We start from the raw sequence: 144,179 nt of genomic DNA, 5'->3' as shown, positions 1-144,179 counted from the left end.
TATCACAGTCCTTTTATTCATGCACAGCACCGAAAACCTATGGCGCCTTCAAACGTGGCTAAATCCAACCCTCTTTCCGGTTTCTGGTTGAATGGCAAACTCTTAAATGAAACTCTCAAATTTCACTGCACCCCTCTATGAGAAGGACGCCCACCTCTAATCCGAGTATCAGCTGAGCACTCCTGGGGAAGACATAAGTAAGACTAAGATAGGATTGTACTAAACTAAGATTAAAGTAAAATCTTAAAATTAAAAGTCATTTTTACAAATGGTGGGGATGGCCATACTGAAGGCAAGTCCCTTTTCATGCAAACTCCAGAATAAAGACAACCCGCTAGGGAATAGGCCAGGAGATAGCGTTGCAAGGATAACAAGGTTTAATAGTACAGAATACAAATATCAGCAAAGGTCTCTGCTGCTCGAAAGCGCTCTGGCTCGTCCTGCTACAAACAGTGGCTTAAAAACCTGACAATCATCATTACATACAGTACTAAAGGGTGCCAGTGATTGGGGGCACCCTACACATGAGCCTTCTCCATAGGGGTTGCCAGGCTGTAATTGGTTAGTGTTTTCCCATCGGTCTGGATCCACGTGGGTCAGCTGGGCTCATCCTTGCGGTGAAGGTCAGGGCACACATTACTACATTGTTTCATCCTAAACTGAACATGCTAAACCTGGCTATTCTATCATTGTGGCAGGCACCTGGGCGGAACGGGAAATGGTGCCAGGGTGAAGGGAGGATAAAATGCAGTCACACTGACCCACACATTCAGGGCGTCGTTGATACCACAGTTCCAGCACTCAAGTTCTCCACCTGGGGTTTTGATCTTTAATTTATCCCTCCCTGTACCTCGTGTTACAAGAGATATGCTTTCATGCTTGGAAAAATACAGCTGCACCTGCTAAGATCTTCTGCGGATAGTGGATTAGTATTGGGAGAGGTGTTGTCATGCATATTGGGGATTGCAAAGGTGGGGTTGTCAGGTCCGGGTGTGGGGCTGGCTAAGGACTGGCTGGGTGGGGGTTGTAGGCTTACTTGCAGTTTAGTGGTGACGAATGGACCCAGTGAGGAGACTGGTGTTGTCTCACGCTCTTGCAGGGCTCATTCCTTTGGCAGATAATAAATATTCGCAACACTGGAGGGACGGGGGGGGGGAGTGGACTTCCGAGGGGACAGCGCTCTTTGGCTTAATGAGATAGGGCGTAGTGAGCAGAGAACATGAACAGCGCTATCCTGCAAACTCTTAATCCTTTTTGGCATAATACAAAATGGCTATGGGTTTTCTAGTGCTGCGCGTCCACTGTTGGTGCTACAGTGCTCCCCCTTATGCACTATATCACCTCATATAGTGTTCACCTTACCTGCAAGTAGTGGGTGGGATAGGCTCATTCCCATCCGAACAATACCGAGTACTTCTTATATGTTATGTCAGGTGCAGTCCGCCCTGATGACACCAAAACTGGTCCACACTATGTCATGAGAGGCGTTAGATATAACTACCATGTCAGCATCTTGTGGAACCCATTCACTTGGACATCATTCCTGTAGTACTTGAGTAGTGACTGTCAGTCAGAACACTAACCCTGACTGTGCCCAAAGCTCGCCAAGGGCTGTGCTCTGCCTGATGTGGCAACACTCCACCTCGCTTGGGGCTGTGCTTCGCTTGATGTGGCAATATTCCACTTCTTGTTGAACAACCTCTCTTATTTATGAATGTGTGAGCCACACAACAATGGCATAGGAGAACCAACAGTTGTATGAATGGGGCTCTTCCTCTCATACCTAAAGAAGGGTCAGCTTCTGAAGCTTAGGAATATTACACTACTATTCCAGGGACATATTTGTGAAACTCCCTTACCACAAACACATTCTCTTGCAGTCTCCTTCTCTCTTCTCCTCCAAACAGAATCCTGTGGGAAGCAACGGTTCAAAATACCTCACGCTGATTGCTTGCAGCACCTGTCAGTCAGCCTACACCCGCAAGGTTGATGCCTGGTGTCAGAGTGTTGCTCTGCTACTTATAGGGAAGAATGTCACACCACTCTGCTGACAAATGAAACTGACATTTTGGAGTGATGCCATTGTGCTGTGGGGAAAAAGGGAGATGATTAACCCCCTTGCATGCAGGAAAGCAAGCAAGAGAAAGGGAAAAACAAACGACAGGCCAGCATATAAATACAAGCATTGAAAATACCAACAGTTTGGGGTTTTGAGTAGGCATGCTAAAGGCGCTTTGCCAGGCACAGGTATAGTGGTATTAGCTGGCCATTGATGGTAGCAGGTACAAAATGGTGCATTTACCCAGGCATCTAATAGCAGTGCCTGGCATAATCCTAATACTTATGCACAAGCCAAAACTGTTCGCGTTGCTAATGCTTATTTTTAAAAGGACTTTAGTGAAGAATATGCAGATTGCTTATAAATCGAGTGGCTGAAGGCAGACCTGGTTAAGTCATGTTTTTATTACAACAGTAGCAAGTTTACAACTGCAGTTAAGTCATTAACTCTCAGAAAACAGCCTTAAACAAAAACTGACAAGCACTCCCAGTGCAAGGTTTCATGGTAAAGCGATCTCAAACAGTTCTCATGAGGGGGTGTTTTGAGCGGCGATGGGCATTAACTGGGGTGGGGAGTGGCCATAGGTATTAGCATGGACATGGGCATTGAATGGGTGGGAAAATAACCAAACAACACCTACAGACTGTTTGTCCCTCCTCATATGCCATTCCTTCCTCTCTGTACTCAAATGCAATAGTTTTGGCTTATGGGTGTCGCAAGCGACACCTAATGGCCCAAACTAATGATTCTCTTAGCCTCATTTTAAACAAGGGGCTAGACGTTTTTACTTCTTCAGAAGGCTACTTAAACAGCAGCCATTAGGATCGTGTAGGTGCAGTGAATACACCTATTGTCAATTTGCAGAAAATGATGCAAACGATTTCCAGTTTGGTGCACACGGAGCACTGAATTTTGGAATGTATTACGTGCAACTCTAATCGGCCAATGTACAGTTTGGAATGCATGTGTGCTAAACACAATATTATTAAAACCACCAGACCAGTAAAAGAAAGAATAGCTGAACATAAACTGGCCCTTGTCGGATTACCCGGAAGAAGATGATGCATTGAATGCCAGGTTTTGTGGACTGAAACAATGAGGAAGCCCTGCACTGGAAACCAAGCCCTGGCACCCAGACAACAGGAAGCAGCACCTAGCAACAGGATTAAGGTGACAGAAAAAATCCAATTAGAAACACCAGGAAATGGGAGGATACACTGCCAACATTCAGCAAAATAACAGGAAGTTGAACATAATCAATATGAAATGGGACCTAAAATCAACATCCAAAATTATCCTTAAATCAAGTAAAAGATAGAACGTCAGCCTGTCGGAGACCAAACGGCAAAGACAACAACCTCCGATCAGAGATGTGAGGTGTGTTGGGCACCTGCACCGGCACGCCATCTATAGAGATACAGTGTAAAGGACAACAGCAGTGTACTATATCAGGCATGCATTCAAAATGCACCGAACATTATGGTGGTCATTAGAAGTTTGCCGGTATGCCGCTGGTAATTCTGGAGGGATACTGGCAAAGTGACATACCGTTTCCATCACCTGATATCCCAGTGTTATTACAGACGGCGGAAAGGGCGGTAAATCCCCATTCCATGGCATGGAGGGGATTGCAGGCATTGCAGGCACTGGTAATACCGGTGCCAGCAATACATGCATTTATTTTACGCTGGCGGTCTGATTTACCTCCCACTCTTGGCAGGTGGTAAATCAGTGACCCCCACCACTGCACCGCCAAACCTATAATGACCGCCTATGACTGTATAATAGTAATAAGTGTTCAGTTTAGATCACGTATGGAGAAGTACACTGAAATCAAAATAGGCAGTTAGACTAGCCTAATACTGTCTAACTGCCATTGGTTTCCAATATTGCAAACAATAAACATTAGAATGATTCCCCGGACCATGTAGTAAGGCTGAACCGCAGCCGTATTTTCTCAATATATGCTAATAAAAAGGTCAAAGGAAGAAAAAGAATCTTGAATGGTGTGGTGTCGTCACCGCCCTCATGTCACGTGGGGAGAACCCTGGGGCAGCGGGAAGGGGAGGAGCAAGCGGGGAAGGGAAATTCAGTTCCTAGCAAGTAGTCCATGAATAAAGTTGTGTTGCACCCCAGCTCCGGAGTCCATCTCTCCTTTCATGGTGTGGAGGACGACTGCTGTGTCAGAGCGTGAGGCGGTCCAAACAGGGACTCAACATTGCCAACGAGGTGGCTCGGAAGCCCCACCAAGCCAGCTACCTCGGAGGCTCTGCGCTCGTGACACGACGGACAGGGCACCACCTGAGACGCGAGCTGCCGGCACTGTGAGCGGCACAAGAGGAAGGCGGGAAGAAGCGCAACGGCTCCCCGCCAGCAGGCCATCTCTGCATGAGGTTGCCAACGGCGACCAGGTACATCTGCGGGTGGCGCGGCGGTTCCCCGCTTACAAAAACTCTGAGCGGTCAAGAAGAGACTCTCCGCCGAATGCAAACTCCGGGCGGTCGAGGAGAGACTCTCCCGCTGAATGCAATGGCTCGCAGAGTCACAGAGGAGCGCTGGAGGTGTGGCCCTCCCGCTCAGGAAGAAAAACGGGTAAGAGAGCAGTACACTCCCCGTTTCACCTTCTTTGGCATCCAGCCGCGGTTGAGGACAATATATATTCTCCCGCCCAATATGGAATGTGAAGGCCGCGAAGGCCTACAAACAAGATGGATAAAACCCACCCAACAGCACTTGACACAGCACCCCCGCCTGGGCCCCACCTCAATGGAGCGAAATTTCTCTCTCCATAAATCAATCACCAGTTGCAAAGACCTGAGAGCAAGGCGGAAAAAGCCCAAACGGTACAACCACAGCGCACCCTACCTGGGCCACATACTACTCATAGTGAACCACACCGGGAGCCTCTTCAGGCACAAAATAAATACCACCATCGCGCAGGAAAGGAATAACAAGCCATCCCAAGGCACAGGAGGCAGGCAAACCCCAGCCTGTAGATCACACCCACGGACATCCCCACATGAGCATTTCAGAGGAGTAATCACTGACTGTTCCAGTGACCCCTGCTAAATCACTTCCAAAAAAAATGTCGGACAGCATCCTGTCCCAACTACCATCGAACTTAGACCTCACTGACATCAGCACACTTGGATCACGATGGAAGAGGTGGCTAAGGGACTTTGAGGTGTGCCTAAAAGTGGTAGGACCCATAGATGATGAGCAGAAACACAGCTTACTCAACTACGCAGTGGGCTCAAATGTGCGGAACATTCTAGATGAAATATCAGAAAGCAACATAGACACCTACACCAGTTTAAAGAAAACCCTCACCAATTATTTTACACCCCACACAAACGTGGACTATGAAAGGCATATCTTCCACACCACGAAACATAGCAAAGGTGAGACCATAGACGCATTTGTAATGAGGCTAAGACTAAGAATGAAACACTGTGACTTCAACAATTATTCAAACGAAGAAGCCCTTGGGGCACAAATCACAGCCGGGTGTGAAAGCGCTGATTTCAGGAAGCGACTGCTACAAAAGCCACGCAACCTGGAGGAAATACTATGCCTGGCTCGCTCAGACGCCGCATTCGCAGCACAGGTGGAAGACCTTGATGATATAAAGATCACACATGGGAAGCAAGAGAACATTAACAAGCTAGATGGTGCCACAAGAAACAACAGCGACCCATTTTGCTACAGGTGTGGGCACGAGTACCCACATGAGGGACAATGCCCTGCCATAGGCCAAACATGTTCAGCCTGCGGATGGGAAAATGACTACAAAGCTGTGTGCCTGATTTTTTGCAGCAAGATGCGGGGAGCAGGGAGGAATGGAAAATCCGCACCTGAACAGGAGCAAGGTCAGCCGACCCAACTCCGGACGACACACCAACCCTATGACATGGCCCATCATAGACACCGCGACGAGCAACCTGAGAGAAGACAAAAGAGAAGAGAGTGGAGAGAAAACAAGACTCCAGCAGCCAGGCAAAGAAGGAGACCACGGCGGTACGTCAGGTACCTCATAGAACAATAAATGTCCGACAGTGCATCAAGTGCATCCTCAGAAGAAAACGCCCGTAGAAATGAGAGACACCAAGAGGAGCCACGGAAAAAGGGCTATCTGTATGCTCTAAGAAACAACACAGCCCAATACTCATGATCCAAATCAACCAGACAGCAGCCGAATTGCTAATAGACACAGGGGCAATAGTAAATGTAATCAGCAAGGAAGTATACAAACGCATACCCAATGCCCCTTGCCTCCAACCAGCCCGAGCACTCATATTCCCCTATGTCTCAAAGACACCATTAGCCTGCAAAGGAGTTTTCATGGCATCATGCTGCTACAAGGATAATGCGAAAGACATCCCATGCACGTCCTAGAAGCCGCCACCGACAGCGGATGCATCCTAAGCTACCAAGCGGCCATTTAAATGGGACTAATCAACATGCTGTATCGACTCATGATGCACAAGTATCTGGACCCTACCACAAACACAGAGCGGGTCTTCCCCTCACTGTTCAAAGGCCTAGGATAATTGAAAGACTGACAACTTGAACTGCACATTGACACCAGCATCCCACCAGTAGCCCAACATTACAGGGGAATCCCCATCAACATTCCGAAGCAAGTGGAAAACGAGTTAACAAAGCTACTGGAGGCAGACATTATCGAACCAGCAGAAGGTCCCACACCGTGGGTTTCCACCATAGTGCCCATATCCAAAAGAGACTCACCTGACATACGAATATGCGTAGACATGAAAAGATACAATGAAGCCATCATGAGGGAACGCCATCAAGCCCCCCTTATCACCGGCAATGGTGCATCTCCTATGGAGCAACAGTCTTCTCTAAACTGGACCTAAATAAAGGATATCACCAACTAGAACTCAGCAAGAGGTCCCGCTATATAACAACCATTGTCCGCACCTTGGGCTATACAGCTACAAACGATTGAGTTTCAGCGTATCGTCAGCGGCAGGCATTTTTCAGGCAGAAATCCATAACGTAATCAAGCATGTGCCAAACTGCCTGAATTACTTTGATAGCATCCTGGTATTTGGCCAAACACAAGAACAGCACAACAACATGCTTATGCGGGTATGCATGGCCTTAGAGGGGGCCCAACTCACCATAAACAAGGAGAAATGTTAATTTCGGAAGAGAACGCTTCATTTCTTTGGACACATTTTCTCTGAAAAGGGCATGACGCCAGACCCAGAGAAGGTTAGCGCACTCACGGTAGCTGATCCACTTACCTCCACCTCTGACCTCAGGTCTTTCCGGAGACTTGCAAGCTATTGCATGTTTTACATCAGGGATTTTGCATCCGTCAGTGAGCCTCTCAGGGCACTCAGCAAACTCAACACTAAGTTCATCTGGTCGACCAGGTGTCAGGAAGCATTTCAGCTCATCAAAGACCGCTTCGAAGATACAAGAGAACATGGCTTACTTCGATTCCAGAAAAACCATAGAACTCATCGTAGACGCGAGTCCAGTGGGCCTTGGGGCCATACTTACGCAACTTGATGGAAAAGAAGGACATGACAAACACATTGGCCCTCATTACGACCCTGGCGGAAAGTGACTGACCTGACCGCCATAGCGTAAATAGCGTTTCCGCCATGGCACGACGGAGCAAAGTGCGGCCAATTCCGACCCATAGGGCACGAGCACTACGCCATGGCAGAAGTGCAAAGTCCGCGATGGCGGAAATGTCCCCAAAACGCGCCTCACCGCCGTCGTACGGCGCCCTAGGTGCAATTCCGCCACCCATCTTAGCGGTCACCGTAATGAGCGGCAACCGGAAAGTACGGTGACCGTAAACATACGGAAACGGAAGTAAAAACATGGGCCCGGAACGGGAAACAGCACGCCGTACACCTATAAAATCAGAATTCCCACACAACCATTAAAAATACTACCCTGAGACACATCCCAACCCGTCATCCACCCCAGTGAAAGCAATAGAAATGGGAAAAGTAGCGAAAAAAGCATGCGACCGCAAGCGGCAGGTCCACTTCTCCCGTGAGGAACTCACCGTGCTTACAGAGACCCTCCAGGAGAATGCTGCCGTCGTCTTCTCCACGCAAATGACCAGGACGGCACTTGCGAACAAGAAGGCCATATGGGCCCTGGTGGCACAGCGGGTAAGTGCGGTGGGGACCGCACCCCGCAACCCACTGCAATGCAGAAAGCGATGGGACGACCTGCGGATACGCGTACGGAGCATACTATCCGCCAATCGCAACATTGCCACAGCTACCGGGGGAGGATCGGAATCACCCATCAAATTGACCCCCTGGGAAGAAATCGGTGCCTCCACCATTGGAATGGAGAGCATAGAGGGAGTCGGAGGGATGGAGAAAGGAGTGCAGACATCTGAAGAATCCGGTAGGTGGGCCAACTAATACAATGCCAAATCCACAATGTCCAATCATGTGAAGTACCATGTGTCCACATAGTGCAACAGAAACACATGTCCAGGAGAACGTCCACATACATTGGCCTGACAGCGCACTTTAAAACTCACATTAAATACATAAATAATTAAAAACCCTAAAAACACCCTCTACACGTGCAGCAGGCACACCTTAACTGCAGGCTGCAAAACAACTGCATCCTCAATCCACACAAAAATGAAACCACCTCCAAGGCCCCGACCCAAATCACCCTCAGGTACCACCCCAATGCATGTGATACATTGCCATTCCAATTTCCACAGACCCATAAATAACGCTCGCCCTCCTTTACTCCACCACAGGGTCCGATTCAAACGACGAGCTTCAGGACACCCCTACCAGCACACCTGCAAAGAGGGCCAAGACCAACGGCCAAAGACCCTCCACCTCAGCTGCACGCATCAAGACACGGCAGCAGCACAAATCAAGTGGCAGCACACAGGAGGGAACATCAACAGGCACCCCAGCAGCCAGCATGCCCACAACAGCACCACCACAGGTCCCCCCAATGGATGCCACAGAAGGCACTGCCTCTGGTGGCAGCAGCACCATAGGTGACACCCCATTAATGGCAGCATGCTCCGACACAGAAGACGGGGATGTCGAAGTAAGATCCATCCATGACCTGTCTCAATCCCCCTGTTTGTTTCATCCCGTACACCATGAGGATACCACGCAGGGGCACCCACAAGACGACGACTGGCCATCGCCCACAAGCCCTGTGGCAAGGCAACATGAGGTGACCAGCCCCTCTGTGACACCACCGCAAATGGCCATGGCACAGCAGAGGCAACAGTCCCTCGACCAGGTGATCGTGCAACAGCAGCAACTGGCCACGCTCCTCAAGGACCATGCTGATGAATGTGGGGGTACAAAGGCAGCCATAGAACCATCAACTGAGACGCTTAGGGCAGAAATGGAGAGAAGCACCGAGAGCCTGAGAGTACAAATGGAGAGAAGCACCGAGAGCCTGAGGGGGGAACTGCATGCGACGTCCAAAGACGTATGTGCTGAACTTGCCGCTGTGCGCCGTGTGCTCACTGAGCTCTCACAAACCCTTAGGGACATGCATGGACGTGAGCAGGCAGAGACATCATCCGTTGCAAGTTCCGTCCAGGGCAGCCCCCAACGTAGATCTGGGAGGAACCTGCGCTCCACAGGCAGGGGTGCCCCTGATACCCGGAGAGGGGGCTTGCAATAGCGTCTGCCCACTGACAATGAGCATCTGCGGACACTGGTGTTCGGGGGGGAGGTAGGAGGGTGGAGGGGGTGTGTTGGGCTTACTTGGGTGGCGGGTCGATGAGGTGTGTAACATAATTTCACATATGCAATAAACATTTCACAATCATCCAATGAGATGTGTGGACATTGTTCTTTGTGTACGAGGCCTTTATAGGCGTACAGTCCATATTGTGCATGTTCCAGACACACACAGTGCCACAAGTCCCGTGTCCATGTATCAGCCACCAGGCGTGAGTGCTAGAAGCATGAATCTATGATACTCTGACGAATGTCACGGCCCTCCTGTGCCTCGCGGACTCCTTGAGGTGCTGCCACATCCCCACCCTCATCATGACCATCTTCAGGTGCTTGCAGTTCTGCGTCAGGGGGCATGGGCACATTTCTACGTACGCACATGTTGTGTAGCATGACACATGCCATGACCATCTTTGCAACCTTCTCATGGCGGTACAGGAGTGCCCCGCCAGACCTGCTGAGGCAGCGGAAACGAGTCTTCAGTAGGCCGAATGCCTGTTCTATGACTACACGGGTACGTGAGTGGGCATGGTTGTAGTCCTCCTCATGCTGGTTCTGTGGGTTCCGGAGTGGTGTAAGGAGCCATCTCTTCAGTGGATACCCGGCATCACCTGTATGTGGACAATAAAGGACGTTTGTGGAATGACATTGCTACGTACGCACCCCCCCCCTTCCTGCCAGGTCATTGCCGCATCACATACCCCACATTATCATGCATGAAATGAGACTCACCGAGTAGCCAGGATCTGTTCCCTGCGTGTCGCTCCATGTAGCGTGGTATTGTAGAGTTCCTCAAGACCATAGAATCATGGGTTGATCCAGGAAATCGGGCACAACAATGTGTAATGATCCTGTTGGAGTCAGACACCATTTGTACATTAAGAGAATGAAATTGTTTTCGGTTGCGGTACTGGGCCTCCATGGCATGTGGGACGACCAATTCCACATGGGTGCAGTCGATGGCACCAATGCAACCCGGTATGCCGCCAAGTGCATGGAATCCCACTTTTGTGTTCGTAATTTCCTGCTCCGAGTGTGGTAGAGAGATGTAGTCGTCTGCGTGCTTCAGGAGGGCATCGAGCACTTGCAATAGTGTCCGTGAGAACAGTGGCTGTGAAATGCCATGCAACTGTCCGACTGTGTGCTGGTAGGTGCCTGTGGCCAGGAAGTGGAGTACAGACACCACCTTCAGTAGGGGTGGGATGGCGGTTGGGCTATCTATCATGCTGACAAGGTCAGCCTGTGTCATGTCCACAATGGCGGTTATGGTGTCCCGGTCCAAACGGTAGAGGGTGTGGATCTGCTCAGCAGTGAGGTTGAACGGATGAGCTCGGAGGCGTGGGATTGCGGGCTGCCTGCGTGGTGGTAGTGGCTGTGCTGGTGGGCCTTGCTGGCCCTGCCTTGCCCTCCTCCTCCTCCTGCGTCTCCTCTGTGCGGCCGGTTGTTGTAGTAGTTGGTGTTCGTCTTCTTCTTGAAGTTGGAGTACTTGCAGTGCTATCAGGTCCCCCAGGGCCAACATCGCTAGTCCTGCCGGTAGCATTTTGGAGTGGGTGTGGTTGTGGGAGGGGGTTGGGTGTGCAATTTATGTGTTTTCAGGCTGTATAGCCTCCACCTGTGGTGATTCATTTCACCTGTGCCAGCTGCAATACCCTTTGGGCGAGCACCGTACCGAGGTTCACCGACGGGCGGGGCGTCCCATTTGTGAGTGAAGCCAGTTGCCATTTACACACACTGCCGCACTACATGGATGAATTTGTGATTTCATGCGGTCACAGATGCCTTTTCGACGTGATGTTGCAAATGAGGAATTCGAAGGACAGCGCTTTCGGTTTTCAGCTAGCGGCGAGGAGACGCCCACAGGTCTGACTGCAAATATAACGTTCTATTGTTTAATGTCCTTGGGACAGGGGCCATGGCGAGTATGCTATGATTGATATGGATAGTATGGGATGCGCAATAGCGTAGTGGACAAAAAGGCAGGACGTTCCCAAATACATGTTACTTCACAACACTAGAATTCCGGGCTGGAGAACAGTGGATTTTGCAGACTGCATTACGCACAGACTCAATGGAAGTTTCAAATGTGATGTGAGTAAATAATCAGGCGTTTTCATACCGGGATGAGGGAATGATGTATGGATGCATGGACAGATGATTTGATGGAGAGTTTGCCATGTACAGGGCTTTTTGGAATCTATCCACCTCCCCTGCGCTATGTCATGCAGAGCTGCCATAGTGGGACCATCGTCTTTCTGCCCTTGTTGAACCCTCCCTGTCTCGACGCGCCTTCAGGCACTTGTGTCTATGCACGTTACTAATCCCATCTGATGGATTCTGTCTTCACAGACGCATGCACACAAACACTCGTAGTTAATGCTGTTTTCACCTCGATTTTTATGGTTGTGATTCGCAAGTGATTTTTGGGTGGGTATATTCCTTTTGAGTGGGCTAGCATGCATATGGCTGTTGATTTAGTGTGATCATTGAAGTGAGTTATACAATTGTAGTTCTGATGCCCATACTATTCTTTTTCATTTCATTTGGGTGACAGGTATCTCCTCCCCTTTTGCCGCTGCCATCTGTACGCCACTCCTGCAGATGGCTTTTACTCCCGACACCTGCTGCTTCGTGTCAATCAGTGGAGCACCATTACGATCTTATAGGACGATCGCCAATGGGCCACATGCCCTTACGCAGTGCTAGTGGCTAGGAGCAACATATCGTCCTTTCTGCTGGACTAGTGCCTACCTGATGGGACGGCCCTGCGGTTCTAGGCGCTTCCGTGTTGCCTTTTTGGACGTGAATGTAGCCCCTGTGTACCATGATGGAACAGGGCGTCACACAAGCAGAAGCTGGTCATTTCTTGCGGATGCAGCCCACAATACTGGAATGTATTTAGGAGTTCATGACCTAATTGCTGTATGGCCCTTGGTGGTTTTGTGGTGCATTAAATGTCTATTCTGTTTTTGTTTGTCTCATTTTTCTGCTCATGTTGCTGTACTTGGACCTTCAAATGCCTGTGCTGCATCAGTGCGGCAATGGTGCCATGGCAGATATGGATGCCCACTCACAAGGCACTTGGAGCCCCTGGATTCATTTGTTTGTTGGCATGCATGGGTGACTTGTTCATTTCACTGGTTGCATAGTGTGACTTCATTGCACCTACGAGGAGTTGTGCAATGTGGCCAGGGAGTGGTGTACGGGCACTCAGTAGGGCCGTTTACGGTTGATTCGCGATGCCGTACTTCTCACCATGGCAGTATGGTACTTTCCGCCATGCTTGATGGCGTTAGGTACATGTCCGCTAGGGTCGGAATTCGCGTACCGTTGCGCCATGGTGGTAATTACGGTTTGGCATGGCGCGCGTGCGCGTACTTGGTGCAGTTAGCGTTGGCGTTCGCTACGGTGTCGCTAATGGCATCGTACTTTACGGTGACGGGTCGTAATCGCACCGAGCGCTATTCGATGGCGGTATTGCATTTCCGCCATCTAGCAGAGGTTTGGGCCTGCAAACACTTTCATCTATTCCTTTACGGAAAGCCGTTCACCATAGTCATGGACCACCAGGCATTGATCTTCATCTATGGCATTCCACAAGCCAAGATGCTGCCCAGAATTGGGAGGTGGGCACTGCGCCTCCAGGACTACCTGTTCACCATAACACACAGACCAGGCAAAGAGCACAACCCTGCGGACTTTCTCTCAAGTCATCCACGAGAAGGAATGCAAACCTGAGATGTCCATACCAGATCAATACATACGATACGTCATCCATAGCAACACACCCCAGGGTCTCGACATGGACCAAATAATTTGTGAATCCAACGCTGACCAAGGTTTGCAAATAATACTAAGATGCCTGGAGACGGGTCGGTGGAAACAGGCGAAACAACTCAAAGAAACAGTAGGTGAAGAAATAGGACAAGACATCACGTGTTTTCTAGCCGTAAAGGAGGAACTTGTGAAGTCAGACTGAAGGGCACCAAACTTGTGATGCCGCGCAACCTGCGACGGAAGGTCCTTGAGCTAGCCCACAAAGGACACAGGGGTATAGTGTCCACAAAAAGAATGTTACGACAAAAACTGTGGTTCCCACACCTCGATTCACTAGTAGAGGGACTGCTCAAGAACTGCCCACCTGCGCAGTCATAAAACCCCATACTGCGCCTGAGCCGCTGTGTATGACAGCACTTCCCGAAGGGACATGGGAAGAGATAGCAGTTGACTACTTTGGGCCGATGGAATGGGGAGAGCACATACTAGTGGCAGTTGATGAGTACTCGCGATACCCGGACCTGCAAATAGTACCGTCTACGTCAGTTTACCATGCCATTCCCGCACTTGACAGGATGTTCGCCACGTATGGCGTTCCTAAGGTCATGAAGACCGATAATGGGCCCCCTTTCTCAGGGCAGGACTTCAAAACCTTTGCAGAATACATGGGTTTTCGACATCGAAAAATAACACCCTTGTGGCCACAAGCCAATGGCACGGTAGAGAGATTTATGAGTAACATCAAGCGCACCACTCAAATTGCGCGACTCACGGGAGAACCTGTGGAGAAACTGTTGTGCCAACTAATGCAAGACTATAGAAATACCCCACACAGCACCACAGGAAAAACACCCTCAGAGATGATGTTCGGAAGAACTATCAGCACAAGACTGCCACACATCACAGCGGATGAAGACCGATATGAAAACGACCCCGAAATGCAAAGGAAAGATGCCCTCATGAAAGAAGACATGAAAAGGTCAGCTGACACAAGACAACGGGCAAAGGAATGTGATCTGGCACCCAGGACATCGTCATAGTCAGACAACCACGAAGTCCCAAGAACATGGCCGCATTCAATAAGGAACCCCTCACGATTGTCAAGACAAAAGGGTTACTCATCACAGCAGAAGGAGAATAAAGATCCACAACGAGGAACTCATCTCACTTCAGGCGAATGCCAGGGATCATACCTGCTGCAGAGACTCGGTCACCTGATGCCAGCCAAAGCTGGGATGTACTATATGAAGGAGACAGAGAAGATTCCGAAAATGAGATGCCACTTGTGGCACCTCCAAGCCCATCCGCAGGAATGGACATCCGTCCTCAGAGAGCCAGAAAGAAACCCCACCGGCTCATTGAGGAAATGAACTGAAGAGAGGATTTAATGTGTAGTAACGGGGGTGTGTGGTGTCGTTACCGCCCTCATGTCACGTGGGGAGGGCCCCGGGGCAGCGGGAAGGGGAGAAGCAAGCAGGGGAAGGGAAGTTCAGTTCCTAGCAAGTAGTCCACAAATAAAGTTGTGTTGCACCCCAGCTCCCGAGTTTGTCTCTCCTTTCATGGTGTGGAGGACGGGACGACTGCTGTGTCAGAGAGTGAGGCGGTCCACACAGGGACTCAACAAATGCACTAATATACTTTTCCTTTGACTCTTTATAGATATATATGCTTGATGGCCATATTTGCGTTCAATCCTAACAGTTTTAGGAGAATCGGTTCCTCGTTATCAGCGGCATCAGGGCCCTTAGTGCCTGTGATCCGAGGGTAGGAAAAGCCACGAGTGTTTGCTTTAGTGCCTATACTTTGATGATTTATGGCTAGTGCTTTTCCAACGCTGTGTTAAGACTACTCAGCAAATCCAATGAGGATGAATGATGCAAATGGACACATTTTGCTCCCAGAGTTAGAGTAAAGCTCTGATTGTTGATTTGTATTGTATTGCCTGAATTGGCTTCTCCAATCAAATACACACCATATAGTATTGCTGCTGCTAGGTCCATTGAATGGCACTGGCTCCTTCCCTATATATTTCACTGTCATGGATGCCAGAGACACCCCGGCACGAACATTGAGCGGCAGGCGGGTAGCTAAGGACGTCTGTCAATATATGCATAAGTGCGCATTAGCTTAATGCAAATAAGACTCTTCATTACATTCATGGTAAGCGGTTTCATGCTATCACTTTTACGGAGGGCTCAGTCTATTTGAGCAAATACTTCATTATGTAAAAGGGTCAGGGCCTCGATTACCCACATGGCTGTTCCCCCCCACAAAGGATTGGTCATAAAATAAACCGAATGGTTAAACAATCATTTCGGAGAACAAATAAGCATGCTCGTTACCATTGTAAGCCTATCACATTGCAGAAAAAACCTTTCTGATCAGATACACAGTCAACCATTGGCATACCATGATTTTCCTTTGCAAGACCAACTCCTTGCAGACTTGAGTAAGTGCCTCAGTGTTTTTGTATCATGTGCATTTCCAATTTAAGCACTACAGTACTATATATAGTACATAATTGCAAATCTTGAAAAAGCTTGTGAAGAGCAAAACTCACGTTGCCAATTTTTCCCTGAGAATGTTATGTTATTTAAGCAATATAACCCGAGCTGGGGGCCATTACTGCGTCAGGTAATGCACGGGGGCCATAGCTATAGGACCCGGTAATGGCCCCTCAGCGAGGGGTTTAATGCGATTAGTACCCGGATCCGTTGAACTGGGATACTAATTGCGTGCATCCGTAAATTAGGAAGTGTCATCGTTTAACAAAAGTAAAACAAAATGGCCCTTCTCCCTTTCCATGGAGGGCCATTCGCAGAGCTGAGGTGATGTGCCGGAAACGCAACTGTTCCGAAGGTGGGAGAGGGAAAATATGCAAAAAAGGTGGCTGGCTATCCCTTGGTATAATCTGATGCATGTGGTTTCAGGTCTGTTTGCCTACTGAGGACTCCTAGTGCGCCTTGCAATAACACACTCAAGTTCTATGTTAGAACACATAATACGCATACAAACTAAGCCACCAACACATATAGAGACCCCTCCCCAGCAGACATCAAATATAAATACAGTACAAGTACAGTACGCTATTCTACACTTCTATGTACCACACCCCGGGCCAATGCAGCCTAGCACTTTGGGCACTTTAGACTCCCGCTTGAGACATTAATGCCTCAATGCGCTCAACAGAGAACACCTAGAAACTGACCCGCAGGCAGAGCTCAGGCAGAGCTCAGGGTGCTTCTGGCCTGCATGCATCAAATAGCAGCAAAGCTATCTTGCATTTTCCCCCTCTCCTCAGTAACTTGACCTAACGGCCTATTTTTACGATCTGCCATAGCGCACAGAGATCATGAAAATGGAAGTGGAGTGTGGGGGCTATTTTAATACACTTGCATCAGTTGTACTCCATTTTTTTTTTATGTCAAATTCTTTTTTTCATTGTCCCGAAATAGTGAATGTGCTTCTACTTATAAGTGGTGGAAATGGGGTCTAAGACTTGCTAGCAGCAGGACTCCTAGTCAAGAGTTCGGCTTTGCATACCTATTCCCACATATGTGTTGCCCCTACACAGTGATTAATTGTGGACCTGTTTATATTTGTCAATAACCACTACAATGGAAGGTTGAAACAAGTGGTTGTACCATTAAACAACATGGGGCCTGATTCACAGAAGCGTATAATGGCGCAATCCCATAGGAAAACGTTCTGTGAATCAACCATAACCAGTTAAGCGATGTTGCCACTAGTACTCATTGGGCCTCATTACGACGTTGGAGGTAGCCTTGCTGGTAAAACCGGCAAGGCTACCTCTAAAGTCACATGCATGTCTGGCACCCGGGAATGGGCAATTACCGGGCTGTTCTGACCCAGCCGGACCCGTTAATTGCCCTTTTGCAGGTGCCGGGCCCGGTACATCCCCATTCCAATTTGAGCCCCAATAGGCTCAATGGGAATGGGGAGGGGGTAGCACCGGTACCGTTAATAACGGTACCGGTGCTACCATCATGTTCTGCTCGTGGGTGCCGGTATGGCCACCAGGTCAGACCTGGTGGCTATAAGGGCACCCGCAAGCAGAACTTGTAGAGCGGCGGTACGGTAGCAACGGTGCCGGTAGCGATTCCGGCGCTGTTGTTGCCTTACCATATTCAAACTACTAATTTGTGCCCACCTGTGGCCTATTCCAGCAGCAGGCCATACTAATTAATATAATGCAATGTTTATTCATTCATCGGCTGATGTTTTGCAAATATCAAATAGGTGATTGACAGGTGGAGCACAGTGCACATTCAGGTATAATCGAGAGGAGATGCATTGGTGACATCTAGTGTATCCTACGCACATCAATTTGTAATCTGAAGAAACACACTTTAAACTATGTTCCCCAACCTATTTGAAAATAAGAAATAACATTTTGTACCGTAAAATACCTGGGTATTTTTACTTTGAGTAGTTTCCAACTTTAGCAGCACAAGTAAAAATGCTCAGGAATCCCTGTGTGCCTAAATGAATACCCTAGGGGACCCCACAACATGGCATGAAGCCAGGTAAAAAGGGATAGGCACGGTAATGTGGTACCAGAGCAGGAGGTTCTTGATGGAAGGGTGCTTGCGTCTGGTGGTTTTTTAAATTGAAGTGGGGGCAAATGTTTCCACCAAATATGCAGACGAGCGACCGAGCATAGCGAGGCAGCCGAACCTACCAAGAGGGATTCGGTGAAGGTTCACCACCAAGAACATACTTTAAATAATGGGTTACAATGGTCCATAGCGCAGCACACTTTTTGGAAAAATGTGGGTACAAATCAACACAGTTTGGAATTGCTTTCTTGGTTAACTCATGAAAAAATCCAATAGATTCAATTCATGAACAGTACACAGGAGCTTGTCATGATGCCTTTAGCCACAATATATATATATATGAAAAAGCCCGGCCACGGTGACAAGGGCAGCGCATTTTTTCTGGACTGTTTCGAGACTGTGGAGCTGGATTTGAATATTGGCAGCATCTACACTAATACGCTGTAATACGCATTTGAACATCCTGGACAGCGTGAAATTGGGCTCTGTCCCTTTATCTCCCTTTATCTCAACTTTTGTTGGGTTCCTTGACATGTGATACGTGATTTGCCACGTGACTAGGGAGGAAGCCTTATAATCAGCGTGCGCCACCCTTGCGGCGAGAAGCCCGCCCACGGTGACAAGGGCGGTACATTTTCTCTGGTCTGTTTCGAGACTGTTTGGAGCTGGAGGGAGCCATCACCAATCCAAGGTATCAACAGACATATAGTCAGACCCTGAGTGCAGCGCTGCGATCGGCGAATCACTCAAAGCTGTGCTGATAAACACCGTGGGAGACACGGGCCAGCAAGAAACATTGCCGTGCTCGAATTGTCACGTTTACATCTAAATCTCCTACCTCATCATCACGTTACATCACAGTTACATCACAGCTGGGTGTATTTAACCTGAAACCTCTGAAACCTCTGAACTGCTCTGCTTTAGCTGACCACTAAGAGAATAAACTAGCATACTGCCCTCCTCCAAACAACAGCCCACCCTAGAAAACTGTAAGATTGCTGGCGGTTTGAAAGGAAATATAAAACAAAAATAAAAAACCCTGCAGTAACTAAAAAAAGAAAAAAAACACCTTATTTTCCCAGAGAGTGTTTTGGCATATAGTAGCAGTGAAGACACTGCCTCCAAGGTATTTTTACATTTCATCAAACACCAAAATGACACATACTTTTGCCTACTGTGTCATCTAAATTGAGGCACTGAGGGAGGTTTATGGTGAAATCACCTCAGAAAAGAGGAAAAAGCAACGGGAGGTGACTTGAGGCAAAAACATTCCTCATATCATCAAACCTGATTTATAGAGGCTTCGTCTTTTGAGCAAGATGAAGCTGTGCAGCAAGGTTCTACAGGATGGCCACAGATGCCCAGAGTGGGACGGCTCCTATGTAGACAAGATAAGAAGTCAATAACTACACACTATACTTCACAGCTCACCCAATAGAGCGCTCACTCCTGCAATATCTACAACAGCGCAGGTACATGCACAAAGACTAAACCAAGTTGATTTATCCTCCGACATAATACACTCTTGGAAGTGGGGGATAGAATACACCACTATGACAAAAAGAATACAGAAAAAAATAGACAATCATTTTGGCAAAAAGAAAAGAACAAAAAGCCTGAATGACCTTCAAGGTGAGATCACAATGACACCATCTATTGATGGTCATTCTCCCCAAGGAAATCTCGAACCCTTTCATCTAAATGACATACAAAAAGAAAGCAGTAGAGGAAATGACATCAAACATCATACAAGAGGGGAGCTGTCTCTTGAGATAGATCCTAAGCAAATAGGAGCCACAGAAACACAAGTGTGCAACAAAATCTTAACACCTGAATTATCAGGTCAACATACACCAGACAAAGAAGAAAATAGCCAAACAGGAGCTGTAACCCTCTCAGCACTGAACTTCGTCCTCAATTCCCTAGTAACAGTCTTTGAACATTTGAAATCAGAGGTTCAAATGCATGCAGGAACACTACTGGAATTGACTAGAGAGTCAGCCAATACAGAGGCAGCCCTAATAGGATTAACCACTATAATTACTACAGTCACTATTCCTTCCTTGAAAGACCGGAGAATAGAAACAGCGAAACAAGGACTAGATCTCTCCTCGATTCAAAGAGCCTTGGAGGCGAAAAAAACAGATGAGACTAACCATAACATCTTGCTTCATGAAGCCCTTTCTCTTCCTAAATCTCTTAAACGTGAAAACACAGGAGAAGATAAAGACCCTAGAAAAGAAGAGCCTCAAAATAATCTCTTCGACAATGCTCCTCTTTCCGAATTGGTTTTTGAGGAGTTTAGGATATTGGCACATGTGGTGGAAGAAGCGGACGAAGAAGTAGCTGAGCCTCAGCATACAGACCCAGAAAGACTGACACAGAAACAGAAGTGCCGTACTCCGGAATGGATTGAAGCTGGTAAACATCACTCAAAAGGCAGAAGAAAAGCAAAAAAAAGAGAAATCAAAAAGAAAAGCACTGTTGCCTTTCCCATCGCTCTTAGAAAAAACAAAAAAGCAAAACAAATAAAGAAAAAGAAAGAGCAAGCAGCTCTGAAGAAATAGTAATAGGCACAACAGGACATAAGACACCAGAAGATGAACTGCAGGAATTGACTCAAAAAAGATCAAGACCCCTGCTCATCCAATAAGGGGGAAAAAGAGATCTGAATGGAAAAGTGTCCTCTAAAAAAATGGCAGGCAAGAAAAACATCAGGAAAAAATCTATGTCCTCGAGTCAAAGCATACAAACCCCTGATCAGTCTGAAATAATTAGTTCAAGTGTGGGCCAGCAAACAGAACCACAAACAATACATATTGAAGATCTACAGCATCTGGGATCACAGATCAATAATCTATGAAGCCTTCTTAATAAAAGAGATGAGAAGGGAGACAATAGCAACAAGAAGATGTGCCCGCCAACAAAACGCCCACCGTGGGCATCGATCTTTATGATGAAGGGGCATAAATCTACATCAAAGATGGCCATAGCCGAACCCGAAGAAAAAACTAGAAAAATTGCTCCAATTTTCTTGAAATGCTCCTCACTGGGACGCCAAGTACCCCCTTTATTGGATGGAAGCAAAAATTGTCAGGGCAAAACGATGGCATTGAAGAAGACCCAACTGATATGACGAAGAATTGCTCGCCTACGGAACACGGGACAGTGATCCCGCAGTTTACAATGCAGGAGGAGGACTCTGAAGCCCAAGAGTATGCGTTGCCAAAACTGTGGCTCAAGGCAACAAATAAGATCTCGCAGTATAACTCCCTCTGCAGAGGGGCTATTTTGGCCTATATTAATAAAATTCCAAACCTCTATTTGTTCGGGACAGGTGACATTGAATATGTAAAATTCCCGAATAGAAACAACCCAAAGCTCGCAGAAGTAGGCTTTACATCAACAAAAGCATGGAAGGCAATACAAAACAATGAAAAAGAACTGGAAAAAATCAACTTACATGTTCTCCTCATTGCACCAGAGGAAGCCATAAAAGCCAAAGAAGAAAGCAAGAGCCTGACTGCTGAGAGGTTTACTGGAAATGCAAGATCTACAAACTCGACTACATCTTCAAACTCTCCAGGGAGAACAGGGGAGCAACAGGCTAGTACACTAGCCGCTCTGCTGGAGATTCTCACGCAAGTACTCCAAAAACTAGCCTTGGGGTCGCAGAATCTTTAGGCAGGACACTCTAAGTGTAGTGAGTTGGAACTCCTGTGGTCCAAAAACGTTTACTACCAAAAATTGAGAAACTTCCTCTATTGGAAATAAAGGTATTGTTCTCCTCCAAGAGACGTGGCTAACTCATCCTATACAATTATAAGGCTACTCAATACTAACGATTCCTGCAACCCAGAAGGCTAAGGGCCGCCCATCAGGTGGGCTCCTGCTGGGTAATAGCCACTCACTAAGCAAAGAAGTTATTCCATTATTCAGCAACAAAAATGGCATACAGGCATGTAAAGTCAGCTTACAATCTTCACTGGGCGGGGCGCAGCTTATAATAGTGAATATCTACTGGAACCCGGCGCAGATTGACCTCCAAAACTTTAATTCCTTACTCTCATCATTACTGGAAAAGTTAGCCCTGGATTATGGTGAGGCCCAGGTGATCTTGGCAGGGGATGTCAACATACAGTGCATCCAACATCATAATCAGAAGCGTAAACCAAGACAATCTAAGCAATCTGTGTTAGGGGAACAATGGCTGAATTACCTGAACTCTTGGGGCCTCAGTATGCTGAACAGGGCCTTACCAGGCGACAGCCCGCCAGGTCCTACGTGGTCACGTGGCAACTCCTCCTCTACCCTGGACTATATTTTCGCTTCAGAAAGCATACTGTCAATAAATATGCACATGGAAACCATCTGGGGTGAAAGAGAGTGATCATGCCCGCCTAAAACTAGTCATCTCTGACATCAACATCAAGCAAGGCGAAAAATATTCCCATGACCTATCCTTGGAAAAAGGCAAAACGACCCTGTTAAAATACAAAAGAGAGGGGAAGAAATTAAACAATCTCGCCACAATTCCAATGAGAGAACAAAAAGAAAATTGCCACCCTGAAAGCTTTGTTAAATTTATTTGGTCTGTACATCCTCCAAGCTCAGGAGGCCTGCAGTGACCTACTCATCATCAGCACACGTTTGACGAGGAAACATGGGCACATCAAATCTTATAGGAGAGAAATTAGACAATTGAGAAATCACAGTACTGACCAATGCTACAAGGAGAGTTACAAAACCTGAAAAGAGCTTACAAGAAATGGACTCTCTCGAGAAAACATTCACTATCAACAAGACAACAAACAGATGTTGGAGGCCCTTTGCAGGAACAGCAGTAGACATTTTGGTCCATCATTAATAGGTCGGACAAAACAAAAAAACATAGCACCCATCAATGCAATCTGGTCCCAGAAAAAAGCTGGAACGACTATCTTACTAAAAATTTCAAGAGAAACCAAGAGGCTCAAGAGACTGGGTTTGAACATGACAAATGGGAACTTACGTTTAACATCCATCTTATAGAGCACCTAATAATAAAAGCCTCGTCCTCTAAAGCTGCTGGCCCAAATGGCCTAACCTACCAAGTACTAAAATATAACCCCAAGACCTGGGCAAACCTATTGTACCTCTTGTATAATAAAATCATTGCAAGTCAAACCTTCCCGGCCTCCTGGAAGCAAGCTATTATTATCCCATTCTACAAGGGCGGGCGACAGGTCACAACTGGAGAACTACAGACCAATCGCCCTCCTTGACATTTAAAGCAAAATCTTTATGAGGATAATATTGAAAGATCTGGAAGAATGGGCCAAGAAAGCAAATATCATTGCACAATTTCAAACAGGCTTTAGAATTGGGATGTCCACCACTCTAAACGGCCTAGTACTGAGTTTACTGACTGAACACGCAAAGGAGGCAGGAGAGGGACCCATCTATGGAGCCTGGATTGACTTCTCCAGAGCTTTTGACCTGGTACTGAGTGAACGTTTATGGGCTAAAATGAGGAATTGGGGAGCACCAAGTGGTCTGTTATCAATATTAATAGACCTCCACAAAGATACTTCACTAAAGGTTTCCCTCGACGAAGCCGGTCATCTCTCCAAGCCAATTACGGTCGAAAAAGGAGTTAGACAAGGGTGTCTGGGGCACCATTCTTCTTTAACTTATATTTAGCAGACCTAGGACCTTTCTTGCAGTCCTGGACATTGGCTAGCCCAGTACTTAATACAACCAAGGTACATTGGCTCGCCTATGCTGATGATATCGTCCTGATCGACAGGACTGCTATTGGGCTACAACATCTACTGAATGGATTAAGTGAATATGGCAAAATAACCAGTCTCTCAATTAACCCTAAAAAATCGAAGATTATAGTGTTTAAACATCCAAAAAAACACACAAATATCACTGGCTGGGCACTTGAAGGCAAAGTCATCTCAAGAGTAGAAGAGACAATTTACTTGGACTACGCAGTACAAAATGGAACATGAAATAGGGCAGAAAATGGAGAGAACAGTTCCACAGATGAAGAAGATCTATTGTGAACTTTGCAAATTCTCCATCATTCCCCTAGTGAAATTCTACACTGCAAAAGTAGTCCCGAATATTGTGTACGGTCTGGAGACTAAACCAGTACTGTGGGAACTAAATTGGCAGAAAGTAGAAGCCCAAATTTGGAAAAGGACCCTAGGCCTGCCACTAAGCCTCCCCATACCAGCCCTCAGATTTGAACTAGGCCTAAAGTCCTTAGAGTCACTGGCAGTATGAAGGCTCCTTTCATTGTATAGGACAATAGTAGAACCACAAAAAAACTCACTATATGAAGACATCAATCAACAACTATATCTCACAAATCGAAGATACTAGAACACCTGGAACAAAAGGTCTCAAGATGTCTGAAAGAAGCTGACTCCTCCATCAAAACACTAATTGCCAACACTTTGAAAGCAAAAAAAGACATCGAAACTAGGGATTGGATCAGAACTGGTGAGATGATACGTCAAATTAAACCACAGAACAGCTTTTTAGTAGTGGACAAAAAACTGGGCTACTTACCAAAGTACTTAATGAAACATCCAGAACAGGAATCGAGAAATAATTTCTTAAGGGCCCGACTTAATATTATTCATACAGGAGAAATATTGAACATTAGAGGGCAAAAACAAAATGCAATTAAATAATGCAAAATTTGCGCAGACCCAGTCAATCAAAGTTTGAGCCGTTTACTTCGATACTGTGAAGGCACATGGGACATAAGAAGAAAGTATTTCTCCACATTTGTGTACAAAGAGGACTGGTTGCTCTCAGATAACTTCTGGAACCTCCTGATTTCAGGACACAACACATCCCTAACACTAGCAGTAAGCCAGGTTCTGTTAAGGGCCGGGTTCATCTATACTTATAATAAATAGAACACTGGCACTGTTCTCGTAAGAACACAGTGGGCCTCATTACAACCCAGGCGGTAAGGGGTTAATGGCGCCGTAAAAGGTGGCGGTGCCGTTAACCCCTTACCGCCTAATTACGAGGTCCCTTTGTGGGTCCCTACCTTAACGGCTGGTTTCTACCAGCCGTTAAGAATTGGACCTGCAAAGGGACCTTGGAGGTATTTACGGTACCGCAATTTGCAGTACCATAACTACCGGCGTCCCAATTTCATTGAGCCCTATGGGGCAAAAATGGGAATGGGGAAGGGCCAATGGAGAATGGGGAATTACCGCCCCGCCAAGCTTGGAATGGGGCGGTAATTCCGCCATTCACCATGGCGGAATTGGTAAAATACCGGCGGAAACCATGACGCTACTGAGAAACCAGAGTACAGAGACCAACAAAAAGTAGTCAAGAGACTTTCTAGGAAGACTTTCATTTTTTGCTGCTCTTCTCTCATCCGACTACCTAGACTATCCTCTACCTATTTAAGTTAAATGGGAAATGTGTTTGTTTTCTAAGACCTTTTGTGAGTACAAGTTGAACATAATTGTACATTTAATTTTACATTTTTTCTAATGCCACTATTTTGTAAAGGTCAGCTTGACCAAAAACAAAAAAATAATAATAATATTAATTAAAAAAAAAATATATATATATAAATATATATATACATACATATATGTAGGACGGCAGTCACCGCCCTATAGTTAAGGTGAATTCGAGACACATAGGAACCCCTCAGGTTTCTATTGTTAATAACCTTTGATTTGAGTAACGGATTTGGCCGAAATTGCGAATGCGATTAAAAGTCTGCAGCCCCCAACAAACTGCAACGTTTCGTAAAGATGCAGCCTACTTCCCATTCATTTTCCCAAAGACAGAAAAGGTACATTTTTGCCAACGCCCACAGCCCAAACTGCTGGACGTATTTGGAGCAAGCCAGAAATTACTTGGGCACAAAGCTTTGACATGTGATCCATGCATGGTTTGGGATTATTCCGTGCCAAAGTTATTTTAAAATTTGACACAGAAGGGGTGCTACCTTCCCTAAGAATGATAGTTATATCTACTACGTGCATTTCAGGATCATGGTTTTCAGAAATGAAATGACCGCCATCTTGGTTTTCTCTCGATGCGAGAGATATTCGTGGCTGTAGACGTGGGGTGATGGCTAGAAAGAGTTAGAGGGGGTGTAGGGACTGAGTTTGGAACACAAAGCTTTTTGTAACCTCAGCTATAGCTGCAGCATGTGCTCTGGGGTGAGAGGGAGAGGGTAGCGAGGTGATGAGGCCGTCTGGGAAGTGCACTTGGTGATGATCTGGGATGCATTTATTTTTTTCCAGCTGATATATCCGAGGTTACAAAGGACTTGAGATAACCGCTGATATGTGTAGTTCAGTACCCATGGTTACATGTTTGTAATTCTTTTGGGAAAGATATTTTTATAACTATAGTGAAGTCATGGGTGAAATGGCTGTATGGCAAGTGACTTATTTGCCATCCATGTAATAACCAGGACAGACTCTGCTTAGCTTCAAAGTGAGGAAAGAGTCAGCCTCCTCAGGCCATGTAGTCGAATACATTATCCAAACTTACAAGACCACATAGAGGAATGGGCAGGCCCTTTTCTTGCTTTGAAGCTAAGCAGGGTCAGCCCGGCTTTGAAGTTAAGCAGCGTCAGTCCCAGTTACTGCATGGATGGGTTGCGAATGGGCATCAGAATTGTTTACTATTTTTTAAACCGTGACATCCTTGAAGGTATTGCACTCAGCGAATTTTATGCCTTTTGCTGAATTGAATTCTGGTATTTGTAGTTCCCACTCAATAATAAAAAAATAGGTATTTTTACAGCAACAGTGGGTGTCCCATCCCAGCAGTAACTGGGACAAACCCTACTTAGATTCAAAGGGAGGAAGGGGTCAGCCCACTAATGCTATGTTGCCTAATGTACAGGCCCCCCCTTAGAAGAAAACTTAGAGAAACATGGCATCCTTCCTCACTTTGAAACTAAGCAGCATCGGGACGGGTTACTGCATGGATGGCAGACAGTCCACGGTCCTGACGGCCTTGTGTTTTCTTATTTTTAAATATCTCATAACACCCAGCATCCGCATTTTTATAAGACAGAAAACATGAAATTTAAAAAAATCACATTTATGCTGAACACTGCTATCAGTGAACCATGGCCTTAAGGAGTTCAAGACTCAGCATATAACCATTATGCTACAATGTGCTGTTTAGATGTTCAAAAGTTTCATAGCTAGCCTATTATCATTCAACATATTAAATTATAGGCTAAGTATGAAATGTATGCCCTGCGAAGCACCAAGTCATTGTGGCCTAGTGGTTAAATGCTGGGCCTCGAACTCTGGCAGACCAGGGAGAAAAGCAACACAAGTGGGAGGTGGCGAGGTTTGTTGCAGTGCAGTCCTGTGATCTTATTTAGCATGAGGGCATTTAGACGTACATCCAGACATACTTCTGCGCCAAAATAACGTCACTGGGATGGCTTTCACGCCGGAATGCGTGCTGCAGCAGAATGCCCATGACAAATCGGCCTGCGCCAAAATGATGGCCCTGAAAAGGGGTGTACTGCTTGGAGAACACTGCTTAACCAAAGTGTTTGCTCCATGACAAATATTGTAATCTCACTGTGCATTGCCAAAAAACATTGTGAGTTCTCAAAGTTTTAAATATCTCATAACACATGGCAGCCACATTCTTTTTTTTTAAACCGTGCTTTTGTCAGTCCTTGAAAGGTTTGCACTCAGGGACAATTTTTTGACTTTTGCTGAATTGCATTCTGGTATTCTCACAGTCAAGATGGGGGGACTAATGCCACAATTGTACACTTTTGCCTGACATAGTTATATAAGGATTTATATATTTGAGTGATGCTATGGTATGTGTACTTTTGAAGTTTGCTTTATAAAGCAGAGTATCGTTGAAAGACAGACATGGGCTGAGGAGGGGAAATGATGAGCGGGCAAGTAAGTCATGAGTATTTGCCCATGATGTGGCAAGAGAGTTTGCAATCTTGGACACTGATGCAGTTATTTTCCCCTGATTGTGGTTGCTTTTCAGGGCACCAGTGAGGAACACATGTGGTTGGACAGCATAACTTTTTTTCAGAGGGTGGATGCACCCCCTTGGGTTTTTTTGCGGTTGGCAAGCTTGCTCAAGTATTTGGATACCAGGATTTTACTCAGGTTGTCATGTTCCCAGTGCAGACGCTTACCCACAAGACCACAAGCACCTGTTTCATATTGGGATTTTGTTTACCATGGAATATTTCACTACAGGTTGCTGGGTTTAAAAGGTGAGCACCTTCAATTCTTTGCCAGCATATTTATTGGAGTATTTCCTCTCTCATGTTATTTTCCTGGTGGTCATTACTTTTTTTAACTGTCTAATGCTATTTTGTCTTGCACACTTTCTTCTAAGCAGAAGGTCAATTGAACTAACTTTGTATATTTCACTTTAAAATATGTGGCCACTTACTGTGCGTATATTCCTGGATGCCAGCTTTTGATTTTTGCTATGGGGGCTAAAGTACCTGGGCATATGTTATTCTTGCAGCCGATAATTTTTTACCATTTTCTGTTCTGCTTAAATGCGGGTAGTTGGGTCGTGCGAAGTATCACAATTGTCACCAAGAGACCGGCTATAAAATTTAGGGCTTGTACCATGCTGCTTAACCAAAGTATGTGATTCTTGGCAAATAATTTAATCGCGCAGGGCATTAACTAAAAAGATTGGGTGTTCTCAAAGCCTACAATGTTTTAAACCTATAAAAAAATAGATATGTTTACAGCTAGAGTGACATCGAAAATCACTGGTGAACTGAGTCTCCCATTCATACAGTAACCAGGACTGACCCCGAGGAAAAGGCCTGCCCCCTCAGGCTATGGTGCCTTATAAATGAGTAATGTTACAAGACCACTTAGAGCAACATGGCCCGAGGTGGCTGGCCCCTTCCTCACTTTGAAGCTAAGCAGTACCGTGCGTATATTCATGGGTGCCAGATTTTGATTGTCACTATGGGTGCAGAAACTACATGGGCATGTGCTATTCTTGCAGCTGGTCATTTTCTTTCCCATTTCTATACTGCTTAAATGTGGTTAGTTGGGGTTGTACAATGTACAACAACAGTCACCAAGAGACCGGCCATAAAACAAGGGGCTTGGAGCACGGGACAGGACATTTTGGCATGGCGAGTTAGGTTCACGCCGTTATGGAGTGACCGTTTCGCCGCAGGTTCTGTTTGGGCACGCCCAGTTAGACGCAGCCGTTTGGGGTGGGGACCTCTTGGTGCAAGGATGTTTTGGCATGAGAGGTTGCAATCGGTGTGGCATGATGCTGGTACTTTGCATTTTGTAATATGGATTAAACGTGAAAAACATTTATCTACTGCATTATAAAACAGGATGGGACATGTATTACATTGTTGTTGTAGAATTGAAAATGCATTAAACATGAAATACTTTTATTTACTAAAACATCATAAAACAGAATGGAACATGTATTACACCGTCTCTCGGCAACATTATAAAACTGAAAAAATGAAATAAAAACATTGTGCTGAACGCTGCCTTCGAGAAGCACGGCCTGCAGGTGTTTAAGATACAGCACTTAACCATTATTGTAAAATGCTGTTATTGTTGGGATGCTCATAAGTTTCATACTTAGCCTTTTACAATTGGACAAATTAAATTGTCGGCTAAGTATGAAATGTAAGCGCTTTGATCAGTAAGCCATTGTGGCGTAATGGTTGAATGCTGGTCCTTGAACTCTGGCAGACCAGGGAACAAGACTTTTTTAAAATCTTTATTCAAAACAGTATATTTTGGCTAAACACTCTGTATTCTGGACTATGTAGTCTAACAGGCATGCCTTTGATCCATGTGGCCTCCTTCATGGAAACATTCACCCAATCACTGCCTGATTTTAAGAAGGTCTTCTGAGCTGCACTACCAATGGGTTAATAATAGTTACACGTCTTCCATTGCACGTGAGGCAGAGCAAACAAGACTTTGTTCGCAGCTCAAGGGAGGGGCTTGCCACACGGTCCCATTATTCCCTTAATATATTGCGCTACTTTTAGACTTTGAAAACAGCAGGGGCAAGTAGACATCACTCCTCTCCAGCCCCTTATTCTTACTGTCCCCAGCTGAAAAAAACATATTTTACTTGTTTCTGCCTCCTCTGATTCTACACTACGTACTTCCTCCTTCGATAACTCACAGGTTCCCTACTGCCATTCAACCCACACAAACAAATGCGCAAGAGAAAACATGAATATAGCCAAGTTACATGTCTTGTATATATTGTTATATGCCACATGTCCTTTGTTATTTGTAAGATGATCATTCACAGCAAACACACACACATTGCATGCACACCCTCACACCAAACATTCCCCTTACACTGCACATATATTCAAAAAGAGGACTACACTGTCCCTGGGCAACATTATAAAATAGGAACACAAATATTTTGAAAATCACATTTATGCTAAACTCTGCCATCAGAGAGCCCTGAAGGAGACACAGCCTTTATCCATTATGCTACAATGATGTAATTGTTTGGGTTCTCAAAAGTTTCATACCTAGCCTTTTATCATTGAACATATTTAATCATAGGCTAAGTATGAAATGTATGCCCTATGATGCACCAAGACATTTTGGCCTAGTGGTTAAATGTTAGGCCCTAAACTCTGACAGACCACAGTTCAAGGCTGTATGTTTTGTTAAAATTTAATTTAATTAAAAGAAAAGCAACGCAAGTGGGAGTTGGTGAGGTTTGTTGCAGTGCATTCCTGTGATCTTATTTGGCTGCGCTGCTAACTTCATGTCTACCATTTTACATACTTGGGAACCATGAGGCAGTTGGACTCAATTAGGCCTAGCATGATGGAGCCGGCAGGCCAGCCCCTATCAGAGATTGATGGATGTGCATCATTGCTTCGGTTCAAAAACATTTTGGCAAATACATCTGACCAGGAGGACTCCTAGGAAGAGAAGATCAGGGAGTTCGACTGGCAGAGACATAGGCTACAAAGGGAACATCTGATCCACTTTGCAGATAAAGAAGAGTCAGAGTTTACGCCCTAAAAGAGCAATCCTGAAAACCTCCACCCATTCAGGGAAGATGTGAGTCAGACGAGTACTCCCCTGTGCAAAAAGGGAGCCCCAGGCCAGTGACCCACAGAGCCCACCATACAGCAGTGGAGAAGAAACTAGGCCCCGTCATTCTGTGTAAGACTCCTAGTCTCAAAGAATCCGCGAGCACCTAGAGGATAGGGACGGGACCACAAATACCAGCAGCTCTGAGTCTGAGGGCAAATGGACTCAGGAGCAGTGGAAAAAGAAAGCTGCCAAACAAAAGAGATCTCTGGTAAAAGACCCCAAGTACCACACAAATGCCAAGTACTCAGTCTGGGAGCCTCTGGAGCTGTATGACCAGATGATGATGTCATTTGGCATAAAAAAATACTATAATTCCATGGAGTTTGTCAAGTGGATATTTTCTCCAGAATACGTCAGCTTCTTTGCAGGGCTGGAGGATTAAAATCATTCAAGATGCTCCACCTACAAGGCGGCCACCTTGAAACACTTCACTGTGCACTGGAACCCCCAAGAGGCTCGCAAGGCGGCCTACAACCTGCAGTGCATAGAGGATCAGGCACGGAGAGAGCTTGTGCAAGAATTGAAGCTGGCATTTGCCCACACCTCTAGACGGGTGAACCCAAACAGTAGTGAGTTAATTATTACCTATTTTCATGCCCTCCCTAAGTACATAATGACACAACTGGTTAAGGACTTCCACGATGAAAGGACCCTGGATTCGGTAATAGAACCGGCAAGTCCAAAAGCCTGTGTAAAATAAAAACATCCCCATAAGTCCCAAACCGGCTCATCAGAGCCCTCAAATAAACCTGGATACCCAGAACAGCTCAAACCCAGGGTTTGGTACCCCAGTGCAATGACAGGGAGACAACCCTGACAACCAACAGACTCCAGAGGAGGAGGCCCGAGGGGAAGGGGGATCCAAAGCCCTAGAGGAAGCTTCCTTCCTCGCCTGTGAAAAGCCCCTAGAAAGCTCTGGACCTGAACCCCAATCTCTTACCCCCGAAAAGCTGCAACCTAGGGAACAGAGGGTAAGTAGGAGAGACCAAAGGACCAAGAAGACCCATTTCTTGGAGGAAGTCCGCGTCCTCCAGTTTGAAGGGCAAGAATCCCTGGAGGATTCAGGGAAGAAAGTCTTCTCTTTAAAGGACGAGGGAATTCCTCCCAAATAAAAATGGGTCCCAAAAGACTCTAACTTAGACTGGGTCAGTATGTGGACTGACCCAGAACCACAAATCCCTGAACCTCAAAAATGTCATCCTGAGAACTCAGAAATAAATGAGGGATTCTCCCCCCAAACCGGTTCAAGTCACTATCTCCAGGAAAATGGCGAAAGCACAGAATCAGGGTAAAAGGGGATTTACAGATTACCGAACTCTGACACAGAAAACTGGCCAAGATCCAACAGTGTCGGAGTTCAAAATAATGAAATTAACTGCCCGCAGGCCCAAAATGCACATTACCATGGCCCCTTTGAGGAGAAAGAAGGCAGGTTTTATGCCCTCTTCAAGGTACAAGGCCAGCGTGCATTTTCAGCGCTGGTGAACACAGGATCCCAATCCACCCTTCTTTCCCAAAAGGCATTGGATCAAATTAATTCAGCAAGGGGGTAGTCACCAAATTCCCCTCACACCTCTTTCTGGACAATGACATTCCTGTCGAGGGGACTACGGATCAGGAGAACAAAATTGGGCGACATAGAGTGAGCCATCCGGTCATAGTCGAAACTCCAGAGGGCACACCTTGTCTCCTGGGGAATGACCTCCTTCAGAGGTTGTCACCCCTAATAGACTGTGTGAACAAGGTCCTCTGGACCCAGACTAACCGGTCAATAAAACAAAAACAGAGTACAAACTATGTAAGTCTAAATGGCACTTGCCATATGGTTGAGCAGCGGTCTGACCAAATTGAATTCCACTTTAGGGACCATCAAGTCCCCGACATAACTGTAATCTCTATAAGACAACAAACTTGTGATGGGAACCCTTCTCCATTTTTGAAAATCAACCTTCCTCCCAGTTTCAAGTGGCATTCCACACTGGAAGGAAATACCCTGAAATGTTATACTGATCCACAATTTAATGATGAAATGTGATGAAAATCCAGCTCAAAGCTTGGCTGATATTCAGAAACTGGGTGAACAGCTGTCCCTCCCCATTCAGGTAAATGAAGGGGGAGCCTGTTCTCGCCAGAGTTTGCCCGAATGATGGAAAAAGCTTAATCAGTGAAGCATTATTCAGGAAACTCCCATTCAGACCATTACCACATTTAAGTTGATTGAAAAGTGGGAAATGGGCCTGGAAACTCCAAATTCCAAACATCTCCTGTCTAGCAGGTGCATGCTAAAAGTTTCCATTGGTGATCAAAGCATAGAGCGTAATTGTTGGGTTGTGCGAGATGTCCCCTCTTCCTTTTTCTTAGGCAGTGACATTCTCAATCGATTTGCAATTAATGTGGACCTCATTAATTACAAAGTCTGGTCCCGACTGGGGGGTAACCCCCTGGTCTTTGACAATCCTGAAAAAGCCTTTCAATCAGTTCAATTGCTGCCGTATGCAGATGAAGTTCAAACTGGAGAAGAGGTCACCATCCCAGGCTGGTCTGACAATTCACCATCCCCCTAAAAATTAAGAGAGGACAGAACCTCCAAAATCCAGATGCTTATGTAAATTTAAATCATCATCTCCTCCAGCAGGAGTTGTATCTGAACCCGACACCACTAGTTGACTTAGAACACGACACCATTTGAATATTGGTGGATAACAGCAAACCTAGGAGTATCACTCTGGGCACAGACACCTTCTTTGGAATGGCGGTTGATGACCAACATGTCTCCATTGATTTAGGGAATTAAATCATGGGACAGATCCCCAATGGCTGCTATGACTGTGATGATGACTTTCCACCAGAAAAGATTTTCACCCGGCAAGAGGGGAATTTCTTGGTGTACTCTTCCTGCCCTTATGTCACAATCCCTAACAAACAGACACATACTGTGGGCAGGACACTGATACTGCAGCCTCCGCCAAGAGGCCCCCCAGAGCTGGATGTCATAAAGGTACCAAGATGGACCCTAGATATCATGCCCTAAGAATCCTTGGTGGTCTAGTGGTGCTGGGTGTAGCCCAGGGCTATATAACCCCGCCCTGGGCCACACCCAGTGATTTGCATTCTCTTTGGCTTCTGAGTTGCCAGCGTAATGCTTATCTCCAGGCAATCCACATGCTGCAACCCCTGCAAGCTGCCGGACCTCCGCTTGCCTGTTTCCGGATCCTGCAATCCTCCCGAGCTGCTGCAGTAATTTCTATACTTACCGAGGCCTGGGGGGAGTTCATTCCAATGCACTGCGTGTCGGCACCTGAGGAAGAAGAAAGAACACACTGTGAGCATTACAGCAGAGATACAATCACAGTCCGTATATTATTGCGAACATCACTGCAGCCCCTCTGATAACGCGTTTACCTGCATTACCCACTCTACATGTCCAAGAGTCTTCAAAGGATGCTCTGGGCATCGGCAGTCAGAACACAGCAACATCTTGGAAGTTCCATTCCGCCGCTCCTGAAAAAAATAAGGAAAGCCAGTAAGTAAGGCAGAGTTGCTCCCTAAACGATTGCGTTGGCACATTACAGAGAGAGACATTTAATGCACTCCAGACATTACAGAAAGTGACTTCTAAGGCACATAGAGACATTAGAAAACCTAGAAAATGACATTTAAATCACAGAGAAGACAACCAGGAAGAACATCCATACAGCAGGACTTGCTGCTTAACAAGGACACTAAAAAAGACACCAACCTCTATTACAGCACCCTGTGCGCCACAGCGGGCCTGGGCCTAAACCACCAGTCAGAAAACTGGAAATGGATGCCTACCTTAAGGCCACAAGCCTAACTCCAATAATAAGGTGATCCAGACCACCTACCAGCCAGCTAGTACACCCTGGGAAACCAAGGGGAGGTGGGGGGAAGGTTAACACAAGTAGACACTTACGTTTTTCTCTTGTTTACTCACAGATCCACGCATATTGTGGCCTTTCATCAAGCCCACGATATTGAAGGTCCTATCAAATCACTCTCAACCATACTGGACACTTGGCAATTGACATTCAGCGAAGCAAAGGGGAGAGAGTATTTTGGGCTAAGCATCCAACACCAGGGGAACTCGGTTCTGATGATCGGGGCCAGGCACTCCTGCAGGGCACCAGAAGTAATCATTATAAGCAAATGCCTGGGTGAATGATGCCCTGGAACCCTGGAGAGGGCGGTTCATCAGGCCATCCTCACTGCCATGCAACACCAACTCCACAAACTCGTCATAATCACTGATTCAGTTTATGTCAGAAATGGGTTTGTGGAGTACCTGATAAATTGGAAAACTAGAGGCATGTTGTGTGCAAACAATAAACCACTCAAGCATGGCAAACTAATACAATCCATTGACGATCTGGTCACCTCTAATGAGATGACCATCTACTGGAAGAAAATCAAGGGTCATTCCAGAATAGAGGGACCAGACAAAACCGGAAATGATCTGGCCGACCAGTTGGCCAAAACCGGAGCCTTTCATGGGGATCTCATAGAGATTGAGTTTCTGTTGGGGGAAATCCAGGTCTCTGTTGTCACCAGGTCCCAAACACTTGCCCAAAATGAACTCTCAACTGCTCAGTGGAGTAAGGAAACTCCAGATGCTGACTTAATCATGGCACTAAAAGGGCATACGATTATTGGGAAATGTTATCAGCACATTGAAGACCGAAACTGATTACATCAGAAAAGAGGATCCCCGGTTGTTGATGAAGTTTCCCAAAATGTTCAGAATCCAAGATGGTTTGTTGGTACGGAGATTCATCTCTGGATTTGATCAGTGGGTGGTTCCTACCTCATTCCGAAGCCTGATGTTAAGTCACGCCGATGACACGGCCACAGCCGGTCATCAGAGGTTTCATACAACCTTGGAAATCTTGAGAGAGGTCGTATACTGGCCACACATGGGGCAGGACCTCAACCAAAACTTGATGCGGTGTCTGGTGTGTGCGCAATTTCAGCCAAGTTCCCTCACACACCGAGCTCCCCTATAGAAAAGGAAATAACACTGCCTTCTGGGAAGAGTCTGTTCCCCTTGCCTCCCCTTCCACCTCACCTCTGAGTTTCCGACGTTGTGTCAGCTTTGGGTTGTGTTTGGTTCAAGTCTTCTCTTTTTTTTTGTGAAGATAGGGGCGATCATGGAAGGACGCCACAGTGACACCCGATGGGTGAGCTGTGGCTATCCTCCGCGGCCGCCGGACAGTGGGGAAAAAGCCTGTGGCACAAAAAACCCCAGAATAGTTCTTCTCTGCTGAAGCGTGGTCTTCTTCTGTAGAATTTGGTAACCTCCAGGGGCAGCAGCAATGTAGGAGTGGCTGGTAAACAATAGAGTCCAGGAAGAGGACAATACGTGCTCAATACAGAAGAGTAAGTACCAGGGTAAGCTGGGACTCGGGCACCAAGGAGAAGCAGGCAGTACCAGGACAGGCAGGGTCGAGTACCAGACGAACAATAAACTAGACAAAGGATGAGGCAGAGCAATTCCACTGGAGGGGCCGAGGTCGATACACAGGTAGGCAAGGGCTGCAATGCGAGGCAGAGTAGGAAGAGGAAAGGCACAAGAGTGGAAAGAAACAAACACAAGGCGGAAGGGAAGGCAGAAAGGCAAGCAGGGAACATTACAGCCAAGGGAGGAGGAAACAAAGGCAAGCTGCAGCGAGGGCAGGCAGCGAAAAACAAAAAGGAAAAGAAATAAGAATCCGGGAATGGGTTATACAGCCAAAAGGCTAAAGGAAAGAATCACGAAGAGTACGGGCAGCGCAGGAGAACAGGGATACTGGTTGTTGCAACGCGTCCGACATCGGAAGTGGGAGGGATTAACTACCGGCATCGGAACGTGTTACACAAAAGGCTAGACCTGTACTCTGTGCTTCGCCGTACGTGATGGAACCAGCAATGGAGGGCGCAGTTTTCATCTAGCCCAAAGCCGCCAGGACCCTCAAGGTGTGACAATGTGTTGCAAAATGATGAGAAAGGGCATTTGTCATAAGTAAGATTTCCATGTGTGAAAAGCCAGGCCCAACCCTTTGTCTAAATTGGATGATGGATGGGGTATCCTCCCTTGGCTTCCCACACGCCCACTATCTTTGGACCTATCGGCCCGCAGATGGGTGGGAACCCTTTGCCCACTGCCCTATCAATTTTGTGAGAAAGATGACACATCAGTAATGTCATTTGTCTTATAAATAAGTCACTCTGCCTCAAATCAAGGCTCTCCCTATCAGATCTCAAGGTGTCCATCTGACCATATTTGGAACCATCCATGCAGAGTTGGGCCTAACTCTTGAAGAGAAGCCAGGAGCTGTAATAGCTGGAGCAGGACTCTTTTGAAAGACAGAGAAGCCTTGACTTACCCATTGATTGTCCATGTGTGTGGCTCTGGTGCTCCCTTGATGTCCATCAAGCCCTCTCTTGTAAGTATAGACATCCCCAGCAATCGACTGAATTAGCCTTATATTCTTCAGCATTGCCATAGAGATGCCCTATGGAAAATTGAAAATCCACTGTTTGCCTGTGCTTTTCTGTCTTTTCCCATTGAAAGAATCTCTGGTTGCTTGTTTATATCCCTAATATATTTTTCAGTAAATCAATTAATTTCTACATTATTTTACAGGATCGGAATAGTTGCCATTCGAAACTAACTATTCTTTCCCAGTGGTTTGTGAGCCATTACAAGTATAAAGTGCTTTCCCAAGAATTAAATTCAGGGCGAGCTAAAAAAATTAATTTTCCATGGTGTTTTGCAAAGTGAAGTCCTATTTACATCTGTCAATTTAAACCCAACCTGATTTTCCTATTGTGAGTAATCCCTTTGCCCGAGCCTAACCGTTATGTGCCTCTGTCATTTTAACTGAAAACCAATTTTCCTATGTGAGTTTTTTCCCATTGCTTAAAGCGGGTCTGTCATTTGCAGCCGGAGTAAAAATGAGTGTCCTTTACATTTTCGTTTTCCTGAAAATTTCGCTTAACCTGCTTGAACCGTTTTTCGTAGTCTATCCCTCTTCCCCTACTATAGTCTGGTAACGGATTTACAATTGCATTCCTTTTTTTATTTTTTTCATGTGTTGTATGTACTAAAATCGAGTTTCCTATTGTGTGCTAGCTATTCTGTTCTGAAGCCCTAATTGTCGCATAAAAGCCAGCAGCATGAAGTACCCTTGTGTGCTGTCCCATAGCAGTTGTCCTAATAAAGTAAAACCCATTTACCTGGTGCAGAAAATGAGTTGTCCCATTCATTGCTTTTCCCATATTGTTTCTGAAAACCCATTTTAAATCCGATTTTAACCTGGTGTTCCCAGTCCTTGCCACTACCTTCCCTTCAAAGCTGACAGGAATAGTGGAGGTCTAGAGGGGGTGAGGGTCGCTGGGAGTCTTTTGTGTGTGCATGCACTTTCCAGTGGGTTGCATTCATTTACATGGTGTTTTGAACTGTTGATAGTAGTGGTGAAATCGGTCAAGTAAATCTGTGTGCCATTCATGTTTCAGTTGTCTTAGTGTGCCATTTGACTAAGAATACTCTAAAGCTTGTTTTGGCACTCCGTGGTGGTCATTGTAACTGTTTATTAAATCTCCCATTAAATCACAATTTAATAACATTTTCATTGACAACAGCGGCCTGGTTTCTGGTCTACTGATCTCGGGGTGCTTGTGGAGGTGGGTGTGAGAAGGGTTGGAGGCCTCCTTAAAAGAATCTGGTTGTAAAAATAAAAAAAGCAGTTTTATTGTGCACCACATTCCTTCCAGAGGAAAGAGATCCCTGACTTGCTTGTGCTGCATAATAATATATCGTGACAAACTCAGAAAATATATTGAGACTGATTGCATCATAGTAGGTCAGTCTACCCACATAATAACACTCATCATGTTGCCTTTACTCTTGACGTCCATTCAAACATGCGATGCCACCACAGTAAGAAAATATATCCACACTGGCCCACCAATGTAGGCCAGTCTTGCCACGTAAGGAATCAAGAGTAAAGTAAACATGATAAGTGTCATTATGCGTACGTTGGTGGGGCAGTCTATATATATTGCAATACTGTGGCATGGCATGTTTTAATGAACATCAAGAGTAAAGCAAATATGAATCAAGTTAGCATTACTCTTGATGCACATTTTGTTATAATGTGGCAAGAACGGGAATCAAGAGTAACGAAAACATGAATAATTTTTCCTTTACTCTTGATGCCCATTTTTTTATTACGTGGCAAGAATGGCCTACGTTGCCGGGCCAGTCTGGATATATTTTTTTACTGTGCCACAGTAAAAAAGATGGGCCCATCAACATGGGCCAGTTTCGACATGTAATAACAAAATGGGTATCAAGAGTAAAGCAAACCTAAATCATGCTTGCTTTACTCTTGATGCCCATTAAAACGTGCAATGTCATGTCCTGGCATACCCTCCTTTACCTCACTGTGAGGGTGACCCGCTCACAGGGTAAAGCAAACTCAGGAGGGCTTGGGAGCGCTTTAATGGGCAACGGGTGGGTTGTCGCCCTTTTGCCGATTATAGAGGAAGTAGCCGCCCTTGCCTTAGACTACTGAGGTTAACATCAATGTTAGGTTAATTCCAGGCTGTGAAGCATGCTTGCATCAGATTTCGAATTTAAAAAAAGATTGGAATTACTAAAATTAAGTTTGGGCCAAAGCTTGGACATGGCGTTTTTGCCAACTGGGTAGAAGGGTCATGAAAAAGTACATAATGCTGTACTGTCTCACTTGATAGGTAAGCGTATGCTGCTAATTTGTCCTTTGCATAGGTATCGTTGCATGATATTTTTAAAACCAATATTTTATTAATATGACATTTTGAAAAAATAGTAGACGGACAGGCAATGTGTTTACTTGCCATGTTTCCTATTGCAAACTATGCAGCAGTATCATTTCAAAATACATTTGCAAAAAGAAACAAATGGAGGTGGGGTAAACTTACTGTGCTCTCCTTCCCCTTTAAGGTGTAATTTTCATGGAATTCTTTTTTGCACTGGCAAACTGTCTTATTATTGTCAACGTTTGGGCCAATGCACAGTACGAGATGTCCTACAGCACAACCAGCTAAATGGTTCAGTTTGGCCGTTTCTGGTATTGTATCATAGTGTAGGGGATTAAAAACGTGAGCGTGAGGCAAACAGGGGAAGTGACGCAAGAACGTGCCAATGTACTCCAGGGACAAGAGACCTTAGGAAGGCAAGAGATGGCAAGAGATGTCATTCATACGGTATCCCTACAAAATATTGCCTACATATGGCCGTTTGTCTCGCCATAGGCGATATTTATGGGGGGGAAAATTTGTGGGAGAGGGGTTTGCGGGGGTGTCCCCCACACATTTTAAAATATTGCTGGGGTTGCAGGAGTGTCCCCCGCAGGGTCCATAGGTCAATATTGGCACAAAAATATGGCAATATTTTTGTATCGCAATATTTTTGCGGGGATATTAACACATGGAACCATTCATACACCGAGACGGACATTTATGCAGGGGCGCTTTTCTGCCAGTGAGGCATGACAGAACCTGAAGTTGTAGTCCCTTGCAGCATATATGTTCAGTTCTGGGCACTGCAGAGCCTTTTTAATCACAGGAAAGGATTTCTTCAGACCAAACCCTGTGATTTATTTCCGGGATTAAATCCATACCTGGAAACATTCCTGGTTTGACATAAGCACAATAAACAGCACCTCGTAGACGTGAATGATGAGGTAGTGGTGAAGTCAACGGACACAGGTTAGCTCAGCACAGAGAGCGCCTCAGAGCACGCGCAGCCGTATCAAGCAGCTTGTAAATGTCACTCTTTGCAGTGCAAGGGAACCAAACATTCGGAACTCTGTCCAAACACTTTATTTTGGTCTGGAAATTCGTACTGCAGGGAGTCTGACCTCCCCAGCTTTTCAAAGTGCCATGCTATAAACGCACGCATTGAGCACTTCCCAAGGAAAACATCACCAAACCCACGGCGCCTGCCCTGGGAGGAGCATGTACCAGACTGAATCGCGTCTGCGTTCACAGCAGTGCCCACAGTGCCTTTCCAAAGAACGTGGTGGGCCAAGTCATCAACAACTGCTCAGGGGCCAAATCACACTTAAGACCTTTCTTCATGTGAAGCTGCACATTGTCCCGCCAAATCAGTTGCACATACTCCAGAGTGGAAGAACAGTGAAACTGTGAATAAAAACGAATCAGGATGCGATATTTCATAAAATAAACGTTCTCTTTGTCTATTTAGGCGTTTTTTCACTTCATGTTTGTGTACCTTGGAATTCACCCGTCGGCAGCTTCTTTTTTAATGTCCTTAATTATGGCGACTTTCCATCGCTAGAACTTTAGTCATTAGTGCCAAGCTTCTTACAAATGTTTTGCCCAGGGGGATCACCCTGGCTGCAAAATTTAGGCTACCTGCAATGGCTGTATTTCTCTAATTGTGCTTTTGCGCTTTCCTCTAAGGGATCTGATTTTGCCCAGTAATATTTCAACCTTTTTGCTCAGTATCCTGCACACTCCTGCTCTAGAATCTATTTCTATACCCAAGAAAAATATGTTTATTGCTAGGTTGGTCGTTTTTTCCTTTTCCAATGGTATGCCCCACTGTGCTGCCATTTACATCATTACTGCCAATGTGTTTTGGCATTCCCCTGTCCCTGGGGAATCCTCCAGATAGTGCACTACCTTGTGCTTCTGGTAATTGTTTTAAGAAAGCCCACTGAAAAAAGGAGCTGAATTGCTCAAATAGGACGCATGATATCGTGCATCCCATTGGTAGGCATTTGTCCACATAAAATGTTCTTTCAAATGGGAAACCCAGCCAAGGTTGGGAGTTTGGGTGTAATGGTAGGAGTCTAAAAGCTGACTCTATATCCAGTTGTGCCATTAGCACCTCGTTCCCACAATTCTTGACTATTCTGAGTGCCTCCTAAAAGTGAGTGCAAGTCACTGCAGTCTCTGGAATCGCATCATTTACCGACTGCCCCTGGGGGTAAGACAAATTGCCCTGGCTCCTTTTTGGGCACCAGGCCCAGTGGAGAACATATGTATTCTTTGAAGGGCTTTTCATCTCAAGGATCCCCCATTCTGCCTAGTTCTAGCTCTTTCTGAATTTTCTTCCTAATTATCGTGGGGTTTTCCCTTGCTGATTTCAAGTTTTTTGGTACTTTTGAGGATCCTTTGGCCCAAAACGAGATGCTGAACCCCTCCTGTAAACCCTTTTCTATGACCTGACTGATTTTTTTGTCTGGGTAGGCCGATAATAATGTAGCAAACTCCCTGACTTTAATTGGAGTTCTCCCTGGCGTCAATCTGACCTTGTCCCTCGAAATCTTATTGTTCTTCTTTTTTGGCCCGTCTGTTAGGTAATCAGGTGCACCCACTGTTTGTGTGTTATCTCCCACATTTTGTACAGGTGTGCCTGTACCTACACTCCCATGGGCAGTACCCCTTCTCGAACTTCCAACATGTAATGTTGGTCCTGTTGGTATTTTGTGGTTGGTACTAAGGTTGCGGGTATTTGACCGAGTCCCCATGGCTGTTTCTTCCGAAAGGGCTGTTCACCCTTGCCTTAGTTCTCTGCCTTGGTGCTCTTATTGCCTACTAACTGTGCTGTTTTAACATGTGCTGAGCTCTTTTGCCTGCATCATGGTGCCTTTCCCCTCAGCACCTCCTGTATGTACAAATCATTCTGAACCTTGTTCCATTCTATCTCTGAGTGTTCAGCTATGGCCCGCCTAAAGCGCTCATCATAAGTGAGCCAGACATCCCCCCAAAGGCTTCCCTTACTTCTTTGATTTTGTTTACATAAGCGAATAACTTTACCCCTTCATATGGTGATTGCTCCAAGATCACTGTCGCCATTATAGTGAAAGCTTTCAACCAATTATCTCAATTGTGTTCTACTCTACCTGAGCTTTTCATGCTATGATTTTCTCCTCAATCTTTTTTCGGGTCCCTAAACGCATCATAAACCTTTTGTTGTGCTTCGATTAGTATAATCTGTAATCTGCCAATCTGCCCCTAGGAAAGGGGGGGTGTTTTTACTGGGGGGTGGGGTCACTAGACCACCAATGATGGCTTGTATGAAAGGGGGGTGGTGGCCCTCTCCCCCTCCTGCCCAAATGGATGGGGCATGTGATTTAACCGTCCCTAGGGGCAGATTGCCAGTGTAATCTGGCAATCTGCCCCTACGAAGGGGCAAATGTGTTTTTTCTTGGGAGGGTGAGGGTCACTAGACAGGTGGTGCATAGGTAATGCCCGGGGAGTCCCAGCAGGGTCCCCATCCTTTCCTGAAGGAAAAACTTGTAATGCAGCCCAGCCAGAGTTCTAGGCTGGGTTTGAGGACGATCGACCCACATGGGGGACAAGCGCCCAAGGAAGGTGGCATCACCCCCGACCGTCCTGGAGTTTTGGCTTGGCTGCATCACAGCTTTTTCCTCTGGGGAGGGATGGGGACCTTGGCGGGACACCCTGGAACTGCTGCTGGGCTTGTGGACAGTCAACCCACATGGGAAAGCAAGCGCCTAAGTTCGGGAACATCACCTCCGACCGTCCTGGAACTCTGGATGGGCTGCGTTACAGAATTTCCCTCCAGGAAGGGAAGGGATAGGGACCCTGTCGGGATGCCCTAGGACTGCCGCTGGACTTGGGGATGGTTGACCCACATGGGAAACAGCCGCCGAAGGCCAGGGACATTGCCCTCGACCATCTTGGAGCTTGTGCTGGCCTTAGTTACAGCTTTTCCCCACCAATGAGCCCCGACAGTGTGTCAATGCCTCCCCAGATGGAAAAGCTGTAACACAGCCCAGCCAGAACTCCAGGACGGTTGGGGGTGATGTCCCCAGCCTTGGGTATACATCTCCCATGTGGGTGTACCATCCCCAATCACAGCAGCAGTCCCAAGGAGCCCTGGCAGGGTTCCCATCTTTTCATGTACAAAGAAGCTGTAACGCAGGGTATCCAGAGCTCCAGAATAGTTGGGCGTGATGTTTCTGGCCTTGGGCGGCTGTCTCACATGTGTGTCGACCATCCCCAAGATCAGCAGCAGTCCCAGGGAGCCCCGGCAGGGTCCCCATCCCTTCCCAGAGGGAAATTCTATAACGCAGCCCAGTCAGCGCTCCAGAATGGCCGTGGGTGATGTCCTTGGGGGACTGTCTTCAATGTCTTCAATGTGAGACTGTCACCAAGGATTGGTAAAATACCAAACAAATGAAAGTTCTTCCCAACTTGTATTTGGGATGAGGATTCTCCAGCCCTGCGTGTTTCAGTGTTTTCCTTGTGGCAAATTTCTGTAAATTGGTTTTTTTCCTCCACTTTTTGGGGTTTGCTGGGCCTTATGGGTAATACATTCTAGGGCGATTGGCAAAAAGCCAGACCTCTTTGCATTCCCCCAGGTGTCTTCTTTTCAGAAATGTATGGGGTTCCCCATTTTCCTTGGTGGCTGCAACACCCCAGGCCCAAATCTGTGGTCTCCTTTGCTACCCCTAATAAAACATTTAAAAAATGATTTTGTTTTTTACAAACCGAAGCTCCTGGGCTGTGGCCAGCACCATGCAGCTCTTTGTTTCTGGAGTGGCTGGTTTTCATGTTCAGGCCTCTTTTTTAAAAGAAAAGGGGGTTCCACAAATGTAACAGTGACAATAAATCTTTCCTATTTCACTGGCATGCTGTTAAGGATGTTTGTTTGCATATATGAGGTAATGAGTGCCCAGAGTACGAGATGCTGTGTGAGTGTGCTGCTTTCCCTGCACTACTCTAAATTATTTAGTACAGAGTTATGAACCCACCCAATGGTATGCATTTACCAACCTATGAAGTGTGAAAAGTAGATCCACGCAGGCTTGACATGTGGCCAAATTTGCACCAGACCTGCAGATGAACTGTCTTGCTGTTCACAGTTACCAGTTTAACTGTATCCACTACAGAGTGCAATTTGCTTTCTGACTTTGGGAACATTCAGGCATATAATTGCTAAGTTTATTATTGCCCGTAAAATAGCTCAGTGTGTTGAGCCCTGCGATGTGTGTTTGCTCTGCAGGTTGTCGGTTCGAATCCCAGCAAGGCCAACTCAGTCTTTCATCCTTCCGAGGTCGATAGATGAGTAGCAACACAGGTTGGATTATATTGTATGTATATTTGGTCTCTATAAAACACGTAAGCGTAAGTGCTATATAATAATGTATAATTCTCATTTGGCCTTAGATATCTGCTTGCATTCACAATAATTTGGTAATATGGGCCCATGCATACTGACATTTACGATACATATGGTGATCCATTCTTGTGTGAAATGTATTTCACATTACAGTGATACCATAATCATATGTTTTGTAGTGTAGGAACAATGCTATGTGATGTCAGTTCCTGTTTTGTCATGGGGTGATAGTTTGTGTGCCATTGCTTCCTGTCATATCACTGCGGGGTGGGGTCAAATGACATCACGTCATGTGATGTCATCAGATGTCAAGGGTCGTATGATGTCACTTCCGCTACCCCTGGCATCTTCGTGAAATTCCGTCCCTGGCAAGGACGCGAGTACACCGGGGGTCAGGACCCTAGAAGAGGGAGGTAGTCAGCAGACAGTGAACTCCCCGTCCCTGAAATCCTGAGAGACCGGACCAATGTTGGGAGGGATCTCCCTCAGCCTCTGACATATGGATGGGTAGTTAAGACTCTATGAAGCTGTTATGTAGTGACCTTGGCAGTCCCTCCCCCTGGACACTCTAGAATTAGGTTCAGGAATCTCATAAACCCACAACCCAAACACAAAGACCATGGTGTTGCTCTGGACGGACGAACAAAAATCCAGAACATTGTAAGAGACCTTTTCTTTTTTCAAGATTTATTATTTCGGTTTGCACCTTCTGTGTTTGTATCTTTGGCACTATTCAGAGAAACCCTTTCTTTGCCTGCCTTTTATGTTCCACTATCTCTCAGTTAGGGGTGGATGAAATTACTGCATTCCATCTGCGGAAAAATGTGCAAATTTCAGGCAAAATTCGCCTGATGCTCCAATTTCGCCTGTGGTGCAAATTGCCCATTTCATGACTTTTTTCGCTTACATTTCATTTTTTTAAATGTATTTTTTTCATGAAAGAGAAACTACATTTCAGAGTTTTCCCCATTGAAATTTAGTTTTTTTCCAGAAATTCCTTTTTAAAGTGTTTTGAGTTCCCCAAAAAACGAAATTTCACAAAAAACGAAATTTCTAAGCAAAAAGAAATCTGCCCCAAAATGTGACAGAACAGGGGAAAATCAACAGGCTAGTGAAACGAATTGGTGGAGAAGCTTGCCAATTTTAGATATTTTTTATTTTATTGTGAGTTGATTTTGACAAAGCAGAACGTTTATCACATTGCATTCTCAAACTCTAATGACCAATAACATATTAATCTCAGTTAATCCTAAAATCATACAGAATAATCCTCAATTACTATTTCAGAGCGACCAAAGCTTTGGTGTCAACGTTAATTTGTTTTGGTCGACATAGTCAACCTTTTTCCTTTAGATCATTTCTGGAGAGCTGAGTTATTGTTTCTTTAAAAGGTTATCGAAAAACGTTATACCAGCTCAGGTGAATCGATAGTTCCATCCAATTATAAAATTCTCCCACCATATGTTCAAAGACCTCTCTTTGTATAATTCCAAATTACTTTCAAGATGTGCCTGTCTTTCTTATCTCAATGTAGTGCATTCAAGTAGGAGATGTTCAGGAGTCTCAGCTTTATTGGGAATGTTGCAGAATCTGCAAACTCTGTTTATTGTGCGTTTACCCATGTTATGTTTAAATTTGTTTGTTGGAAGCACTCCAAGTCTGGTTTGCATTAATCTTTCACAAAGATGTTTAGACGGAAATCTCTTTACATATTACGGGACAGTGTCTCTTTTTCTATGTTCATGTACCTCAGGATTTTGTGATTTGCACGCAAGTGTAGCTTCTCTTGTGAGAATTCCAGTCATTTCTTTTGAGTTTTTCTTTTAATCGAGTTGGATTCTCTAGTAGTTCTTGCAGTGATGAGCCTAAAGGATGTAGTTATTTTCTCCATTCTGTTTTTCATGAGTTTAACAAGGTGGCACTCTTTCCCTCGGTTTGTGATGCGAGCACTTTGTATCCAGTCACTGGATTGTCCACTGAGATCTTCCTTAGTAATGATAGCGAATTTCATTTTACTATTGAGTACAATGATTGGAGTCCTAGCTCTGTTCTAATTGCAGCTACTGGGGTACATCTCGGCACGTTTAATATTGACTTCCAAAATTGTGACTCCAATCTTGCCCATATTCTCCACGAGTGGTTCAAACCTGCCTCTCCACCATAGGTTAGAATACAAGTTACTTTTTGGATGTAGAATGATCGAACCAGAGATAGAGAATTTGCCCAATTTTCCATTTAGAATCGAATCTTGGGCACTCAACATTCTTGCTTTTGAGAGTAGTTCATCTTCCCAGTCTTTCTCAGCGACTGATTTTTTTCACTTTTATTCCCAAATACTTTTTCCACTGTGTCCTTTCCAATTCTCCAAGCGAAACCTTCTCTCACTTAGTTTTTTTGATTCTCCTATTGTTAGAATGTTTGATTTGCTGATATTAATCTCTAGTTGGTTCTGGGTCATATAAGTCTGAAGTTTAGTTAGTAGCAGTTAGAGACGAATTTGAGTACGGTCTAGCAAGACGAGGTCATCAGCATAACAAATCATGGAGATCTCTTGATTGTTTATTTTGTATGTATTGTAAAGTCTGGCAAATCGGCAATGTAGAACTTAAAAAGTTTTGTTGCAAGCAGCCAAACTTGCTTCACTCCTTTGTTGATTTGAAGAACTGCAGATAAATTGCCCTTGCTGTTAATCCTTACCTGAGTAATGGTATTTTTATGGAATGCTTTTATCGCCTACAATAGCGATTCTGGGCAGTTCCATTTCTCCAATTACTGCCATAGTAACTCCCTGTTTACTCCGTCAAAGGCTTGCCTTAAATCAGTAAAGGCTAGATGACATTTCTCCTTTGCTTTGATCATATTAAGTTTTAAGATCGACAGAATAAACAGGTTTAGATCTGTGCCAGTGCCCTTAGTGAATCCCGTCTGGCTAGGATCTATGATCTTGTTTACATCAGCCCTCTCTGAGAGTCTTTTTTGTAGGTCTACTGCAAATTACTTTCCTATTGTGTCTAATAAGGATATTGGCCGATAATTACAAGGCTCATCCCTCTTGCCTATTTTAAATATTGGGACCGTGATGCTCATGGTACATGATTCAGGAATTTGTTTTGTGGCTTCAATGTTCTCAAAAATTGTTTTGATCAACTTGGAACATTTTTCCGGAATTTTTTTCAAGTGCATATTAGTAAGGCCGTCAGGGCCTGCAGCTGTTGAAATTTTCAGTTTCTTAATCATTTGTTCAATGAGTGTCTCATCTTTCATAATGATCCATGGACTGTTTCTACCTGGAGATGTGTTACTTGCCATTGCATCAGAACCTCTGAATACCACCTCATAATTCCTCATCCCCTGCCGTTCAGAGACTCCACTTATGAGATGGCACTGTTGATTTAACATTTGGTTATTGATAATGTCCCACTTGTTTCTTGTTGTAGATTGGGCCATTGCATGTAACATTGTTTCCCCATTTTCTTGATCACTTAAAAATTGAAATTCGTTCAACCACTGTTTGTATTTCTGCGTCTTGCTTCTGACTTGTTTGAATTGCTCTTCACCACTAAGATTTTTTTTTATTTGTCAGATTTCTCCTCTTAGCTGTTTTCTTCATGCTACCAACTTCAGACTATATTGATGTTTTGGCATCAATTGATGTACATTAGGTCCTATGTTTTTTGTTCCGTAGATCTTCAAAAGTGAGTCATAAGAAAGATCCATTTTATCGTCTGCGGTTTAAGCTCTATATTTAACCAATAAGTCATGAACATCCTTTCTCTTCATTCTCAAGCGGTTTACACCTGGATTTAGTTCAATAGGTTTGAAGTTTTTTTATTGCATCTGGGTTCATTTCCTTCAACCAAGTCAATCACAGGATATTGTGGTCGGTCACTTGTTGTAATATCTCCAGACACTCGATCTTCTGTTGAAGATTCTTTGATGACCATATGTAGTCTAATATCGAGGTAGCCACTAAGTTGGTCCAAGTTGACTTCACTGGGATATCCCCGTTCACGTGTCCATTCAACACGATTACATTGTTTTCATTGGCCATCTGGACCCATTTTACAGCATCTGAATTCCCCAGACTCAAGGTGTCTATTGTTGCTAGTCCCTGGGTGTTCAACCATTTAATGTTCAGGTGGACACACAGGAAGACACCCAGGTCAGGTTCTTTATTCCTTTCTTTTTTTATTAGATTTCTGATTATCTTCAGCAGTGATTGGGTCTTAATTTCAGGTGGTTCCAATAGATGTTGATTAATAGTATTCTTTGTTCGTGTGACGACTCCTGCTCTTTAGTTTCCAATAAGGCCCATTGTATTGATCGGTTTGGGTTCCCTTGGTTGATTACTGAGAATCTTGATCCATGTTTAAACAATAACAGTAGGCCACCATACGGTCCTCCATTTTTTACTTTTTGAGCAGGGTTAATGTGGACCTCATAGTTTTCACATACAGGCAACTCCCAGATCCAAGGCTCTTGGAGACAAAGAATTGAAGAGTCTGTCAGATCTTTATTTACAGAATTCAATAAATGTAGGAATCCCCTGGTATTCCATGACAGAATTATTTCCTTTTTTCCTATCTCATGTTTTGGTTTGTTTCTTTGCTAATGCTTGATTGTTGTTGTCAAAGCATTTGCTATCTATGACCAGTCATCATCTGAGATAGAGTTTTGTTGCACAGTCTCCCTTGTTTGCTCATGGTCATGGTCTTTGTTGGTGGTTTCGACCGTTACCCTTATGATGTCTCTTTTCGTATGCTTCATTTCCGTGGCAGGTTCGTCCACCCCTGCTCACAATTGACTTGTCTTCACTGTCCAGGTGTGAGGTTGTGAATGTGAACACCTGAGAGAACATTGACTCCGCTGAACTAAAGCCTATGTTTAGTTAGCGATTTGAACACTGAATATTTTTAGTCACACTCTTCACCCTCTATTTCCCTGAACCACATTATAATGCAGCTTCTATGTACACATTGTGTGGGCATGGACACCACTGTGCTTTCAAATCACTTCTTTCTGTGTCTTGGACTCACTGCTTCTTTTAATCTGGGCTTTCTCCAGTGACTATGTTCCTTGAACTCCCTGCTTCCTCCAGTGACTCTATTTACAGATATTTGCTTAGTAACACGCTGTGTCTTCAACTCATTGAGTTATCCACTGACCCAGGCGCCCTGACCTCATCCCTTCCTTCTGTGTCTTAAACTCCCTGGATCTAGCTGTGAATCTCTGTGTCTTGAATTCATGGTTTCCTGCTAAGGATTCCTATAACACTGCCCTCTCTAAGTCCATGAAGCACTGTGTTTACTGCACCTGTCTCCTCCGTTTTTGCTGGTATTTCCCTTGTCTTTTAGGTCTAGTTTATAGCTAGTGTCAGTCTTTGCGTCACTAAAGTGTCCTTGATTTCTCCTTATATTTACTAAGCTATTCATTTTTACTCTCCTTTTCTAGTTATCACTTTTCATCATAAACTGCTTTCCGGTGATAACCTTCTCCCCAGAGGGAGTTTAGAAGTCCTCTCTGGGGATGTGGCAGATTTTGAGGGAGAGAGTAGTGCTTATACTTGTCGCATGGTTTCAGAAAGAGTAAGTATCCATGCACTGCAGCAAGTAAACCCTCTGCTCTTGGACAACTGGCAGATAAATGGTCCAAACTAAATGCCACAGTTCTCATTAGAACAAATATTTAAATGTGCAATAACTTGTCTCTAGAACTCAAAAGATTTACGAACATGTAGAATACTATCATTATCAAATTAGTATTGTACAAAGATAGCATATAAGGTTTACAAATGGTACAATTTAGCTACATGCAATTCCTCTTATAAGTAAGACCTTACATGAATAACATCCTAGGAGACATTTCTGAAGCGAATCATGAATGCGTGAAGCCAACTGAAACATCACCTGGTAAAACTGTACTCAAAATGGTGCTGTTTAGAAAGGCATCTCTGTATTGCTGTTTCAGAATCTGGATCCTATCTAATAAACATAAATCATGGCTTACTGAAGAAGTCCACATTTGCCACTAGTGTCATAAATCCAGTCTGCCCAGAAGAAAGAAATACATGGGGCAGCAACGTTTTCGATTCACACTGCTCAATGTTGTAGCACTACTTGGTTCAGAGTTGTTTCAACTTTAACGGTAGGCTTTTTCAGGCAATACATGCAACTATCTACTTCTACTCAAAGTGAAGCCTCCTGGTCCATCCTGTCAACTCTACCCCAGCATATTGTGGCCTTTCTCTAGGATCCGATCATCCTTCCAATCTACAGATAAAATATCATAATCTTCTATGGGGTTCCCCTGATACCACATAAGGAAAACAGTTTATGAGACCCACTCTCCTACAGATGACCCTTGCAGGTGTATGTCTAACTTCAAACATTCAAATCCTTGCCACGGCTAAGAATCCCAAAGCACGTGATTGGTGTGGGCAAGGTGACGCTGACTTCCTCCACTTAGCCTGACTATGACCCCAGTGATTTGTTTCTGGTGAGAGTGTTTCATTACAGTGGTTGACATGTTTGGTGGAAATGGCCCAGATGTTGGGATAGAGTAAAAGAATTAACAAAGGATATAGCAGACTCCTGGTTCTGGTACTTGCCAGATGCTGTGTTACACGGTTGGGTCAGCAATTCACTGCAGTCTGTCAAGAGATGGTTTTTGAGACATTGCTTATTGCGATGATCAGGAGGAAATATATAAGGACATGGTTTTCACAGCAGCTAGCTTATAAGGACATTTAGCTTTATTCTCAGTGTTACATGTTGCCAGCCCCTGAACCTTCTAAATGTCTCTGATCCTTGTCAAAGGGATCTGTGGGCTAGTGTTGTAGGGGAATCAAACTGGTGTTCATTACCTTCATACTGAAACTGTATGATATCTCAGATAGTTTGTTTCCCGTAGATGTTAATTGCTTATGGATCAGATTATATACCTCAATGTCCTATATTCTGATTGTTCAAAAGGTATCCAAACCTTACACCAATGAAAGTTAACACTAGCTCACTCGAGTTCATGTGAATGGTAAAATCATACTCTCTGAAATGGAAAACCCAAGAAAAGACAGTTGAGTCAAAATGGAATTAACCAACAGGCAGATCGCTCATACTCCATAAAGCCTCCAACCATCCACTGTGCGGCTTGCTCTCAGAAAACCTAATAACATTGACCCACACGCTTCTGGAGGAGAAAATCTAGAAAACAGACTAAATACCCTTTACATCTCACATTACCTCTCCACATAACAACACCCACCATGCATGAGAACAATAAGTAATAGCCACGAAACACCTGTAGCCAATCCAGAATGTGATTGACTCATGAAAACAGCCCAGAACACCTATTTCAGAAGCATGTTCTACCTATCATTATGCAGATATTGGAGATTTCATGGCTGAAAGAAGAACCTGTCAACCTAAAACACCTTCCATCGCCAGAAAACTACTGGCAACTACAATCTATCAAGAAACCGATTAAATAAATGACCCAACTCATAACATAGTAGATCTGTTGATGAAGGAAGCATCGGACTTGATGCAGCTGCCCAACCCCACAACCAGCCAACCACGCAACAGACTGAACCCTGATATTCACTCAGCGCACAAGACCAATTTTGACAAATTGGATTCTGCTCTGCAGGAGTACAAGGATGGGTAGGCGTAAAATGGGCCACTCAACTCTCACACTTCTACAAACCAAAACACAATGCAATTATAAAGGTAAAACATGGACAGTTAAGCAATATACCTCCTTTGCCTTTTGTGGTAATGTGGACCATGGGAAGGCTATGCTCTTATGAGGGGTGTGATGGTGAACCAGTGGTGACCCAAACAACACAGTATCACAGTCCATAATAAAGGGAATTTCCAATCAAGGTTCTATAAAAATATATATACTTTAATCAAACTCACCATCTGCATGTAGAACAAATAGAAAATATTGAACAAAAATCCACTCCAAAGGAAGAACAGAGAAGATGCAGCAGACAGGAGAAAGTAGCACTCTGAGTGTAGTTCCAGGGTTGGTAGATAATTTACTAGCCACAAAAAAGGATATCTTGGTTGAAAACAGGAGCAATTGTTACCTAACCAGTCTCTAGTGTCCACGTGGGCCGAGAGGGCAATTCAGAGTCAACAGTTCCTAGATTCAGTTCTTGGTGGGCCGACGCATTCAGACCCGGCGTCCAACTTAGATGCGAGCGGATCAGTCTCAGTTTGGGCATGCAGGATAATGGGGGCCCAAGCAGTAAGCGGGCCTCAAGTAAGGTTGAAGGCGGGTGCTCTGCGTAGGTGAAGTGCAGCACTTTGGAGATGGAGGTTGAGCGGTCCAAGGGATGCTTCGCAGTTGGCCAGGCAGAGTCGGGCTTTAGCCACCGGGAGGGGTCGATGAGTGACATTCCGGCAGATCGAGTCGTCAGGCGATGGCCGTGGAAGTGGTGATCTTGGGGTTGTTGATGTTTGATCGATGAGACAGCATTTACAGAGCTATCTCGGTCAAGCTGTGGTTGTAACACCCGGTAAGAGTGGGGGCCTGTGACTCTCCAGTGATTCGTTTGGGTCCCGGTGTTAAGTAATTGCTTTGAGTTTAGCAGGTGATGAGCTTTAGCTAGGAGACAATGCAGAGTTGAGCTGGTTGAAAGTGCAAGCAAGTTCAAAGTGGTGGAAGATTGCAGCAACCAGCGCCTGTGACTTCCCTCTTGTTCCAGGTGTAGTAAACATGGAGCGACTGGTTTGGTGCGTTACAACATGGAGCTTCAGCTGGTCTGGTCCTCCGGTTGCTGTGAGGCCCACTCAGGGGGACCTGTGGATAGAATGGTTCCTTTCAGGATCTACTCTCCCAGCTCATGAGATTCAGGTGCAGAGTGGTAGATCCTGATCCACAGCAGAGGTAACTCCCGATGTACCTTGGGAGTGGTAGGGAACAGATATTTCTTCTGTCTTAGATGATTTCTTCTTCACCTCAGGCTGAGGGCTTTAGAAAGTGCAACTTTCCCAAAGTAAGTCCAGTGGGGTCTTCAGAATGAATCTGTGGCATTAAAGGATCCGAGATTAACTGAGCGAATCTGAAGAAGGGGGTGGGAGACCCCTTCTTTTAAAAGCAAATGTTCTCTGGGGTTTGGACTAAAGCTAGCCTGCTTAAGTGGCCCCATACCTGCCCGTGGACGGACTAAACTTTTCCCTTCTGATGTCACACCCAAAGTGCTTTGCTCCAGAGGACGTGGATGGGACAGGAAAGAACGAGAGGGACAGTGAGAATTAAGATGGTGGAAGTCTTTTGCCATTGACCAGAGCCCTCATTACTATCAGAATCCCAGCCCCTTCTCTTTTCACTGAGAACAAAGATCTTTAGAGATGCAGCACCCCGCTTTGAGGCTACTACTTTTGAAGGGGTGTGCCTCTTTGATGCCCGGGCCCAAGACAGCTGCCTGCTGTGCAGCTGTCTCAGGCATAGGATGTTACCTGCCCTCACAAAGAGATCAAACAGGAGGCCCAGCGCTCCAGGTTCCTTTCCTGCATTTGGCGGGCTGCCACCGGCTGACCAGAATACACATCACCTTCCACAACTGAGCTGACTTGCAGAAACTGACACATTTTCTGCAACAATTTGAATGTGGTGGCCCTGGTTATAAGTAATAGCATGCGCTATGCCTAAACTCAGGCACAGCTTTATTTTAGAGATTATCCTGCCACCATCATGGGGTATTTAAAATCATTGTTGTTTGGGTACAGGGGGTGCATATCGTAAATGCTGCCCCATTGCAGCAGAGACTTTTCTCTCATGGCGGCTATGACATGGGCATCTGTGACCCCTGAACCTACTCTGTGCCATGAGTAGAGTAGGCACTGCAAATCAGGATACTGATGCAGCAGGCCACAGCTGCATACTATGCTTTTGGCTTGGAGCTGGAAGAAAAAAACAGGGCTTTGCACCCTTGCCAGATGGCAGTTCTTCACACCAATAAAGGATAGCCAATGATACTAACATGGGACCCAAAAGCCGGACAGAAGATACACTATCACCTGATCAAAACCTGCTCCATTTCTAGTCACAGAACGGATATTTACAACATTCTTAGAGAAGGACAAACCAACATATTATTCATAATGAAAAGATTGATAACCTCGAATTCATTAAAGTCACCCAGAAAAGCAAAAGATGGGAGGTATAGCAATGGCACACACGGAATACCTCAACATTTAGCACGTCAGATAGGCTTCCCAGACTGTTATGGACTCTGGTTCAACTTCTTACTTAATCATCAAACTAACCTTTCCTTCCTACTTATTACAGACCACCCACATAAAACCCTTGCCTTCATAGAAATACTCACTGACATAATTGCAAATCTTTGCTAGTAATCAAACACCAAACAATCCTCAATAATGTCAACATTGGATTTGATAGAGAGAATCCTATCCCAAAAGGCTGAGCTTTTGCATGGCCAGCACCTATGTCTGAGGTTTTGTATGGCCAGCTTCTACCTCAAACAGGAGCCACCCATGCTGCAGGCCTTGCTCTTGACATCATCCTCTGCAAGGAAGGTCTGATAACCACCTCCCTCCATTCAGGTATGATGGAACGACAATCTAATAACACCTTTTACTATCAACGTATCCATGTGTAATCTACCCACGCACAAAGGCCAAAAAGGACCATCACCAGGAGAAGTTGGAAAACACTAAACCTTGAAGAACTGAGAAATCTAATGGAAGGGATGAAGCCATACCCCCCAAATTGGATTTTTTACTATCAGAACAAAGCCTAGTGACACTGCATAACTGATTAACTGAGGCACTCAACATCCTCACATCATTAAATTGCATCACCCTCTCAGAATAGATTACATCAGCAAGATAGTTCATACCCCATATAAGAACCCTGAAAAAAAGAAATTGAATACTAGAAAAAACTTGACAAAAACATGATAGGCAACAAGGCAGACTATAGAAGACACATGAGAAACCCTGCATCCCGCAGCAGAGTGCTGACCCCTACCAAATACCTGTGCGTAGATATCACCAACCACTTCAGAAATAAAGTTTCAAATATAGAGTAGGCAGTCAACACTGCAATAAAGAACAGAAGTAACAAATAAATCGTCAACCACAGCACAAGCCCTCGAGTCAACAGATTTAAACCACTATCTGAAACAGACTGAAAATTGGTTATACTAAGCTACAAAGCCAGCTCTTCCAGGGACCCCTACCCTGATATTGACAAGGAGACCCTCACCAAAGAAACATTGGCGCTACATTTTCGGAAACTGATGAAATGCTCACGCGAAACATGAATCGTACCTGAAGCATATATATAAAACTGCCTATGTGAAATGAATTAATGTTTTATATTGTTTAATTGACAGTGCTTGAGGGATAAAAATCCTGAAACATGTCACGCAAATGAGAAATTGCATACAAGAGGGATTAAAAAAAAGAAACTATACTTTGAAAAATAAAAAGTGTTGATTTCATGGTTTTTTCATTATGACAATGAATTACTTACGATAACCCAGTCTCCAGGCACAGAGTTAATAATAGCACGTTGCTCCCATTACATTTAGGTGTGTCACCAGTTGCTCTTAGATTTCTGATGTGTTGTACTGCTTGGCTACAGGCAGTAAGCAGCAATCTCACCTGAATTACCCCAAGAAACCTGCACAAAGTAGGTAGATAATGCAGGTGGCTAGCGAGGCAATGCTTCTGCTGCAGGGACTGGCTCCTGACAGGTTCGACCCTGTAGGGTCCAATCTGGATAATCTGGTGTCCCAATTGAAACCCTACAAATTCGGTTTCATAAGGTAAGGTATTCAGCAGGGTAAATGACACCAAACTAGCATCAGCGCAGTAGAAGACAAGACCATGACTCGAACATGCAACCCATTATCCACAAACTAATATAGGGATATGAAGAGTGTGCAGGCCAAGATGGAGGACCTCAAGGCTAGATCAAGCAGGAGCAACATGTCCAGCCTGGGCCTCCCCGAATCCACACTAACCAGCAATAAGGAGATATTCACTGAGAAATTCCTGCATCAGAGGGTGCACCTCTCGCTTGCACAATCACCCGAGCCTGAGCAACTAATGAGACCAGTTATTGCACATAGACTACCTGGTGTTATTCGGTTGGATGTGTTGCTTGGTTCATAATAGCTACCTGTGTTCCCCTGTAGATGTTAGTTTACATCTGCTGTCTGAATTTCTACATATGAGAATTCAGCAATGGGCCAAGATGGGCTTATTGAACCTTTCTCTAACTTTCTTAAAACAAGAGATAAGAAGAGCTTTGGGTGATGGGATGAACTAATAGAGATTCAGAGTTTCATACTCTGTGTAAAAGGTTCTATGAAGGATTGGTGACTATTGTTCGCCGACCCACACTTTCACTGAATTTGTTTTTGCCTTATGGGTTCCTTTCCTCTCACACAGTGGGCTATCCTTGTGGAAGCCTTCTCCTTCTCTGGCAGGATTCACTTGCCCTCTCAGCCTTTGCGGTGGAGGTTTCGCTTACAGGATTCAAATCTGGCAACTAAATCTGGATGGCTCCTCCACGTCACTTCAATCAATACACAATTTTGTATTAAACTCTGGAATTATACATTTGCGAGTCAAACCCTGGTGGAATCTCTCTTGTATGGCTGAGGATCCCGTTCTAGGTAACCATGCGTTGGCCATAGTGCCTCTAAATTAGGACCTTTTTGCCAGGATGATAGTTTTCTAGTTTGACGCATGAGTACACAAACCATGCTTCTAGTCCTGTTTACATAGAGTTTCAAATACCTGAGTTCATGTTGATTAATGAGTTTCACGAGCTATGAACCCTATCAACAGTATCTTTGTCTATAACATTAAATCAAAATGTAACCCTAACCTGCTATTTTGGTTGGGGAAGTCAGGAACCCATATTTTCATAAAGGGGAACCACCTTATTTATTCACTGTGTGCTTACATTAAATATGCCAACCACCTGGATTAGCAACCAAGGGTAGGTCACATCCCCATTTAATTCAAAGCATTGCATCACTAAAATGAATTAGAGGCAGCAAGGTGGTACTCAGACCTTCAGGGCATTCCATGCTCAGTGTGTCTCAGGTGAAGGGGGTTCACTCAGGAAAGCAAGTGCTGCCTTGAAGGTGAGGCCAGCACATAGTGACCACAGGCCTCTCACGCAAGTGGTCTGGCATTGGAGCTCAGGGTATGCACAGGGCTCCATTATGCGACAACGCCCTCTTTCTTGAGCTCCCCTTATTAGGATCCTTGGGGCACTAGGCTACCTGAAAGGGGAAGAGATGCTGGCATGTCTGTCTCTATGATCCCTCCTCCTTTACTTGCCTAAAAAATTCTCCACACACACCATCCTTGACCGTCTCAGCACACCTACTGGCCAGGAACAGGTTCTTGAAACTCCTACCGCGCAATCACAGGGACACTTCTACAGGCTCATGAGCAGGCTTTGTTTAATGCAAAGGTAACCCAAGCATTTGCCCTGAAAGAGGACATAAATGCATGCTACACGCATAGGCACGCAACACGTTATTCAATGTAGCGGCCCAGCTAATCAGATAGTACAGAATGTCAGGTGACTTTTCCCCCCTCTCTTCAGCAAACAAGATTCAGTTTAGGCCGATGGAGGGTCCATTTAGCAGGCTCTAAGGGCTATGTGAGGTCATTGCTTCCTAAATTTATAGTGAGCAACATACACTTTCCAGAATGTACATTACATCCACCACACTTTTTTATTTCTGCCCACATTCTGGGTAGTTACATTATAAGAAATCTGTAGAAAAGTATCAGTTCAGCTTAGGCACACTAGTGTAGAGCTGTACATTGGCTGCCCATCCGGAAGCACCTGGCATGATAGAAAAAACGAACTTGTGTTTTTCTTTTGGTACAGTATTGGATTGCTCTGATCTAGCGTGCCAGCTGCTCATAGCATTCACACCTGATTTAGGGTTCCACAGCAGAAGCCTCTGAACTGGACGGATTTAGAAACTGGCAGTAAAAGCATGTTGGGCTATAAGGCCCAGGCACAGCTCCTTGGCTTGGAGACACACGTGTTCCTCTTGATGAATCATGGATCTCTGGAAGTCCTCTCTGTGACGGAAAGACACGTGTTGTTGATAAGGAAAGCTTATGCGCTCTGGACGCCCAGTGATGGCGCATTCTGCAGACTTCTGCTCTGAGCACCATAGGAGCGTGATGTGGTAAAAGCAGCCGCTTGTGTGGGAAATTGCTCACTTTACCTAAATGTACCGTCGATATTTTCACCTAATCGTGAGTTTCTGCCCAGGCCATGTATAAACCACACTCTAAATCATCCACTCCGTGAACTGGAAATCTTGATTTCGTATTCGTGCTTTTTGTTGCTAATGCAGAAATTACATTCACAGTACTATCTAGTTGTGGTGCAGGCTAACATTCACAGTACTAACCAAGTGTACACATATGTGTGGGGTGGGTTAAGTTAATTAAAAAGGTGGATGGGGATTGGTGGCTTGAGGGGGGTCTCCCCCTGCATATATATGGGTTAAAAAGGGGTAAAAAGCCAAACCAAATTTTGATATTTTGGGATTCAAACTTTTATTTTCCTAATTATCAAATAGATCCGGGTTGGTGTCTTTTGTGCACATTTTCTTTGCTCTTGTGTTTTTGCTGTACACTAGTATCTTGTGCCCTTAGGTTTTTGTAGCTTCATTATGTACATTTTTAAGTATATTCACTCCCTGAGCCCGCATAGCTATCTATTCTTGTCACTCTATCAAGGAGTCTTCACTCGGTATCTCTCATTCTCTTCCACTGGGAAGGCCTCAATGCGCTCCTTCTAAATTCTGCTCTTCTCCATTATTATGCATAATGTACTTCCCTTGTCACCTTATTGCTGCACCACCACCATGGTCCTGTGTACAGGGCCTTGCTCAGGACATTCATAAAAATGAAGCAATACATCTCCACAGTCACCACACAATAGTTAGTACAAGACCTTATTTGAGGGCATTTCCTAACCGACAATCACGTCAAACATTTATGAGAGCATGGCTAAACATCATCCCTACAAACGAAATTAGAGCTGTCAGAGGGATCTCTACTTCTAGTGAATGCAGGTTTTGCAACAAGAATGAAACAAAGGAAACCATCAGACACCTGCTCCTGGACTGTTTAGGATTGGAAAAAGAAAGAACAATCCACATGTTACACCTGTTCGAGGGCATCTCCGAATATAACAAAGAGTTCTGGTGGAACCGTTTAATGGAGGGAGAGAGAAGACACAAGACCATCGCGGTGACCCAATTTTTGCAGAACATTCACCTAACAAAGGCATAGACGTGATTGTCAGTATGTCTGTTAGTTCCTTTTCAACGTTATCCACTACGCTCTCTCTGTCTTCATTGGGATCCTTGGGACATACAAGTATAGACATGCTCATGCAGGATGTAAGATTCTTTTTGTAAAAAAATGTGACAACATTTTAAATTTAAAAAAAAAAATAGTTAGTATCTGTAAAAATAAAGCCAGGAATATTGAACTTATTTTTTAACAATGAGAAAATAATGTTGTTGAAAGAATAATTGAGTAGTAATAGATTGGAGCCTATGAGTGGCTGGCACAAAGCACCACCAATCAACAGACTTAATTGGCATCTCTCCTGGCACCAGGGAGGAAATGGAGCTCTACCCTGCATGGTGCGTGCCCGAGCATCCCGAATCTTCGGTAGCTTTGAGATACATCTATTAGGCGGGCCCAGGTAAAGTGCAATTTCATCTTCTTTGCGCCAACCATTATAAGGGGCTGGAAGACAGTAGCTCATTAAGCTGGAAGGGCTGCGAGCGGAGTAGCTGGGTAAAAGGGGCTGAACTGTTACACTCTTTCTTGCCTTTGCTTGAATAGGGGTGGAGTGATGTCATCTGCCAGTGATAGTAATGCATGGCGGTGGCGGGAGTTACGGCTGCGCAACTTACCATAACTGTCGAATTTCTTTTGTTTTTAGATTTTGAGCTGCCACCATAATATATTTCTTTAACAGTTCCTTGTATACACAGTATCACTGGTTTGCCACCTTTTATCTGTTACTGCTCTCATGCATTCATATAGCTGTGCCAATTTTCGTTTCCACAATTTATAACTTTCCTTCATAAAATGCTGGTTCCTGAAAAGTCCCCCTCTCCTTTCCTCATAGGGTCTTTTGAATGGTTTCACAATTGCTCTTTAATATCTTCCCTTTTAACTCGGTATTCCAGAAATGCTAGCTTTGGTTCACATCGGCATTCACAAGTACTGGTTTTCATTCATATCGATATTCAAAACAAATGTCCTCACAGGTTTATAAGCCTATTTGCAGTGCCGCTGTCCCCCTCTTCTAGGCTGACTCACTGCTTGTTGTATACTGTGAGGAAGCAAGGCTTCTGACTGCCACAATCCTTCTCTCTCTTGTATGGCGCCTCATTTTTCCTCCGCACGGCTCTCTGTGGCTTTGAGTCTGCCACTAATGTGTCTCTAGTAGCTCCGGCTTCTCCCCGAAGCTCTACCGGGTCACAACTGCTTCCTCGCTGCAGACTGCCACAGGCTTCCAGCTTTTCTCAGCTCTGCTTCCCGCTGCATACACTCTGCATCGGTCTGGTGGTCTTGAGTGCTTCTTCCACCACACCGCTTTCCAGTACGGTTCTGCACTCCTCCAGCAGTACGGCGACCTACTTCCCCAGCTGCTTGTCAACCTGCTTTTCCGGCTGCCTGTCGACCTGCTTCTCTGGCTGCCCTTCGACCTGCTTCTCTGGTTGCCCCCATCTTCTTTGTTCATCTCAGTTTTCAACCTCTCACCAGGTTGATTGGTCCCAAAAAGACTAGACTGCTCACTACCTGTTTGGGAGTTCTGCATTGCTTTTGCTTGCCTCCTCCTCATCACAGTACCTAACTGGTGTAAGTGATAGTGCGAGTCAATGAAAGGATGCATTGATCTGGTTTGCCTCTTCCTCATCCCAATAATTAACTGGTGGGTGTCATGAAGTGACTTACTTAGAAAGTGGGGAAGGGAATGACAGTCTACAAGGGCTTGAGAAGTGGAAGATTAATTATGAAAGGTAAAAGCGGGATAGCGTGCCTCACCTATGGGTACCTCACTTCCCCTCCCTTAGTCCCCTTCCCCGAGGGTAGGATTACCTCACATATCCACCCCCGGGGTCAGGATCCGGTAGCTTCGGTCTTTCCCTGGCCACCTGGGTTTGGGCATTGCCAGGGAAAGGGGTAAGGATACCCTCAGGTTCCTCACACCAACATACCTCAAGTTATCCTCCTTTGGCCGCACACTTTAGAAATTATGATTTTCTTCTGGTAAAGGTGATTTCCAATGAACATTTGTTAAGTATTGAGAGCTTGAGGACAGAGATTTGAAATAATATAGCCGTATGGTCCAAGGAAGGGGTCGTTATTGTGGGATAATGACCCGCTACCAAGTTATGGCCCGCGGTGAAGGTGAGGGCCATAGGTTGGTGTAGGGTCATCATCCCTAAGACACCTCCCACAGTCTAAAAGGCTATTAGATAGATATTAGAACATGGTGGTAATGTCATTAAACGTTGAGTTGTCCTGGTGAAGTAAATCATGTTGGTTTAATAGTGAGTAAAGCACACAAAACGGTTAGGGTATTATTTTGTAATATTCATATACCTAAATGGTCTTTATAATGTAAGCATTTTAATTGCAAACTTAGTTGAACTGCACTAGTTTCAGAAGGAGCTTGCATTAGATGCCATGTTAAAGAGAACAGATTTTGTAGCTTTTACTTTGGTGTGTTAAGTTAGGTTGGAATGTCCCATTGAAAGAAATCTGGTTAGGGAAATGAATTGTGGCTTTTTGAATGCAGACACATGCTTTCTCTTAATTTGCCTGACTGCTTCTGAAGTCAGAATTACAGGCATGTAGTCAATACTAGTAGTTATTGACTGTATTCCAAACATTCTAATTGGTTGACAGGAGGTCAATTATTCATTTCCATGTGCTAATAAGGACATATGGTCTAATTACGTGTTTGGTGATATTTCCTCTGGGCATTTAGAAAAATTGTCATACCATTAGTGTGCCATTAGTGTGTGCGTTAATCATGCAGTAACTTGAAGACTCTGCATTATTCATGCAGAAACTTCAGTTATGCCCCATTTAGGAGTCCCATAGGTAATGATTTTGGGTGATTACCTACACACAAAAGCTGGCGTAAAATATGATTTTCAGTGCTGAAACTCATAGATGGCAGAGCAGTAAAAACATCTGTTATTCTAAAATACTGTGGTGCTCATGCTCCTGAAATGCGTAATTGGATGGCAGGGAGCCATTATGTTTGCACTGCAATGTAAGTGGCTCCCTGCCGCCAAACATTTCTCATTTGCACGGCAGAGTGCAACAGTGCAGTGTAAAAGGTGGCACACACACGTGTATGCCACCTTTTGCCCTGCAATTTTGCACTCTGCCGTGCAAAGTGAGTAAACGCTGCCTGGCATGCTTGCTTGCCAGGCAGCGTTTACTGCCGCTTGCCATGCTCTCACGGAAAGTGGCACTCACAATTACAATTAAACCCTGCCTGATATGCTTGCAAGTCGTGCAGGGTTTAATTGTTATTGTAAACGCTGCCTACCTTGTGAGCATGGCAGGCAAACTGTACAATGGATCTCTATCGGTTCTGCCTGCTTTATGCTGGTGCATAAAGCTGGTGGACCCCATATGGATATCCAGCATTTGCACCTGCATGAAAATCAATGCCTGCTCAAATGCTGGAGCATTTGTTTGGTGGAGAGGAAGGGAGGTGGGGGATAGTGGTGTTTCGCACCTCACGCCCCGAACACTCCTGTCCTCTTCAGGACCTTGCTGACATTAGCATCTAGAACACAGCTCTGGACTAGGTGGCCTTCTACATTTCCCTTTGATCCTTCTCCATCTCGTGGAACACAGACACCTCAGATTCAAGCTCCCTCCCTGTTGGCATTCATCCAGGCTTTGTCCTTGTTCCCCTGCTATTCACTCTCTTCGCATCCTCCCTTGGTCAACTTGTATCCTCCTTTGGGCTCTCCCACCATTTCTCTGTTGATGACACGCACATCTTCTTCTTCTTTCCCACTTTTACTCCGAACTCTCTGCTTGTATTACTCATTGTCTCCCTGCTATCCACTACTGGGTGGCCCTTTATCTATCTATCTATCTATCTATCTATCTATCTATCTATCTATCTATCTATCTATCTATCTATCTATCTATCTATCTATCTATCTATCTATCATGTTTTTTGTATAGCACAATATCACCCATAGGCCTCAGAGCACTCACATAGACGAAAATAACAGAAAACATATAGAATGGAGCTACAGCAGGAATGTAGAGCACTGAGAAGGTTCACAAGATTTTAGTTTTCTCCCTTGTCAAACAGGTGTGTCTTGAGTTGTTTCTTAAAGACAGTGAGGGACACACTGTTTTTGATCTGAGGGGTTATGGAGTTTCAAATCATTGGTGCCAAATAGGCAAAGTTTGTACCAGATTTTTTCGTGTTTCATATAAGTCATGCTTATCAATAGAACGAAGGTCTCTTCGGAAAGGTGCCTTCGTTAGTTTTTTGACAAGGTAGTTGGGTGCGGTACCGGCTAGGCATTTGAAGACTATGGGCCTCATTACACGGATGGCGGAGAACCATGGCGCTATTAGCGCCATGGTTCATGCCGGTAAAATACCGGCACCGCCTTGGCGGAAAGGGGAATTACCGCCCCATTCCAAGGTTGGCGGGGCGGTAATTCCCCCTTCCACCATTGCCCTTCCCCATTCCCATTTTTGCCCCATAGGGCTCAATGGGAATGGGGAAGGCGGTAATTACGGTACCGCAAATTGGTGTACCTTAATTAGCTCCCTGGATCCCTTTGCGGGTTGGTTTTTAACGCCTGCAAAAAGCAGGCGTTAAATCCCCCAACCTGCAAAGGGACCTCATAGTAAGGCGGTAAGGATTTACCGGTACCGGTACTTTACCGGTACCGGTAAATCCTTAACGCCATCCGTATAATGAGGCCATATAATTGTGCACTTAAATGTAATCCTTTGTTGGATTAGCAGCCAATGAAGTTTTCTCCTGGTTGCTGAGATTTTCTGTCGAAAAACTGCCCTAACCGCTCCATTTTGTATAGTTTGCATTTTTGTGATGTTGCTCTTAGACGTACCCATTAGGAGACTATTACAATAGTCTAGTTTTGAGTTAATTATGGCTCCCGAAATCAGGGCTAGGTTTTGCTCAGTTAGGTATGGTCGGATTTGCCATATCAGATTTAAGTGGAACACACATGTTGATCTTAGATAAGACACATGTCTCTTGAAAGAGAGGTGCAAATCCATAATAATTCCCAGAGTTTTACCATGATCTGATACTTCAATGTAGCTATTATTAATCTTAAATATTTTGGGCCTCATTACACGGTAGGCGGTGAACCATGGCGCTATTAGCGCCATGGTTCATGCCGGTAAAATACCGGCACCGCCTTGGTGGAAAGGGGAATTACCGCCCTATTCTAAGGTTGGAGGGGCGGTAATTCCCCCTTCCACCATTGCCCTTCCCCATTCCCATTTTTGCCCCATAGGGCATAATGGGAATGGGGAAGGTGCTAATTACGGTACCGCAAATTTGCGGTGCCGTAATTAGCCCCGAGGTCCCTTTGCGGGTTGGTTTTTAACGCCTGAAAAAAGCAGGCGTTAAAGTACCAACCCGCAAAGGGACCTCGTAATAAGGTGGTAAGGGTTAACGGTCACCGGTACCATTACCGGTGACCGTTAACCCTTACCGCCTTCCGTGTAATGAGGCCCCTTGTGTTGTTCGTTTAATTTTTCTATTTTCTGGGGAGTGCCAAGAATCTGGAGTTCAGTCTTTGCTTCATTGAGAGAGTTAGTTGCCATCCATTTTTGAATGGCACTAAACACTTAATTGACTCTTTGCACGTCCTTTTCATAAATACCTGGCAGTTCAAATACCAACTGGGTGTCATCGGCATAGTTAGTAAACCGGACACCCAGTTTTTGAAGCATGTCACACCGCATTTTTGAAAAAATATTAAAAAGGAATGGGGGCAAACATGATCCCTGCGGGACGCCATAGATCAGCATGTTTTAAGGGAACAGAGGTTTTCCTTTGCCACTGCAGCCATCCTTGGACACAGGAAAGGTTTAAACCACTTTGTTGCGAGTGGAGAACATCTGCCAGTTGTTCTCAGCCTCTCGGCCAGAATATCATGATCTATGAGATCAAACGCTGAGGAGAGATCAAGCCACAGAAGTAAGGCAGTGTTTCCTTGTTCAAACATACCAGCGATGTTAGCCTGGAGATCCAAAAGGGCCATCACCGTGCCATGTTTTCCTCTAAAACCGGATTTCTCACTGGCCAGTAGGTCAGTTGTTTCTACAAACATTTGATATTGTAAGTACACAATCCTGTCAATGATTTTGAGCAGGAAAGGCACGTTTGTAATAGGCCTAAAAATGCCAGGTATTGAAGGGTCCAAGTTTTATTTTTTAATAAGTGGAGTGATCCATGCTTCTTTAAGGTCTACTGGGGCAAAAGCTTCTTCAAAAGATTGGTTCATGAATTGAACTACCGAGGGTGCTAAAGTGTCTACAAAATGCTTAAATAATTTGGTGGGAATGTTGTCCCCTGACAGGAGGAAGGCCTTAAATTGTGGATAACCTCCGGTAGCTCTGAAACAGAAACCCTTTCAAAGGAGAGAGAATCTGGTTGGCTATCCGGTTGGTCACTCTTGGTAATAGGTGTGGTGTGGAGGGTATTCTTGGGGTCAAGGAATCGTTTTTTCTGGGCTTCAATAGCCTGTTGGTGTTTGCTAGTTTTTTCGGAGAAGCCGTCATGTATTGCTTGACACCACACATTACTCTCTTGAGCTAAGTGGCCAGCCAGAGGATTTTTCAATTCTTTGAGGATTGAAAAGATTTCTTTAGATTGTGACTTGGCTTGTTGGATTATCTTGTTAAAATGTTCTGCTTTTTCCTGAAAGATAGTGATCTTGTAGGCTTTTGCAGCTTGTTTGTAGAATGCCATTGAAGGTACGATGGATGTTTTCTCCAGAGGCGCTCAGGTTTGCGCTTAGCTCTTCTGGCTTCTAGGATATCGCTAGAGAACCATTTATTCTGATTAGTGGACTTATTATTTTTTTCGGATTTAAGTGGAGCCAGCGCATCAAAGGCTTGGTTGGTAGCTTTTCTGAATGACTGGGTAAAGGTGTCTAGAGACATGTATTGTTGTAGCGAGGGCAAAAGAGGGGAGATCTTCTCATTGAAGGCCTCACTGGTTACTGCCTTACAGCTACGCCAAGTTCCCAGAGGTTTGCTCCTAACTGAGTGCGATATCTGTATAGCAGCAGTGTGGCATATAAAGTTAACCAGATAATGGTCGGACCAAGCGCATTCTATAATTGACGTGACTGTTATTTCCTGGTTTTTAACCAGTATCCAGTCAAGTACATTGCCGGTGTTATGAGTGGCATTTCTTACTACCTGTTGAAAGTTAATGGATTCAAGTGATGCTTTAAACTCCCTTCTTGAACTCTGCCTCCAGGCCGGTTGGCTTTCCATTAAAAAACACTCCTTGAAATTCCAATTAGTTGTTTTCAGATCCCTGCATGTACCTGAAGCCCCATCTCCTGCTAATATCCTCCTTGCATCCTCTGCTATAGTACCTTCCTAAACCTCGCCATCACCCACCAAAAGGTGCCTCCTCTCCCTTCCTCCTCTTCTGCCTTCTGACTCCACACCCCTGGAACGCCCTTCCTCTCCATTTTAACAACTATCATCCACTCCTTCAAATGTGCACTGAAGCTCTGACTCCTTATCTGAGAAGGAACACCTACTACTTACTCCTACATTGCCTACCCTCTTCCGCCCCAAAGATATTCCACCTAATCCCATTTGATATCCTCTATATAGTTGGTTCCCTTGGGCCAGTTTTTGTTATCTGTCTGACTTGCTCCCAGTTTCAGTCCCAGATATTCTTCAGCACCCACTGCTCAGTAACTCATGAACCCCTCCGCTAATGTATGACACCTGTTTCTGGGTTGCCACATTGTTGATTTTCTTTGCAAGTTTTTTACGGGCGCAACATCCTGTACCGTCCTTCAACAGAATAAATACAATACAGCTCATTGGCAGGCCTGCACAGGCTTCCAGAGTAATGAAGTGCCTGGCGGTGATCCAGGAGAGGGAAAGCATGGTTGGAATGTATTTCACAGACGGAAGTGAAGGTGTTTGAAATTGCAAAATATGGCTCTTTTTTTGTCACATGAGGTTATCATGTAGTGCCATGATGCAGCGTCTGGACTTTTCAAATCTCAAAAAGGGACCAATACATAATTCTTGCAGAAATTAACTATTTAATTTACATTTTAATATATTTGGAATTGGCATCATCAAATGATTGTATTGTATTGTACTTGTTATTTATACAGAGCCTTTTACCCTTCACCAGCTGACTAGAACACTCAGATCCAGCGACGACATACGCCTAGAACCTAAACTATACACGAGGAATAAACTTGGTGAATCAGCATTCTCTTGCATAGCCGTTAAAGTTTGGAGCTCCCTCCCCAGAGAAATACAAACCGTGAAGGACCATCTAAAATTCAGAAAACAACTAAAAACCTGGCTTTTCAACTCAGAACGGGACGAAAACAAATTAATAACACCCACGCCCCATGAAAGGAACGCACAACTAGAATAAATGGGGGTAGGCCATGTGGTGTCCCCAGGTCGGGGTGGGGAGCGAGCGCGCGTCGCGGCAATGACAGGCTGACACAGAGCGGTGCTGTAAACCTCCTTCTTTATTCGTGCCTTCACATTCAACTAACTAGCCCCGCCCCTCCCGCGTCACTTCCCTACTCTTCCCGCCCGGGTCCCTCTCGCCCCCGTCGTCCAGGATACGTCAACATGACATCTCCCCCCTTTTTAAACTGTTACCACACTCTTCGCAACAGGCGATGATCTGGCGAGTCTCTAGTCCATCTCCTCGATCCACCGGCGAGGTCTGGTCCGGACTCGCTGTGGTCGTGTCAGCTCAGCCCTTGGTGACGGTCTGCTTACGGCCGTCTCGGCTTCTGGATCTTGATCCGATTCGTCGGCGTCCCACGGATCCTCCCCTTGTTGATCGCTGTATTCTTCCTCTGGTGGGGCCTGTACCCTGCCGCTCAGGCGTCTTGTTCCGGGCGGTGTGAGTTCCTTGAAGTGGAACGAGTTCCGGGTTATCGCTCCTGTGGAGCCTTGTGCAGTGATCATCGACCCCTTCCTCTGGGTAACGAGAAGAGGCTCTTCCGAAATGCAGGCGTGTGCTTATGGGTCGAGGGTTGTCGAACGGCCACCACATCCCCTATGGTTATGTGGGATGTCTGGGCTTTTCTGCGGGCGTCGGTGTATTCTTTCATTCTGTTCTTTGCTGCTTCATCCCGCTCTCGGACTTCCGCATCCATCGCCGGGCGTGGTGTACTCGCCTCTGCTTGGGGAGTCGGGTTTGGGGGTTGCGCCCAAACATGAGTTCGGCAGGGGTCTTCCCTGTTGTGCTATGGGGCGTTCCCCGGTAGTCCCGTAGTAGTTGGTTGAGTACCTGTTCATATGGTTGTTCCGTGAGACGAGCAATCTGCAAGGCCCGCTTGAGATTGGCCATGAACCGTTCGATCATCCCGTTTGCTTGCGGCCACAGCGGGGTCACCTTCCGATGTCGGAACCCCAAGTATTCCGCAAACCTGGCAAATTGATGTCCGCAGAACGGGGCCCCGTTATCGGTCTTGAGTACTTTGGGCACTCCGTAGGCAGAGAAAACGTGGTCCAGTGCTGGGACGACATGATGCGCGGCCGTGGACGAGATCATCTGTACTTCTGGATATCGGGAGTACTCATCCATTACTGCAAGGACATATCTTCCCCCTTCAATGGGTCCAAAGAAGTCGGCGGCCACCGCTTCCCATATGTTCTGCTGAAGTTCGGACATTTGTAGTGGCTCCGGATGTCGGTTTGGTGTGATGATGCAGCAGGTGGGGCATGTTCTCAGGGCGGCCTCCACTCGGGCATCCATTCGTGGAAACCACACCTTTTGGCGCAGCATGCGCTGTGTGGAGACAATGCCTCGGTGGGTCTCGTGTGCCAGGTTGATGACCTTTTCCCGCATGGTTGCTGGGATCACTAGCTTGCAGTCCTTGAGCAGGAGATGGTCTTCTGATACGGCTAACTCTTCTTTCACAAGGAGAAGTCGTTCCACGTCTTCCCATGTTTGGCCCCCTGCCGCTTTTCCTCTCTCCTTGGCCCTTCTCCATTGTCCAGATGTGAGACCTTCACATATGATGCGGCATGCAGGGTCGTTTTCAGTTTCTCTTGCCAGTTCCTCTGTGTTAACCCCCTCCGGCGTGGTTTGATGAACCAGGTATCTGAGGTAGCGGTCCGCCACCGACGGTTCAGGTCTGCTCTCGTCCCTCGGTCTCCTCGACAGGAAGTCAGCAGGGTTCTCACCCTTCCCCGGTCTGTGAATGATATTGAAAGCGTAGTCTTGCAGACGTAACCCCCACCGGGCGATCCTAGGGGGCATCTTGGCTTGGGGATTGCCATAGAGAAACAGTAGCGCCTGATGATCGGTGACTACCTGAAATGGCTTTCCATACAGGAATAAGTGGAAGTGTTCGCATGCCCACACCACCGCTAGTCCTTCCTTTTCAGCCTGGGAGTAGGCCTGTTCAGTGGCGGACAAGCTGCGGCTGGCATAGGCTACCACGTGTCTCTGTTGTGGGTCTTTGGGATCAAATTGAGCCAGGATGGCCCCTAATCCCACGGGGCTGGCGTCCACTGTTAGTTCCGTTCTCCGATTGGAGTCATAGTAGGCCATGTTCTCTGCTTTCGCAACCCTCTCCCTGATGGTTTCGAAAGCTCCTTGACATGCACCGGTCCACTCGAATTTCTCGTTCTGGTGTGTTAGTTTCCGCAAAGGTTCACTGACCGAGGCAAAATCCTTGATGTACCTGCTGCAGTAACTGGCTAGGCCTAGAAACGAGCGAAGTTCTGACACATTGAGTGGCGCAGCTGTGTCATTCAGGGCTGAGACTTTGTCCGGATCTGGGGTCATCCCCACCTCTGAGAACACGTGGCCAAAGAATTTTAGCGTGCTCTTCCGGAACTCGCACTTGTCCTTGTTGAGTGTGAGGTTTGCATCGTGTAAAGCTTTGCACACCCTCATGAGGGTTTCGTCATGGCTCTTTACGTCAGTCCCAAACACCAGAATGTCATCCGAGTAGTTGAGGCAGTTGGGAATGTGCTTTATGATGTTATGGACCTCAGCTTGAAAGATCTCTGCGGCTGACGACACCCCAAAGCTCAGCCTTTTGTATCTGAATAACCCAACGTGGGTGACAAATGTGGTTATGTTGCGACTCTCGGGGTGTAAGACCAGCTGATGGTATCCCTTCTGGAGGTCTAGTTTTGAGAAAACCTTGGCTCCGTTTAGCAGATGTATCATGTCCGTTATACGTGGCGCAGGGTATCTTTCCCTGCGGATTGCTTGGTTGGGACGTCTCATGTCGACGCACAACCTGATGGTTTCAGATCCCTTCTTCGGGACGGGGACGATGAGAGAAACCCAGGTGGTTGCTCCCGAGGCCTTTTCAATAATGTCCTGTTCCAGCAATTTCTTTAACTCATCCTCCACCTTTTGTTGGATGTTGACAGGGATCCCTCGGTATGGCTGAGCCACTGGGCATATGGAGTCGTCTATGTGTAATTTTACTTGTCGGTTCTTTAGTTTCCCAATTCCTCTGAATATTTTTGGATACAGGTTGTTGATCATGTCAATCGGGTCGATGTACTTGTGAACCATGATGTTGTATAGGATGTGTATCAGGCCCATATCTGCGGCGGCCTTGAAACTCAGGACGCATCCGCTGTCCGTTTCGGTGGCCAGGACGTGGATTGGGACTTTCATCTCTTGGCCCTTGTATCGGCATAGCCCACTGAACCTTCCTACGCACTTGAGGGGAGTTTTCGCACCATAGGCGTAGATATCAACGGTGGCTGGCTGGAGCTTTGGTTTCGGGGTTAGTTCGGCATACACCTGTTCACTCACCACGTTGACGGTGGCGCCAGTATCGATGAGGAATTCCGTTGGTCTTTCCTGCAGCTTGATGATGAGGGTGGGGCTATGAGCGGTGGCTGTGGGATTTCCTAAAGCGTAAACGTACGCCTTCTTTTTGTGATCACTTCCGGAAGAACTAGGGTCTGATTCGGTGGGGGATTGTTCGACTAGATAGCGAACGTGGCGTCTTGATCTTCTTTCGGGTTTGGCCCGTGTCACGAATCTTCTCCTTTCTCTCCGCTTTTGGCGGTCGTCGCCGGAGTCCTTATCTCTCTGGTCACTTCCGTGTTGACTTGGAGGGTTGGAGGTGTTACTTGGGGTCGAGTGTGTATTCGGTGTTCCCCCATATCGATTCCTCGAGCGAGTGGTGCTGTCTCGAGGCCTCTCTCTCCCTCGATCCCTGAACAGTCTGCATACCGCTTTGAAATGGCCTTCTTCACCGCATGAGGTGCAGCGTTGTCCTATGGCTGGGCATGTCCCTTCATGGGGATATTCGAATCCACACTTGTAGCAGAATAGTTCTTCTGTCCTTTTCTCTAGGTGTAATTTGTTCAAATTTTCACCCAGTGGTGTGCTCCCGAAGCTTTCTACTTGACAGTCGATGGCTCTCTCGACCCTGGCCAGTGCCAGTATTTCCTCTAGCGTGCGGGACTTCTGGAGCAATTTCCTGCGGAATGTTTGGGACTCGCACCCTGATATTACTTGCGACCTGAGGGCTTCAGTGTTCGAGTAATTTGCAAAGTCACAGTGCTTGAGCTTTGTGCGGAGTCGCATTACGTACGCGTCCATGCTCTCCCCTTTTGCCTGCTTTGTGGTGTGGAACAGGTGCCTTTCATAATCGACATTGGTGTGAGGCGCGAAGTATGCTGCCAGGGCGTCTTTTAGTTTCTGTATGGAGTCTTTGGAGTCCTGGGGCATTTCGTCTATGATGTCTCGGGTGGCGGAGCCGACCGCTAGCTTTAGTAGGCACACTTGCCTTGCATCCGCCACTGGCCCCGTGGCCCCCATATACAGGTCAAAGTCTCGAATCCATTTGGTCCACCTGGGGCCCATGTTGCTCGTGTCCGTCACGTCAAAGGCTCCAGGCATCTGGGCAGCCAGTGTGTCCGGCAGTTGGTAGGGCACGTGATCCAGCATTTGGTCTAGGGGTGCTGGGGGCCCATTTCCTGCAGCTCCCGCACCTTGGTTTGCATCCTGATCAGACATGGTGCTGGGAGCGTGGCTTCCTTATGCGGGATTCCGCAGTCGTGGTGTGATGGCCGCCTTAGGAGGCACAAGCTCCATCGATGAGCACCACACCTGTTGAAGCGCCCTGGCGGGGGCCTGGCCTGGTCCTAGGCCCTGGATTGTGGCTGCGCGAGGGCCTTCTCCCTCTCTCGGCGTGGGCCAGGGCTTGATCGTGACTAAGCACTCGCCCACTTGTGCTTGGGCCCGCACCGTATCCCGCCGCGTATCACTACGCGCACGTGCGCTCGCCTGCTTCTCCGTGCTCACCGTCGCGGCCCGGTTCTTCTCTCCGTCCTGCTGTTGCGTCGGTCGGCAAGCGTTCTCGTCGCTTGTTACGTGCCGATGCACGGCGCTCGTCTCCGGGGACCCTGCCTCTCAGAATCCCATCCTCGTCGCCATTGTGGTGTCCCCAGGTCGGGGTGGGGAGCGAGCGCGCGTCGCGGCAATGACAGGCTGACACAGAGCGGTGCTGTAAACCTCCTTCTTTATTCGTGCCTTCACATTCAACTAACTAGCCCCGCCCCTCCCGCGTCACTTCCCTTCTCTTCCCGCCCGGGTCCCTCCCGCCCCCGTCGTCCAGGATACGTCAACATGACAGGCCAGACCAGAGAAAAGTGCAGAGAAGTAGAGAGGCATCTCAATGGGAGGCGAGACCCAGATGTACCCGTCCCCATAGAGGTTCAAACCGGAAACAGGGGCAAATGATGGGACCGACTTAATTGGACCACAGAGAGAGAGGACTTGATAAAAAGGGGAGGGGCATGCCATACTCTGAACAGATGGACCACAGGGCACATGGAGCACAAGGGCACAGGGAGTAGGTCCTCCAGTGGGAGGGCATGGGGAGGCTGTTGCGGCACACTGGGATGTGTTAGAAGGGATGGAATGTGGGGAGCCATTTATCTGAACACCGGGGGTGGAGAGGGTGCCACCACTGAATAGCCTTGTCAACGATCCACACCTCTGCACACAAAATAGGGGTGGTAATTGTAGCACACCACAATGTATGACCGGGGAAGGTATATGTGCTGCAGGCAGTCAAACAGAGGGGCTAGGATAGGGTGCCGCCACGAACCAACCATACTAAAATTCTCATCCTTCTGCATACACCTCTCAAACTCTGAACTAAACACAATCATACCTGTACAGCAAAACAAACCGCACGCACTTCACTACACCACAACAACTAAATAAATCACTGATAGCCTTGCACAACAGCTCATCACGGCTAAAGACCGAAAATGACACCTACGCTCAGCGAACAGTGTAAAACTAACTGAAGCTGCAAACAGCACCTATAGCTCTCTTGCTATTTTCTCCAGCTCAGTCCTACTATCTTACACCCCCTTACCCTTCTTGCTTTAAAGTGAGCGGTATAAGAACATTTAACATAACATAACATTATTATAGTCTCAATGTGCTGTTAGTGGGAATGCCCTCGTAGGACCAAAGTCCAGAGTGTTGGAGGTCATGGAGTAAGATTAGGATGCGTGTGTGCATTTGGCCAAATAAGGCTTAGCAGGGCTGGCTAGGCTCTGGCAGAGAGCAACCCATGTGGCCAGGCATGTGGATGGGTGCTGTGAGAGGTCAGGAGATGGCTTGAGTGCTAGAAACTCGCTATGTGTTCAGCGTGCCCGAATTTGTCATAGGTCTGCGCTGCATTCTGATGTCAGAGGTGTTGAGGCATAGTCTGATATAAGCAGCCAGAGATTTATGTGAGCAGCACAACCAAATTTTGTCATAGGGGGTCATTCCGAGTTGGGCGGTAAGGGTTTACGGGCACCGTTAAGGATGCTGGTGCCGGTAAACCCTTACCACCCTATTCCAAGTTCCCTTAGCGGGTCCCAGCAGGAACGGCTGGTCTGACCACCCGTTCTCTGCGGCTCCCGTTAAGGGACCTTGGAGCTAATAACGGTACCGCAATTTGCGGTACCGTTATTAGCGCCTTCCTCATTCCCATTGAGCCCTATGGGGGCTCAAATGGGAATGGGGAATGGTTTACTGAATGGGGACTTACCGGATCCTCCAAGGTCGGAATGATCCGGTAAGTCTCCATTCAGTCAGACCGGACCCGGACCCGGGTTGGAGGCAGCCATGGTGCAAATAGCACCATGGCTGCCTCCAAACTCGGAATGACCCCCAAAGTCTTTGCTGTATTCTGATGTGTGCGGTTAGCCATGCCTAGTGGTGCGTCATACGTACCTTTTAGAGTTTGCTGGTGATTTGTTGTATCGCAAACGAAAGAAGTAAAGCATCAAAAATTATAAATGCCACTGTAGCCATGAACCCCTATGGATCCTTATATTGATGAAAGGGTATTTCAGATGCAGATTAGTAACTTCGATTTCCTTCACTATAAAATATATCTACATTTACAGGGCACCAGACCTCCCAAGATTACTGTTTGCTTATGTATGGCATGTCCTTGTTTGCAGTGTGCTTTTGTGTGACACTTTATTTATCTAGAGCTTGATGAGATGATGCCCAAGGAGTCTGCCTGGAGTTGCTTGTGGTTTCGTGCAGAGGGTATGTGGTCAAGCAGTTGCGGCTGGACCACTCCTGTTGGGCTGTGACAAAACGGATTTGCATATGATCCTTCCCTTTTTGGAATGACTTTGGCAGGCTAATGAAAAATGGTCTGGAGGGTTGCCCAGAGCAATTCCAGAGTTTAAGATTAATTCTAAACTTTCCAGCCATCAACATTTTGTTTTGTTTAACTCACAAGGAATCAGGCTGCTGCTGGTAAACCCCAACTGGAACTCAGACACTGGGGATAGACATGAACTCCCTCACTGATCAAACAGTTAATTTCAGAAACACAACAGAAGTGCGCTGCCTAGCCAATCGAGAGTGCATCACCTGAGCATGGCACAGGATCAGGGTCGGACTGGGGCATACAATTGTCTCGGGGACTAATGAAAAAGTGGCAAATGGCAATTTATTCCTTTTGTGACAGACTGTTTGTGTAATACCCAAGGAGTAGGTTTTTGAACAAATGTGATGCAAACTGTGTATTTTAAAGAATTGTTATTCAGTAACACTGGTCAAAACTACTAGCCAAATGGTGAAGTAACCTTTCAAACTGGATCACATGGCCCAGAAAGGTTGCCCACTTTGACCCAAAAATCTGGCCCATAGTAGCATTTTTTGTTTTTGGTTCAGGCTTTGCCCTATTGCCCTATAGGCCCGTCTGAGCCTAGACAGGATTGGTGCTGCTGCATCCGTGACTGTTCTGAGATCGGATGATCATGTGTACCCTACCCTTCCCTGTGCCAGTAATGTTCAGACCTCTGTACCGCTTGTGAGAATGCATCTATGCTCCTTGGTGCTGGCTGGAGTATCAGGGTTCAGTGAGACAGATGATGGGTGGATGTCATTGGAATGTGAAATCCAGGGATCTGGGGTCCGAATACATTTTGCACGGTATTATATAATTAGAAAAAGGCAAATCTGCTCCAGCTAACGAGTGTCATGATGGAATTGGGGACCTTCTTAGTGTTCATTTTAGCCAAACAAATAGTGGCACCCATAGGTAAGAATATTAGCAACATAAATAGCCGGTAAGATAGCTCAGCGGGTTGAGCACTCACTGTTGTGATCTATAGGTCGCATCCCGGCAAGGCCAACTCAGCCTTTCATTCTTTCAAGGTCGATAAATGGGTACCAATTTCGGTTGGGTGATATTGTATGTAAATATGTGCTCTGTAAAGCGCTTTGGATAAAGGCGCTATACAAATAACACATCATTATCATTAAATAGCAAGCTTAATACGCGCAAAAGTGGAATCCCAACAATTTGCTGCGAAGCAGGTAACCAGAATGTGCAGGCAGTAGGGACCCCAGCCGGCCCATAGAACCGGGGGTTTCCAAACAGCACTTTAAGATGAGTAGCAGCACCTTTGAGATGGATGGGGATGCAGATTAATACTCTTGCACTAAATCAATAATGACAACTCAATAGTTTGGCAAAGGGAGTCGGTTTAATGACAAGTACAAAAAACGGGGAGTTCATGAATATCAGCAATCGCTCGATCTTCCTTCTCGCTTCAACTCCAATTAATTTCAGAAAAAAACAACATTTATACCAAAAACTCGTCATCACTGATGTGTAACTCTTAAAAATTAACATGCATCTTGATTGGTTATAGGAAGGTAACTTTAATATAGGTACTATATCTGTATATGGTAACGGGGTGAGGGGATTGGATAGACAATGTCAGGTGGGGTAACTAAACCCTTCCTTCAAAATGGCTACTGGCTACTGTAAACTTCACTTAAAGTACAACGTCTCATTGGTTCTATTAACTATAGGACCCTAGATTACCTGGTCCACTATGATTTGGTTGGCATCAACCCCACTCATACATTTCCACTTGCTCTTAGCAGTGTGCAGAATAGCCGGCCAGGTGCAGGGAATTTGTCTGCACCCCAGCTTCCCTCCAATTATAGTTACAATCAATCATTACTTCAGTGGTCATGTGTCAATTATTTCTTTGTGGTTGGCCTCGAGTCTGCTTCTTGGTCTAGGAAAGTTAAGGCGTCGGGGCATGGCAAGGGTCCATGCGTAGGTGTGAAAGTCTCATCCCTCTGCTTGCCCGGTCACGTGATTCCGACGCCGTGAAATCGGTCTTTCCTTCATGCAATTTCGTGTATTTGATTTAATTCTGCCAGTCGCCTGCCATCTGTTACTTATCTTGACCTTTGTGAACAGGATACTCTGTTCTTCTCATTAATTGTATCCACTGTTGGCCTATTTCAGCTGATACAGCCTTGGCTTCTTGGCATGATTACCCTAGTCTGAGCTTCTCTCCGTCTTTAATTCTCAATTTGTTTGCTGCAAAACTCTCTGCTTGAGATCTTTAGTAACCTTTGGTTGATTCTGCTCTTGTGCATAGTGGAAGTATAGTGCTTTCTTGAGGTAGATATATGTATAGGTGGCGCTTGCCGCAATCTATCTTACTACTAAGCATAAGCAAGCCTCATGATTTCTGTGCTTCTTGCGGTTACTTTGCATATGTTCACGTTTAAACTAACTGAATATCTTCTTCATGCTTAAGGCATAGGTTTCTGACAGCTTCACATCAATTTGTTTACTTTAGGCTTATGATGTCACTTGTCCATGGTGTTTCGTCTCTCTTTTCATCATTCTCAGGTAGTTATATCTTTTATGTGTGAGTCAGTCCTTCTTTTATGATGTCATCATTCGTCTTCCTTAAGTATCACCTTTACTTCTTCGGGTATTACATTCTGACAATCGTCATTCTGTCTCACTTGTCGATATGGTTTTCTCAATGTGTACCTTACTGTCCTGGTTTTCTTAGGTGTTGGTACTTCAATAGGTGCTGTTATTCTGATGGGTACTGGACAGAGCTCCACTGCAGCTCTTTGCTGGTTTATTTGCTCATCATACGTCACATATATCGGTGTGAATGTTCCTGGTACTTCAAAATGGGTGGTAGGAGTGCAAACCGTGCTTGGAACTTCCTCTTCACTCCCCCCTCTGGAGAATTCATCGACCACTTTCACCTCTTCTTTTTGTATCCACCTTTATTTCATCCTCTGGATCCAGGCATAGAGGTCTGAAGAAATGTCTCTTTGGGGTCCATATTTTTATGACTCCCTTCAAGCTTCCTGCTGTTCTTACGTGCTCATTTTTGTTCCATGTTATTTTTTGACATTGTCCACTTGGACTGAAATAGATCCATCTTCCCACATAATTCCGGTTTTTCCGTGGATACCAAAACTTTGTTCCTTCTGGAGCGGAAATGCTGGCTTTCACAAAGTCTCTTATGTCTTCATCAGTCGGGTCCTTAGGTTTCCATCCTTACTCGACATCAATCATTATGTTCATCCCTATGGCCTTTTTTGCAGTGTTCTGGCACTGAGTTATTATTATCTTCATAACACAGAATCCGAGCAATATCATCACTAGCAGAGCTCCTAGGAAACTGAATGCATCTGCCATCCATTGTGGAACCCATGAAAATAGTGATCCAAACCAGCTGTCATCGTCAACTTCATCAACTTCATCTATCATCTGATTCTGTAGTTTTGTCAGCATACCTATGGCCTCTGCTAAAGTTAAATTTTTGTCATTGTGTAAAGGTATAAATGTGCAAAATGATTCTCCGATTTTTGCACAAACACCTCCATCCATAGCTGTGATCATGTCAAGGACATATCTGTTCTGGAGAGTCATTAGTCAAATCGCCCTTAACGATTCCCTGATTGCTAGGAATCCTTTTATGGTCGTGTTGATGTTCTGCACTAACTCTCATCTGGTTATCTGCAACCATTTAGTATTTGCTCCAACCTGAACTCTTGGCTTCAGAATTTTCGTGAACACTGATGAGGTTAGGCTGAACAACCTGTGTTCATACGGGATTGCATGAAAGGCTTCTTCTGATTTTGCAGAAAAGTAATTCTCTCTCTTCATTCGGCTCATCAGTTACACAGATCTCTTTCTTCTCAGGTGAGCATCTGCTTTCGGAAAACTGTCAATATTCAGATCACTTTTTGGAATCACCAACGCTGGAACATGGACATTCACCAGTGTGCATATATCTCGCCAATTCTTCGGAAATCTGATATATGCTTTGGATCCACATGTCCAATAATGATCCATGATCACTGCAGTATCGTGTACCATTCCTGGAGCGTCAAAGACTTGTCCACAATTCTGATTCTTTTCCATTTTTCTTGTACCATTATTTCTGAAGTACAATTTGAAATTCTCCAATGGCACTATCTGCAAGGGTCCTCCTCTGTCTTCGACCCATGTCAGCAGTCTTGCAAGTCTCAGTCATAATGGCTTGCATATCCTCTGTGCATTTTTACTTGTTTCTTTGTAGAATCCGATGATCATCCATGCTCTACAGATCACTACTCCTTTCTCCCATCCATCTTGCATTTGGCCTCTGTTCTTCCAACTCTGAGCTTCTTCTGGAGTTTTCCCTTGAACGTTCAGTCTTTGGTTTGGCTCTCTTCTGATCTCTGCTCCTTTAACTCCAGGCTTCTCATATCTGATCACAATGTTCTTTGTTTTTCCATTGTTTCTTGTCTTTATGTACTGGACACAATCGTCTTCATTTGGATCAGTTGCTTCAGTTGCCCCTTTGAGTGAAGCATCAATTCCCATGAACTGGCCTCTGGCCTTGCACATCGCTATATGTGACAGACAGTGTGCTGTCTGTACATCTATTTCAACAGCTACGAAGATCTTTGACTTCCCCATGGTGTAAGGTAAGACCCGGCGGTTCAATTTGTTTGTTACCACAAGGGTGTGTGTGTTATTGCTCATCACATCAATTTCAAGTTCACTCATTCCTCTATCAGACCTTCTATCGACTGGAATGACTATGTAAGGTCTGGGCACATTCGTGGGTTTCATGCTTACATCATTAGGTGGGTGCACTGGAATCGTAACGTTTTGTGCACCAATAAAAAATGCAGTAATTGTTAGTGACAATTAAACAATAATGAACACTATACATAGGTACATGATTCCTCTGTATGTTAATCTGCAACATTTATTTCCGGGCCAATATGAGTGTCTCTCCCCCTGAGGGAGGACAAGATTACTATTTTGATTGCCCATCTCGATCATCTAAGGAAATAAGACTAACTCTTTAATACATTCTAGGTAATATCGTTATATCCGGGTTCTGCTGTTTCTGCTTGTAGGTTGCAGATACTGGAACGATTATTTTCTTTGCCTGAATAATAGATTGTCTCTTGTCACTGGAAACAGTTCTCTTTTCCTTATATGAAAATGTCAAGTAGGGTAATAAGTTCAGCAAGTCTCTTAGTTTGCGTGTTGAAAATAAACAAGCTCCCCGTCTATGTCTCTTGTTTGTTTCACTCGAGAAGACACTTTGCTTCTCTGCCAGCAAAAGTGTATTCCTTGTCAACACTTCCACGATCTGTCCCTCGACTGAAAGTTCACAATCTTCTCTGGTAATTCTGATGATGATTAGAAAGTTCGACCTGCATCACAATACCATGCAGGAGCATGCTCATCTGTGTGGAGTTCGCTGGGTCTCTGATGAAAGTGAGGACATCAACACCAGCAGGTCTCCCCACAAGCTCTGGAAAGTTCTCAATTAGGCGAAAAAACACATTGCTTGCTAGTCTGCTATCTTCTGGTGACAGGGACATTTGTCTTGCCCTCGTTGTACTCCGGAAGCAAAAGAAACTGTTCGGCAATCATGATGAGCAGCCTCGTTATTGTCTTTTCGTTTTCAGGATCTTGAAGAAATTCGGTGATGTTAGTGAGCCTTCCCACTAACGACGGGTGTGACCTCAGTACTAACTCGAAATAGATCAAAACGTCCTTAGTGTTGTCACTACTGCGTGACACAATAAGTGAGTCCAAACAAGGCTTCTGTGTCAAAATAGTCGGGATACTGTATTTTCTTCCAATTTGTGTGTCCTCGATCAAAAAATGGCATATCTTTTCTTATCAAGGCTTCAGTATGCCTCAGTCCAAAGTTCAAAGTCAACAGACTATGTTGTGGCTTATACGTGTAATTTTCTTCTTCACCCTGCAACTAGGAAGCACAAAGTGTCCATGTTTATGTCCTTTTTCCCCTTATTTTGCTCAGAGGAAATGTCCAAAATTAAGCCACAACTTTGCACAAAGTTCTTTGCCTTTGCTTTGCTAGTCATGCGTCATTCTTCCTCATCATGGATCTCGTCTGTACGTGCCGTGGTTCTTCCCTGTTGTCTGTAGTCTCTACACATTTTTGTGAGGGCAGAGGGTCTTCTCCGATGTATGGCTTGATGTGACCCAGAAAGCTCCAAGCTCTTCTTCCGTGTAACTTGACTGCAGAGGGAGTGACGTCCTCCACTCTGAAGGAACCGTTGAACCTTGGCTCGCCCCACTTTTTTCTTGTGTGGTTTCTCACCAGGACCGTGTCCCCAAGGAACAATTGTGGTACATGTAAACCTTGAACTTGGTCTGTTGTAGAATCTCCTCTGTTCTGTGCTGCCCTGCACCCTTTTTGTCGTCGCTGCAGCTGTCCTGAAATTACAGTAAGACAAGATGTCATGCAATTCAAGTAATTTCTGATCCTAACACTTCCCCTGTTGGCTGAGCATCACATTTAGCTCTATCTTGGGGTATTAGTGGCATGTGCATCCTTCTGCCTGTCACGATTTCATGCAGCGTGAGATGGTGGTCAGAACCAGGCTGGTTTCTGAGCGCATACAGTGCCAGTGAAAGGCAGTGTAGCCATCCCTTCTTTAGAGTAAGCTTCAACTTGGCTATCATTTCCTTTCTCGTAGATCCCATATGCCGAAGAAAACCTGTGCTTTATACCAAGCAACAAGTTGATCTGTTCAAATACTGTGTTAACAAAGTGAGGTCCATTGTCTGACCTCAAGACCTCACATATTCCCCATCTGGGAAATACCTCCCTCACCAGAAATGTGGCCATACAGGTAGAGTCTGGGTGTGTACATGGACCTGCTTCTATCCATCTAGAGAATGGACACAACACAACAATTAGGTACCTGTAACCATTACATACTTGAATCATATCGACATAATCAACATGCAAGTGCTGAAAAGGCCCATTGGGCTTTGGAATAACTCCTCTAATTACTCGTAGTGTATGCCCAGCCATGAACTGTTGGCCGATTATACAGTTCACCATAAAAAATGCAACATGCTCTGCCAAATTCGGTATGAACCAGTCTTCGGCAATTGTCGCTGCTAGGTTCTCTTTTGTCATGCGTGCTGGATAGTGTAACTGTTCCAGTGCTATTTTCAATAAGGCTATAGGCATCACCGGTTTACCAGTGCTGTCTTGTCGCCACAAGCTCTCAGAGTGGTTTAAAGAACACCCTTGCTGCTTCCAGAGGGTTTTTTCCTCCTGTGGTGCCTCCCCTTGGAGCTCCATTAACTGGGTTTTCTCCATATTACTGTAACTTTCAGGTTCACTTCGTGCAGCAATCATTCTCTCATGCACATCAGTTATTTCCACTTTCATTATTATTTCATCTTTGGTTGACACACGCTTGTCTGCTGCTTGATTTCCTCGTGAGATAGAATCTGTCCCTTTCATGTGAGTGGCACATTTCACGACTGCTATGCCCACTGGGAGTTCTAGTGCCTTAATCAGCCTTTCCAATAAGGCTTCATGCTGCACTGGTGTGCCGTCTGCTCGGAGGTAGCCCCTCCTCTCCCAGCGCGCTAGGCCTGCATGCACTGTCGATGTCACATAGGCAGAGTCACTGTACACCGTCACTTCCTGGTCTGCGTGATTATCGAGCGCGAGTATCAACGCCAATAATTCTGCAGCTTGTGGTGAATAATGAGATGGTAATCATGCACTAATGAGTACAAGAAATTCTCCATTTGCCGTGTGCTTCATCACTGCGGTGCCTATATATCTCTGGCCATCATTTGATCGATTCGCGAAGAACCGTCAATGAAGGCGATTTCTCCTTCTGCCAATGCATTTTCTTTCACTCTGGGAATCTCATCATAAAATTCTTCATAGTTCGCGCAGTGATGGATTGGCTCTCTTGCATCGAATTATCTTAATCGAAGGATTTGATATGACCACTTCATAAGCAGAAGCTCTCTGAGATGGCAATGTGCCTTTCGGTTTCTCTAGAATGGCAAATAGTGCAATGCTCGACAAATAACGTCATTGAGCATCCCATCACAATGGTTATAGCCTTCTCTATGGCGAACGCTGCGGCAGCTAAACTTTGTTCGCATGGGAAGTGATCTCTCATCACTGGGTCCAAATTCCCACTGTAGTATGCCAGGGGTTTGTACCCCAACGTGATTCTCTTTGTGAGTACTGCTGTCATAACACTGCCATTCGTGTGTGAAAACAGGTAGAATTCCTCAGCATAATTGAGAATCCCTAAAACTGGTGCTGTGCAAATGGCCTTTTTTAGCTCGACAAACCCTTTTTCCCTGGTTAATATCCATTCAATTTTTTCTTTCGTCCCCTGTGCTTTCTTTAGGGCTTGTAACAAGGGCTTGGTATACGAGCTGTAGTCAAAGACCCATTCCCTGACATAATTGCACAAGCCTAGAAAACTCTGCATTTGTTTTATCGTGTGTGGCTTGGCTGTGTTTAATATGGCTTCAGCCCTTTAGGGGCTAACCCTTTTCCCCTCATGTGAGATCAACTGGCCCATGTACAGCACTTATTGTTGACAATATTGTAACTTCTCTTTGTCAACTTTATATCCTTTCTCAGCCAATACAGTCAATAGCTGAATAGAATCGTGTCTGCAAGTTTCCTCTGTAGTGCTGCAAATTAAGATGCCATCCACATATGTCCCAGGAGGAAAGTTCAGCGGCAACCTGCCCACCTTGGAAGCAAGATGACACAAAGCAACACAGGTTCGATCCCCGGGTCCGCACTTAGAAACCTCTGGGTATTTAAGCATGTTATAAATACACAACTAGAAAAAAAAAACAATTATGCAACTAAAAAAAAAAAAAACAATTCCTGTAACAGCGCCTCGATGCCCGCAGGCTGTGTGAGCGCTTTAAAATTGCAAAAATAAATAAATACATTAATATTGCAAGATAACACTCTCTAATGCAATATTGCTTAAGTCCATCTGCAGGACTCTGTTGAAAGTCGAAGGAGACTCGCAGAACCCCTGAGGTATCCTTGTACTTTTCAGGCGCATTTGTCTGAACGTGAATGACGTCAAATCTTGTGAGTCTTTGTGCAATGGGATTGAGAAAAATGCGTTTTTCAAGTCAATCACTGTAAAATATTTTGCCTCAACAGGCATATTACATAGGATTGTCGACAGGTTAGGGACTAGAGGGAACTTGGCCTCTACAATATTGTTTATCGGCGAAGATCTTGGATTAAACACCAAGACCCACCCTTAGATTTTTTGATAGGGTAGGGTGTTGCATGACGACTCTGACATCACTTAGATGCCCTGCTCCATCATAGCAAAATCCCTTCATCTGCTTCCCTAGACATGGGATATTGTGTTGCTTTTGGTAAAATTGCTCCTGGTTTCAATTCAATCCTTACTTCACCCACTCCTTTCAACAAGCCTACATCATAAGGGCCTGTAGTCCACACTGAGACAGGCACCTTTGCCATGTCATCGTAAAAATATTCAGGACATTTTTGTGCCAGCATCATTTTCTGGGGCACTTCTCTTTTGATAATTTCACCCAATAAATGAGATTAACCTCAACTGTCGTTTCATCTACACCTGTTTGATGGCACTGATGACGATCTGTTTGAAGAACAGTCAGTCTGTATCCTTCCTCAGTGGCGATTACTATGCACCATTGTCTGCCTTCGTCATCGTAACCGTCGATCAACACCATTTTTCCTTGCACTATGGCTGTGTGTATTGTCAAGGGAAACACTTGACCCTTTTCCTCATGCATAGGTATTCTTGGTCTGAATAAAAACTCATCTGGGGTTCTCATTGGTTTGTTTGTAAGGCCTGGTAGCCATGACATTAATATACGCACTCCATACGCGAATATTTCTGGTTCCAATGGAACAGCTCTCATAGCCGTTTGTCCTGCATATGCTCTAATTATTTCGGATACGTTCAAATAATGCATTCCTGGAGTTGAACATATATACCCTTCTCCGTGAACGAGATTGTCATGTTTAACTTCGTCATTAGGTCTTGTTCCAATATATTTACTGGGGTTTGCCTTGAATACAGCAATGGCACATTCATGTCACATTCTCCTATGGAAACTGGAAGTTCTTTTGTAAAAGGAACACAACTTGTTGCTCCTGTGAAGCCTTGAGTATTTATGGCCGGCTAAAGAAAACATGCCTTCACGTATACACAAGCGTGTTGCACCAGTGTCAACTAAGAAAGAATACTCCTTATCCCCTATAAGGACATCTACCCTTGGTTCCTCGTGAGGGTTTGGTGTCACTGATAGGATAGAACACATCAGGTTTCCCAGTGAGTTGTCCTAGCCCATATATAACTTTGTCCCATGTTGAGTGAATGGACTTCCTCCATCACCAGTGTTACAGAGTTATTTCTCATTCCAGAATTCAGTGCCTGTCCTGTACTTGTTGTCTGTAACAGTTGCATCGGTGAGCGTTTAGACTGTCCTTGGTGAGAATTTGTCATAGTCTGAGGTTGCAAGCTTTGCTGTGCTCCCGGCGCTTGCTGTTGCACTGTGTGATTCTGTGCAACTCTATTTCCACCCTGCTGTAAAAACACAGGTAGATTCACCATCCCTACTCTTGTTCCTTGGTCATTTTGCACCGTGCCTTGACTTCTGCATGTGCGTGCTAGATGCCCTGTCATCCCACATGTCCAACATATTGGCAGTGGTCTGATTATTTGCCCATTTGACATATCCTGATTGCCGTTTTGCATGTTTTAAAAACCTCCCTAATTACTCTGCCATCCTCTGCCACAAAATCCTATCCCTCTGGGGTAAACCCCATTATTGCCTTGATCAGCCTGCCTTTGATTATTGACCGGCTGTATATTTGATCCGTCTGTGCTAGTTATCATTGCCCCTTCAATGGCATATTTTGACAATTTATTCTGCACTAATTTTGCCTCTTCAGATTTTCATGCAGCCTCTTTTTTGCAATTTTTCTCTTGCATCAGCCTGCAATAGTGAGCGATGGTCAACTGTATTTCAAACCATGGTTTGGCCTCAATTCCTACCAATTTCTTGAGCTGCTTCTGTACCTGATCTGGCAGCCCTTGGCATAATATATGGTAAAACACGGGTATGGATTTCCCCCAAGATTCACGAGTTTCCAGCACCCATGCGTCTTGAAAATTCTGGATGTAAAGCAAAGGATCCTCTGACTGATTCATTTTACGTGTCATTATAGCTCCCATGTCAAAAGTATCCGGGTATAGCAATCATAATGCTTTCCATACCGCGGCTCTGCAATTGTTAAACTGAGCTCCATCATGCGCATTATTAACTGTAGTTGTGCTAGGGTAACCTGCACGTGTCCACCCATCGTCAGCTGTATCACCAAGTATGGCTATTAAAAGACCCTTAATATCCCGATAGCTAAGGTGTTCCCTCCTGTCATTTTTTCTAGCTCATGTATCCATTTTCTGGTTCCCGATGTCAACATTGGAAGCTTATTTTTCAGATTTTCTTGATCCATGTGTGGCCAGGGTATATACTGTGGCCTCGTTCCTCCTTTTTCGAGTAACAGGAATTGTAACACATGGCACTCCTTTTCCTCTCTCATAATTTTTCTATCCATTGCAGGGGTAATATTTCTGCATCGCCGTCTGCCTGGCAATGTCCTTAGTCTGCTCACATATGGTGGTGGTGATACCCCCCTCTGACCATAAGATACTCCTTTGTGTCGGTCTGATTGTGTGGCTGACTCTGATGCCTAAGGTGCAGACTCACTAGAATCTGACCATCTTATTCTCTTTCCTCTAGAGAAGTGTTTTTCGCGTCTTCTCTCTTCTTTTTCCACATCCCTCTCTTTCTGCGTCTGATATTGTCTGTGCCCAACTCGTGCAACTCCTTTCATCTTCCTCGTTCCTGTTTAGCGTCAACCTATCTAGGGACAGCTCTCTATTTCTGATACTTCGGGAGGCGTCCTCAGTGTCATACAACTGAGTGCTCTCAAGACGCTCGTCCTCTCCTCTCCTCTCCCTTAGGGTACCTGTTCTAAGCCCATTTCATCATATATTCTATCGATCGTCTCTCCGATGCTTCTGCTGTTGTAGTCATCTTCCATATTTGCCCTAGACATGCCTGCTACTAAATTATACACAGGAAATAATTATTCTATGTCTTCCCAGTCTACTACTGGATCAGGTTTGTTAACCTCCCTTTCCAGATATTCAAGATCCCTGCTCTATGTCTTCGCTTGCGTTCTATGTCTTCATCAAACCCTCTGCGCTTCCTTGCTTCCTCTCTGACCCTATCTTCTTCCTGCTTCATCGCATCTCTTTGTTCATTTGCCCTTTGTATTTCCTCATCCCTTCGTCTTTTTATTCTCTTCTCCCATATCTTTTGTTCTTCATCTATTCTCCTTTGTTCCTGTCTGTCCTGATCGTTAGCTGTTCTTTGCTTATGATCGCGTTTTCTTTCTTGATCCTCACGATAGAACTGGTATCATTTTTGCCTATCTTTTTTCTTGGTTCCTTCGTCTTTCAATCGTTTTTCCTTTTCCTTCTCTTTTCTCTCTAATTCATCCCTTTCTCCGTTTTGTCTCACATCCTCAATGCCTTTACCATAGAGTTTCAATAAAATCTGATCTCTAGAGATGTACTTGCTTGTGCTTGATCTCCTTTTTCTTTCTTGTTCCTCTCCTTGTCCCTCAGGATTTTGTGGTGATATCTCGGTCTCTGTGTTTTTCTGGGCTTTCGTCATGACTTTGAGTAGGTGACACATATGACGGGTTGCTATATCCCGTGGCTGCTTTAAGCTCCATCAACGGATATAATCCTTCGTCTTTACCGATTTCGCCTTTTGTTTCAGACGGGGTGGGTGGCGCAGAAGGCGTTTCACCCCCCTCTGTGCATACATTTAGTATCCAATCTATCGGTGGCTGCTCTTCCTTTTCCTCTTGGTACATCTTCCAAAGCTCAAAACTAGCTAGGCGTTTATCTAACTTATTGCCAGTATACGTGGCGTGAAAATATGTCATCATGTGTTGCAGGAACGTTTTAGATGACGATCTGCCTTGGGGCCATGGCATAAACATTTTGTGGGCGGTTCCTTTAACCCATTCTGCACTGTACTTCTTCAGCTTAGGAGCATGTTTTGGCAACTGTTTTCACAAGTGTACTAACGGTGTAATATCTTTCATGCGTAAATCTGTTTATCTTCTCCTCATATAACACTTGGAAATGTTTTACGTTTCTCAACCAAAATCAACAATATAAGCGAGCACCAATCGTTGCAAGCTCCAATCCCGTTTTTTCACAAAAAATGTTGTACTTTTACTTTTTCAAACATCAACCATCAATTTATGTTTATGTTTATTGAATTTATATAGCGCTTTAAGCCAAAGCGCTTTACAATATAACAACATGTACAAAAGCGAGAGAAGCATATTTACAAACATGAACAGGTCATTAGAACAATATGTAGAACTATTTACTAGGGGGGGTGGAGGGATGGTAGAGGAGGAGGTAGGTAAAGGGAGTTACGGTGTAGGATTTGAGGCGGGGAGGGTGAGGGAGAGGGGAGGACAAGGGAAGGGGGGAATGATCTGCTGTCCTCATTGTCCTTAAGTAGTATTTGTTACCAATTTAAGGTCAGAGGGGAAGGAGAGAGGATGGGGGAAAGGAGGGGGGGCAAGGTAGGAGGGGAGGAGTAGGGATGGGAAGTCAGTGGGGGAGTGAAGAAGATGGGTTTTCAGGGAGTGGCGGAAGGATGAGTAGGTAGGGGTGGCAATTCACGCCATACAACATTTTATCTATTCAATCGCACAATTTTCATGCTATTTCTCCCAAAAGTTTTCTTACCTCGTGACGTCAGAGAAAGAAAAAATATAAGACAGACGCGACAGACTAGACAGACTCCGGCCAGTTTCACAAATCTCATGCCATCTGCTTCCTCAGATGCATTTCTGCCCCTATTATTATTTCGACATGGAATGTAAGCCCATTTCTTTCAGATCGCCTATGTCGTCCTATTAATTAAGGAATTTAAATGCAGGCTTCTTCTAGCACTATATTAAAACCTAGGTATCTGGGCGTATACTCCTCTCTCTTCTCCGGTATCCTCCCGTTATCGCTCTCTAGTCTCTCGGGTATTCTCCCGGTATCTCTCTCTATTGCTCGGCCACCCTCGAGTCAATATTTTCCCCTTATATATATATTATGCTTTCACTCTGGCTTTATTTTAATCCCTCCTCCCTCCATTACCTTCCCTTTTCTTTTTCTAAGGCATGCAACTTTTTGCCAAAGCATTTAGTCTTTTTCACTCACCGTTCACCTTTTTTTCCTCTCTGGACACTCAGGATCACTGGCGTTCATCCGATTAGGCGCTCGTAGATGTGGGAAGGGGTTTATGGGGGAAATCAAAGGTTCCTTCAGACCTTACCTGCAGGGTTTTCACTCAGACTAACCACTATCTACGGGGAGCCTCTCGTTCTACTCAGCCGGATGGCAAAGGACTCATGATATTGCCAAGGACCCAGAGTTACTTATGTCGACGGCCAATGGGTGTCTTATCTAGTCGATTTTAATCAAACCATCCTCTGCTGCCAAGTGTGCAGTAGGGACCCCAGCCGGCCCAAAGGAGTGGGGGTTTCCAAACAGCACCTTAAGATGATTAGCAGCACCCTTGAGATGAATGGGGATGCAGATTAATACTCTTGCACCAAAACAATAATTACAACTCAATAGTTTGGCAAGGGGAGTCCGTTTAATGACAAGTACAAAAAAGGGGAGTTCATGAATACCAGCAATCACTCGATCTTCCTTCTCGCTTCAACTCCAATTAATTTCAGAAAAAACATAACATTTATACCAAAAACTTGTCATCACTGACATGTAACTCTTAAAAATGAGCATGCAACTTGATTGGTTCTAGGAAGGTACCTTTAACATAGGTACTATATCTGTATGATATGATATGATATGGCATTTGTAACGCGCCTATACACAAGTGTTTCAAGGCGCGATGAGGGGATTGGATAGACAATGACAGGTGGGGCAACTAAGCCCTTCCTTCAAAATGGCTACTGTAAACGTCACTAAAAGTACGACGTCTCATTGGTTCTATTAACTATAAGATCCTAGAATACATGGTCCACTATGATTGGATTGGCATCAAACCCACTCATACTTTTCCAATTGCCCTTAGCAGCGTGCAGAATAGCCGGCCAGGTGCAGGGAGTTTGTCTGCACCCCAGCTTCCCTCCAATTATAGTTACAATCAATCATAACTTCGGTGGTCATGTGTCAATTATTTCCTTGTGGTTGGCCTCGAGTCTGCTTCTTGGTCTGGGAAAGTTAAGGCGTCTGGGCATGGCAAGGGTCCATGCGTAGTTGTGAAAGTCTCATCCCTTCTGCTTGCTCGGTCACGTGATTCCGACACCGTGAAATCCGTCTTTCCTTCATGCAATTACGTGTATTTGATTTAATTCTGCCAGTTGTCTGCAATCTGTTACGTATCCAGATCTTTCTGAAGAGGATACTCTTTTCTTCTTCTCATTAATTGTATCCATTGTTGGCCTATTTCAGTCGATACGACCTTGGTTTCTTGGCATGGTTACCCTCGTCCGAGCTTCTCTCCGTCATTAATTCTCGATTTGTTTGCTGCGAAACTCTCCTCTTGAGACCTTTAGTAACCTTTGGTTTATTCTGCTCTTGTGTTTAGTGGAAGTATACTTATATAAAGTGCTTTCTTGAGGTAGATATATGTATAGGTGGCACTTGCCGCAATCTATATTACTACTAAGCATAAGCCAGCCTCACGATTTCTGTGCTTCTTGCAGTTACTTTACATATGTACACGTTTAAACTAACTGAATATCTCTAACTGAATATCTTCATCATGCTTATGGCATAAGTTTCTGACAGCTTGACATCAATTGGTTTACTTTAGGTTTAGGAAGTCACTTGTCCATGGTGTTTCATCTCTCTTGTCATCATTCTCAGGTCATTATATCTTCTATTTGTGAGTCAGTCTGGGTTTTATGACGTCATCATTTGTCTTCCTTCAGTATCTCCTTTGCTTCTTCGGGTATTACATTCTGTCTCACTTGTCGATATGGTTTTCTTAATGGGTGCCTTACTGTCCAGGTTTTCTTAGGTGGCGGTACTTCAATAGTTGCTGTTATTCTGATAGGTACTGGACAGAGCCCCACTGCGGCTCTTTGCTGGTTTATTTGCTCATCATTCATCACATTGTCGGCGTGAATGTTCCTGGTACTTCAAAATGGGCAGTAGGAGTGCAAACCGTGCTTGGCACTTCCTCTTCAAGAACATACTCCTAAAATTATGATTTAAAAAAATCTTTCCCCATCTTAGACAGTTCCATTCACTCCTTGAAAAACTTTATTATAACAGTGCTTTCTCCAAGATGCATTCGCTCTGCATCACAGAACAGCTGGCTAACACCCGGGCCCCTCTCCTATATGTATCTTCAAGGTACATAATTCTGAGGGTATACATTCTCCTATTATGCACTTCTTTTTTCTTGTTTACTACACAACAGTAAGAAAACAATATTTACAGAAAACTACTGCTTTCATCAACCAGAGTTCCTGCTCTTCCCATTTATTTATCCTCTAATGAATACACAGTCACTTTCATAAGGATTCCCTGCAGGCTAGAGGCCTTCCTCTTTTCTTGCTGCTCCAGTCAAGTATGCTGTTTTGAGTTGTGATTTAAAATTGTACCTGGAGAGTTGTTTTTGTACAATTGTGTGCAAGCAGCATGCACCATGTAATGGTCGTAAGCACAGTGTTGGTGGAACTGTGTGTTCAGCATGATAGGTTGGCGTTAAGGGTTTTCTATTATATCACAAAAAGTCACTGCGTCAGGGAAGGCTTCGGTACACCATTCATTTTGATTAGCCCATCCCTTTCTCAGCCCCGTTTTGGCAACGCTTTGCTGATAAAACTGGCAGGACCTTTGTGTGCATGGTGCATATACAGTAAAGTGAGCTCAATGTCAAATTAGAAGAAAGGTCTTGGCATTGGGATGATCCAGCCAGAGAAATAAAAAGAAGACTTTATTGAACTATCTCTTGTTGGTAGTGAAGCATCCTGGGTGGCCGTGTTCTCTCTCTGCAATTTTGTCACAATGTCAGGAAAGGAAAAGAAGTCTCCTAGGCTTCCTACCTTACAACATGAAGAACACTTTTATTAATGATTCTGTGGCTCAAATATATGAACAGACTATAGAAGGAGATGTGTGTTCTTCCATTACAGAGGCGATGGCCTTGAGCTTTGGGAATCACTGGCTGCAGCAGTGAAACAAGACCTTGTAGAGAACATGGATGAGGAGCTGGGGATAGACATGATGACGTAGAGATTCCCTCAGGGCTGTGAAAGGTGGCCCAAAAACAGCACTGTGTTCAGATAACCTATAGAACAGATATGGCTATGATCTTTCAGTCCAGCATCCCCAGGACTGTGGCATTTGTAAGACTTTCTATGGCAGGTGACCCTAGTAAACGACTTGGGCTGCCTGGTGGAGGGTGCAACCAAATTCTGCATAAGAGAGCTAAATTGCATTCTTCAGGTTTGTCGCCTGGATAGGAATGGTGGAACCAGTGTTGGTGGATCATATTGTGGACCACATGCTCAACCCCTTCTAGCTTATGCACCTGAACTCATCAGAATGGTATGTCCTACCGCACGTTGAAAGGTTTGCACAGTTTTCCCCTTGTAAAAAGCTGGATAGCAGCTCTAGAATTAAAAAGAGGGTAGGCTTCCCTAATCTCTAGAAGATGGGTAAGTAGCATATGATGTTCAATCCAAATCCTAAATTGGCCATATTCTTCTCCTCTTAGAGGAGAGACATACCAAAAGGGGCTGATGAAGCCTGGACAACCTTCAAGGATAATCTCCTAAGCACAGTGGGTCCATTTCAGGGATGGACTGGCCTACATTATTATTATTATTATTATTATTATTATTATTATTATTATTATTATTATTACTATATGCAATTCTGGAACTGTCCTAGTCGGCATCTGCATTCTGGGCCTCTTTTGTGTGGTAACCTATTTTATTTTCACATCTTCTCATAGGAAAAGGGTTTGGCGTGTTGAAAATGTGTAATATGGGGCCACTTTGAAAATTATTTCCAGGTCCTCTTTTGGTTCTAGGTCCACCCCTGGTCCATTCATGAAGATCCTGGATGTGATAGAGGAGGCGCAGAGGACAGAGAAGCCTCTGTATCCTGAAGTCCTTTCAGGCTGGGCCAAAGAGCCTAATGCATCGTGTCGGACAGTAATGCCTCAATTATCCAGGAACCTAGAAATTGTGTTTTCTATCAAGATTAACCTAAAGCTGGTGGGTCTAGCTGATGCCCCCTCCAAAGGCATTTCAGAGGAAGTACTGTTCGGGGATTATTTCTTCAAAGAATTTGCAAATTTGCTGTGATCTTCACCACCTTGGATAGATCCCAGACATCCCTGAAGAAAATGTTTCAGCCTTGGGTTTTTACATTGGCTGACCGATCCAAGAATCGCTCTGCCGGCCAAGGCACAGGGCCAATACAAGTTGCAACTATAGACCCTTCCTGCACACCCTTTGCAATCCACAGGGGTTCCAACAACAGCCAAGAGCCAGAGGCACCTTCTTTCTCCAGGGAGAACAACGAGGTAGGGGATCTAGGTAGGGTACCGGACAGGCCACATACTGATGTGGAAAATATTCACATCATGGCTCAGTCTTCAGAGTTGCTTCTGAGACACCTTTAGCTCATGGTCAATTTATAATTGTCACTTGAATCCTTATTAACTGGGAGACATCAGAAACTCATCCTGCCCAGAAACTACACTGTTTAGGCTTCGTGATAGACTGTCTGTACTCGACCCTTTCACCTCCCAGGGAGAAAGTACACAGGATCAAGCTGGAGCCGGTTTTCTACCCAAGGGCGTATTTCCTGTCCCTTAGACAGGTGGCCAGGATTGCGGGTCTTTTGTCTGCCTCATCCATGCAATATATCCAGCTGCACTGCACTACCAGGACTTAGAGACGTTAAAGATTCAAAGGCTCTGCAAAGGTGTAGGATATACCACTTGGATGCATCCTTCTTCAAAAGCGTGCAACAAGTAATGCTGGTGGCTCCATCACATAGACACCTGGAATGTCAGGGCGATCTTTGGTACTTCCCTAGGTCTTGTCTTAGAATTCAATGCAAGTCAGAGCAGGTGGGGAGCTCAATGCTGTGGGATTTCCTCTGAAGGTTGCTGATCACAGAACGAGTCACGCAATCACATCAATTGTTTAGAGTTGTTGTTAGGTCCTTTGAGGTCCAGAGTTTCACAAAGGACAGGTGGCATTGCTCCAACATGCTTCGGATGTGCAGTCAGTCAGCGGTGTGTTATATCAACACATTGGGAGAAATGAAGTTCAGAGATCGTTCAGAACTGGCAAATAGATTTTGGCATTCTTATTTTGCCCACTAATTGAAGGTATGGGTTGTGTTAATTCTTGGGGTGTCCAATATAAGTGTGGATTGATGTTAATGACACTGGAAGGATCCAGCAGATTGTTCACTGATGCCCGTAGGTTTTTTACACCCTCTTGCAAACTATAGGATCCATTATGGATAGATCTTTTTGCATCCGGCCTCAATGTTCAAATCCCACATTTCTTCATCAGGAAGCCTTATCCAGAGGCTTTTGCGATAAACCTCCTCATGCAGGTTTGGGACAAGGGTTGTGTGTGCCTTCCCTCTATTTGCCCTAATCCCCAGGGTTCTGCTTCAGGTCCAGGTAAAGGGTGCCACAATGGTACTGATCTCTCCGTTATGGCCTTCTTAAGCATGGTACCTGATGGTACTTCATCTGCTGATAGACATCCCACCTTTACATCTGGCAATTCCCGACATTCTGTGTAGCCCCAAGGGGGAGGCACACACTCTCGTTATGGAGGGCTCTCTAACTAGTTGCTTGGCTGATATCAGGGAGCGTTGGGTACCACAAGGAATTTCTAACTCAGCTTCAGCACTCATTAAACACTCAAAAGGCACCTAGCAACGTTCAATCATATAAGTCAGATTGGGCCGCCTGAGTTCCCTCATGCTATCAAGGGGATTTTGCTCCCCACCAAGCCCCTGTAGTCTTAGCAGGGAATCTTTTAGTGGAACTGGCTGAATCCACCTCGTACCGCACTGTTAATCTGTATCATTCTGTGGTTTCATCCATTGGTTTCCCAATTGTTGAAAGGTGTTCAGATTTTGAGACCTCGAACTCTGCAATTTTCTCACCTCTGGGACATCAATCTGGTCCTCAGTTTATTTGAAAGATGGCCAGTCAATGGCCATCTGTCGCTGAAACAACTATCAGCAAAGCTGGTTACTCTGATGTGCTTGCTTGCATTCTAGCGCATGACGTGTGTTTGCACCTTGCTCCTTGCACCTTGCACCTTAAACGTCAAGCATTCACAGCTTCTGGTCTGTCATTCTATTCGTTTTCTCACACTAAAACTGGATTGAAGGTCATTGATTTTCCTGCTTTCCCCAAGAATCCACAGCAGTGTGTGGTGCAATGCTGACGGCACTATGCACAGGCAACGGCCGGTTGGATAAATTCCTGAGGTTGCCTGTTCCATGGCCTTTAAGGCTTTTTGGTCAGGGGCATGGCTGGAGGATGTTCCTGAAGCAGCTGAGTAGGCTAATACATCCACCTCTTACACGTCCTATTACACAGCTCTTGTGCACACTTCAGTGGCTGTCTTTGCACGGCTTTGAAGTGTGCATAATAGGATCCCCATTGCCATGCTTTCGAATTTAGTCCTAGTAGACAACGGACAGTCATGATTCTATTAATGGCACAGAGGTAAATATTATCCCTCCCGTTGCCCACCCATAACCTTGTGCACTACTCGTCCTTCTGAATTCAGATGATCCATAAGGACAGAACCTTTCGAACTTGAATGAAATGGTCTGGAACTGTCGTTGGCTCCCTGTATCAGTATCGGGTGGTCTGGCTCAGTGGTGGAGAGATCGTCAGCTGCAAACAGGAAAACTGGCAGGCTGCAGGGAGTCCTAATGGAAGTGAATAGATAGTAATTGGAGGATGAGGAAAGGGGGGGGACAGGACCTATGGATGATGGGAGCAGTAGTTTCTGCAAATATTTGTTTCTTGCTGTTGTGTAATAAACAAGAAAAGAGAAGTGCATTATACTCATTTCAGTGCCAATAAAAGAATCATGACTGTCCATTGTCTACTAGGACTAATCAGAATGATATGATGGCAGAAGTAATGGTAGCGAGCGATTCAACTTTGTACCAGAGAAAGAGTACCATAAATATTGATGGGTCTTGATTATAAATCAAGTCCCCACCACTGCGCCGGCAGCCCAGAGGACCCCAGCACAGCGCTTCCCGTGGACGGCCTGCCAGTTGCCATGGTGGGTGGGACTCCCACTCGGTCCTCTCCCGCGGCAGCCGGTGGAGGAGTACAGGCCATGAGGGGGCCTGGAAAACACACACGGTGTCATTGAAACACCACAGACGCAACGGGGAAGGCCCCTCCAGGCAAGAGGCCCACGGAACCCAAGCAAGTGCGCACCACCAAACCCTGCATCCAAAAAACACGAGGGAACTGAGCCAGCCAGGGGAATCAGCATGCAACACACAAAGCTGCCCCCACACCCCAAAGAAAAGCATTCACAAAGAGAGGTACCCCCTCAAACACCAATCCACCAATCCACTGGTAGTAAGGTCTGAAAAAGAGTGAAAGAGGCTCAGACCACTGCACATCCAAGTAAAGAACCACAGAAAAGGAAAATCAAAGACAACAGCCCAGCAGCCCTACACACTGCACTACTTCAACGTGGTTAATGTGCAATAAACACAGAATACAGCCCAAATGAAGTACAGCCACCCAAGAGTACCCCATTGCCGAGAAGTACAGCAGGCCACAAGCCCCTATATGAAGTAAAAGAGAAACAACTACCTGAGACAAACAACAACAACAAAGCAACCCCCCCATCATCCGCTTCCCAGACAGAGTGCAAGGCCACCCTAAGGAGCCCATATAACTCCCAACAAAACACTCCCCACAGGGTGCCACTAACCATCAAGTGACGAGAGAACCCACCTCGAAGCCAACAGAGGTAACCATCACACTGAGGGTTGGGCCCCCGAAATAGGGGCATGTGCCTCCTCAGTCGAAGCAACACAAAAAGTACAAACGACAGCCACCCAAGAAGCGAAGTACTAGCAAAATATTCCCCTTGCCTAATGCACCTCGGATAAAGTGAAAGAAGCTCAAAGAGACCCATGTAATACCTTCCAATTAATGGCTCACAAAGTGCCGAGTGCCACCAAATCAAACCCAAATCAAACCAAAACCAAAGGCACAATCTACCCCACTGAAGGTTGGGCCCCCCGGAACAGGGCGTGTGCCTCCTCAGCGGTAGCTACCCCATATGAACGTTAAAGAGAAACTTGCCAGTTACGCCTATGCTGCACCCCCACAGACCCTAGGCACGGAGGACATATTGACAATGGATACATCCGAAACAGGCGCTGCCGCCACAAAGGGAGACTTCACTGCACTACTAAGTGAGATCAAGAACATGGGAGCTAACCTGGGTGGCAAAATAGATAAGATAACCCAGAGAACGGACAACATCGAGGAAAGGCTTGAAGGGGTCGAGAACAATCAAGCCTCCATAGATACCCTTGAAACTCAAATGGACCTGAGAATGAGAGAAATAGAGAAAAGAGAGGAAGAATTCTGACTAAAAATGGATGATTTAGGAAACCATGAAAGAAGGAACAACCTGCGCTTCTTTGGTATCCCGGAACAAGAGGGTGAAACAGAGGGAGACCTCAAGAAAACAATCCATGACATTATTGAAATCCTGATGTCCGATGAAGATATTGATGAACCGAAGACAGAAAGGATACACAGGGCCGGAGGGGCGCCCGGTGGTCCAAGGTCAGTCCTTGCCAGATTCCATAGGTACCAAGACAGAACCAGGATCCTAGAGAAAGCCGGGTCTCGAGGTCCACTTACACTTGGAGGTGCCCAGATTACCATCTTCCAAGACCTATCCTCACTCACTCTAGCCCTGAGACGCTTATGTAGCCCACTCACGAAATGGCTCAAAGACCAAGGTACTCGATACAGATCAGGATACCCCTTCTCCTTCACATTTGAACATGGAAGTAGAAGAATACACCTGAAAACCAAAGAGGAGATCCGAGAATGCATTACAGAACTCCTGGGAGCAACCCCAAAGGATGCAGATCGAGAAGAACCGGAGCAAGGGAGAATGCGATGGGAACTCCAGGGACCAAGGAGAAAGAGAGTGAAGGGAACAAGGAAATACAGAAATGGCAACAACACTCCAGACAATGACAAATGAAAAGATTGCCTGGATGGTCAGAACCTAACAGAGGAGACATTGAGAGACCTGACCTGACAGGCTAACGAAGATGGCGCGGACCAAAGCGCCAAAACCCACTGACACGAGGCCAGAAGCATCTGAAGGAGGAGTGAAATGACAAGCCGAAGTCCGGCCTATGAAAAGCCCGTGCCAAGTCATATCCTTTTATAAAAGTTAACGTTGTGTTTAATATAAAAAGGGGGGTGTTGGAAGGGGGCTCACATTGTTAAAGCAATTGTTGGTAAAACTCGGACCGTGCAGTAACGGTTCACCCCGGTGGTCTGACGTTGGATTGACAGTTCTTATCCAATCCAAACCAGGCGCCACCAACCAAGGATGAAAAACAAGGACAAGAGGGGAAAAAGGAGGGACAGGGGGGTAGGGCAAGAGGGGAGGGGTACAAAAAGTAGCAAGAAAAGGGACAGGGGAGGGAGGGCTAAACAGTTAAAATTTAAGACAGACAAACATATCGAACAACAGAGTCGCAGATCGTTGGCAACTAGAGATAAAAGAGAGGACTTTGAAAACAGACAAGGGACAAGCACCAATGGCTAATATCATAGACGCCACAATCGACAGGCCAGCCTCCATCAGAATCGGAACACTGAACGTCAAAGGAATTAACTCTTCCACCATGAGATTGCTAATCACCAGAGAATTCAAAAGATCCAAGTTAGATGTACTTTTCTTACAAGAAACAAGATACATAAGAGGAGAAGAACGAAAGGTTCTGTACGCCAAATTCAGAACCGAATGCAGGGGCTCCGGCCCACTCAGAAAGGCTGGTGTAGGCAAACTAGTAAGTATAGGACTCAAAATGGAAGTACTAAAAACATGGACAGATGTAAGTGGTAGAGCATTTATGCTAGTGTGAAAGATATGAGACACCACTATTACACTCACCACTATATATGTCATGATCAAAGCAGAAGGTGAAGTGATTTTAGGGGGCGACTTCAACATGTGGGCGGACCCGTCACTTGACAAACTGGTAACCCCCATGCTGGCAATCCATCCGAGGCTGGCTGCACAGAAGTGGTCGAGATGATGAACACAAACTCATAGATGCATGGCGCCACATGAACCCCCAGCGGCCAGGGTTCACTTTCTATTCTGCACCACACGCCATGTACACCAGGATTGATTATATGTACCTCTCAACAGGACTAATGCATGCAATGTCAGAGATAACCCCCATAACTTGGTCAGACAACGACATGGTCACAGTTACTCTCACACAGATCGCGCTACCCCACAGGAGCATGAAATGGCACAACAATGAAACACTCTGGAAGGATCCGGTGTTCCACTACCAACTGGAGAAAGACATCAGTGAATACTTTGAACGGAATAACTCAGGTGAAGTCTCAAAACAAACGGTAGTGGAAGCAGGGAGGGCTACAAAGAGAGGAATTCTAATGAGACAAGGGGCCGCCAAGAAAAGAGAACGAACCCTGATAAAAAACAAGCTCAGAAATGAAATAACACAATTGGACTGATAAGCACAATCCACAGACATCGAGAGAGAAAAAAGAATAGCTGAGGCGAACAAGAAGAGAGAGGAATTGCGAGAAAATTCGAGCAACAAGCCTGGGATATGATATTTAAACCACCACCCCAATTATCAATCACCGCACAATACAAGCTTCACGCAATAAAGCTACTTCATAGATGGCAATATGACCCGCACAGACTTTCCAAAATGTATCAGACCAACAGCCCAAAATGCTAGAGAGGATGTAGAATGGATGCCGTCTATTGGCACATGTGGTGGGAGTGCCGCAAAGTACGCATATATTGGAATGAGGTGCTGGGATGGGTCAAACAGATAGACAGAGTCGAGAGGACTGCAACACCCCTTCTGACCCTATTCGGACTAGAAGAAGATGAAGACGAGCTGGTCAGGACAAAAGGACTAGCATCACCGCTATTACTGGCAGCGAGAGCAGGTCTAGTCATCAAATGGAAATCCCCACGCCTCCCAATGAAAAGGGAATGGATAAATATTGCAATAAATATATATACAATGGAGAAAATTACAGCAACGCTCCACGGAAAAGCTGCACGCAATGAAGAATTATGGTGTGACTTTGCCGCCCTCCATGTCCCAAACCCAAGATAACAGTGAACCAAAGACCCCGAGATTCAACCTAGCCACATAATGGAGGAAAGCCTGAACACCACACATCCACCGCAGATACTGGAAACAGCCGCAAACCACGGAAAGACACGAACAAAGAAAGATCATAGCCCCAACCAAAATGAACTATGTACCTCAGCCAACGATCTGCACAGATAAAACCGACTGTCTGGGGGGGTGACGGGGGAGAGGGAAAGGGGCACAGTAACGAACTTGGGGAGGAAAAAGTTAATACTGACAGTTGTATAGCTCTATTGAAACGTTTTATTGAAATGAGGTGATATCAAAATGACAACGAAGGTTTACTTGTTTTCCGTTACTTGTATGTATTAAAATCAATAAAATCCAAATTGAAAAAAAAAAGGAAACAGATCAGCTGTGCCAGACGTTATTCAGGCCGACTTAAACAGATACTGACTAGAAATCTGAGCCCATGCTTTGAAGATGATATTTAATGAAATCGCCACTTCCAATAGTATATGAGATGCATGTTCGCAGACTCTCATTGGCAGGAGAACTTGTGCATTTCCCAGAGGGTTAGGGGGTGGGGGGAGGTGCCGCTGCCCAGATTCTAAGGCAGTGGCATTCACAGGGTATACACATTGCTGGAGATGGGTTTTCCCAGGAGGCTGCCTGGACCCAGCAGCATCTGCATTACCAGCTCCCCTGATCATTGGTCCACTATGTAAAAAGAATGCCATATAGACTACCACTGCTACAGACCCATTTCGTTATAGGGCGCAAACGTATGCTCTGTTGTTAAGTTATTTACAATCACATGGTACAATGGGCAGAAGGCAATATTATTTCCGAATTTTAATATGGGTTTCGTTCAAGAATGGTCACAGTAGATCAATATTCTGCCATACATATGCTAACTGTGAAACAGAAACATTTTCCCATTGTTCACCTTATCCAGCATGCATGGACCTCAGGATCGTGTATGAGTCAATAGATAGCATTGAGATATGGGCTATACATTTTGAGAGTCACATAGGATTATTAAACTGCATTTGGAGATGATATTGAGACTGGTATGGTCTGTTATGGATTGATAGATAACCTGACTGATATATTTTTTTTAATTGAGCTGGCTTGTGTCAAAGTAGCATCCTAGCACCACTCTTGTTTGTCCTAACAATAAATGTAGTGGTTGCCCACCTGTCTGCCCCGCGTGCACTTGTGTGTGCTAAGGGGCATGATTGGTCAATTTAGAAAGACTGCTTCGCGCGGTTTCAGAGTGGTCTTTCTAAATCAATCTTTTTGCAACACATTTAAAATAGATTTTTTTTCACTTACTACCGAAGAAATCTAGGCTACAGAAAAAAGTGTCTTAAGGAATTCTCTGGGGAGCCCGGTATCAGCATTTATGGAAAGAACTCATTGGGAATTGTGAATTCCCTTTGTACCTGATGAAATTCATACGCAATCTTCAGTGTATTGGGCCAAGTTGACTAAACCTGAGACACTGAATCTTTCGAAAATGGTTTTAGAGGAAACTTTACAGTGGGCCTCACTGCTTAAGAATCTGTTTTGGAACAATATTAGATCTGGTTTTAGAGAACCAAATGTTGACATGGGTCTTATCCCAGTAGAAGTGAGTGAAGAAATTAGGCTTGTGGGTGCTGAATGAATGTTCTCTGTTTCCCCATTACAGGAATGCGCCACAGCCATAATTATTGTTGTATAAAGCAGAGAGGCACTGAAGCCTATGATTGGTTGGCACAGAACGGCCCAGACCATATGGCTTTTCTGCTGCAGAGCAAGACCCTATTCAGAGCGAGGTTACACCCGGTACAGGGATAACTGAGCATCAGACATCAGAACAAGGCTTAGCCTCACTCTAAGCATGACAGGGATGCCACATGGGTTAATGGTTGCCAGGCAGCTTATGCCTACATATATTGGTGTGATCTGTCGAAAGCAAAGAAAATATGCCATGTGGTGCTGCTAGCTGGAGACTTTCAAGATGGAGAAGTGGCTCCACATGTGTTTTGGTCCATGGCAAAGGATGTTCTGTTAGAAATTGTGATGTTCAAACATAACTAAGTGTATCACATCAATGTATGCCTTTCATTGTCTAAAACGCTATAAAACGTGGGGAAATTAGCTTGAATGTGCACCCTTTTTCACAGGAAAACATGGTTTTATCTGTTTCTCTCCAACTGTACAGAAAGAAACTGACTCTGTCCTGCGCTGTGATTGAGAACCAAGCATTGGATGTTGTTATTGCTTCCACAGAAGAAAATACCAAGACAAAATGGATCTGGCGCATATCAGTAAAATTGGGAACAGAAGCTTGATCAGGCAGAATTTTTGTATAATGTGTCCACGGACAACAGAGAAAAGTACAGAAGGGGAGTCTATTGGCTTCAGCTTGGAAAACTGACAGTGCTAATTGTCAAAGTGGAAACTTGTAAAATAGTAGGGGGGGTGGCATTAGCTAATGCATCTTTCTAATACAAGGTAATGTCCAATTTTAGTGGCGTCAGTTGTAGTTTTTCAAAACGTCATTTCAGGTGCAATAGGGCGAATATCACAAGGACACTGGGGATGAAAGAAGACTGAACAAAACAAAACATTGTGTCGCCACATGGTAGCCCTATGATGCACTCCTCGGGGGACCACTAGTCCCAGGTATAGTAAAGTGGTCTGTAGACCGGGAGACCCTCAATTGAGGTACGCCTGACTGTAGACTCCAAGGTTCAGTAAATCAGAAGTTTCAAAAGGTTAATCAACTCATATTAGATATAACATAGTGCAACAATAGTTATTCGGTGAAGCATCACGGTTAGGTAAAGACAAGTAATTCAGAAACCGTAGAAGGTGGTAAAGGATCAAAACTTTATCTCATCAGAGTAAGGAGAATACCCATATGCATCATATTGGTATCATAAAAAAACATAAATAGAACAGTTAAGCAGCAGGTATATGTCAATTCAAATCAAGACAGATGTGCTCAGCAAGAAATCCATTGTGTACAAAGAGTGGGGGTGTCCTGACTGGAAAAGTCTAAGCCGACTGCCGCTTATTGATTGCAGCCTAGGTTTAACGACAATGTGTTATCCTTGGATATCACCATTTGTGTATTTACCAAGGATAGCAGTACATAAGAGAACCATAATAATCCACTTGTGCTAGACCATTAGTCTGTAAAAGAACAGCTTTTATTAAGTAACTGTCCTTGTTCTTTTACATATTTTTTGTAAAGAAATTATAAGTACAAAATATACAGGTGTACATTTTTTCACCAAAGTCACATATACAAAATGTAAACAAATATAAAACTAAATAGAGAAAAATGTAGAAAAAAGAAGAAAAGACATGTAGCAAAAGATAGGACAAAGTCATACATGTGCATGTTAACAGAAGTATAACGACATTCTGTTGCTGCTACTACATTTCATTTTTCTAATTGTAGACAGTTATCCTCGAAGGTAAAAGTCCTTGGATAGGTCTAACTAAGCCAGGCTAAAGGGTAACCAAAAAATATATAGTTGATCGACGTCCCTGAAATGAATCTCTACTTGGATCTGGGGGGACCCCGCCACACCACAAGGGTAAGGGAGTCCCAGGACGTTTCGGCCTTAGTGGGTCACAGCCTTCTTCATGGAACCAAGGAGTGGAGTACCCAATGAAAAATTAAGGGAACTGGGGTTACTTGAAACAAGTAACATGAAATTTGAAGGACACATAATGGTAGAAACGGGGATATGTACATAAACATGTCATTGTCACAATGTCACAAGAAAACAAGACCCTATGATTTAAACTTGCAAAGTACATGTCTAGTTGTACTCGAATCGGTGAACCAGGGCTGGCCTCACATCGACCTGGGTTCTAAAAAGATGGTCAAAGCTCATAGAAAATATAATAAACTATATCAAATCCTCCTCTGAAAATTAAAATCAAAATTAGAAAAGGCATACTGCCCAAGTGCACTAGATGGAGAATATGTGCAATGGAGAAGTTGTAATGCCACATTATTCCAACCACCCCCATCCTAAATATGTAGAAAGAGTACAAAATGGAGAGGAAGGAAAGTACCTTTAGATGGTGCTGCGGCGCCAACACATGGAGTTCTGTGGCTGCTATGCAGTGTATTGGCCAAAAGAAAAAGAAAATGGCGTGCTGAACGCTGCACCTGGAGCTGAAAAAAGCACCAAGCGTCTGCCTAAGCAAAGAAAAAGATCGAAATTAAGGCAGAAGGAAAGGGTGGGCATGACTAGTGCCTCGTATGGAAAATAGAGGGTCAGACAAAAGCAGACCATCAGGGCAATGATTTAACTTACATACGGGAGCCAATCAACAATACGGAGCTCCGACTGTCTGTATCGATTCGAAAGGAAGCTGTGCAACATTGCAGGGCTGTACGGTGCTGAGCATGCGCCTCATTTCGTACACTAATCCTGCGCGCATGCGCTATGGGGCTATGCCAGGTCGGCATCTAGGTAGCCTGGCAACGTATATGCGGAAGTGTACCGTCATACGTCCAGCCACCAGAGTTCTAAAATCGGCTGCTTATGTTGTAAACAGTTCCACGCATGCAGCTCCGAAATGTTGGAATGACCGGCAGGTAACAATCCTGATTGGAGGAGTGTTAGCCCAACCTTCGTTTGGTTGTAGCGCCGGACTAGGTGCCTATAGATCACGGTGGGCGGGGCAGAGGAGGGTAAGGGGCAAAAAGTGGCAGAGGGGGCGGGGGGGGGTGGAGATGGGGGGTGGAAAATTCCTCACAAATTGGCTGTTCAGTGAAAGTGCCTATATTTGGATAACTGTCAGGTATCCCCCATATGTACTAAATGAAACAGAGAATGTAAAAACTCCTGTGAATAAGCGGGATGGAGACTGAAAAGATGCACACATTGAATACTAGGCGTAGAGGTAGAATATTTTATAATTGGATCTGGGGCTGTGCTTCATTCAGGCCTTTTGTAATGGCCTGAAGTTTATACATCCACCACGATTCTTTAAAATTCAGGGAGTTGGTGATGTTGCTGGTGTTGTATACTTTGTCAGCAACCCACCATGTAAAGCTGTCCGGGTTGTGTTGGTATTCAAGGAAGTGTGGTACCCTTTAGCCTGGCTTAGTTAGACCTATCCAAGGACTTTTACCTTCGAGGATAACTGTCTACAATTAGAAAAAAAAAATGTAGTAGCAGCAACAGAATGTCGTTATACTTCTGTTAACATGCACATGTATGACTTTGTCCTATCTTTTGCTACATGTCTTTTCTTCTTTTTTGTACATTTTTCTCTATTTAGTTTTATATTTGTTTACATTTTGTATATGTGACTTTGGTGAAAAAATGTACACCTGTATATTTTGTACTTATAATTTCTTTACAAAAAATATGTAAAAGAACAAGGACAGTTACTTAATAAAAGCTGTTCTTTTACAGACTAATGGTCTAGCACAAGTGGATTATTATGGTTCTCTTATGTACTGCTATCCTTGGTAAATACACAAATGGTGATATCCAAGGATAACACATTGTCGTTAAACTTAGGCTGCAATCAATAAGCGGCAGTCGGCTTAGACTTTTCCAGTCAGGACACCCCCCACTCTTTGTACACAATTGTTAATGGCCCACAGTCCTGAGTCTTGGTAGGGCTCTCCCTCCCGTATTTTCAGCAAGAAATCCAGGCTATAAACAATGTAAACCAACTTGTGTTGACAGTATTCACACAAATTGGATAGTTGTACACTGTAGGCTTGTACATAAGTCCAAAATAGCTCCTTTGGAGTTGATGTGTTGCCAACGCGTTTCAATTTCCTAACAATCCATCATCCGGGCAAGAAAGCTATCTGTTTCTATTATTCGTAGTGTTTCTTGTGTGGATACCTAGAGGGTTATAGAGAAGGCTGTTACCAATGGGGGTAAATCTAAGTAGTGTAGCTGCTCAAATGCATCAACCTCTAATGTAGTTCGCTAACCTTCAGGCCCATACACTGAACACGCAGGCAGGGTCGCACGTGTTAAGTGAGAATAAGTCTCATGCAAAATCAAATAAAGCCGTAGCATTGTCATGATCACACATCCATAGACCAATTCAGAATGGAATGTTGTACAAGGTAGTTGTACTCACTCAGCTGGAGGGGTAAAATCTACAGCAGCTGGGAAAAAGTAGCAGGCGGTCTTCAGGGTACTGTAGTCACAAGAAAATAGTAGGGAAAAGAGTTGGCTGACTATGATGAGAAAAGTTCAGATGCAGATTGTAAAATGCTACTAAGTGAAAGGGGTGTATGCTGTATTCACACTGATGTTTAAGGAAATGTCAAGTTCACAGCTAAAGTGTGTTGTGAGTTGACAACGCTGGCAATTGAAAAGCCAGTGTGCTGAGGAAATATGAAACAGGGCCATACTAGCTGCCCAGACACATTAAAAGGTAAATCAACTAAGCCAGCAGGTAGATCAAATTAAGCAACGTACCTGGAGCTGCCGACTTGGTATTAAACAACTCGGTGTTTCCGTGAAGGGTAGAAAAATCCATGGCAAGACATATTTGCGAGGACCAAGCCTACTGCAGACCCGCTGTTGAGTGGGATAACAGCAAGTGTATGCTTACCAGAGCAGGTACCGAGAAGAGCAGTAGACGTCCGTCGGGAGGACGTGCGGCTGAATGTCTGTTGACAAAGCCGTTGTTGTGGCAACCGCGCACATGCGCACTGGTGCCGTATCGGTTCCCCACCACCTTGGTGTGGGAACGCCAGAGTTTGGGCGTTGCTATAGTAAAACAAGGGGGTGCCAACCCTCCGAATTGGAGTCCACATAAGGTCTTGTGGCTCGGAAATTAAAGAATGAATCGGGCAATAAGAGTGACACTTCGAAAGGAGTCCACATGCAGTCCTGTGGTTCGAAAGAAAAAGGATTAATCGGGCAGGAAAAGTGACACGCCACGAGTGCAGTGTCATCATATTCTGAAACAAATGGAATGAATGATAAAATACCCTTGTAATGGTGAGGAAGAGAACCCAAAATCCATCATTGGTACCTAAGATGGGAGGGAGTTATGGCCAAAAGCCAATATGCCAAGGGATCCAAAATGGATCCTATGCTGGGTCTGGGGGTAAGTAGGTGTAGAGCAGCGGCGGGCACATCGGGGGCTCAGATAATAATCTGCTCCGGCCCTTGGGCCGGCCTAATTTGTGACACTAAAATCATGGCCAGAGTTAATATATCATGGGGTCCAACATGGATCCTATACAAAGTCTAGATATATGTAGATGTAGATCAGTGGCGGGCACAAGGGGAGCGCAGATTGAAATCTGCTGAGGCCCTTGTACCAGCCTAATTAGAAACCCCAGGGAGACAGGCAGACAGTACGGGGCAGATAACACAGAGAGTGAAGCATCTGCTGGTGGGCTACGGTTCAGGGCAAATTGAGTAAAGCTTGAAGCATGGATCCACTCCAAGTACAGAATTAAAGTCACCAGGGAATAGTGCAGGCTCAATGGTACAAAGCTCTCGGGGCCATCCCCGCTCACAGTCTGAAGGCACATTGTTGCACACTCAAGAGTGAATCGACAATTCTAAATGGTTAGACAACATGATAAACCAACATCCTATGAGATATAGTCACATCCCTCTAAACAATATTCTAAACAATATTATAATATCAAGGGGTGATCCCTGGATCAGGGGACCCTAACCAGATGTTGCATGGCTAACATCACTGCCACCCACCTTCTCGGTCATCCGACCCATGAAGCTCGTGTCAGTTGAGGCTTTCGCTACCATCTTCTCGCCCCCTCCTCCCCCTTCGGCTGACTCCCACCCTGACACAGCCCTCTCCATGATCCACTCTGCTATATCTGATACTCTTGATATCCTTGCCCCTGTCATGAGAGTCCGCCTGAAGCCCAAAGCCAAATGTAACTCCTGGTATGACTCGGATCTCGTCACCCTTAAACGCAAGTGCAGGGTGGCAGAGAGGAAATGGCGTGCCTCATGTTCATCATCTGACAAACTGGCCTGCCGCTTGCTCCAAAGGCAATACCGTCTCTCTGTTCTCACCAAGAAGAGAGCCCTTATCCAAGCCCGCATCTCTGCGGCATCTAACAACTCGGCTGAACTCTTTAAAATCTGAAAGGAGCTTGCCAACCCTGCTGCTGTCTCTACCTCTCCTGTCTCCTCCCAGGCCCTCTGCACTGCACTGGCCTCTCACTTTATCTCTAAAACTCAGGACATCCTGTCCTCACTCTACTCCTATCACCTCCCTCCCTCCCTTCCCGCCTCTTCCTCTGGCCCTTCTGCAGCCACCCCTCCTCCCTCCTTCTCTGCCTTTCCCCTTTTTTCTGCTGACGAGGTTTCCAGAAAAGTCCGATCTATGAAAGTCTCGTCTAAACAGGTTCACCCCTGTTCCTCCAAAACAATCAAGGACCACATTGACTCCCTGGCTCCGGCCCTGGCTGACCTTTGCAACCACTCCTTCGCCTCTGGAGTCTTCCCATCCCCCCTTAAGCACTCCCTTGTGCACCCTCTTCTTAAGAAACCCTCTTCTGACCCCTCCTGCCCGGCTAACTATCGCCCAATCTCCATCACTCCCTTCCTGGGCAAGCTCCTGGAGAAACTGGCCATCTCCCAGCTTAACCTCCATGCTGAATCTGTTGGAAGTCTTCATGACCATCAATCTGGCTTCAGAGCTGCCAGAAGCACGGAAACTGCTCTCCTGAACATCCGTGAGGACCTGCTCTTGAATCTCGACTCCAACACTCCGTGTGTTCTCATCCTGCTCGATCTCTCCTCTGCCTTTGACACTGTCAACCATGCCATCCTGCTCAACCGTCTCCGTGATAATCTGGGTATCACTGGTCAGGCTCTGGCGTGGCTGACCTCTTTCCTCTCCAATCGACCCCCCCAGGTCCAACTGGGGTCCTTCCTCTCTGACATCTTTTTCTCAACCTGTGGTGTCCCCCAGGGATCTAATCTTTCCCCCTGGCTGTTCAACCAGTATCTGGCACTCCTTGCCCACCGCATCGCCGCTCTCTGCCCCAACTTTCAGTGCTATGCGGACGATACCCAGCTCATTTTCAGGCTACCCTCGGCCTCCTCCTCTCCTTCCCTCATCTCTGATGGCTGTCTGCTATCCAGGAATGGTGTGCTGCCAATGACCTCTGCCTTAATGCCAGTAAGACTGAGATTCTACTCATCGGCACACCCACCCCCTCCTTCCTTGCAGCTCTCTGGCCGGCCTCTCTTGGCCCTCTTCCTGTTCCTACCTGCAAGGCAAAAAACCTCGGGGTTATCTTCGACTCCACACTCTCCTTCTCTCCGCATATATCCGACGTCTCTAAGAAGTCACACTACCAGATGCACCTCCTCAGAGGTATTCTTCCCTTCCTCTCCTTCCCCCAGAAGCTCACTGTCTCCCGAGCCCTGGTTCTCTCGAAGCTGGACTACTGTAACAGCCTCTATCTTAATCTGCCTGCCTCCACTATCCGCCCTCTGCAACTTATCCAGAACAGAACTGCGAGACTTGTCCTTGGCCTCAAGCCCAGGGACCGTATCTCTCCAGGACTGAAATCTCTACACTGGCTCCCAGTGGCTGCAAGGATAAAGTTCAAAACCCTCTGCATTGTCCACAAGGCCTTCTGGGGCCTGGGGCCTAAATACCTTCAACTCTCTCTTCCTAAATATCTTCCTTCCCGATCCCTTCACTCATCCGTCTCGAACTCCCTCAGGGTCAGCCGCTTCTCGAAGCAACGTGCTGGGGGTAGATCTCTCTTCGCGGCAGGGGCCTCCCTCTGGAACAGTCTTCCTGCCTCCCTGAAACTTAAGGAGAACCATCTCCGGTTCAGGAAGCACCTCAAAACCTTCCTCTTTGCTTCTGCTTTCTCTCTCCCTCTCCCCTGCTAATACTTCGCTGAAACTGCACTGAATCTGCAACTGGGCCACTCCCCGACCCTGGGCCCAGCCACTCTCCACTTGCACTGCCTCCCTGGCAACCCCTGCACTGCGGGACTGTCTCTGTATCCCTCCAGCCCCCCCTTCCCAGCACTTACCTGCACTTACCTTGCACTTGCCACCAGGTGGCCCTCCTTATTTATTTATTTATTATTTATTTTATTCTACTTACCTTGTACTGCACTTCCCCCTCCCCCCTTGCATTTCCCCCCTCCCCCCTTGCACTTCTTCCCTTCCCCCTACCCCTGCACTTGCGCGATCTGAATGACACCTGGCCTAGTAGGATCGTTGTCTGTCTTCCCCCTGTTCCCCCCTCCCTGCCTCGTCGCGCCTTGAAACACTTGTGTATAGGCGCGTTACAAATGTCATATCATAACATACCATAATAGTTACATCGAGTAGAACAACAACAGCTTTATCAACAGACATTCAGCCGCGCGTCCTCCCGACGGACGGCTTGTGCTCTTCTTGGTACCTGCTCTGGTAAGCATACACTTGCTGTTTCTACAGTCGGATGTACCTCAATTGGGGGCCTCCTGGTCTACAGACCACTTTACTATACCTGAGACTAGTGGTCCCCCGAAGAGTGCATCATAGAGCTACTGTGTGGCGACACACGGTTTTGTTTTGTTCAACTTGTAAAATGGTACATCCTATGGTATAACTAGTGTTATAGCTAGTACTACCAGGAAGAGATCACTGATCTCTCCTTAAAACCTGCCTTTAGCTTCAATCTGACCTACCCACAGCATGGAAAGTCCCACTATTTTATCCCTCAACAACTCCAAAGGTGCCATATCAAGTCAGTCTATCTGTACTTTTCACTCCCTTAACATGTTTCCCCTCCCCAAACAGTCACATTTCAACCCAACGTTAGACTTGCGACTCTGACACATCTGAAAACCAGATCAACCAAGAAGCAAACGGGATATTCTTGCACTGTCTGAAACCTGGCTATTTGATTCCTCAGGGACGCATATAGACCTTCTGACAGCAGTAGGCTTTGAAATCATCACTTGGCACAGATCGGGGAAGGAAAGGGGCAGGAGTGCTGGATGTTGTCTATTGTGATGCCATTGCCGCCCATTGAACACTAGTCCTGCCATCTGCAAAATTCTTCAAATCCTTGACTCCAAGCTTTCCTCATGATAACACCATCCTTATGAATCACTGTCACCCTCCAGACAGTGACAGACTAACTTTCCACAAGGTCAGACTATTTCCTAAACAACCGTCATGCACTAGGTCTTCGGTAACTAATGAATGGCCCAACTAATTCTGCTAGACGTACACTTGATCTAGACATCGCCTCTGATCATTCTCTCCAACCTCCCCCCATCTCCATGGTAAACTCCTCTCACCACTCACAGATTTTTTGGCTCTCCTCTCCTAACTTCAACTCCACAGCTAACTGGTCCACTAAACCGTTAACTACAACAAACTAGTCCGACCCAAATTGCGACACAATCTTTATCTAGGTCATTGAGCTTTACCCTTCATCATGACAATAACCATACACAAATGCTTGATGATCTTAATTCCACCATCACCAGCATTTTGAATCACATCACCCCCACGAAAAGAACACACATTTGTCCAGAATGCAGCAAATTATGATTCTATGCTAAATTGCTTAATTTAAAACAAGTGCTTTGCTTGAAAGAAGGCAAATGGGGTGATCTATATTCACTAGGTACACGGTTGATCTCAGAATTGCTGAAGACCACTACCGGCATAAAATGAAACTAGCGACAGAACATCACCTCTCACAACTCATTGAAAGCTTTTTTTTTAAAGTTGCATACTTCAAAGTCCCACAATGCCAGCTACATCAAATCACTCCTTCTTTAGACTAGTGCAATAAATTGCACCCCCAAAATCAGCAACATCAAAGACAACATTTATTTCATTTAATTGTTTTTTTATAACACGCCTAACATGGATCCAGGGTTTGAACCTCTGTTGCTCTGTGAGGTCTTCCTTCCAAGACCAGCGCATTGCCCCTGTGCTATCCTCCGTTCACGACAACATCTCTTACATATCCCTCCATCAACCCATCAGCATTCCCCACAAAATGTACCAATGCTCAATACATCCAGTACAGAATCCCTCCAACTTTCATTCTGTCTACTGTACCCCACATTTCTCCATAGAGATTAGCTCCTCTTTTTCACCAACCTTTTCTCCACTATGCAACCAAGGGACCCTTAAGGCACTTTCCTAGACTGTCTAAAATTAGCTTGGATTAAACTGACCGTTGGCCATAAGAATCATATGAATTACAGACTTCCCCTGGTTGTTAGTGGACGTCATTGAGTCAATCGACCTCAGTTGCATTATTGAGTACAGTAACTGCGCTCCTCTGGTATTTTTTTACCTGCATATCCCTTTCGAACCCAAGGATAAGCACATTCTAAATGATTGTCTAACATAGGTGGGTCATGGGGCACAATCAGCTATAATATGGTTCAAATAACTTCTGACCAATAGATACTCTATGGTCTGACAAGGCCCTCATGCCAATCCAGCCATCTGTCAACTTGCAGAAAAGACCCCATGATGTGCCCCATGCTCTTCAACATTTATATGTATTCCTCACCTCTTTCGTGGTTAGATATCCTATTTCCACTGATAACACCTTAGTATACATCAGCATCACAGGAAATGTCTCTCCTTACCTAGACTGTGCACTTTTTGGGTGAACAGAACAACTCCACCCAAGTACTCACTTTTCAACTTGGAGACTAATTATGTCTCAAATAGTTCTGAAAATGTTTACATGATGAACTTTCGTATATGTTCTTCTTTATTTTATTTTTCATTCATCCAAATAAAATATTCAGTTGAATTCCACTTCTGCATCAACAGATAACGGAAACAGGGATAGTTGCATGGTCTAACCCTTGATCAGTTTCAGTTCATCTTCACATCAGTGCCTCATCTCAAATCGGCCATGCATTTCTGTTCCAATCGAAAAAAGAAGTGATCACGTTGATGCATACACCATGGTATCCCGTTACTTTATCAATAGTAATTATTTTGTTGTATTGTTGCACTTTACTATGAAGTAATTACTTCGAAATGTCATCGAAAAATATGGGTAATTAAAATAAAAGGTTAATGTGTAAAAACAGGGTGGGGAGGGTTTTGGGTAGGGGTAGCGAAGGAAGGGGAAGCAGAGCAAGGGGTGACCCCCCACAATAAAAGAATATCAAATTAGATGAAAAATATCGAAGTAATTACTGCAGTACAGATACTACAGTACAGAAACCTGCAGGCTTTAAGACGCATAGTTCGTCGCTGCACCCGGCTATTTGCCCCATTGGAGGGAAGAATATTAAGGAATTCTTTAAAGTCTTAGAAGGCATAAATGAACCGGTGGGGTTTAAAGCAATAGCAAGATTTGACAGGATGCACATGAATGAACTTAATGATTTTAGCTAAATTGACCATGCAGATTCTATTCCTTACGAAGCAATAAGAGGCTTTGGCAACACAGTCATTAATCACACTCGAATCTTGAATCGAGTGGTCTGTGACCACTCGATTCAAGATTCACCTACGGAACTAACTTGTTGGATAAAGAGGAGGGTGATAATTTGACTCATGTGCATATACACAAAAACTTTGAGGGGTCTGGTAAAATCCACCACATCTTAAGAGAGGTGGATGAGCGTATACGTTTCACCTCACCAACCCTGTCAGCTTTAAACATGATGCTGAGTTTGTTTGTCAAACTATATGACAATATATGGGATGAAGTTAGAGTGCATTCCATTATGCTGGCAAATATCAGTGATAGGGTGGAGGTATTGCCGATGTTACATCAGCCTATGAAACAAAAACCTCAAGAACATTTTGAAGAATCATGTATGTGGTCTCAGAGGCAAAAAACGGTCCTTTCTCCTGTTTTGATCACTTCGGATGCGGATGAGAATGGTGAACAAAGTATAGTACAGGATGTAGCCGATTGTAAAATGGTGTGCACCAAACAAGATGCATTGAATAAAAAAACAAAAAAAAGGGTTTGGAACGGCCAAGCTTCTCCAAACAAGAGAGTAGGCAAGCCAATGGAGGGGGTCTAACAACGAAAAAAAAAATCTCTGGTGGGAAAAATGCTTCCCATCAGACTTTTTTCCCAAAACCTTCCTTCCCGAGCCACATGGGTGAAGGATAAGGTGGGGAAAAGCCCACGTGTGAAGAAAATAGGGTTTTGCCAATGATGGAAGACACTGTGGGAAATCCTACATGGAAGTTAATCAGGTGTTGGTTCCGAACAGTGTCACTGAACAGCAAACAGGGGAAGAGACTGCGGCAGTGCAAATGATAACCCTTGAACACTTTGGGACTCAAACACACGTCGTGGAAATTGAGAACGGAAAGATATGTGAAAGAGGGAATGTAAGTAAAGATTGTTTGAAGAACTACATGTTCTTCTACACAGACGGGTCTAGATCTTTTAGGCTTAAATGGCCCATATAGACTTCTAAGTAACCCCATCATATCAGAAAGTGGTAAGGACTCCATGAGTTTGTTGGAATGAAATAAAGGAAACAGGGTGCCTCACTGAAGAGCTGATCTATGGGGTCAAAAATGAGAAGGGGTTTTGAACCATAGAGAAATAACGTTGGCAACTCAGAGTGGGCACTTGATGACAAATAGAAATATTACGGCCCTTCCTCAGGATGTAGGGCAACCTAAATGTTGGGGGGGGGGCTGATTTGGGCTCAACTAGGGACGACCAGAGGTATATGGAGAGCAGGCACTTGATGGTGCAAGTTCAGAGAAAGGATCGCCTGACCCAGGTGTCTGGCTGGGTAATGCAGCGGAATGAGGGCACCTGGGGTGATGTACCCCATGAAACAAATAGCAAAAGGGTGGGGGAAAAGAAAGATCAAGGAAGATCCCCATGAAGTTAGAAGTAATGTTAATCTACAGAGGCTGGAGAGACATGGATCAGAGGAGAGTATGAATCTGGGTGCCTTGTTGGAATCCATGTAGAATCCACCTCATCAGGGGCATAACAACCTTACACCGTTGGGCCAATATGATGTCCAACAATTTGATTTTTATGGGGAAGTGACATGCCTTGGGCAGGATGGAAAATGGTGGAAGACAGGCCTTGGTGAGTTGCCCTTATTACACAGAAATGCTAAACCTATGGAAGTAGATGAAGGAAGTTATATGCATTCTATGCAAAGTAATTGCTTGGGAAAAATTGGGGAGAGAGAGCGACAGACTGGAACGGGTCTCCAAACTATGCATTCACATTTGTTTGGAAGTGACCAGAACGTATGTTTGAACAGAAGCAATGTTCTATTGATATTGGCTCAAATACCATACTTAGGGGCAATTTGCAGTATGGATATTGAGAGGGTTGAGTTCCCAGATAAGTCAGACCCTAATTGTTCAATTGTTCACTTTAAACCGAAATTGGTGTTAGACCTGGTACTCTCAGAGAGAGAGAGATTGATGAATTTGGGATTTGTGGTAACGACTGTTGAACTGCAGAAGATACAAAAGTTGGAGTCAGCAGGTGTGCAGGGCAAAGGGGCCTATCGAGTAACAAAGGGGGTGGGTGAATCAAATGTGGCTCCAGGAAAAACTGATAGGCCTTCTGTAATTGCGGCCCATAGGCACCTTCCGAGTTGGTGTTGAGAGGTCTTGTAAAAATAAGAGTCCGCAGCAAGGGTGAACTGGAGGAGGTGGTTTCTTTAAAGATTCTTAAGTTGGTAACATGGAACATCAGGGGTTACGGAAAACTAACTTGTGACAGGAGCGTGACAGACCATCTAAATGACTACCCAATAGTGTGTTTGCAAGAAACTTGTATCACGGAAGACCTAATCTGGGATGGCCACTCTTGCTTCCATCAAGGGGCGACTAGAGGAAATGTTGGCCCCTCATCTGGGGGATTATGTACTTGCATCAAGCAGGGGGTGGGTATTAAGAGTACCTTAATATCAAATGAACCTTCAAATCTGTTTTAATAATTAATGTGTACTGGCTTTCTTCACATTCTGAAATCATGGATATGCTTGCATTACTGGATGAATTGATGGGGATGTTTAAAATGGAACACCCTGACTCAGAAGTCTTAATGGTGGGGGACTTCAATTCACATTGTCTGCTTCTCAACTTGCAGTTGGGCCGAGAATGGAATCTTACAAGCCTTTAGGCATCCTTTCAAATTAAACAGGGTAACCATTGGAGTGAATTCTGGGAAGGCTGGGGTCTGTTAATGTTAATTAGGCATATGAACAGAGACATTCCCGTGAACCCCACTTGGCATAGGAATGAATCCTACTCTTGGTTGGATTATGTGGTGGCATCAGAGGTCCTATGTCGAGATGCAGACTGTCTGGAGGTAATTAGTAGTCACGTGAGTGATAACGATAATGTGAGTCTAACCTTTAATTGGAATATACTATACCACGAAATGACAAGTTGTAAACATATTATAATAAATAATCAGAAGAATAAATTTGGTTGGAATGAAAGGAGTATAGAGTTTATGAATCGGCTTGTCAGGAACATCTGGGAGAACTAGACTCCAGATTAAGATTAAGGAATTGGCTGTTGAATCTTTTTCTATGTTCATTATGGAAAAGATGGCTTTGTGCAATAGAAACAGAGAGATGGGCCCTCGCTCTAATCAACCCCATTTATATGTGGAGGAGGTTCAAGTGAGGAAGCTAAAGATGCGTAGTAACATCAGGGAAATTAAAAACAATCATGTAAGAGAGATAAACAAGATCACTCTTATAAAAAAAGAGAAACAGGTATACAAAAATTAATTATCTTGGGAATGGGATGGCCGATCGACCTAGAAATAGTTGCATTAATTCGGCAATGAAATAAAGAATATTCCATGCAAAATTCATGACGACAGACCTCACTGTTCATGAGGAGATATGCCCCCAAGACCAACGCCACATACAAACCCACAAGCAAACATGACTTTGTTATATATATGTAGATTAGTGGATCAAAGGTTGTCAGTTAGCGGCACAGATGTCATTTATTGCGAAAAAAATTGCCGCTTCACTATACAACCTCTTGTGCAATTTTATATAGCCAAGGTGATTCCAATGTTAGTATATGCGCTGTAAATTATGTCAAGGACCGATAACCTGGAATTAGATACATTAGAAGCCGTTATACAGAGAAAAGCATTAATGTTACTTAATTGTGTACCCCGATGATGATTCATTTTGAATTAGGCCTGAATTCCCTGTCTGCAATAACACACCTGAGATCTATTTTGTTATATCGGAAAACATTGGTTGGTGCAAAAAAACTCTCTCTATGCACTAATGGCTAGTCACATGAAAAACACAATGGAGTAGGGGGCCATTCTTGCTAAATTTAAAGGAAATTGCAGAGTGATCATGGATCGTTATGAGGTGTCCCTGGACTTATTGCTGACTAATCCTGGTTGTGTAAAGCGTAAGATTATGGATGCAGTTTGGATAGAGATAGGTCAAATGAGGTCAAATTATCACCTATTCAAGGAAATAAGTCTGCAGTGTAAGAAGAGGGGGCACTAGAGAAATATCTAAGACAGTGTCTGGATTGACAATATCGAGACACCTTCATAAGGTTTAAATTTAATCCCTTGTAAACAGGAGAGGTGTTGGCAATAAGAGGACTAAACGAAAGTGCAATTTGCTGATTTTTGGGAAGTCCACTGGTGTTATGCTGAGTCTATACACGTTATAGTAGTTCGTAACAGAGGCTGAATATGAAGGAAAAGCACCTACCTGGATGAAAGCAACCGTCAGAGAAGAATGAAGAATCCCCCTGGTCACCCTAAATCCACCCGAAAAGGGCACAATCAAGTAGAAATTGGGTTGCCAGGGAAATCCTCTGGATAAGAAAAGCCTGCCTTCAGGAAAGGCTGTGATGTCTCCTCCGTGCTGACTTCTGCTGGAGGATGATCCTGAACATGCACAGTGGATCTCTTAATGTTGCGGACTCATTCTGTTCTGCCTTTTCAAATCTGAAATGTAAGGGATCAGGTCAGGATCATTATGTATGTCTATGAGGTGGGGGAGGATTGGAAACAAACGTACCAGGTGAGCATGGAGACGAGGAGTTTTATGGGCTTAAATGAATCTTCGTATGTCATAAGAATGCCTCGGAGAGGTGGACATGCACTGCAAGACCCAGAAAGGAAAGGTGTGAATGGGAAGGATTCGCGATTGTTATCCTCAAAAAGAACAACGGCTGTATCAGGTTGCTCGCAGACTTCTGAGTGCGTGGCATGTGAAGTTGGTTGCCTTGGGAATGGAGTAACATTCACCAAAGGTAGCCGAGTCTGCAATGGCAGAACAGAAGGCTGAATGAAACTGTAAGATCTACAGAGAGGATCAAATGTTCCCAAACCCCTGAGTTCTAAAGCTAATCCCTAATTACATCTAGAGGCTTGATAGATTGTGTGACTTCATGAGGATCTGAGCAGTCGCGGGAGACTCGATCGCTGGAGAGAATGGTGCACCCTATGTTCGGAGGGAAAGAAGGATTAGAACAAGAAAAGTGTCAAGGAGTAGAATAGATCAAGATTATCCAGAATCAGGATAGCGAAACTCATGGAGCGTAGCTATAGAAGGAGAAGCAATGCAACGATGCTCTGATCCTGGTGAGAGATATATGTTCCATGACATCGGGGGCAGAGCTAACCACAGAGAGGTACCACTGGAGGCTGGAACACAGCAGTCTCCACAGCGCCATCTTGGATGAACAAGGGGAGATCAACCCAATCCCTTTCCACCACTGCCACAAGGTCCATCTGCGCTCGCGGGACATGACAACTGGAAACTTTAAAACATCTAATGATTCTTTGTCCAGTATTGCAAAAGGATAGGGAAGAATTATTTGGAAAAATTTGTTTATGAATCTAATTCTCTGAATACAGAACATTTCTGGAGATACATTCTACAAGGTTCGTCTTCCACCCTTTTGATCAGTGTAGTTCAATTTCTAAAGAATGTAAAAGATTATATGACTGAGCAAGGGGAAACGTTATGAATTACTTAAATAAAGAGTACCTTTGAAATTAGTTGGGAATGTTAAGTTGTAAACTGTTTTCTATTGCATTTTTAGGTTTTCTTTTTTTAATGTCTGCTGAATAATGTGTGAGATTTTTTAAAGTACTTATGCTTACTTTTAAGTTATTGATAATGATTTGCTGTATTGTATTTTTGTGTTGAGTTGTAGAAAGTTTTGTATAAAACCAGCTATAATCAAATAAATGAAAAGATAATTACTTCTTGTAAATTACCACAAAGTAATTACTGTCAATGGAATGACATTGAACCATACAACGTTAAAACACACTTTTAGCCTAATGGGTGGCCATAATGGAGCTGTATGTGTGCAAGCAGTTGAGAAGCATCTGTTGCCAGTGTGACCATTTGTAGTTATGACATGCTTACTTTGATAGCTTCAAGTATCACAGAATTTGATTAAACTTCCTGTAATGTCATGTTTGTGTGAGATATCAGTTTACGCCAGGACATTCAGAGGAGGAATCCGCACGCCCCTCCACGCCAGCCCCAGACATGAACACCATTCAAAATAACATCCAGACGATCCTCGACGAAATTAGAGGTATGAGGACAGACATGGGGGCCAAGCTGGCCGATCTTACAGCAAAGGTCTCCACACTGGAGGACCGGATGGAGGGGGTGGAAAACAACCAGGTATTAACAGACCTCCTCGAAACAAGGTTTAGGGAGCTGCAACGTCGTGAGGAGGACCTCCGACTCAAGGTTGACGACATGGAAAATCAGGAAAGGAGAAACAACTTGAGGATTTTCGGCCTGGCCCGAGACTGAGGCGGAGACCCGAGTGACCCTGGAGTATAAAGTTCAAGACAGCATCAGAATTGTCCTGGGGTCTGACTCGGAGAGACGCTCCTGCTCGATAGGGTCCTTTGGGCGGACGGGGGCGGGAGGTGCCCACGTTCAGTGCTGGCGAGATTCCATTATTATAGAGACAAAGCCAGGCTTCAGGAAAGGGCAAAGATCTTGAGAGACATACAATATGGAAACTCCAGGGTGACAATTTATCAGGACCTATCAGCCCTCACACTCCAGATGAGGAAAAAATGCAGAGCTATCACCAGATGGCTACAGGAAAAAGGGGTCTGATATATCTGGGGGCACCCATTCCACCTGGCTTTTGAATGGCAGGGAGAGAGGTACCAGCTTGTTATGGAGGAGGATATTCAGAGAACCACGGGTGACTTGGTGCGGGACCTCCTGGGAACATCCAGAGAACAGAATGGAGGTGACAGGTATCTCAGCCGAGCCCCCCAAGGCCCTGATCTCACCCAGGGGAAGCTTACAGTCAAGGGCACTTGAAAGTTCCAGAAAACTAGACATCCTCCAGCGGATCGTGGAGGTCCCACATGAACACACTGGAAGGGTCGAATGCTTAACCATTGTGCTGAAGTTGGTACACACAACTTTCTGGGGACCTCAATGACATGGGGAAAATGCATGTTAGCTTATGTTCTCACCGCGGTTGGCGGGTTTCTGTTCAAAGGATATGGTTTAAAGTTGTAGAGTTGCCTGATGAGAGGCTTGTTTAGTGGCAAATGACGTGGTCCCCTCTGTTTCGCCCTCGAGAAAGGGGGGGCCTTGGGACCCGCACTGAGTGATATTCGGCAAGGGGACTCGCAGCTGAGAGGGACGGACCATATATCATGGGCACAAGGAGGGGACGAGGGAAAGGGGCCTTTATTGGGACCCCGATGTTGACTGAATAGGAGGAATATTTTTGAGTGCAGGGGCCAAGGGAACGTCCTATATTATTGTATTTCCTGGAGCCAGGGTAACAACCCTGGCAGTTCGTTGCTAGTTCCAACCCTAGCTTGGGTGACGGCGACGAACACCTTACAAAATGGGTAAGGAAACTAAGGGAGGGGGGAGGAGGAGGGTTGGGGAAAAGGGCAATGGGAACATCACATCATGGATCTATGGGTTATGTATAGGGATCAACCAAGGGACCCACACTGGAATCTTTAAGGCTCTGGTTAGCGACGATCATGGTTGAAGGCCGGATTGGTATGCTCAACGTTAAGGGCCTAAACTCGAAGAACAAGTGCTCTCTCACAAGCAATATGTTCTGCAAACAAAAACTATTAGTCCTCTTCTTACAAGAAACACATTATAGGAGGGGGGCTGAGTCTGCGATTAAAGGGAAGGAGATAGGCGGGAACTTTTGAGCCTCGCACAAATCCTCTAAAAAAGAGGGAGTTGGCATCCTCCTTGGAAAATCGATGCATCTCACCGAGGTAGAGACTAAAACGGGTTTTGGGGGCCGATTTGTAGGGATCAAGGGATTCTCCCGGGGAATGCGGATTACACTGGCCACCCTGTATGCATCCAATGTAGGTCAGGTCAAATTTATCCGTAGAGTACTGGAGTCATGGATGAATGGGCAGAGGGGGCGATGATCCTGGGCGGGGATTTTAACCTCATCATGGATCCCCGATTAGATTGGTGGTCTGCTAAAGGGGCTGGGGCAAAGGAACCCACGAAGGACAACCTCACCTTCAGGGATCTCCTACAGGACCACTACTGTGTAGTTGGCGAAAGTTTCACCAAGCCCCTGGGGGATACACATTTTTCTCCCCCCCACACCAAACATATACCAGAATTGACATACTATTAGTGTCAGAGGTGGGAGGAGGGGAGATTGGAAGCCCATCAGTTGAATCGGTTACATGGTCGGATCATGAACTCCTAGTAAATGACTGGCAACTCCAGAGCACCCTGAGGTCCTACAGATGGCGGTGTAATGATACCCTCCTAAGAGACAAGATGTTCAAGGAATTCTTACAGAAAGAAATGGAGGCCTATTTTGTAACGAATGATACGGACGCGACACCATTGGTCGCAGTCTGGGAGGCGGCAAAGGCCACTTTCCGGGGCCTCCTCATTGCAGAGGGCGCAAGGAGGAAACTGGAGAGGGCACTGATTGAGTCCAAACTCCGGGGGGGGAACTGAGGGCTATGAGAATGCCGCTCACTAAGGGGGACGTAGATCGGGAAACCCTTCTGGGCGCAATGAGGGAAAAGAGACAAGCCCTACATACAGTCTTAATTGGTGAAGTGGTCAAAAAAAGGTCGGGACCCTTCTGGCACATAGACTGACAGAGCGGATAAACGGGTTGAAGTCATCAGGGATGAGGCAGGTAAAATCCAAATTAAAACGGAACACATAGTGCAGTCCTTTTCAGGGTTTTATAAGGAGCTGTACGCGAAACAGGAGGGTGAATCCTCGGATGCAGTCTGAAAATACCTTGAGGACCATCCCTGCCCAGGCTTCCCCAACCCGAGTGGGAGGCCTTAGAAAGAGATTTATCAGAGGAGGAGGTGGAGGGGGTTATTAAGCGACTCAAGGTGGGTAAGGCCCCAGGGTGGGATGGATTCAGGGCCGACTTCTTTAAACAGTACCAATCAGTCCTAATACAACCATTGACCAAGGTATTTAACCAAATTAAGTCCCCGTATTCCATTCCACTGACATTCCTGCAGGCCATGATCACGGTGATACCGAAGCCTGGTAAAGACCCGGTGGAGTGTGGTTCTTACAGACCCATTTCACTTTTGAATGTTGATGCAAAGATCTTTGCTAGGATCTTAGCTACGCGCCTCGAAAAGTGCTTACCCCGACTGGTCCACACGGATCAGGTAGGTTTTGTGCTCAACAGGCAGGGGTCTGATAGCATACGCAAAACCATTCATATATTGAGTTCGAGGGTGGTTAGAACGGAGGCGCTCTTCTCCTGTCCCTGGAGTGGAAAAGGCGTTCGATAGGGTGGGGTGGCCCTTTAAAAAGGGGGTTCTCTCGTCCCTGGGGATGGGGCCAAAGTGGCGAGGGAGGATTTCTGCCCTCTACTCGGACCCCTCTGCAAGGCTAGTGCTCAATGGCGGTGAGTCAGCTACGTTTACCCTATAAAGGGGCACGAGACAGGGGTGCCCCCTATACCCCCTTATATATGCCTTAGTGATGGAGCCCTGGGCCATAGCCATCAGAGGGAACGAAAATATTAAAGGGGTTAAGATTGGGGAAGTGAATTGTAAGATGAGCTTATTCGCAGACGACGTGCTGCTCTATCTCACAAACCCATCCCAGTCGGTCCCGGAGGTACTGAGTAGTTTGGAACGATATGGGGCCCTCACAGGTTATAAGGCGAACTTGGGGAAGTCGGTTGCGTTTGTGGCAGGGCAGCTTAATGCGACCGAGAGGCAATATGTTGAAGACATCCCGTTCTGCACACAGGCGGAGGTACTCTGTCATCTGGGAGTCCAGCTCCCGCAGAACCTGGCTGACCTCTTCGCTGCCAACTACCCACCCTTGCGGTCGGCGATTAAACGTGACATGGAACGATGGGCAAAATCTGGCCTGTCATGGATGGCTCGCCTCAACTCAATCAAAATGGTGATTCTCCCTAAATTCCTGTATTTATTTCAGATGCTGCCGACCTCAATACCTAGGCCCTTCTTCCTTGAGATCAGAAGGGCCCTCCTGCTCTACCTCTGGGCAGGAAGGTCCCATAGAATTGCCTATGATGTCCTGATAAGACCCAAGGATGAGGGGGGAGTGAATTTCCCAGACCTGCAGACATATTATAAGGCGTCTCTGTTGCGAATCCTGGTTGACCACTTTGTGATGGGCCCAAAGAAGCAGTGGGTAGCAATGGACAACAAGCTTTTCGCCCCGGTTACGCTGGATGAATAGCTGTGGGTTCCCAGAGCACATATCCCAAGGAGGATCTTGAATCACCCAGTCCTGGGGGTACTGTGGGACATATGGAAAGAGGGTTGACTTTAGATGGCTCATGACGTGGCCCTCACCCGTGAGCTGTATCTGGGCCCCACCACTCATGGATGGGATCGATGAAACTTTGGCCTTCCAACAGTGGTATGAGGCGTGTCTGGTCAGGGAGGGACAGCTGTGGACAGATGGAATATTCATCTCTATGGGTGATTTGAAGGAGGCCCTGGATCTGAGGGGAGAAAGGTTGTGAATGTTTTACAGATTATCACTGTGGTTACATTCTTGTTAGACCAATGTCATTATCTAAACCTTAAATAAAATCTAATTTAAAAAAATAAGCATATAGCTGAGACTTTATGTGAACTTCTATTTAATTTAATTGTTTTTTTATAAAATGCCTAATACCATATCTGAGTTTGGTTTCTTTATAGCGCTCCGGAATTTAAAACTCTGTTGCTCTGCATTGTCTTGCTTCCAAGACCAGCTTGTTGCCTCTGTGCTATCCTATTGATTCAGAACCTGTGCAACTATTGATTTAGGACCTTTCACGATTTATTTCTGACCCAGGGTTCTTGTAAGAGTATAGTATGGTGCAGGATGGGACCATTCAGATAGATACAGACAAAGAGATCTCACCCCAGCACTGCACTATCCTTGCTTCATTAAACATTAGTGGATGACCAGTGTTCAAAATATGGGTTTGTTCTTGAAAATCAAAGGCTGCATCTGAAAAAGGGATTTTCCAACAGATGTATTAAAATATTATATCTAGAAATAATAAATGTACCATTAACCATTTACATAGCATACATCAGAGCCTGAACTATACTTTTGAAGGTACGATGCATATGACCCCACACCAATTGCTTTAAGGTTCGACAAAAGACAACTTTTTTCAAGACTGGTCGGTGTTAAGGGCTCCGGGGAGGCCGGGACCCTGCTCATGCACGACACACAATGAAGGGACGCGGAGCCAGTGTTGAAGTAAAGGCGACTGGCGAGCGGGAAGCCGCTTGCCCTTTTGGTTAATGAAACACATGATCAAAGCTGTCTTGGTTAGGGACGTGTTGTGATCATTTCGGCACCACATATGACAGCACAGAGGCGTGCTCAAGTACCAACATCCCATACTAAGAGTAGCAACACCACCCCTCAACACAACCTTCATAACATCAACAATCCTCAGTTTCAGGGTTCTTTTGCACTGCTAGCCCTGACCACTTGCACTCCTGCGCTGGTGTGCTCGGGCCTTCTTTACCCTCTTCTTCTGCCTTTTTCGTCTCTGCCACTCTTGCACTGCTTGCTAGTGGTCTCAGCACATGCTGCTTCAGTAAGAACACCTCTTCAACATCATAGTCGTACTCGACCAGGGTTACCACTTCATCCTTGTTCCTGCATTCTCCTCTCTCTATTTTCAGCCAGTCGGCGTCCTCCGCAATGAGTGCCATGTTAGTGGCAACTTCAGCCTGCCTGTTTCTCCATGGCTCAAGCGCGCTCGCTGCAGTGATTGATGCCCAGAAGCCCCTGCAGAAGTTGGCATTATGTCCAGCCTTCTGGCACCTACCGAACTGCCACCCCAACGCTGAGAACGGCCCTACATGTGGCAACCACCCTCCACAGAATTCACACAGTCTCTGGGGTGCCTCATCCGTGCCCTTCTTTGGTGTGGCTCCAGCTCTGGCTGCTATCACCGGAGCAGCCTTCTTGCTCTGGGTCCTGACAGCGTGTACCTCCTCCAATTGCAGCCATTTCATAGCCACCTCATCTGAGTTGACTGCACCTCGGCCAGCTCTTGGGCTCTTGCCAGCTCGAGGGTTCGCGCCAACTGGTTTTCTGGTTCCTTCATAATATGTGTGCGCAGCAGGTTGGACCAGTATTTTTGTATCACCTGGCCCTGCAGCTCTCCTTCTTCGTCAACAAATACTCACGTCGCTGCCAATGGACTCCTTAAGCCTCTGAGCAGCCAGTCAGAGCTGGAATCACTCGTAGTCAATATTGGCCATTAGGTCGAAGTAGTTGAACAGCGCCCTCCATAGGAGGTCAATAGGACTCGTTACCTGGTGGCAGCTTATGGAACTCGCTCCCTGCGTAGAACAGCAGGAGTGTCTTCCTTTTGCATCATCAGCTACTTCGGCTACAGGGTCGCAGGATTTGCCTTCATATCAAATTCTGGCACCGAGTGTCTGTGGAATGACGTTCCTGCGGGCAGCACTGTAGCCCTTGGGCTTGGGCTCGGTGTTTGTATGTACAGCTGTCCTGGGGTTGTGAGTGCAGCCCTTGGGGCCTCTGGCAAACTTGGAGCCCTGCTGCATGATGGGACCTTTCTACGTCTTGCTCCTGTGCTGGTCTGGCCGCACAAGCAACCTTTTCAATGGCCGCGGCAAAAACGGCTGAGGTGCTTGTGTCACTGCCTCACACTAGCTGCAGCAACAGCCCCCCTCCCCTCTGTGTCAGTCAGCCACTTGCCTTTTGATGGATTGCCCCTCAGCATCAGTCAGCCACTTGCCTTTTGATGTAAATTCGTGGGAAGCCTGCCCCGCTTTCAGCCTTCTGAGTTCTCCTCTCCCGGGCCCTCCAGCGGGTGACAGCGTGGAGCTGGAGCTGCAGGGCCTGGGGCTGTCTGCGCCTCGTAGGCCCTCCCAGGAGCCCCTTTCACTGCCTCCTTGCCACACAAAAACCCTCAGAAAAAGAGCCGTGGTCAGGAGTGGCAGCTGATGCTGGGCAGCATGCAGGCTTTGTCTCCCAGGGAGTCTCTCCACACTGTTCTTATGCATTTTTCTTTTCCTATATTGTTCACCCTGCGCTCCACCGCCGAGATGGATGCCGAGGCGGGAGCCCAGGGAACTGCTGAGCGCTGTCGCACTGCCTTGCATCACCCAACCCCCGTTTGCACTCACTGGAGCCCGCTGTCTTGCCGACTAAAGCTGTTATTCTATGGCGATTCCTCCAAGAAGCGCCATCACGCGCCGGGGTGGACCGGCCACGTGTCAGGATGCCACCTGCTGCTGGGAGCTTCACAAGCACGTAGCAGGCACATTGCGGACCCAGGGGTCGGCGCATGCACAGGTCGCTCTGATATCCTCGTTGCCAGGGTTTCGGGGAGGCTGTGCCCTGCTCATGCACGCCACACAAAAAAGGGACAGCATTGAAGTAAAGGCAACTGGCAAGCGGGAAGCCGCTCACCCTTTTTTTATTAATGAAACACACGTGATCACAGCCGTCTTGGGTAGCCACGTGCTGCGATCATTTTGGCAGCACACATAGCATCATGGATGCGTGCTCAAGTAACAACAGTCCGCTAAAACATACAAACCATCTCTTGTATACACTTGTATATTGGATACATCCTGTGAATTGTCCGCCCCCTTTTAATATATAATTTCTCATCTCCTTCTCGCCATTAGACACTTCTCAAAAACCATGTCCCCGCCTATTTCCCAGCTGTTTTTTCCCAGCCTATGTCTTTCTTTCCCATACTGCCCGTGTTGATCTTCCCTTGGCCACTCCTTCTCTTTCCTCCGTTCCTTCTCAGGCATACCTGCCTGCTCTGGGACCAGGTACCCTTCCCTCTCCTGCCCGATTTCTTCACAACTTAACAAATCCCAAACTGTAGCTAACTTTCTTTTTTTACCATCTTCTGTTTACTGTTTTTATCCTGAACATGCCTTAGTGGCTCCAAACACAACACAAATGAAGGATCCGCACAATTACTATTGATCCTGCCATCCAGGAGGCCTATCAGGGTGTTTACCATTGCCAGCCCTGCCCCAGATGTGAGGTCAAAGTGTTGGGAAAGCCCTACTCTCAGCCCCTTACATGTGCCGCTTTGTATGAATATGGTGCCACCATTAATCACTCAATGCTGTGCCGTTCTGATGCAGGGCCAAGTTCTTCTTTCTGATTACAGAACTTCTGATATCAGAATGTCACTACCATAGACGCAGCATCCTGAGAAAAGCAACCAGAGTTCCCAGTAAAGTCCCGGGAGCAACCTCGTTCATGGAGCAGCCCGACATTCTGAATCGACTATACTCACCACAGCCTTTGAAAAAGGCAGAACAGAACGAGCACCTGGTCATCCTCCGCCAAAGAAATCAGAAATGAATGTTACCATGGCAAAGGTGGCAGGACCTTACGGGGTTTACAAAGGTTTGCCAGGCAAAAACCCATACCAGGTTGAAAGAGAAGGCAGAGATTGGCCCGTAGAGTAAGGTAAAGCACTAGACCAAAGGAAGGGAGAGGGAAGGATAGAAACAGGAAGGGGGGAGTTTAAAACACCAGTCAAGGAAAAGCAATGTGAGATTTGTTTCTGTGAGGTTAGCAGCAGAGGAGGTGGACGTAGAGACTAGGAGGAGGATGTCAATGAAGCTGAGCATTGAGGAGATTGTTCAGAGATTGTTACATGTGAGGTGGTAGAAGTGAGAGAGTGGTACCAGATAATGAGAGAGAGGTAGTGAGTGACTGAGTGTTTGGTGGGTTGAGTGAAAGGGACTAACTGTAGAGTGAGAGGAGCGTGTGAGAGGGGTGAGTGAGAGGAGACAGAGAGAGAGGGGAGAGGCGAGAGCAGAGAGGAGAAAACAGAGAAGAGGGAGGTGAGAAGGGAGAGGAGTTAGGGGACAGGAGAGAGGCCAGAGGAGAAAGGGGTGAAGCCCCTGGGGTGAAGGAAAGAGAGAGGCGAGTGTGCGAACAACAGAGGGGCAGACGAGGGGAGTGGGCGGAGATAAGAAAAGGAGGAGCAGTGAGACGAAGGGAGAAGAGCAGGAGTAGAGCAGAGTGGAGAGTAGCAACAGGAACATCAGGGAGAGGAGTGAGAGAGCGCGAGCAAGTAAAGCCATGTGCTCCTCTGGATCTTCTTGGGGATCAACAAACATTTGCAGCTGCCTGTACTCCTGCCAATGCAGCATTCTTGCCAACCTTCCTGTTATATTCCTTGCACCCTCCTCCCCTTCCATTCTGACCATCTTTTCTGCTGCCCTCAATTTGGCAATGGTAGCCACAATCTCGCTGCTAGATGGAGCTGTGCTGTTAGCCCCTCTTGGATTGTAGTTCAGTGCGGAAGAGTTCTTCACTTCCAAACTGCCTTTTCCTGAACTATCACCTACATCTAGTCACACAGGAACGATTTATGTAATTTAATTTCTTGGAACAATTCTTTTTTTTATCAAACGATACCAGTTGAATACATTATTTCATCATACACATTTACATACTTGTTTTACTATATGCTTATATGCAACAACATGTGAAAATGATATAGACATTCATATAACACAACAATACTAAGTAGGTACAAAATTAATATTACATGTGGATTCCTAACACTAAATATAAAAAGTCTATATATATAACAATGGCCTTATTCCATTTCTAACTAAAAACTATTACTACAGTCAATAAATCATCAATTGGACATAACACGAACTGTCGTTGTGTTTCAATATACCACAGCAACATATCTAGCCAATCATTGGCTACAGATTACATCATCACTGAACTCAACCACAACATCACTACATGTTCCGATCCCTTTACCTAATATTGGACCCTCTTCAGGGAATAAAAAGGGCATACCCTTCGTATCATGTATATGTGGTGATTCAAAGCCTCAATTTTTAAAAACATTTTATCCACTTTTTAATGCACAGATTCTATGGGTTTTATCTTTTGTAACACTTTTGTGAACCAGCTGTGGCGAACTGTGTTGGTGAATAGAGAGGGGACTTTAACCAGATTTTTACTAACGCACCTCCTCAACTTGGGCAATCTGCATAGTGTTGGCTGGCTATTGTTTATTAAAAGAGCACTGGGTAGTATGGGATTGGCTTATTACTTCGATAATCCTGAATGTTTTTGCAAGCTTGTTGGAGGCTTTAATCAAATAATATTTCTGGTGAGGCCAAGAAAGATTGTACCTTCCTCTGAGCCTGGTTGGAAGCCCGGATGAGTACCTATTCTTTGTTTCCAATATCTACCACCAGATATTGTTAACCAGGGCCTGTTTTAACGTCTTGTGCCTTAGGGCCATCACATGTAAATATCAGGGGGGATCGAACACAGGCGATGTCCATTGTTTTTGCGGGGAGTTGGAATCACTGTTGAATTTTGTGCTATTTTGCCCACTTTACAGTGACATACTTATTCAAGTATTTACAAAATGTTCTTAGCTCTATCGGCTTAAGCCAATGGAAACCAGCCCATTTCTTCCTATTGTCCATTCCCATAGTTAAGGTAGCTTTTGCTTTTTCCTGCTTGTTAAAACCGCATGGCACGGGGGCTTGGCCGAACGCCAAGGAGGATGGCCGTCTGATTCAGCCGCTCCGTCCTGCCTTATAATTTATAGGCATTAAGTGAAGGCATATCTCCATATATCCTGCAACTTTATTAATACATGAACCTCCCGACTTACCTGGTTAACCTCCGGTGAAGTTTCGTTGCCACTGCATCTCTTGGAAGCTGCTTCATGGATCTGCGGCTCTCCTCCACCAGCCGCTTCCTGCTGTGTCCGCCCTCCGCAAGGAGATGCGCAGTGACACACCAACCGCGACGTGCCGGCGTTGGGCCTAAATGGCTCCTCCTCATATAAGCGCCACCTTTGGCGTTTTCGCGCAACTGCAAGTAAGGAAGGGACTGGCAAAGTGGAAAAATAAAGCATTAAGGAAGAATTCCAATGTAAACAAAGAAAAAATAATGAAAGAAAAAGAAAAAGGGGGGAAAGGAAAAGAACATAAAACTACTAGAGGCACACTTCCTGTGGGGTAGTATTTTCCCTCAGAAAACTTCATAGGTGGCTTACTACACTTATTCGCCTTTTCTCTGTGACATTTTTATTTATTTTTCTTTTGGTATGGTTTTGCCCTGAGCGGACTTCTCAATCTATTCTTTTTGATACTTACTTCAATGGCTATGTTTTTCAAGTAAAGTGATAATTACCATATCAGCCTTGCTCTTCATTTAAAGGGTAGTGCTGCTAAACTTGTGATCATTTACGGCTCCTCGTGTCACCACTCTGCTGCTATTGTGCAATCTTGGTGTTTTCATGTAGATGCTGTATTTCGCTTAAGCCAAATACATTTTTATCATCATAGCGTTGTGCTATTGAGCCTTTCCACATCATAGCTTCCCAGATTACTTGCACAGAATAAATGTTAATCATAAGGAGCTGCTCCGCTACTGCCGGAAAACGAAAACAAGGCCCTTGCTGTGCCCCCTCATACATCTTTCCTGGCCCTTAACTTTCAGTGTCTCAGTGCTTGTGCTATCCATCAAAGTCTTCACCTTACCACAACCTTTTACAAAATGGCCACCAGCAAAAACACTCAGAAAAAGGTCTTAAACGACTCTAATACTAATCTCAAAAAACCCAAAAGTGATTAATCTCCTCCGCTTACCATTTCTGATCCTGCTATTGAAGCCATTTTACTTGAGATCAGAGCGCTCAAGCCTTTTATGGAGACGACGAACCTAAAACTGCAGCAGTTGGATGACAGGTGGTTGGGCTTCAAAAACAGAATGGAGGAGGTGGAGAGAAGAGTAGGTCTAATCGAAGATGTATCTCCTTGAGTGGCGTTGCTTGAGAAGTCTGTCAAAGACCTTCACAGACATAATGAAGATTTAGAAAATAGGAGCAGACGTAATAACCTCGAAATTTCTGGGTTGCCTGAGAGCTGCAAAGGGGCAAACCCCATTGCTTTCTTGCAAAAATTACTGCCAGCTATTCTACACTTGCCTGTGGAAATGCAACTTAACATACAGCGAGTGCACCGCATTGGCCAACCCAAAACCACTGGTTCTCAGCAACCTCCTCTTCCTAGGACACTCATATTTTATCTTCTGTAATACACTCAGCTCCAACTTATTCTATCAACATCTAAGGGAAAAAAATCTTTAACCTGGCATGGGAACAAACTCTATTTCACAGGATGTTGCTAGAAGCCCTGCTTTGTGTAGAAATAATGTCTTTCACTTCGCCCAGCTCTGAAACAGCTCAACGTCCGGTATGGCTTGTATCATCCGTGCTCCTTTATGATCACATATGAATGTTGCTCTGTTATATTCGACGACCCATCTCAATTAAAATCCTTCATACACACTATCAAAACAGATACCATGGATACCTCCCCTTCCTTGGATTCTTCAACCGCTTATGGAACTGAAGATGTCTTTGCCATTTTTGCTAGCTCATGTAATCTTCACTTGATGCCATTATTATATTTGATCATTTACTAGGTGGGTCGGCCGCTGTTCCAGTGTGCCTCTTCCACTGTGTGCCGTCTTTTTCTTTTTGACGGCCCAGCAGGTGTCACCTACCTCATCTACTTTTTTCACCTTTTTTTCCCATCTCCTGGTCTGATCTCCTTTTTTATTATGCGGAGGTTCTTGCTTTTCATATGTGTAAAGTGTTTTTAATTTTTTCTACCTCAGTTCATACATTTCTTGATCAGACCCCCCTCTCCTTTTGCTCATTCTTCATGTGTGTTCCTGTTGTGTCCTGACCTTAGGGATTCATATTGTTTGCCTATAGTATTGAAACATGTTGGGTTATTGGAACATTTCACAATGAGATACTTTCTTGATGTCTGCTTACTATGGTCCTTTATTATATTTCTATCACTGGCAAATCTGGATTATGTTTTTTAAATGTGTGACATGGAATATCAAAGGTTGCAACAATCCCATTAAAAGATGTAAGATTCTATCTCATCTAAACAAACTAAAACCGTCTGTTGCTTGTTTACAGGAGACGCCATGAAGCTTAAATCTTACCAAATAGGCCATGAAGCTTAAATCTTTATGGGTCAAAGAAGTTATCACTAGCCCAGCTGTAGCCAAGAAAAATGGAGTAGCCATACTACTTAATAAGAAACTACCCTTCCAAATGATAGATTAGGATGTTGGCACTCAGGGGTGTTGGGTATGGGTTAAACTCCTGGTTGATTCCATGCTGATATCCATCCTGAATATCTATGGAACTACCCTACCCGATCCTGGTTTTTGGACAACCGTCAAAGAAATGATTCTTAAGAATAACTTTCCAAATCTTAGTGTATGTGGTGATGTTAATCATGTTCTCGACCAGTTTCTAGATCGTAAATCCAAGTTTACATTCAAAACAACTAAATCTCACAAGTCCTTCCTTTGTTGCCTGGCTGAGACTGGCCTAATTGACTCCTGGAGACTATCCCACCCTACACAATTGGATTTTGCATTTCATTCTTCTCCGCACAACACACTCTCTCGTCTTGACTATGGGCCTCATCACAAGTTGGGTGGTAACGCCGGCGCTATTAGAGCCGGCGCTAATAGCCCTACCGCCAAACCCCCGGCGCTATTAGCGCCGGATCACGGGTTTGGTGGAAGGGTTATTGCCCATTCCCCATTGGGCCCATTCGGGAATTCCTCATTCCCCATTGGGCCCAATGGGGAAAATGTGTGCCAATACCGCCAGCGGATTTCCCACCGGCGGAAACCACGCCAAAAATCAGCAATTTTGCAGCAGATTTCCCCTCAGCTCAGAGCTGGGTTTAAATCCGCCAAAGCCATGATCTGGTGGACCCTTAAATGCGGCGGTAATAGCGCTACTGCTGCATTTAAGGGTTACCGCCAGACTCGTGATGAGGCCCTATATCTTTACCTCCAAAACTCTTACAGGGACTATTGTAGACTCTACAATTTCTAATACCATTATCTCCGGCCATCCCCCCATAAATACCCGATACTGATAAACCCGTCTGAGAACATTAAGGGGATGATTCATGGAATTATTTGCGCTGCAAAACGGAGATTTGCACGCCATTCTGCCCGGAAATCCCTGTTTAACAAATGGAGATTTGCGGGCAGAAGGGCGCACAAATCCCCTTTTTTTGGCGCAAAAATTCCATGAATCAGCGCCAAAATATTTTCTCAATCATATTAATAGATCGTCTTATCCTCCAACTGATCTCTCCCACCTGGATAGTGACATTACATTCTCTGAGATTGCACTTGCCATCAAAGGTTTGGGTCGAGGTAAAGCCCCTGGTCCAGATGGAATCTCTACAGAATTTTATAACACTCTTGCTAATTCCCTTGCACCTAAACTCAAATCTTTATTTTCATACTTTATCTCTCAAAAATCCTCATCTGGCTCTTTCTCTGAAGCTTTACTCATCCTATTCCCCAAACCCGAAAAAGATACCTCACTACCTGGTAATTATCGCCCCATATCCCTCATTAACGTTGAAAGCAAGATCTTTGCTAAGCTTCTGGCCAATACAATAGAATCTTCTCTCCTTGCTTTGATTAAAACAGACCAAGTTGGATATGTCAAAGGCTGCAACCTCTCCTCTAATGCTAGATTATTACTTAATGCTCTTCACATTGTTTCTAAAGATAAAAAAGATACACAGGGATACGCAGCTATTGCACTAGATGCAGAAAAAGCCTTCGACCGTGTCAACTGGGACTTTATGTTTCATTCCCTCCAATGGCACGGTTGTGGGGAAAAATTCATTTCTTTGGTAAATTGATATTTGTATTTGTTTTATTTGTAAAGTGCACCTGGCCCGAGGGCAACTGGGCGTATATCTTGGTTACAGTCATAGGGTACATATGGCAACATTTTATTTACAATTTTACATCTTGGCAACTATCTCGGGTTACATTGATAGTGTGCATCAATGCAACTTCTATACTCCTGCCCTAAATCGTCGATCAATATTAATAGCCAATTTTCATCCCTTTTCCCACTCCTTAGAGGTACACGACAGGGCTGCCCTTTTTCCCCTATCTTATATATGCTATCATTAGAATCACTGTTGGAATTCATTAGATCTGATAGAAATATACCAGGTATTCCGGGTGGGACATCTTATTTCAAAATTGCAGCATATGCTGACGATATCCTCATCTTCATTAAAAATCCAAAGCTCCACCTTCCCCACTTACTTAATACTCTCCACTCATTTAGCCTTGTTTCTGGATATAAACTCAACAAAGACAAATCCGAAATACTACCCCTCAATTCCTTCTGTCTTAAGCACGAGGTAGATGTCTTTGGCTTCAAATGGTTCAGTGATTCTATCAAATATCTTGGAATCCGTTTTGCCCCCACAATACATGACACTATCAGACTCAACACACAAGCACTGCGGAACAAACCTAAAGACCTGACCACAAAATGGTCCCCTCTTTATCTTTCGTGGTGGGGTTGGCTTGAAACAATCAAGATGATGCTCTTCCCCATTATTCTATATTACTTGCAGCTCCTTCCTATTCCACTCCCTCTGTCCTTGTTTAAATCCATCAATTCTGTTCTGCTTAATTTCCTTTGGGGGTATGGAAGGTGCAAAAGAATTTCTGTTGCTAAGCCTAAGGCTCCTTACAATATGGGGAGTGTTAGGTTTCCTGACGTTAAACTATATCACATAGCATTCCTCATCAAGCAATCACGATGCTGGTTTACCACCACTCACATTTCAGTGAAGTCCTCTTTGTTTAGTATAGAGAAATGTTTGGTTTATCCATATGAATTAGCGGACCTCATTTACGTATTCAACCATACCTCTATTGCGCAATCCAACCCCATCAAGGCCTCCATTTCTGCACTAAGGGTTTTTCTTTTTCATCATACTAAAACTCCCAATAAAAACCTTTCTCCTCTTCTGTGGCATAATAAATATATTGTCCTTAATAATATGGCCCTGAATCGAAGATCCTGGTTAAAAAAAGGCATCAGATTTATCCAACAAATTATAAATGGTTCTTCCATTCTTTCCGTCTAACAACAAAAGCATTCATTTTCCATAACTAATTCGGATCTTAATTTTTTCAATAAATTAATAAACGCTTGTACAGATACTCTACAACTTTTCTCAAACAATATTCTTTCACCTGATGTCTTTAGACTACTGCAGCTTACTATGGTTTCCGATCTCAGGGCTTCTTCGGTGTGGGAGACTGATTTTGGGTGTATCCTTGATGATTACACATGGTCCTCAATATTTTCCAAAATAAGGAGCGTCTCTGTGTCTGCTAACATAACGCAACACTTCCTCTTTTTTATTCATAGAGCGTTCATCACTCCTTTGAAACTTTCAAAAGCAAAAAATGCTTGTGATGACAAATGTTGGTCATGTGATCACTTGCCTGCCTCTTATGAGCATATGTTCTTCAAGTGTTCATTTGTGTTCACATTTTGGCAAAATGTATGGAAACTCCTAAGACGTATCTTCAAGGTTGACATCCCCCTCTCTTTTTTAAACATTGTTTTGGGTAGCTTAGCTATTAGTTCTTCGGATTTACATGCCTCTGCCAAACTCTATGATTTATTTATTATTATTGCTTTAAAACTCAGTACTACAAATTGGTGGAACTCACGCTCCCTTTCCGTCAGAGGATGGTGGAATAACATCTCCCACATTCAAAGATTAAAATTATGCATGGCTAACTATCAAGATTCTATTCTCAAATATAATGCAAAATGGTCTTTTTATATTCGCTATTTAAACTGTTTTAAGGCCTCCTCACATGGCACTTGAATATATCCTTTATAGACCCTTATTGATGTTTCATCTGATGCTATATTTTAATTTGTCAATACTGTATGTTAAAGTTTATATTGTTCTATAGTTTCCCTTCCCCCTCCCTTTCTTACCCCATGTGTCTATGTCTCTACCCTGTCTGTGTTCCCTTGTTCGTCTAAGCTTATCTATTTTGATATTATCTATGCAGATTGTAAGAACTATGAATCTTTAACGTTCATTGTCCATTTATTATTGTTAATACATTCATGTTACAGTTTCTTGCCACTAGTTTCTCTGTATTGGCCTATTACATAGTTTGGTTTGATTCTTTCTGCTTTGTATCTCCACATCCTCATGATTATCTGCTTTATGATCAATGTTACTATTGTTATAATCTCAATAAAAATTATTAAACGGAAAAACCGCATGGCACAAACGAACTATGTTCGGCCGTGATGTTATCAAATTATGATATAGGCATGTTTTAGATAGTTGCTCACTTTTTAACTTTTGACCGGCCTTATAATTACAATGTGTAGATGATTGTTCCCCTTACTTTTAAAATATGAGCTTTTATTTGTTTTATAATTACGATATGAAGATGCTATATGCTTGTGATAGATTGTTCCCCTCACTTTTAATAATCTGCGCGTCTACATTTTATTCACACGTTGCGAAGATTAAATATGTTTTTAGCATTTTGGCAGCATTTACTTTGTCGTACTCTCGGCCGTGACTTAACGTTGTGGATTCTGTTGTTTAACGGATCTTTTGAATCTGAATAAACAGATTTGATGATGAGGAACACTTTTATTGCACACATCCCATGAATATGTTCTTTTCTGAACATGAGTTGTCCTCCAATGCTATTTGGTTTCCCGTGCCTGGTAGGGAATATATTATTGACACTCAATTACTAATGATCTGGGGTTCTGCACATGTTCACTTACATTCAATTTACAGTTATTAATCTCAATTACCTTACACATAGAATTTTTACTAGCCCTTGTTGCCCTTAAATAACTGAAGAAGCATTCACTTTCTTGTTCTTAAAAGGAGCAAAGGCTGTAAATGAACTCAAACACACTGCTCAACTTAACAGCCTGGCGAGCACAACAAATCAACAAGTTAACCATAAGGGGTAGACTCAACTACACAGTCAGTCACCTATGTGCCGGTTCCCTTTGAACAAATATGCAAATGTTAAATGTTAACTACAACACATGAACATTCTGCCAGTTTATTCATTCTTATTCCTTAAGATTGCTCTTACAGCAACCAGTGATAATTCACGAGTAATACAAATATATTGTATATTAATTCCTCATCCTTACTTGGGTTCCCTAGGCACATTATTATTGTTATAGATACCTACTGTCACGTGAATAGGTACTATCCTCTAACAACAACAGTTAACATCAAATTCGACCTTGGACGTGTTGTTTCATGTTGTCTAATTAGATTTGTTAAATACAACAGAAGTCACTGCATCATACAATTTCCTACCATAGCCTCACCTTATAGTTTTAACAGAATATATTGAAACTGTAATGATCTTCATTATATATACACTTCAAAAATAAAAGAGAAGACAGGATTGAAATGAAACCAAGACACAGAGCGGGTTACGGAAGAAATAGAAGTGCAAGGTGAAAGGCGGAAGAGAATATGGCAAGTTGATAGCCTGGAAGACCAATTAACAGTGCAGAACAAAAATCAAGAAGAGAAAAGAAAAGTGTTGTAATAAAGAGTTTGGTAGAATGAAAAGTAAGAAAGGAACAAGATTTACAAACATTATAGACTTGAAAGCACATGATGGAGAAATATTAGAAATGTGAGGGGATACACAAGCAGTGGCTCATTTCCTTCTGTATGAGTGATTCGCGATATGGCTGTGGGTTGATTTCAAAAGCCTAAAGTAAATGTAAGGCAGATTTCCCCTGCAGAATGGCTGGTGTATTACATTGACTGTACCGGGAGTGCAACAGTACCAATGTGAGCAACCATAATTCTCATCCTATAGCTTGAAACAAACGGCCTCATTATGAGTCCTGCAGTAGCCGTGCCGGTAAAAATGGCACAGCTGCTGCCGGAGTAATTTTTTTTCCAGCGCCCGGTAATGGGGACTTACCAGGGCATTACGGCCCCGGCGGTCCTGGTAATTGTCCATTGCCGGGCGCCGGAAAATATTACTCCACATTCCCATTTGAGTACCATTGGACTCAATGGGAATGGGGAGGACGGATGCGCCGGCACCATTCGTGAATGGTGCCGGCGCATCCGTCAAGGTCTGCGAGCGGGTGCCTTTCCGCCCCCCAGGTCAGACCTGGCAGGCAGAAAGGCCCCCGCTCGCAGAACTCATAGTTTGCCGGTCCGGAACAACAGTACCGGCAAGCTTACTGGCACCGTTGTTTCTGGACCAGCAACCTTGTAATGACCTCCAATGTATTTGTATTTTGGAACTCTAGTTGGGCATATATAGCACAAACCTAGCCAGGGATCAATGGAACACTGTTCAATGTTGTTTGAGGATTATAAGAAAAGTGTACACCAGCCCTAGAGGGGACAGGTTGCGACTATGGATCTGGGAGGTCCTGGCCCACAGTTGTGGTTTCCTCCAGGAAGGAGAATCTGATGGTCATAGGTGGTACCTAGGGACTTCCGAAAAAGTTTGGTCTTGTCTTCCCAGAACCGCAAAAGCCTTGAGACGATCTTAATTGTGACCGTGTAGCAAGCACATATGTAGTTCCTGTTTTTTTCTTTGTACAGCAGTATTTTCTTGATGTCTTGCAACATTTTAGATGTACATACCACCGGAGCCAGGCATCCAGGCGGTAGATGCTTGTATATGATGCAGGCTACATAGAAGAGTATTTTGGCTAGGATCGATAGTTCTCTAAAGATGGGAGAGATGTTGTCAAATTTCTTTAATCCTGTGCTCAGGCATGCAGCCGCTCGTGTGGGCCTAGGCAGGTGGCCCAGTGTGTTTCTTCCTTCAAGGTGTGAGAACATGAAGGCTTACATATGGTTCTGAAGTCCTCTGGAGGGAGGATGCATGTTCCTCTGCATTGAGCAGAGTCAACAAAATGGGGAGCTCGAGCATACAATAGCACTATTCTCACATCTAGTCTGCTGAGATATAGTAAATCATTACCAGAGAACAAGTTCTTGACAAAATGACAGCAACATTGACTTTCTGTCTGCAACATCTTTGTACTATACTTCAATCGCTGAGTAAACTGTTGCAGCAGAAAAAGGAACGTATGTGTAGAGACAATGCACATAAAGCGCACATCCGTTTATATTATATTCATCAAAACTGGAAGTCAGTATTTTGACATTTGAGCGGGTCAAGACACTTGCGGCCAAAAGACTGGATTAGTTTGCTTGCTGTCAAAAGTGGTTTGCATGGAGCTTTGTTATTCCTTCAAGCCAGAACTATGTCTGTAAAGAAGCGACGGGGTCCCCATGCCACCAATCTGGTCCCCATGCCCTGGGCCGCTGTGCTGGAACCTGAGATGGTAGATGCACATTGCAAGTCCTACTGTAACTTCAGTAGTAGGACAGCAGCTAGTTTCACTCCAGTGCCACCAACTCACATACGCCCTACACCATGCAGCAGTACGTCCCTGCAAGGCACAACCCATTGGGAAAGCACAACAAGTTTCCTGCAGAGAGAGTGAGCAGTTCTGGGCTTCTGTCAACCTGCATGCAATTTGGTTCCTACCTCCTCGATAAAGGGCGCCTGGGTGACAGGGCAGTGCCCATTTTCTCATTACGGATGACCTGCCCCTGCTGGATGAGTCAGTCTAGTAAGTGGGCTACTTTTTTTTATTGTGTTATTGTTTCAAATAAATAAACCTTTTCCAACAATATAAAACTAGAAAAGAGTACTATACATACAAAAGAATAAACCTCAAAGCTTACAACAGAATAACAGTACATTTCAATTCATACCCCTTAAAACACCTGTAAAAACGTAGTTCATTTAAACACCCAAATGTTCATACAACTGGCATAAAAATCAAGTTAAATTTAAGGCCAAGGAAACTTGCTTGCCATCCATCAGTCTAATCCAATGGTGAATTATTAGCATTATCCGTAAAATTCTGTAAATATTTAGAAAAATAGTTCATTCTGTTATCCCTTGTGGCTGGACAGGTAGTTAGTATGTGTCTTATTGTTTTTATTTCACGCTTAGATTTGCGTAACGTGCAAGTTCTTTCCGTTTCTTTAATGCCTAACCTAGTTCATAGTACCTCCAAGGTGGGCACTTGGTTAAACCTAAATATCATATAGATAGACCTTAATCTACTGGAAGGAAATTGGATGACATACCTCGGTAGAATTCGCCTTGACCCTAAACAAGTTAAATACTCTTAATACACGGTATACGTTTTCACTTTGATCACTGAATTACACCAGTGCCATTCATATATTTCCTGAACCCTCAGAGGTTTGCTAATAAGGTCTTGAGAGTCTAATCCCAACCCAATAAGTGGGCTACTACTTTTGAGATCCTCACTCGGGTCCTCCCTTTCCACGGCTGAGTCCATCCCCTTCCAACTCACCCCTATACTATTCCCCAGCAAAAAGGAAAAACTACTACTTAAAATCATCACAAGTGAAGCAGAAGTAGTATCCCACAGATGCATCAACAGGAAACGAAACTACACAATCGTAACGACTACTGATATAGTGCGCACCACAGATTGAAGTCTCTTGATGCTGTAAACAAAATGTCATCAATGCCCATCTAAAGGTGGAACGTGCCTGTCAGAGCCATGCCAATGGGGGCTCAAAGGTTGGATTGGCATGATGCTCAGTGCATGCTCAGTCATTCCTCTTCAAGCCTCCCTGGGCTGATCTTCAACACCAGTTGCCCAGCTGAACTTTCTTCCCATGTCCACATGCTCTGGAGAGCAGAACAGCCTGCAGGGTAAGCCCAAATTGCAATGTGCATTTTAGTGTGTGAAATTCGCTTTTCGGAAGAAAAAAAACACACTTTTTATTTTCGAATTTGCTGGGTGGGCGTTGGACTACACACAGTAGCTCTCCTGACTTGTGGGTTTAACATTGTGCATGCCTGCCGCATTTCACTTGCTCACACTGGATTTTGGGCCCCTTCAAGATGGCCTCACTTTTCCTCCTGGGCCTGATGTCCTCTAGCCTAGCCTTGCCTGACTCCCACCCCCGTTGGTTGCCTGGGCCTTCATTGCCCAATTGGAGAAACTGGGAGGCGGGAGCCGGCACCATCTACAGGGCCCACGAGGAGGCTGCTTCTTTGATTCCTCTCCAAGCCTCTCTGGGCTGATCTTCAACACCAGTGGCCCAGCTGGCCTTTCTTCCCCTACAGTTGCACATCTAACTTAACTACTCATATACTTTAGTACGTTCAACTTCACCTAAATCAGCATCACCACCTGCATTATTTATTGCAGGGTTCACTAACATCCTACATATGGACATTACTGTTATTTTGTCCATCTAAACCCCCTTTGTTGTGACTTACGGTTGCCTTTTACTTTTTGAGTCCAGTACACGTTTTATTATTAAAAAAATCAGCCCGCATTTGAATCAAGTTCGCAGTTGTTTGTGAACTTTTTTTCATTATTTGGACGTTGTGACGTTGCGACGTGTGCACGCGTGGTGATGTCACATTGTTTACAGTGTGGCGTCATTACACGTGTGTACGTGATGATGTCATCAAAACAGGACGTTATTTTAAGCAGCCATTTTTACTCCATTCTGAATACTTTCTCGCTCAGGAGTGGATCGTCTGGGTTTCACACAGAATGCCAGCTTCAAAGTAAGTCATCTCTTTGACAGGTTTTTAGACTCTTCATTTCTCTTTACTCTGGGAATAGACTTAAGGACTGACACTGGGGCTTAGCCCAGCCCTACCAAACTTAATACCCCCTTTTTTTGCTTTTAGGTGCCTTGTGTAAGCCAATGAAGCGGGGGACTTTGTTGATACCTCACCTTTTTGAGAGGCTGTAGATGTTTCACCTGACTTTGAAGATTTTGGGGCCTCATTTATGC

The 144,179-nt window shown here is 45.1% G+C and overlaps 2 long non-coding RNA genes across 2 annotated transcripts in view; both read right to left on the bottom strand.

The window, feature by feature from the left end:
- The window catches only part of LOC138481655 (uncharacterized), a 5,099-nt gene extending 3,019 nt beyond the window's left edge, over window positions 1-2,080 (bottom strand). The window contains exons 1-2 of the long non-coding RNA XR_011274314.1: window positions 1,860-2,080; window positions 1-182 (exon numbers count right to left, since the gene is read on the bottom strand). The exon at window positions 1-182 is cut by the window's left edge and continues 48 nt beyond it. This is a non-coding gene — a long non-coding RNA (uncharacterized lncRNA). The remainder of the gene's footprint in view (window positions 183-1,859) is intronic.
- A 32,447-nt stretch (window positions 2,081-34,527) lies between these two features.
- On the bottom strand, window positions 34,528-132,145 carry LOC138481654 (uncharacterized). Its single transcript, XR_011274313.1, has 3 exons — window positions 132,044-132,145; window positions 34,676-34,774; window positions 34,528-34,571 (listed from the first exon to the last, which is right to left on the bottom strand). It is a non-coding gene; the product is annotated as an uncharacterized lncRNA (long non-coding RNA).
- Between the last annotated feature and the right edge of the window lie 12,034 nt (window positions 132,146-144,179).

This window comes from Ambystoma mexicanum, chromosome 5p (genome assembly GCF_040938575.1).
Source record: "Ambystoma mexicanum isolate Mex_15411 chromosome 5p, UKY_AmexF1_1, whole genome shotgun sequence".
Lineage (NCBI taxonomy): Eukaryota > Metazoa > Chordata > Amphibia > Caudata > Ambystomatidae > Ambystoma > Ambystoma mexicanum.
The sequence above is the reverse complement of the archived record's forward strand: the minus strand, read 5'-3'. Positions and strand labels throughout refer to the sequence as shown.